Source organism: Anopheles ziemanni, chromosome 3 (genome assembly GCF_943734765.1).
Source record: "Anopheles ziemanni chromosome 3, idAnoZiCoDA_A2_x.2, whole genome shotgun sequence".
Taxonomy (NCBI): domain Eukaryota; kingdom Metazoa; phylum Arthropoda; class Insecta; order Diptera; family Culicidae; genus Anopheles; species Anopheles ziemanni.
In genome coordinates, this window is record NC_080706.1 from 33603351 (window position 1) to 33706614 (window position 103264).

The window sequence follows — 103264 nt, forward strand, 5'->3', positions numbered from 1 at the left end:
CCTTAAGACAACAAGGGGGCACAAGGCGCACGGTAGCTTCTTACGTTACGCTTTAAATAAACGCGTTTATTAGATTGCCCGAATGTTTTGATTACCGGATTTCTTTTTTAACGATCAGTTCAAATGTTTGACATTCAAACATACATCTTAGCATGGCAACCAAACATCGGCTCGGGGAGATAACTAGACCGACGGGGGGAAAGGGAGTAAAATTAAAAACCAGAGCAACTGGGTTTAATTCAGTTCTATTGTTTGGGGATTTATACCTCTAGTGATAGGACAACTTTGCAATCTCTTTAAGATATGTTCATCATAGAAACGACCTTTCAACTTTTCTTGCGAGCATAATGCGGTTATGGACATACATTCACGGGCACGGTGTGCAGCCCCGCCAGGTCGGAGGGCAATTTTCCAGTTAAAACGAGTTCCTTGCCGAACCTTCTTGGCCATTCAAATCAATTGGCTCCAATTGTCTCCCGAGGGGAAACCTAGCATCGGTGTAGATTTAGTTTAATACCATTAAGCATGCAATCGGGTGGCATAAACGGGACGGCCAAGGAGAAAACAAACAAATCGCAACTATATTTGTACGTTCACGCGCGCGCTCCTCGCGAAAGATGTCACGTATCGTTCGAAGGCGGTAGAAAATCTTACACCCGATTTAGGCCGCCATTGCTGCGGAGGTCTCTTTACTCGGCACGCTTGCAACGGAATCATCATCAAGGGCTCAAAACCATCGACCGACCGACCGACCGACCGACCGACGTGGTTTGACACGGGAATTGCAATTGACTTTGATTGGAGCTGACCGGAGCTTCCTAGACAAACGCAACGCCGAGCTTGTTCTACTTGGAAGCGAATTGGAAAATGTCCTCTCGACTTTGCGATGGTGCTTCAGCTCCGAATGCTCGAAAACGTAGCGCTGGAAACAAACAAACAGCCCACTCCTCCGAGATAAACAACGCCTCAAGGACCTCCAGAGGTTCTACCCAAATTGTACAGCCCTTAATTGAGCACACTCGAGCACACGTGCCAAGAGCCAGCTGATGCTGGGTAAAGCATTTCGAGGCACACACAGCATTCCTCCAGGTTGCGAGCTAAGGTCGAAGAAAAGGGACTCGATAATAATCTACCCAGCAAAGAATTATTTTTCGGGCGCTTCTGGTTATTTCGGTGAGAGGTAAGAGGGCGCCCAATTGTTGTCCGGCAATATATTAACAGCCTCCAGAAATTGGATGCCAGTGCTCCCGGGTTTTCCTTTCCGTCCCATGCAGGTATCAAGGGTCTGCTGGTCTTGTTAGGCCGGACGGGACTTCTTGGGTGGTGAATGATGAGCATAAACAATCCTCACGATCAGGCCATTAAAGGGTACAGGTTATACCGCAGCGTATCTAACATGGGGAGATGACATATTGGGAGAAAGTTTATTTCAAAGAAGATAATCTACTTACAAGCAGCTGACTTATAGAATTAAATTAATGGCAAGCTACTTGAGTTCATATATCTTGATTAAATATTGAAGAACTACACGTAAGCAATGAGGTTAGGGAAGAACTTTTTAAATCAAACCTTTGAACCTTTGGATGTCCTCGAAAAACCTCCCAGAGATCCGGAAAATGGTAGATTTAGGCTTCAACTCACAAAAATAACTCACAGTTGAAACTAAAAACTTATTTAGTCAATACTTTTTTTCTAACACTTTAAACTCTCCCATGAATTGTGGATTAAAATAATAAACCACCAACATCTTATGTTTAGTCAGCGGCTCGTTTTCACGTGCCCCACACAAGGATCGCCAACAATCAAAACATCCGACCTATCCCCTCCATTCGCGAGACATAAAGAAAGTGTGTGTTCAAGGTGACACTTTTTACGACCTCTCAATTGCATCCGGATGAAAGATTACACCCATGGCGGAAGTGCCGCCTGAGGGGACCAAAACGGGCTTGTCGAGCCGACGGATTGACACGTAATTCAATGGCTCGGTGTCAGATCTAAGGAATCAACGCAGGGGAGTCCACCCACAAAAAAGAGAGGCAAGGACTGACATTCTGCAAGCTGTTGCTTGAGCTTCCTGCTCTTCCCGTGAACGAGAATCCGCCAGGTGTCGGACGTCAAATGCAAACGCTTGAGCACTTCATCGCTGCACCATGATCGCCCGCTCGACATTGTGATCGACATGATCGTATTTTCCGTTTCTTTATCCCTCGCCGACCGCCAACGAAGAAAGTGAAAACCGGAGGCGAAAGCAGAAACCCTCCCACGTTCCGAGCGATAAATGCATCGCGTCTCAGCCGCACTTCCGTCACCAGCCTTCGCGCATGCTGAGCGGCCGGCATTCGAAGGGCTCACGTGTACGATGCACACCGATGCCGGATGCTGACAAGTAATGCCGTCGGAATGCAGTTGCAAAACAGCACGAATCGGCATACGGTACGCTATTCCGGTTGTGACGACCTTGCCCGGAACGAAAATCCAACCCAACGGAAGCACGAGAGCATGGCATGCTAATCGCTAATCGGAAAATAGGAATTACTCACATCACGTCGTAGTGTTTGTTAGTGAATTGTCACACGGCGTACTTTGGGTCAAGGATATCAGAGTCTACTCGTAACCAAAATGGCACGTGTCTGAGCGATCTGTACCATAGCAGATTATTGGACTTATGTTATGTTGGCATATTTCGGTTACATCAAAATATACTCTACACAAAATAATGTGCTCCTTCGTAACTTTCGCTCGAAAAAATCAATCAGACATTCAGTTCACTCGTCGAAACAACTCAAAACGTTCAAGTTAACCCCTGTTTTAAGAACAAACATTAAAAAAAGCTTAAATTCTCAGATAACCGTGATTGAGGACTAAGACAAACAAATCAGGTTACAATTCAATTGCAATATTCGTTTTACTTTATGCTCGCTTCAGCCATGTTCGCTGCATATCGACTTGTCAACATAACCGCAAATTATCGATCGTCCATCACGAAAGCGCAGTAACAACTCCTTCCGATCGAACAGTCCAAGCACGAGGCACGATCCGGCCCCTCTCGAAAGGACATCCCTTTGCTCGATGGAACCACAGACCACCAATCTCACGCCATCACAAACGACCCAACTCCAACGCCAACGCTGCCCATTTGGTAAGTTTCAAAACAAAAATAACTTATTATTTATACCATCGCCCGGCGGACGGAAAGATAGGCCCTCCGTCCCACAACCGTCTGCTTCTTGTTCCGTGCCCTTCTCTGAAAATCAAACAATAAATAATCGGTTAAACCTGTCACCGCGCGGCTCGCACGCCGTCCGTGTCCGAGGACATCTTCACTATCTTTCGATTTTATTTCTCTTCGCCCGCCTTCGCTTGCGGGATCTTCATTTTGTAGGTGTGCATTTTTAATCCGGCCCTCTACCCGGGGTCCCGGGCCAGCTCTGCAACATTTGTTAGGTTCCTGTGTTTGCATCATTATCATATTTACTTATTCATTCTAGCTATGTTTTCGCACCGATGCGCTCGGTCTTTTATCGGTGCTTATCGATTTATTTATTTTCCGCGAGCGTCTTCCCGAGGACCGCTGCTTCTTAGCGTTGGGTTGCTTGCTTTCTTTCCCTTAGAGATTCGCTGTTCCCAAGCTGGTCGCCGGGGTCTTCCGGGACTACCACAGATATCGGTCCAGATAAGCAGGAACCGATCAGGATACGGTCGAGGCATGATCGTGGGTGTGAAAAACAAACCAGACATCCCTCGCCATCCCTCATCGGGGGTAGAATTTTCCTCAAAGGGTACAACACAAGAAGGACCAGAACGGTCTTCCGATAAATGTGATCGACAGGACTGCGTGTTTAATGATAAATCCGAGCAGAAGATTCAAATCAGCAACACCAAAATCGCTTAACAAACGTTTTTGTTTTGATCATTGCGTATGTGTAATTGCCGTCCAACAAGAATCTATAAGTAATAACAAATATTCTCATGCCACAAATTATTATTAACGCTTCGAGTTACAAAATTGTCGTAACGGACAGCTCAAACGCAAATCATATGTTTCTAGCACGCAAGGAAACGCCAGGACAGCAAGACCTCGGCTGTAAAACATCTCTTCGCTTCATTTACGGAAGATAATGCACGACAATTCAAGCTGATTTTGCTCTGAATTGGGTAATTGTGACTAATACTCGTTTGTGGTCTATCGGCCGTTCTTGGGTATACGAAGATGCCCGCCGGCGGTGGTCGACTTGATGGCCACACTCGACGGGAAGATCATCGAGCAAGACAAATGGTTAAAGAAACGATACAGAGATTTAAATAAGAGAAAAAGTGAGGAACTGTTTGAGTACGAATGTGAGTTTTTAAAATTTGGTATAAGGAAATAAGGAGTTATAACAGAGTCATTTTGTTTGTTACTGCGTTTCTCTATCACTATTAAAAACTTCAACATTTGATTAATAAAAACTTAAGTATCCAAAATGACATATAGTTATTGACTTAAATAAAAGTAGAATAACGTTCTAACATTCAAATCCTGTAAAAGAGAAAGATTAAAGCAAGTAAACCCATCTATGAACAAATATTTATTAAAACTCTAACGAACTCTGCTGCATAGGAAGTGAATGCAAAAAGAGCACTGTTCGAAGGCGATCCCAAACTAAATGATTTAGCCGACAAAGTGCCACCGTAAATCTTAAATGGTCATCATAAAACTTTGTCTATGGATATAAAACAATTCAAAGCGCGTTGCTGACTCCATATTGCTTCGTTTTTCCATTACTTCCTATATCTTACTTGCCAAGTACCGACCGTTTTCAATCACAATTTGCGTCCATGCTTGACTGCATCGGTACCTAGGAAGCACACATCCACCGGCCGATTGGCGACAATTTACGATATCTGCCAAGCAAATTGGTACCAACCTTTGGCGCAGGTTATTTTTACGAGCAAAGCGCGATACTACTAGCTTCCCTCCTAGAAGCACGCATTTATTGCATAAATAAACGACGAGGCAGGAAAAGGATGTAGAAGCAGATCGTTTTGTTTCTGTTGACGCCGTTTCTTTTTCTGCCCAATCCCTGTATACTCTATTAATGTGATGCAAACTATTGTCTTTACGTAATCGCGGATCGTGACTGTGGAGCTTGACGAGCCCTTAGACGCCAACATGCTGAGGGCCGTTGTGAAATAATAATCGCGATGGAAACGTTAGATGCATTTTAAGCCCCCACTGCATAGAGGCTGCGCAATTGCTGGTGTTTGTGTCATAAACTCCGTTTTACACAATAAAGCCGGAATAAACATCGTTTCTTATCAGCGCTATCATGTTCAAGTAAAATTTGTAAACAGTGTTAAAGCAAAAAAAAGGAAAAAAACGATCCGTATGTAAAAACAAGTCGCTTTCCCATACCGGGAATCGAACCCGGGCCTTCCGGGTGAGAGCCGGATATCCTAACCACTAGACAATATGGGATTGTTATGTCAGGGGCAACTATACGCATACAGTAGAAACAGTAAAGCTATAATGCTATTTTAAATGTGGTGTTTAACATTTCGTCTTTTTGTGAAAACCGTGTAGTAAGTGACTTAGTCAAGTCACTTCTAAATACTTTCAGCATTAAAATCATAACCGGAGCTAAGGCCAAGAAATTAAATAATTACGCGAAAAAAATCCCTTCAAAACATCTTTAACTATCCCATCCAATTGCGGTTCTTTCTCTCGTGGCATTGTTCCTTAGAAGGTATCACATATGGTCACCGACGAGGATTTGGTTTGGCTACAATACGGAGGCCCGAACCACAGACACTGAGATGCACTGTGCGAGAGTAGTGTTTTCGTTGGATGTTGGATTCTGAATTGATTTAAATTAGTCTCAATGAGCATGAATGGCAGCGTGCGCGGGAAATGGGAATGGTCCGTTTGCAGGCTTCCATTCAGTAGTGGTGAAGCGACAGCGCGTCAAACCTCGTAAATCCTCCCCAGCAAGCCCAGCTTTAGCATAGCTTTGACCGTAGATTGGCCCTTTGTGATAGTTCGTTTCGCGCCTTTACTGCCCTACGCCACCGTGTTTTCTTCCACCGCAACAAGTGTATCCCGGCGTTGACCGTCCTTTCCCCTCCGTGGAATCCCCACGGCGTGGATTTGTTATTGTTCAACGGCTGCTGACGTACCACCCTGTGGTTCTACGCGGATCACACGGACGCAGATCACGAACACACATCGCCAGAGATTCGGCATCTGTCTCGAGATCGCATTCATCTGGAAGGAACTCAGCCCGCCTCGGAAAGTGCTACTAGCATGTGTTGAATCGGTCGCGGTGCTACAACCACCACGGCAGTATCAAGCAGTATCAATCCACCCGAGACGGCACAGGTACAGCTAATCGGCGTCAATTGCAGCGAGATAGCGAGTGAGTGCTGACACACTGCGGAGAATCGTGCGAATCTGCGTGGCTCCAGAGAACGGCTCCAACCTGCCTGGTGAAGGTGTCCCTGTTTGGCGGCGATATCCTGCTGTGCGAGGGCGGCAAGAAAGAAAGGCGCAAAGTGAAAGTGCATGCCGTGCTGCAATGTGCTGCTAGCGGCAGGTGAGATGCGGTGTAACGGGAACGTCCGAGGCCCGATGGAGTCTGTGTGCAAAGTCGCGAGCAAGTACGATAAGCGGCAGGAGTCGGAGCAGCAACAACAACCTCCCGACTCCGTCACCACTTCCAGTGGCGGCTGTGGACTGGGAATCGATGAACGCACCGGACGGCTTCAATGGTGTCCCGGGTACCGGTTCGTGAAGATCCTGTTCGTCATTCCGGCCGCGATGCTTCCGATCGGTTTGCTGTTTCTGCTGTTGTCTCGGTTTCAGGTCGTCGGTTCGGTCGAGCTAGGATGCGGTGAGATTGGCTCCTATGCGGAAGAATCCGGTATGGGTGATAACTACCTCACCGATGGAGAAGCTTCCGAGTGGCCGGACCTGACCACAGCTAGCACCGAACGGCAGTGCCAACCGATACCGAAGCTCCTAAGCGAAACCATCGACACCGAGGATCGTGGACTTTTGCGTGACATCATCCGGACGTCGTTCATTCCGACGGAAAAGCGCGTCCTACCAGCGGACTGTTTACCGGGGGACCCTTTGTCGCCCCAGGAAGTGAAACAAGGACGTCAACGGCGACGTGTGAGAAAGTCTCTCTCCTGGTTAGACGACAGCCGGAGCAGTCCGGAGAGCATACGGGCAGCGCAGGTACAGATTATGCGGCAGTACATGGACCTCGGGGCGGACCCGTGTGACGACTTCTACCAGTACGCCTGCGGGAACTGGGACCGGGTGAATCCGATACCGAAGGATAAAGCCGCACTGGACACGTTCGAGCTGCTGCGCGAAAGTCTCGATCTGGTGCTGAAAAACCTACTCTTGGGTGACGATAGTGTGCCGTCTTCCCCCGGCGCGGAAGAAAGTCTGCCCGAGGTGGGCAATGCGCTCTCAACCGTCCGTTCGACAACGGCACCGAGTTCTCAACACAACCAACCCGTTGATGACGTACCGTTGCGTCGTGTGCGAAAGCGAGTTGGCCGTGGTTGGCGACGGCGAAGGCGACGTCGTGCGGTTCAGAACAAACTCATCATCCGGACGACGCAGGTGAAGCGCGTTAGAAGAAGGGAACTCAAGTCGGATGACGATGCGGAAACGAAAGCACGCCATCTGTTTGTGTCCTGCATGAACTATGAGCTGATCAAGCAGAGAGGACTGGAACCGTTGAAGCGATTGCTGGATAGCCTCGGTGGATGGCCCCTGCTCGATCCGAACTGGGATGAAACCGGCTTCGACTGGCTGAACCTGACGGCGTACATTCGCCGTTACAACAACGATGTGCTGATAGTCGAGTGGGTTGGTCCGGACATTAAGAATTCGGATGAAAATATCGTGCAGTTTGACCAGACGACACTCGGGTTGCCGACGCGCGAGTACTACCTACAGGCCGCCAACCGGAAGTACCTGGATGCGTACCGTCTGTTTATGGTGGAGGTAATCGAGCTGCTCGACGTGCCACCGGCGACGGCCCAGCGAGCCACGGACGAGATGATTGAGTTCGAGGTGCAGCTAGCGAACATTACTAACCCACCGGAGGAGCGCAACAACGTGTCGACCCTGTATAGGAAGATCATCCTGGAGAACCTGCACGATGAAGTACCGGAGATTGATTGGACGAGGTACCTGGAGATCGTTACCGAGCGCAAGGTGAATACGTCCGACTTTGTGGTGATGTTTGCTATGAATTACATGCAGGACCTGGTGGAGTTGATCGGCCAAACGGAGCCACGTATCGTGGCCAACTATCTACTGTGGCGATTCGTTCGTCACCGGATCAACAATCTGGACGATCGGTTTCTCGGTGCCAAGCAGCGCTTCTCGAATGCGTTATTCGGGCGGGAGAAGAATCCACCACGGTGGAAGAACTGTGTGACGCAGGTTAACGCCAACATGGGAATGGCGGTTGGGGCGATGTTCGTGAGGCGATACTTTGACGAGAACAGCAAGAAGGACACGCTCAAGATGACCCACGAGCTGCAGGAGGCCTTCCGTGAGATACTGAACCAGACCGATTGGATCGATGGGTTGACCAAGCGGCTTGCCGAGAAAAAGGTGAACGCGATGTCGCTCCGGATCGGTTACCCCAACTTTATTCTGTCCCAAGAAGAGCTGAACGCCCGCTACGCCAGTCTCACCGTTCACCCGGAGCGATACTTCGAAAACACGCTCAACGTGCTCAGTCACATACGGCGAACGGATCAGGAGAAGCTTGGCCAGGTGGTGAACAAAACGGCCTGGCATACGGCACCGGCTGTGGTGAACGCGTACTATAGCCGCAACAAGAACCAGATCATGTTCCCCGCTGGGATCCTGCAGCCACCGTTCTACCACCGTCACTTCCCAAAGTCGATCAACTACGGTGGCATTGGCGTGGTGATCGGGCACGAGCTGACACACGGTTTCGACGACAAGGGTCGGCTGTTCGATCGCGACGGTAACCTGTACCGCTGGTGGAGCGACAACGCCATCGAGGCGTTCCACGAGCGGGCAGCTTGTTTGGTGCAGCAGTACAGCAAGTACACGATCGACGAGATCGGCGTCCAGCTCGATGGGGAAAACACACAGGGCGAGAACATCGCCGACAACGGTGGCATCAAGCAGGCGTTCCTCGCCTACACCAAATGGCTTTCCGCGCAGACCGACCCACGCGTTCTGGCCCTCGAGACCCTTCCGGGGCTGAACGTCACCAACACGCAGCTGTTCTTCCTGAACTTTGCACAGATCTGGTGCGGTGCGATGCGCCCGGAAGCGACCCGGAACAAGCTCAAGACGGCCGTACACAGTCCCGGGCGGTTCCGGGTGATCGGTACGCTGTCCAACTCGGAGGACTTTGCCCGCGAGTTCCGGTGCCCGGTTGGGAGCGTTATGAACCCGGCCGAAAAGTGTAGCGTGTGGTAGTGAAGGGGAACTACACGTGCCCGGTACGGACTCTGTAAATAAAACAACCGGCGAATTGGATAGCAATAAAGTGTCCTGCCATGTTAACATGTGAGACTACATGTGCTCCGCGAAGGTATGATGAAATCCCGGCTACCGATTACACGCTGCGGTTTCGCGGAGAAACACAACACCACCGTACGAGCTCGTCTCGTTTGTGGCAAAAGAATTTAATTGAATCCACTCTATCATTCTCGGTCACAACGTGTTCCTCAGGTTCCGAAAATCTTCCCTTCCAACCGTAGCCACTGTTATCCAATTTATGCGTCGTGGATCAAATTTCGTCGAGGTCGAAACGCTTTCCTGGTTCCGCCGTTAATACCGTTAGTCGTCGTGGTTAAGCGATGTGATTACCCACACTTGCTTAATCTTCCTTCTGCGTGCAGGTTCGGGTAGTAAAGTAGTTGATACTACTGTATATCGTTTAGAATGGCTAGTTAGTACATCTAGGACGAGAACATTTATGAGAAAATAGGATTGTGAAACAGTTAGATAGGCTTATAGTCAAAGAACTATATAATGTTATTGTTGATGTTTATTGAGTATTGTGTTGAATATTTCAAAGTGGAAAAGATTTGAAACGCATGTTTCACTTAGCAGAAACGTTCTAGACGTCGTTCCTACTTCCTCCTCTTGATCGAGAGCTCGTTACTATGGTAACCCGATGACGTAACGAGATTATCCAACTAGAATTGGATCAATTTCGGACAAGACACACGCGTACCAAGCAAATGATTTGTAAGACCAAACTTTAAAAATAAACTGTTTTAATGATACACCTATGATCAATATTTTATTAAAAGTACCCTCAAAAGAGGTCAATAGCTTACACTGGAGGATGCATAAATGGTAAGATCGTTTACACCACACATGCCGGCCCGACGGAGATGATCGTGAACAGCTGATGCAGGAAGTAGTACCACTTCCATGACCACCGGACACTCCAATCCCTCCTCCCACAGTAGGACCAACTCTTGGTCAACCCAAACGACGATGGCGACGACGACGACGACGACGTGTTCCGGTGGTGAGAACGCACATTCCCCAACACTGCAAGTGTCGGTGGACGGTGTTCGGTTTTTCGAAACCATTCCAGAAATAACCGCGTCCTCCACCTTTTGGCGAAATCGACTGTGGCCGAGCTGAAAGTCGTTCCCCTGTGGACCGATGGTATCCGGATATGTGGACGATGGTATTTCTTGCATGGCACGGAAAGTGTTTCAAACCACGATTTCCAGCAGCACAACCAGCCTGTGCGATCCTCTTGGGAAATGTGTAATGGTTGGTGTAACGACCACATCGTATCATGCCTCAGTACGGATACTCCTTCACCCTCCTCATGGCCAACCGTGACTCTCCTTCCCTCCGCAAAGAAGTGCTAGTTGCGTGGTGTTACAAAATAGTTTAAACTCGATGGCAGCAAACCGATTACGGAAGCAACGAACCAAGCGGTTGGCCAAACCGGTGCCGTCGACGCGCTGTACACCCACCGTTGCGCATCTGCCGTGTAGCGTCGGCCTGCATTTAACAGAAGGATCCCATCGGATGACATCGGATGCGACAACGAAAAAGTTGTGCATGCTAAATTTAGGATACGGTCATCTTCACGGATGCGCACGCTCACACATACATCCCGGGTTGGTTGGCCGGCGGTGCAACTACGGTACTACTGATCAGCCCGGTGCAGTTGGGCGGAACGAAACGGAAGTGTTTTGGCCAACACCGGTGCAACAGCGCGCACCGAAATGCCGAAAGGCAATTGCCTCCGATCGGAAATCGCCCCAAAAAACTTCCCTTACATTTAACTGGGTCGCAATTGGTTTGATGGATAGAGATATCGGAATAACTGCGGAACCGAGCGTAAAACTTAAATGTCACAAATAATTTCCAGACGAGGCCGTAACCAACTGGGACGTCTAGACATCCGTGTTCTAATGGACATGACATAGGAGCAGTGTTTCATGTCTTTAAGGTATAGAAAGATATGCTTTCGAAAGCTGTTAGTAACCTTCAAGTACATTTATTATTTGTTACATAAGAGAAAATGTAGGTTTGATTTTATCATCTCAACTCTACATGCTGTTGGCTTAATTTGTTTTAGTCAAAAATAAATAGCGGTATCCAATTTAAAATCAATTACTTTTATCTTTTTTCCGACTTCAATATGCTACTCTGAAAGGTTTGGGGTTTTACTGAGATTTTCCTTACAGAGAGGCAATAAAATTCGCTCCATTTTTGGAGCCTGCTTCTGCTCGATTCTGTGCATGGATATTCAAATTTCACCTTTGAAAATTCTATTACGGAACCGTCAAGCAGCGAAACCTGTACGGAGTCGTAATTCCCGCAAAATAGCAGTCTCCACCTGTTGGTGCAATTAGGGATGCAAATCACTGCGAACAGAAGTTGCATCGATACCAACCAATGCGCAGTCAGAGAGTTTTCTTTTTGTCGGCATCAGTCATTAGCAAAAACACCAGGCCCCAAGCAAGTGCCAGCTGGTACGAGCTAAGACTTCTTAGCTCCACCGTTCTTTTTATGTTCAGAGTGGGGTCAACGTACGTTGTTCAAATAAAATAAACTGTCAGCTATCGAGGGGGGGAAAAGAGTAGTACCTCGGAAGCAACTAGAAGAGAACAAAGTTAAATAAATCAGTAAGTATGCATACTAAACACCGATCGTTTCCATCATCGCTCGGAGGTGAGGAAACATAGATAATATATTGAAAGAAAAATAGGGAAACAGCGATGGAAACACAATAGGGTTAGGAAGTGGAAGTTGACGCGCGATAAAAATGGCGGCCAAGCGCGCGCGCGCAACAAAACTGAGGAGAGAACTCCGTATAAATGGAGCGCGGGTGGAAGGAGGAAGTGCAAACAGGAAACAAACGCCGATGGTTCTGGAATTAGAATACTAAACAGGGCCTGCTGCTGGTGGGTCCGAACCGGTCAAGTTGGAAGTCGGTAGCACTTGTCAAACGAACATGTCGTGCGTGCGCACCAACCAAGGTATATGGGTTCAGCGGAAGCGACCTGCTGGTGCGGAAGACAATGGCCACCAAGGGCCACGCGACACCACATCCCCCGCCGGGGATGTGCTCCCCCTTTTGCTGCCCGCTCCTTGTACGGTGGTGGCCCATCAGCCTTAGATGGGAAACGTTTTGGTTGGGGCGGGGTTAGGCTGGTTTCGTAACCCCGGTGGCTACTTTTACCGACGGAACCAGGCGGGAAAGGTGCCCCATCGCCTGCACTCCCCAGGCACACAGTTCCGCTCTGTTTTATGGCTTTGGAAGCAAAACGCTGCCGGTGGCCATTGCAGGCATCGCCCGGAACGTCCCGTTAGGTCCCCAATTCAAGAGCCGTTTTTCGTGGCAAGCCTTCCTTCCGCGGCAAATCACAAACATCACAATCTCATTTGATAGCAGATACTTTAGCTTGGGAGCAATTCCCCAATCAAGCAGCGTGTGAAGTCGTAAAAGGATGCCCCGCAATTTGCAGAACACAGCTGTCAAAGGATATTATTGCTTTCTCACGAGTTCCTCTGCTTTGGCAGTGTTCCTGTTCTAGCTCTGGCGGTGTAGAACGTCATAAATCTTCATTAACACCTACTGGTCGGGTCCATCTGCTTTGGCAAACGCTGATTTGTGAATGGTTGGCCGGAATCTTAGGCAGCGGGGTTTGTACAAGGATTTAGCTGCAAACTGCATGTCAAATCGTAGAAGATTAATGGATCACTACCGAATTATTGACCAGGCGTGGCCGGGAAGCAGAGGTAATTTATTTAAATGAACACAGCAATGAACAGAAATGCAAAAAAAATGATACCAAAAACAACAGTAGAGGTCTGTGTAAGCGATGTCCTTATGCCACATGCCGGAAGCGACAAAAAAGTTTCGGGATAGCAGAACGTAGTTTCGATCTACGGACCTCTGGGTTATGGGCCCAGCACGCTTCCACTGCGCCACTCTGCTCTTCATGCATGGAGGGTGCTTAATGCTTAATATAATGTGTGTGTTATTTTTACTATACCATTACTTCGGCTGAGTATGTTGTGCAAACGCTGTGGAATTGGCTAGGCGCTTTACACCTCCCATTTGCTATGCAGCTCGAACGAAACATGCGCTACCTTCTGCAGCACTGCACGCCTGTTCTCCAGGCAAAATGTCGCCCTCAATGGAGGTTGCGAATGGAGTGAACGAACTCAAATGCCACCTCTCGAACGGGTCGACTTTACTGTGCTGACTAACAGTTTGAATATAAAAAGAAAATAACTTGCACACACGTCTTGCAGTCAAACACATACGGTTTGTTTCTCAATATGGCTCGCGGTTAACGGGCTAGACTTGCTGTAGGTTTGGAAATACCAAAATGAGACAGAGACAGAATTTTTTAGACAATGATTACATTTGATCTCATTATCGTTACATTTCATTGGAAATATAATTATGAGTAACATAAAGTAAAATGTCTCTCGCGTTCGGGTAAAAAGGAAATTCAGCGCCCAACGTGGGGCTCGAACCCACGACCCTGAGATTAAGAGTCTCATGCTCTACCGACTGAGCTAGCCGGGCTGCATGACTGCTCCAAGATTAGATACTAATATAAACTCACGCATCAAACATGACTATGTAATGTATCAAAGAGTTTGTTTTTCACCAGTGACTTCTAAGCCCTTATCATAAATAAACTTTCGAAAGAAACTTTGTACAGATCATGTATGTAATTTCATTTTTATTCTCATTGCCGTTACGGTTACGGTTACGGTCAAATTATGTACACCTTTTTTTTGATCATATGGAACTAGCAGATAAGAACAATCGATCGAAACAGAAACCCCGTTACCGATAGCTATTTCGAGTAGATTTAGATATCGATCGACTAATTCTTTTGATCGAAATCGTGTCGATCGATTCGTTCGCGATACCCGCCAATGTGCACTTCATTGCTTAAGCCATATACATCGCAAACTTATAGTTATGCTACTAACAAATGGGACGAAATAAACGTAATCATTTGTTGTAATCGTTTGTGTGGTGTTTATCAATTTAAATTATTAATGAAACCCCGTTTATCTCGACGGCCCCATAGCTCAGCTGGTTAGAGCGTCGTGCTAATAACGCGAAGGTCGTGAGTTCGATCCTCTCTGGAGCCATTGCATTTTTTGCTTTTATAGTTTTTCTCCAAATGATTTTCCTTTTTCCTAGAAAAGGGTTACCTTTATTACAGCACTTGTTTATGTTTCGTCTGTGGTGTTTTATATATTTTTCCTTGCATGAAATTTTCCCATCTTTTTTCAAGTACATTTTAAATTAGATGGTTTGCCAATTTCACCAGATTTGATATGCCCAGCGTTCCAAGGGCAACTATTTCTCATTGAGACGTCAATGTTGCTGCTTGCGAGCGTTCTATATTTAACGCATCATGGTTGCTTCTAGTTTACTTCGACTCCCTTGAACTGATTCAGCTGCAAGTCGTAGAAAGCGCAAGAAAACATGCCGCAAGCAACATGCTTTTCGCTTCCGCTGCATCCGGTTGACGATTTCTTGTCTGCCGGAAGGCGAGTGCAACCGTTGCCATTGTCCGCTGCCGCCAATAGCGGGTCCTGGCCGTTCACATTTTCACTTCGCTTTTCCACTTCATACATGTACATCCTCGCGATTGTTTGTTTCTCGATTGTAGCTGGCAGCTCGTTTTCCGCCGCCGGCGCAAGTGGAAAGCCGGAAACACTTCGTCAAAACATAACCGGCCCGAGCATAGGCGACACGGCATAAATGACACGATCGCTTCCGCTGAGCATAAATTGTTCACCACAAACTTGCTGGAAAATGGTAATAAACCTTCGCTAGAGGAGAGACTGAAACAAACGGCACAAAACAAGCCGTCAACAAAATTTCTAATTGATTTCTTGTCATGCTTTCTTCGCTTACGGTCTCCGCCTTTCCTCCTGCGGCAACGAGGGTTAGATTTTCCACGTCTGTACGTGCATTGCTTAATGTTTTGTCACAGTTCTGCTACCTTTGCACCGCGGTCTACCTGCGTTTCCTCAACGGGCTTTATTTTGTGACCGTTGCGCAAGATGTTGTCATGTTTTTTGAAAACATTGTCATGAACGCCTTTTCCGTTCGCGCATCGTTTCAAGTCAATAGGCCACCTTCCTCCCTACAACTTCCTTACACCTTTACCGTCTTACTCGGGTCTTTTGTCTCCCTCCATTATTTATGGTTTGATGAATGAAACATGAAATCATTACTACTGCCTGTTCAGTAATGCCTTTTTCTCTATCCATCTTCTTCCGTTCGGTTTGGGTTATTTGGGAATATGGTCAAAATTAAATTAAAAAAGCACCTCGTGTGAAGAACGGTTTACAATATCCCAAAGATGGATAGAAGTTAATAAATTTCCAAAAACCTCGAAAAGTACAGGTGTAGAAAAAGTTCCCAAAGAGTTCCGGGCAATAATATCGAACGTGTTGACAGGGTTGATGAATTAATTTAAACCCTGCCGATGCCAGATTTATGTTTGTGGAAGGAAACGTTCACTACTTTCTTCGACTTTAATGGTTAAGGCAAGCGTGAGAAGCAAAATTGACGTGTCTGCTATTGAGACGCGGGTTTTAATTATCTGGTTTCCGGTTATATACACACGCACACACTTTCTAGTATCATTAGTCAATGGTGCAGTATCGAATTTTTTCCCACCCACCACCCAACACGGCGGCCCCATAGCTCAGCTGGTTAGAGCGTCGTGCTAATAACGCGAAGGTCGTGAGTTCGATCCTCTCTGGAGCCAATCAGATAATATTTTTTAGCATGAAAATATTTTACAGTAACTGGAACCGAAGTCTTGCATTCGAGCGGCACTATTAAAAATATCTCTCACCATCTTATGTTAAAGTCAGGCGTAAATACAAAAGTAAGGCAAAGTGGAAAATATGCATGCAGGAATCTCATCGGCTACGGATTAGCAATATTGTAGAAAACAACACAATGAAAATTACAATCTTCACTGCCCAGGGAGAACTGGAGCCGCTCGCAGCTTTGCATAACTATTTGCTACGTCAGCTGGAACGAATGGGCTGCACGAATAAGCACAACAGCGTAAAACAAGTTAACCCGTCCACAGTTGTTAAACATTCGCGCCTGGTAGCGGAGGATTGATCATTTAAAGTTAAAGCCAAACGTAGTTAACGGAAACCAAAACCATACAGCAACTCGGCAACATCGAGGCCCCATAGCTCAGCTGGTTAGAGCGTCGTGCTAATAACGCGAAGGTCGTGAGTTCGATCCTCTCTGGAGCCAAATATACTTTTTGGACATCGATGCAATAGTTTGTGGTCAGACACTAATTTCAACTATTTTTTTCGCTTGGGCTCGCGTTGAAATAAACCATTCTGTAGCAAAGGAACAAGTCCTTTGGCGGTTTGGCAAAGGAAAACAAAAATAAATGTAGTTGAAACACGTGCGTTTTGTTACAAACCTGGAACACGTTCCACAGTCTATCCATACGCTAAACTTAGCATGTCTTGGACCATTATCCCGGTGGCAGACACTCCGCCAGCCGTTCGCGCACCTTCATTCGTCAAGTTAATGTCAAATTTTAATAACCCTTTGCTAATTGCTTAACGCGTCACCGACGTCTCTCTCGCGCCCGAGTCCACCAAAAGTCAAAATTTAAATGAACGAAACCGTATTATGTCTATTTACGAACTATGCACGCTTCCTTCTTCGCTGCTGGGCCGTGGCAAGCTGATGCGTGTCGTGCATGGGCCGCATGGCAAACCCACCCCCGACACCTGATCTTTTCTTCCACCCGAATTGCATCTTTCAAATCCACCATCGCGGCCACCGAATCGCATCTGCAATTTTTCATCTTGAGTGCGTCTGGTCTGATGTCTTGTTAGTTGCCCGTGAAATTAATGTGTCATCGACGTACCCATCGTTACCATGGAGATGTGTGTAAACAAAATTACAATGTTGAAAATGGGCAATATACACTTTGCGAAAAACAACAGGCATTTTTAAAAACTTGTTCAAAATTAACAGAGAAGTAAAATGTCGGATCGTACGTAAAAAATGTTAGCGACATTTTTTTAATTTAGTGACATAGTATCACTTTAAATTCGGTAGCACATTAGAACAACCACGCTTCGCGAAAAGTAGATAGCTCCCTATAGTTTGAAATGTACAGGAATAACAGAATGAACGTTACTTCCCCTAACGTCCATTCTTTGCTAAAGTAAACAAGATAAACGTTTGTGAGGGTTCGCGGGTTGAATGGCGTCTTGAAGGGGGTGGTTTCTTACCATTCACCATTACATGGAATCGCGAGATGATGAACTAACAAAGAAGGGGAGCCCTTATAGCACCAACATCATCACACAACCGTTTCGTTCGCGGGGACATGCCATGCACTTCGCCAACACCATTATATCCATTCATTCTTCTGTCAAACCCAGCTGTGTTCGCTGGTCGAAAGCATAAAACCTCAAATACCGAAAACAGATCCCCACGATATCACACTTGCTCCCTTTAAGTTCGCGGTTTCGCGGTTGTGAAAGGTACATTCCATTTATCAGGCCTCGGTGCACCCGTGATTGACGTGTGTGAGAAGCTGCTCAGTTCGAATAGCCCCGAATAATCGCCCCCGAGATAACGGAGACAAATTGGCCAGCAAGCATGGTGGCGTTACGGTTTTGTGCGAATTTAAACTTTATGTTCCTGGAGGCGGGACCCTTCCTGGAGCGGTACCGAGCGGCCAAGCTGGCGGGATTCTCCGGAGTCGAAGGGCCCTTCCCACCCGAGGACGTTAGCTTGCCAGCGCTGCTGGAGGTGCAGAAGGAAACTGGTTTGAAGCAAATCCTCATGAACATTGCCTTGGGTAGGATTTGTTAAAGGGGGAATTTAAAACAAGGGTTAATTTTTTAAAACGAATGAATGATTGACTTTTACAACCCGCCCTTAGGGAATGCTCCGGATGGCCAGTTCGGATGTGCTGCATTACCGGGGCGGCAAAAGGAGTTCCTGGCTAACTTGGAGCGCACGGTCGAGTATGCCAAGGCGCTTGGTTGTGGAAAGTAAGTGGTGTTTGCGAGTGAGACGAAGTAGTTTGCTATTTGATTTCAACCGTTTGTTGACACTGCAACGGATGATAAGAAGGGTGACATTGCCTTGCGCTAATAGGCAAGATGTTTGTTTGTTTTTATTTGTTCGGTAACAATCATCAACACATCACCGAAGCATCGGTGGTTCAGTGGTAGAATACTCGCCTGCCACGCGGGCGGCCCGGGTTCGATTCCCGGCCGATGCATCCTAATCTTTTTTGTAAAAACTGGTTTTACTTTTTTACAGGATTCACATAATGGCTGGAAAATTGAACGGTCCTGCTACAGATGACCACGACACCACGTACCTTGCAAACCTGCAAGTGGCCGCTCCCATTCTGGAACGGAACAACATCATCGGTGTCATCGAGCCGATCAATAAGTACGCCATTCCCGGGTACTATCTTTCTTGCTACGATAAGGGTAAGGCTCTCTAGATCCTTTCAAAAGTTATTCCCTTACTGAAACTACGACTTCCATTGTAAACCAGCCATCCAAATGATCACCGCCGTTGCCAGTCCCAACGTGAAGCTGATGTACGACATCTATCACGCGCAACACATCCGGGGTGATATCACAAACAGCATCCGGGCACTGGCGACACATATCGGGCACGTCCAGCTAGCACAGGTCCCCGGACGTAACGAACCGAACAGCGACGGTGAGCTGAACTTCCGCAACATCCTGCAAACGCTGGCCACCGACGGTCGGTACGCGGATGGATGGGTCGGGTGTGAGTACCGCCCAGTGGCCGGCACCACCGAAGGACTCGGCTGGTTGCGTGACTACGGCTACTGGCAGTGACATTGGAGTCGCACGTCTGCATAATGGATGTGAGCAAATACAGAAAGGCCACAAGTCGGGGGGAAACTTTCGGGCCAAGCGTTTCATTATTAAACCATTAGCATCCTGGTTGTTTATATAAAATAGCCTGTCTTATTGGTAGCTCAAGCCTAAGTCCATCGACACTCGAAAGAACGAAACAAAGGAAGATGGTCATCAAAGAGAGCGAGTTCGACGATTCTCTTGCCTACGCGCTACTCCGTGGCGACATGGGAACCGTCTGGGATACGTCCAAGGACGAGCGGATGGTGAACGGTACGATGGACCCGGAATTGATCCAGCGTGCCAAGGAACGGGCCATCCGGGCCCAACTCAACTCCGCCGACGGTGACACCTGCGAAACGCACGACCAGTTCTACCGAGACCACAAGCTGCTACTTGTGCTGTTCCGAGGCCTGGCGGTCATGCCGATCACACGGTCCGTGCCCGGTCGGATCACCTTCAGCTGGCGGTCGGCCGCATCCCTGTACGCCTTTTGCTTCTACACGGTGTCCACCGTGATCGTCCTGATCGTGGGCTACGAGCGCATCAAGGTGTTCCAGACCACGACCCAGTTCGACGAGTACATCTACGGCATTCTATTCGTCATCTTTCTGGTGCCGCACTTCTGGATCCCGTTCGTCGGCTGGGGCGTCGCCAAGCAGGTCGCCATCTACAAGACGATGTGGGGCGCGTTCCAGGTGCGGTACTATCGTGTCACCGGCACCTCGCTGCAGTTTCCCCACCTGAAGGTGCTGATCGTGTTCCTCTCGATCGGGTGTCTGGTGTGCGCGATTGTGTTCCTGCTTTCGCTCAGCTTTTTGCTGGAAGGGTTCGCCCTGTGGCATACGTCCGCCTACTACCACATCATCACGATGCTCAACATGAACAGCGCCCTCTGGTACATCAACAGCCGTGGCATTCGGGTCGCCTCGTCTAGCCTCTCCCGGTGCTTCCGGAAGGATGTCGCCATCGAGTGCACCGCCGCCATGATCTCGCAGTACCGGTTCCTCTGGTTGAACCTCAGCGAGCTGCTGCAGTCCCTGGGGAATGCGTACGCCCGGACCTACTCCACCTACTGCCTGTTCATGTTCGTCAACATCACCGTCGCCATCTACGGTGCCCTGTCGGAGATCATCGACCATGGGTTTGGGTTTTCCTTCAAAGAGATCGGCCTCATCGTAGACACCGTGTACTGTTCGACGCTGCTGTTCATCTTCTGCGATTGCTCGCATAACGCCACGCTTCAGGTGGCGCAGGGCGTGCAGGACACATTGCTTTCCATCAACCTGCTCAAGGTGGACCAACCAACGCAGAAGGAAATCGATCTGTTTATCCAAGCGATCGAGATGAACCCGGCCATCGTCAGTCTGAAGGGTTACGCCGAGGTCAACCGGGAGCTGCTTACATCGGTAAGCAAAAGTTGGCCTTATATGTCTTAGGCTCGTTTACTCATCCTTATCTTTAATTAATTTCATTCGCAGAGTATCGCTACCATCGCGATCTACCTGATCGTGCTGCTGCAATTTAAGCTCTCACTTATCTCCCAGCAGATCCCCGCGGAAATTATTGAAAATGTCCGACAGTTGCAAAAGTCATGAACATGCACTTGTGTCTGTGTGAGGTTTCGTGGAAAACATTATTCAAATCAGCATAATCAATTATTCGTTTCGAAGTGTAGAGTATAGCGTTAAGAGATTCAAGGTTCTATTTTCAAGCCTACACAGTGATCACGCCTTATAGGTACTTTTATGCATCGATGAAATTATTATAGCAATTGTCGCGAAAAATGCAACGTAATGTAGAATGCCATAATTACACTAATGATCAAGCCGTCATTAAAAGCAATTTTTCGTAAAAAGTTAAGAAAAAGAAAGAACCATTGATATGTCAGTTAAGGAGCAAGTTTACTAACACATCAATGCATGGATCAAAGATCTTCTTTCATGGAGCTCGTGACAGAGTCGGTATGCCTCTGAATACGAGTAAGGGAACAAACGTTCGACTTAACGTAGGAGGATATACCCCGACTCGCATAGTGAAAGAAGAAAGGATCAAAGATCACCTAAATAATTAATTAAACTAGAAAATGTTACTATGCACAAATTTGCAAACATATACTCATTTAAAGTGAAATAAAAAAAGCAAAGTATGAATTTTCAGAGATATATCCGAAACTGTCCATTATAAGTTATCACACTTGGTGCCCCGGATAGCCACAGCCGGATCCTGACGCCATACGCGGAAGTTAAAGTCACTCTCGTTCAGCCGCGAGTAGATCCAGTTTGGCAAGTTGTTGGTCAGCACCCAAAGGGTCCCGTCGTGGTCGCTGGTGAGGTCACTAGGGTAGATCAGCTCCCGATTGTCCAGATGTACCACGGCGTGGTTGTCAGCCCCGTACACCTGATTAGTGTTCCAGCAGCCGATCGAATTGCGGTTCACCTCGGCGTAGAAGAGTACTCCCGTCTTGGCGTCGTAATGGTGCATGGTGGACTGTGTGGACGCACCGCGATCCCCCAGCGCCTCGAACAGTCCCTCGTAGTTGCCGGACATGGCGATCGGTTTGTTCTGCAGTACGCTGGTGTACGTGCCGAACTCGGTCGTACTCACCATCGGATGGTAGTAAACCAACCGCGAGTCCACCTCCGGATCCCGCTGGCCAACCGCCACCGAGAAGACACCGTCATCCCAGCGGAACCGCTAGCCGGCCACGTTGAACTCAGCGCGGGTTGGATCGTGCCGGAACGAGGAGTGATTGCCAAACGCCCACATTTCGTCCGCCCGCATACTGTACACGTAGATGGCGTTCGCAACCAGATCCGGCACGTACGCGAACGCTCCGTCACAGTTCTCCGGCTCAACGTCCACCGTGATGCTAGCCATGCCGACCCCTTCCGCGACGATCGACTCCGGGATGGCGAAGCGACGCACGAGATGGTCCCGTTCCAGGTCCACGATCCAGATCTGCGGACGCTGCACCTGCCGGCGGTTGTCCGGATACTCTAGCATCCCGGTGTCTACGAACCAGAGGCGCCCACAGGCGTCCACCTGCGTGCGATACACCGAAACCAGCCGCCGCAGGTCTGGTTCATACTGAGGCTGTGGAAAACAACCAGGGAACTCATTACCCCAAAGTACACTAGAATCGTCAACGCAAAACCATCACCCTTAGCTCGTTGATCGGATAGGTTGGGTAGGCCGTCAAGGGAGGACTTCTGTCACCGGGTACCACCTGGCGCAGGTCGATCACATTCAGCGTAGCTGGCACACCCGGGCGTCGTCGAGGAATGGTAATGAAAAGTCGGTCCTTGTAGTGTGTCGCTCCCATCGGGATGTTGTTGTACGGTTGGAACGACTCGTTCTCGGCATCTCCCTGCACCCGTGGAAAAAGAATCGCAGAGCCCTTCCCTGGAACCCCAAAACACTATAGTAATTGTTGCTCGCAACCTAAACAGTAGTGTTTATGTTATGGCCATTTTACCATTTCTCTCGTTCGGAAGATCGGCATAGGAGATCTGCTTCCATTCGAACACTTTCTCAAACTCCGTGGTCTGCACACGGGACACAGCAAGCAGCAACAAACATTCGCATAATATGAGGAGGCTCATTTTTGTTGCACAGTTCCGCGTTTGTGGCGATAATCCAACGAGACTTCCCTTGATCAGATAACGATTGCACGTTGCACGTGCCTACCGATTAGAACTTAAATATTAGCATGGTTTATGTTTGCCACTTGTAATTTTATAGACTCGAACGTGATGGTCCTGTACTCCTGATCTTCAATGTAGCCGGATCGAAGGTTTCTTTTCAAGGAAATTTACTTTTTGATTCTTCGACAGGTTGGTTTGTAAATACACCTCTTGAGTACTATTACATTTAGCTATTTACAGTATTTTTGCTGGCTTTATAGGGAAACACTTTGCTGTAAAAAATAATAACTCATGGTTTACTTCAACTTTCTGGTATTGGACTACAGATACAGCAGGAACCGGTAGAAAATGGGAGGGAGTACCCAGATTATATTCGGATCCACCACAGCCAAGCTGTTCTTAAACAATCTCTTACAGAAAAGCTGTTTCACAATCTTTCAATTTACCACGTTTTTATTAATGCACACCTTTTGCAACTTACTCGTACAAAAAAGTTGGGAAACTGTTCAAAGCGGTTGTTGCAATTTACAGGTACCTATGGGCAAGTGCAGTGGATTACTTGAATCCTTGGCGATTTGATCGCGACTGAGAGTGCATCTATCATAATCCGCGATCTTCAATCACTCGAATCGATGACCGGGGCTACCCCATTACATTAATTACATCGATTTCATAAACACACACACACACATACACACGCACCAAAACCCGTCGTACAGAAAAGTTTGCAAATGAACTTTAATCACCTTCTGACACTAACAAGTGCAAAAGGGGGTAGAGAGAGCGTCTTATGCACCCGGTGCGCAGATGGTTCCCGCGATCGCTTTAGCCGGTTGCTGCCGCCAGATGCGGAAATTATAGTCCTCGATGTCGAGCTTCGCGTACGCATACCGCGGCAGTGTGTTCGTCATCACCCACAGTTCACCGTCACTGTCGAGCTGGAATAGAATTAAAGAGTGAGAGAGGAGGGAGGGAATTCGTGATCGTTTCTTCGTACGTGAAAGATTACTTTTAACCCAGGGAACTTACCGTCATATCGGACGGATAGATGAAGTTTCGATTGTCGAGATGGACGATACCATGGTTCTCCGGATCGAACCGTTGGGCCGAGTTCCAGCAGCCGATCGAATTACGGTTGACCTCGGCGTAGAAGAGCACGCCCGTCGCGGGGTCGTACTGGTGAATTGTGCACTGTGTCTTTAATCCTCGTTCGCCAAGGTGCTGTGTAGAGAATCGATGAGACTATTTTATTTGGAGCCCAGGATTAAGCTCCAGGATGATACCTACCGTAAACAGATGATCATAGCCACCGACCTTGGCCAGCGTTTCGTTCTGGAGTACCGGTGTGGTCGTCTGGTACTCGGAGGTACTGGCCATCGCGTGGAAGAAGACTTTCCGCCCATCGGCAGCGTTAGCCCCTGCCAGCGGGCCCAGCGCCACCGAGAATATGCCATCATTCCAGCGGAACCGCACGCCGGCTACCCCGAATCCGGTCATGCGCGGATCGAACGATAGAAACTCGTGCTGGAACTTCCACATGCGGTTCTCCTTGAAGCTATACACGTACAGCCGATAGAAGGCAAGATCGGGGATGTACGCGAACGCAGCCTCACAATCGTCGGCGGACGAGTCGACGGTGACACTCGCCATACCGTGCCCCTCGGCCACGATGGACTCCGGTATCTCGAACTGGCGCACCTTACGATCCTGCAGCAGGTCGATGATCCACAGAGCGGGCCGCTGTACCTGCTTGCGGTGGCCTGGGTACTCTAGAAAGCCCGTATCGACGAACCACAAGCGATCGCAGCGATCGACACGGGTTCGATAGACAGACACCAATCGCTTCGGGTCGGGTTCATACGATTTCTGCTCGAGCGCGGAAAAAAAAGCAAAAGTAAATTAGTTCTTGCTCCGTGTAGTTGAAACACATCGAGAGCGATCTAAGAAGAACCGTCTAACAAAACAAATCAACGATCGATTTTAAAAACCAGTTTTGATTCTGATCACCAACCGGAAAGAGTGCAACGAATGGATCGTTAAGAAGAGTACATTTATGTTCTGCAGTCGTTCACAGTGCAAAGAAGAATATTTAAAACGGCAAAAACTTACCCGCAGCTTGTTCGTGATCAAATCCGGATAGGCCGTCAACCGAGGCGACTTCTCACCGGCCGGAACCTGGTCCAGCACAATGACGTTCAGCGTCGAGGGTATGCCCGTGCGGCGCCGCGGTATGGTCACGAACAGCCGGCCCTTATGGTGGGTCACTCCCATTGGCAGATTGTGGTAGCGCGTGAAACTCTCGTTCAGACCGTTGGTCGTGGGTTCGTCCACCTCCTCCGGGAAGAAAATTCCCGGTGCACCTTCTGGAAGTGGCAAAAACGGGTCCTTTATAATTCCCGAGCGTACGAGCGTCTTTTTACAGACCTTCAGCATCGGTAAGGTTATTAAAATCGAGCAATTTCCACCGAAACACCTCCTCGAACTCGTCACACCGGATGGGCACCACCAACGCCAAGCAACACAACACGATCACCACCGGTTCCTTCCAGCACATCTTGTCGCGAAAACAGCTCGATAAGCTCTGATGCGAAACGCACGTCATAAGGCTTCATTTAATACGCTTCGGTTCAATCGACCACTAACCGGTTCTCCGGTGAACGCTTTCTGTCGATCATTTACCTTCTTCCGTACTAGACGCCGTCCAGTTGTTGCTCATGGCAGGACTGCAGCATGTTTCGAATGTTTGTCTTGCGCACACAAAGAATTAAATCACACATTGTTGTTTTTTTACGAACTTTGCGAAGCGCCTTTTACATTTGGGGCACACTTTTATTTGCCGCTCTCATGCCCAATTGCGGTCAATCCCGCACAATTCCCGTGAAACACTTAATGGTAACGTCCACCGTGTCCCTTGCCATGTCCCCAGCCGCCGTGCGGGCCACCACCCGGACCGGGCCTATCCTTGAATTCGTAGAAAGTCACGCGGTCGTTGTTGTTCGAGTCGCCGAAGCGCTGCGTGGTTTGGGTGTTTGGTGGCGAAGCCGGATCGCAAACCGTTCCCTTGATGATCTCCTTAATGTTGGCGCGCCACACGAAGAAGTTGAACTCGTCCAGCTTCAGCTCGGAGTATAGTAGCTTGATGATCGAGTTGGTCATAAACCACACGTAGCCATCCTGGTCGATCTGCAAACGTGAGCCAATGCAAAGGGTAGTGTAAAAGAAAGCCAGCCCACTCGGTACGCCTCGAAGTGCCAGAGACTTACCGAAAGATCGTTGGGGTAAACGATGTCCTTGTCGTTCTTGTACACGATGGCCATGTTTTGCGGAGCGAACGGCTTGTTCGAGTCCCAACAGCTGACTGCATTTTGTTGGATCAACGCGAAGAAGATGACGCCCGTTTCCGGATCGAACGCGTGGATGCTCGATTGCGTGCGGGCACCGCGGTACCCGAGCAGCTGGAAGTCCGCGCCGTGCCAGGAGCGCTGGGATGCCGTTTCGTTACGCAGCACACGCGTCGACACGGTGAACTCGGAGTTACTCGACAGGGCGTGGAAGTACGCCGTGCGGAACTTGGTAGCCGGATCGGGGTTACCGAGGGCAATCGAGAAGATGCCATCGTCCCAGGCGAAGTTGATACCCTGGATGGTGTAGTCGCCCTCCAGCGGGTTCAGGAAGAAATAGTTGTGCAGGAAGCGCCACGCCCGGCGATTCTGGTAGTCGTACACCACCATGCGGTACGTTTGCAGATCGGAGATGTAGACGAACACCTTCTCGCAGTCGGTGGGGTCCACGTCGAGGGTGATCGACGTCAGCCCGTACCCGGTCTCGACAGCCTCCTTGGGGATTTCAAAACGATGGATCGGCTCGTTCGTTTTAAGATCGATCGACCACACCGACGGACGCTGGACAACGGTGAAATTTCCTATAAAACAGCAAAATAATATTGATTAGTTTTTAAAACTTAATTTAGCAAAGATTTTTTTGAATCCCAAAGACACGAACGGAAGGAAACGATCTCAAATATGAATGATCATCGGGTGCGCCTAAAAGTAGGCAAAGTGTATAACATGGGTTTCTCCTGCGTTCAGTCTCTTACGGTATATTTAATTAACTGATCTCTGTGAATTAGTGAATCATTTATTAGTGAGCTCAAAGCCTTCAAAAAGACCCATTTGAAGAAAGCTATGTTGTCATATAAATCTTGTTGTGGGCGGCAAACATTTCCAACGTAATCTTCGGTTTTAGTTGAGATGATGATGTCCAATTGAACAGTTCGTGTAAATGTTTAATCAAAAAAGTAAATTATTCCCAAAAAGAAAGAACAGGTGCATTCCGCATAACATATTGCCATCCAGCCAACGGAAACAGTAACAAAAGAACCTGTTAAGATGATATCTGCAGCAGACGAGTGACAAACTCTCAGTCTGCCACAGTAAAAACCCCCAAAACCCTGAGGATAGCTGAAACCTTGACCAAAATCTGTTTGTTTTTCATCTTGAATGACAATAAACATCTTTCAGGTCAGCAGACGACGGGAAAAATAAAATAAAATAAAAACCTGCTCGTTCACACTTCCAACCGGTTCGGTTCCCCCCGGTCGGAAACCGAACGCCGGGCGATAAAGTAACCAAAGACCGGTTTACTCGCAAAATAAAACGGGAAACGCTGAGCCACAGTCCTCGAGAAGGGAATCGACAAATAAAACAGATAATACAATACCGAACCAGAGAAAGGGAAGGTTTGATGAAAGCATTAATAGCACCAGGAACAAGGCAATTTAGACATCATTCTAAAGCTACTAGCGTGGTACGCCATCAACGCCCTTTCAAGCATAGATTATGCGACCTCTACTGAGAGTCAGATGACCCACGAAGCTAAACAACGCGATAACGAACGTATTTTACCGTATTTGGGACATTTCTCTTTTTTTTTGACCAAGGCAAACTGGACGGCTTATTCGCTGACTGACGATTGTTATTGATACGCTTGGAACTTACCGGGGATTTCCATCATTCCAGTGTCGACAAACCATAGACGATCGCAGCGATCAACACGTGGCCGATAGACGGTGACAATTCTGTTAGCATCTGGTTGCAGATCCGCCTGCGTTATGGAACATGAATGCGATGGAAATAAAAGAAAAATGTAGCAAAGAATTAGGAAATGCTTTCAACCTGGCAAAACGGATACATTAAATCTAATCCACTCACCCGAAGCTCGTTGAGAGCAAAGTTGGGGTACGGTTTCAGGACAACGTTGTCGTTGGGGAACGGAGGCGAAATGTCCACCACGTTCAATGTTGACGGAATACCCCATCGACGACGGGCCACCGCAACAAACACTCGGTTCTTGTAGTGCACGGCTCCCATCGGAATGTTGCCGATCGGGATGTAGCCATTTGGACGCTGCAGTACTTCGGCCGGCACATCGTACTCGACCTTCTGCCACTTAAGGACCTCATCTACCTGGCCACTGGCATACGCTACCAGCGCCGTCAGGAGTAGGAATACTCCGTATGATCGCGGCATCACTATTACTGTCCACTTACAACACTTGATCACCAGAACTAGCAGCTCGTTATCAGCTCTGCGTCCGATCGACTTCGATCGTGCAGTCCAAATGATGCTGAACGCTTTCGGACACGAGTAGTTATACGAATCCTCTTTCGGCGTAATCCCTTTCGTCAAGCTGCTTCCCTCGCAACCGGTTCAAGCCGACTTTCATATATGTTTCTCTCTTCCTCTACTCTGTCTATTTCATCCTCCCGTCCTGTATGTTTCATTTCACCATTGGAAAAAAAAGAACATGCCTATTCTTATGTTCTTTTATTGAATATTGGGAATCATTAGCATAATGTGACCTGAGATGACTGGAAATCCAGAGGTAGACATTTTCGACAAACATACATGGACGTGGGCACCTGCTGTTTTTTTGTAAAAAAAAGGAAAGATCGTGCGACCGTAACGCTAATAAAGTGGAAATGAAATGTTCGGTCGTAGGTTAGAGGTTTCAAGCAGATTACCGATGAGACGTGTGCGTGGGCTAGCAGAGAATCTGAATGAGATTCTAACGTAAAGCTTTGAACTTTGGCAATCCATCTTTATAATTTATGGATGACAACCAAACGTGCAAGATATGTCGGGTCGATAAAAAAATTGAAACTACCGAAACGAAATCTCTATAGAATTTCATTCTGTCATTAAAAAATGGGTTTGAAAGAGAAACCGCCTGCTTTCTGTTCAAAATTGCAAGATGCAGATTCTCTAATGGTGAAGACAACCTGGACCAGCGACAACCTATGCTTGTTTCTAGTGTCTACAGGTCTGCAATATGTAATTATTCTAGATGAATAAACATTATAAGCAAGCTCGCTAAGGTGCTTTTATTTTAATCATTCTCATATGCACCATCTAATACGTACAAAGTTCTTGCCTGAGGATCATTGGAATGCTACGCTTCTCAAACACTATACAGTCTCAAACCTTGTTCTCTACTATTCAGCTAAAATTAAACTCTCATCTCTTGACGGGGGAATAATAAAGCTTATTGCAAAACGAGGAATAATGATTATGGGTATCAAATTGAACAAAGTACAGAGACAATTGCAACGAATATCTTGTAAATCACAACTATGTGAGTTTGTTTAATTATTATAAAAATAAAGATTGCGGTTATTACTCACCAAAGCCATTTCGTCACATTAATCTGGTGTTGATCCCCGACGGTTTTTCGATATGAATTTGCTTTGTACCAGCTTGCAATGGTTTTAACTAGTAGCCCCTTTAAGTAAGTCTTCGTGAAAATGATGAATGAAAATATGGAAACGGGAATGGTCTTTCTGGGCAAGTTGTTTCTGAAAAGAGAAAAATACATCAACAAGGAATATTTTGAAATAGGCAAGAAGCTTGCGAGAGTGTCGGAACACAAATTACTTGGTGCGGTTGATAGAAAGAACGCCAAATTAGTCAATCAAGGAAAACACAACAGCGCGAAACGTTTTTACAAGAATAAAAACAAATTGTTCAATAACCGGAAGGCAATAAAAAGAATCAAATGCTGTGCTGAAAAGCAAGATATCATATATCTGACATTCCAATAATGAATTAGTATTCTCCTTCTCCAAATTTCAAGTCTTTTAGAGATTAGTTAATAAAAACCAAGGTTCTAATTTTTGTCTAAATTAAACCTCAAGTGCTAAAGAACTGGTTCAGTCGTTTCCCTAGAGCAAAACAAAACTAATAAAGCTCAAAACATACCATTTTCTGGGATTCTGATGTTTTCGATACTGCTACTAAGGCAAGCTGTTTAGAGTCACACGTCCTCAGGATACGAAATTTTTCACTTCTGCTAACTTTTCTTGACAAGTTGTCCAAATCTTTATCATTGAGAAGAGTGTTGAATAATGTTGAACACTATATTTTGCATTGCACTGAGAAGTTCACTTTCAACCGTCTCAACGCAATTTTCCGTGCTTTTGAACTGCGTATTGGCAAGATGGCCGATTGTTGTCAAAAGCTGTCATTTCGGACGTTCAAGGCGTATACAGACCTCTTAGAGGTAGAATTTTATTGTTGAAGTACTATTTTTCTCAAAATGGCGTCAATGTGGTATCTAATTTATAATCTTATCATCGAAAAGTAGGTTTGACAACAAAAAAAACGTAAAAAAACATTAAACAGAAACAATTCAAAGCTCAAAGTTTGTTGTTGCGTATTGACTAATTTCTTATTGGTAAAACTTGTTAACTGATTGTCGCTGTCAAAATGCTCTACTTTGCTCTACCTTTTTCAGTGTTATACATACTTTGGACGTATCTTTCATTCTAGCTGCGTGCTGAGAACAGTCTGTACAAGTACACATATCACGTTCACAAAAACCTTCTGACGGCAATCTTTGAGAATCGTGCGTTTGCCGATCGTGGTATTACAGTACCATTTTTCCGTTTGCAGCAATCTGCACCGTGTAATATGTGCTGGCCGCGTTAGCGCGACACGTTTACTGCGTTTACGATCGGGGGTCAGCGGTCCCCGGAAGACAATTTTTATTCATCGCAAGAAAGACGTGTGTGCTATACAGCATAGTCGGTAAGTGGCACAGTTGGAGCCCGGGAAAGCCGCCGCTGTACTGCCGGAAAGAGTCTTGATGTGGGGTTTTACTCGTTTTCAGATCAACCTTTGCGCTACAATCATCCTTGAAAGCGGGCCGCAGAGCAGCGGAACACAAACAGTATAGTAGCAGTGCAATTGACACAAAGCGAAAGGGACGGCACATCCTGTTCCGTTCCTTCCATACACATCCTGTTTGTGTACGGCAGCGCGGCGTAGTAGGTGCGTACCGTTTTCCAATGTAAGCCAGTGTTGTGCGACTACGGCGGAGGGTTTTTTCGGGTAAAGAAGAGAAACTACATTTGTGTCGTGTACCCCCGGTGGGCAACCGCAATACCGGGGCGGAAGGAGTAGAAAGCAAAAGCAAACCTGGGAGCATATACTACAAACTTGCAAGCAATGTCAATTTTGCTGCACGAGACCGCGGGCAGCGGCGGTGGTGGAGGACCAACAGCGGCTGCCGCAGCAACATCGTCCATGGACGGCGGCAATGACTCAACACTAGCCATCGAGGAACCGCCGTCAAAAGATGGCCGCACTGGCAAATGCAAACTGCACTGTCTCAGCTGGAAGTTAGATATGCTTATCCAGAAAACAGTGATTGATGTTGACGAAGAGAATGGCGTTCCGGTCGCGGAGAATGGTTCCGACCTGACGCCAACGCCTGACCAGCAGCAGCAACAGCACGCCGAAAATTTGTTTCCGCTCAAGTGCTGTTGTCGTTCGTGCAACAATTCCCGAGAAATGGTGGTGCAGCTGTACGCCGAGGATTGCCAGTACAACTCGCTCTGGGACCGATTGCAGCTGCTGATGAAACAATACTACGATTTGATACCAGAGTAAGTATTGCTGCTTACGGTGGCATAGCAACCATTCGCTAACTAAGCTGTTTTTGCATTTAACCCATCCGCAGATCCGAAGATAATGCACTTTACAATCAGTACATGGAGCTAATGAGCAAATCGTCGCGCAAGTGGTTCTCGGATGCACGTTTCAAAACGAACAACATGAACCAGGTGTCGCTCGCGTCGAATTTGCCGCTGTCCAACGAAATGGCGTTTGTGATGCTTTCGAACGTGCTGACCTCGCGCGATCCGCACCAGCTGTTCGAGCTGCTCTGTCTGCAGCTACGCTCCATCGTGCAGGTGTACTGTATCGGGTTCGAGAATCTGTTCACCGAGAGCGCGGAAGCGGGCGTCGGCAGGGAGTACAGTCCGCCGGACGTGTTCGACTACATTCTGACCGGGTACCGGAAGCTGTGCCAGTCGGCGACCAATGTCACGCCGCTGCTGCAGATGCTGGAGCAGCGGCATCTCTTCAAGTTCGGGCTGAACTGGCAGATGATCAATCAGCGCATCTACCAGCGGTACTTTTACTACGAGGTGCAGAAGATCGTACCGGAGTGTATGGCCCGGATGATGCAGCTGTCCGGTCGCGAGTACCAAGAGACGGTGGCACGGTTTTTCAAGTTCGATAAGGAAATGTGCGGGATCTCGCTCGAGTGGGTCGATGTGTGGTCGCTGCTGTACAACTACCATCGAGGGCCGGAGGATAGCGAACGGCGAGCGCGCATCAAAACGGTACACGCACTGCTGAAGTCGATCCGGGACGCTCGATACGCACCCGACGCCGTCACGGAGCTGCATGGGAAACCGGGACGACCGATAACCGAGTGGCTGGAGCTCGAAGATCGGCAGCTTGTCTGGGAGTACGTGGTGCATTGTCTGAAAACCAAGTGGATTCCGGGCAGCAGCGAACGACTGACAACGTTTACAAACTTGATGAAATGCTCTACCTGTAACTTAGCGCTTGATCCGCACAATATGTAAGTAGCAGTACCCGGTTTGGTTTGTGTAAATCAACGAATTTCCTGCATGTATATGTTTGCCTCTTTTTTTTAGTCTATGCAAGTGTCAAACGTGCATCATAGCAGGCGGTTTCTTTACCACCAGCTCGAAAAAAAAAGTACACGAGCGATGCTTGATGTGTATGTGCATAAGATCCAACGACACGCTGCTGGAAAAGGAGGGCCCGCTGAATCTGTTTGGTGGTGACGATGGTGGCAGTACGCCGACGGCAAACGGGCACCAACGGTCGGGCGGATTTCTTCTCAATGGGCGAGCGTTGGCGGCCAAGCTGAACGGCACAGCGATGGAGACCGGGTACGGCGAACTTGAAGCGGAATGGAAAGCGGCGGACGATGCGGATGAGCTGTATCACATTGCCTGGGCAACGTTCAAGCACCTGTCGGGGCGCCAGAAGTACAAGTGGGCCACACTGGAACCGTCGCGCTTTTGCACCTTTCAGACGAAGCCCTGCCAGCAGGTACCGTGCATCGTGGCGCTCAACATCGTCGCGATGCTGTACCCACCCAATCACTCCCGGGTGCTGCTCCGCTCGTACAAGCCGGTTTGCGACGAGCTACGCATCCGGTTGGCGGGCAGCTGGAACATGAAGGCGTGCGGCGTTGTGCGCCACGTCTGCGAGGGCCTCGACCGCCGGTGGCTGGGGGACGTGGAGAACAAGATGCACCCGTTGCAGTGCATCGATATGTTTTGGGCGCCGCAGAACTCATCCTTCGACATGTCACCCAGCCGGGCGGCGGAACTGGCCGAGTATTTCATGCACGAGATGCACGTGCCGCCGCGCGCCGTGCTCTATCAGTATTTTAGCAAGTTTTTTGTCGTGAAGAACAACGACATCACGATCGATTTGACGAGCTACGATAAGGAGTGCGAAAATGAGAAAGAACGGGAGCACGAGCTCGATCGACAGCGAACGTTGCAGATACGAGCGATGCAGCGATCCCGGCTCGAGACGAATGCTGCCGCCATGTTAGCCCCTTGCCCATCGACCCTCTCGTCCTCGGCCTCATCGTCCTCTTCGTCGTCCTCGTCCTCCTCATCATCTTCATCGTCATCTTGTTCGTCGCTTTCGGTCGGCCTTACGACGGATACTACAGCGGCTGCCGTCGCGGCCGCTGCTGCTGCTGCTGCGGCCGCCGCTGCCGCCGCCGCCGATTCACCGACAAGCGACACGTTGGCGAGTGAGAGCGCCAGCAGCATCCTTGCCTGCGAGGGTTGTAAGCGATGTCAGTACGATGGTATGATCAGCGCGGTTAAAGTGCTTGCGAAAAGGCAAGAAACGCCCGGAGCCGTGGATTCGCGGACATTGGCCAGCGGCAGCAGTAGCAGTCACACCACAACAGGCAATAGCAAGTAAGTACTATTAGGTATATAATGTTCGTTTTGCAGTAATTGATGTTTAATTTCTTCTTTTTTTTTTTTACTACCCCAGGAACTTACAGGAACGGAATATAGCACAAAATTTGATGCAGGAGATGAGTGAACAACCCCATACTTGCAACGGTCCAGCGGGGGAGACACCGGGGAAAGAAAAGGTCGAGCCGCCGAAAGGTGAAACGGATCACGACTCGAAAGTTTCCAATTCCATCCCGAAACCATCCGCCGCCGGAGTTGCTTCCAGTGGTGAAGTGTCATCGAAGGTTGTGAAGAAGGAGCAGGAAGTACAAAAAACTGCCCGTATCTCGACGCAGCCGGAAAATGCGTCGTCTGATGCAAAACGAGTCCACCCGGACAATGCACTACAAGCGTGCACCACCTCTGCGCCCGAGGCCCGTCTGGAAGAAGGGAATCCTCCCCTTCCTCCACCAAAGGCGCAAACAGTTTCAGCAACCCCACCGCCATCGAAATCCTCCCTGAACGAGGGCAAATGCATGGGAGCACCGGGCAAAGAGTCGGACCAGCAGAATACGCCCGCAAAGTTGTCCGCTTTCGCGAAGTTGGCCGCAAATAAAATACCGTCGAAACACGCGCCGGTAGCATCTGTGGCACCTGGCGGTAGCGGGACGCCTCTGTCAAAACCACCCAACGCTCCGGTGGGTAACGGAACTGCTGCTGTTGCTGCACCGACACCGACGAAAGCGTTAACGAAACCGGCTCCCCACGGAGCGCAATGTAGTAGCGGTGGACATCAACGTGTACCGGGTGCTTCCGCTGCCTCCAAACCGACACCACCGACCGCGACCCCAGCTGCGTCATCCCATACGCACTGCGGGAAGCCTTGCCCGTGTGTCGTCCCTTCCGGTTCCTCTAAGGCGAAGGCAGCCACGGCCCATTCGAAAGACGAGCACAAAAAGTCGTGTCATCGTGGCGGTGCCAACTCGTCCGTTGCCGCTTCACCAGCTGGAGGAGGGGACAAGGTGGACGGAACTTGCGTCTGCTACTATTGCACCTTGTTTGGCCAGAATGTACGTACCGATTCTCTACAAATCTGAGCACCTGGGAGCCGCCAGTGTGGTGTCACCATTCATTCGAGTTCCAAATCTATTTTTTTTATTAGTATTGGGTAATTGAGATTCTGATTCATGGATCTGAATGACTTTTTACTACTATGTTGAGATTTATCAATCTTTGCAAGAAAGATTCATGAATACCAAAAATTCACGATTCTTTGAATAACGGATTAATAAAGTAAAAGAATGGGAAGACTCTCCCATCTGCATTTAAATTTCCTCAACATTACCGTAACATATCATTTGATTTGTGATTCGTTGTTAATTTATTTTCTTTCACTTCCACATCCGTTTTCAGGAGTGCAATCATAATCAACGGACGAACGAAACACGCGAACGCCTTCGAAAGCGCGTAAATGAGCGAAAAAATCAATCGGGAGCGACGGCAGGTACAAAAAGCAAAACCCAGGCACCAAACGTCGTTCGGAAGACGGTTCCCGAGAAGGCGGTTCGCAAAGGGGCGCGCAAATCGGTGTCACCGGAGGCAAGCGCGAGCTACGAGCAATCGATTGAGGATCTCATCCGTTACATCGAGGGAGATGACGCGATGGGTAAAGATGCTGACGCTACTAAACCCGGCGGTAGCAAACCAACCCGATCGGATTCAAAGCAACCACCGTCGTCGTCGTCGTCGTCGTCGGCGTTTGCCCCGGCACCGTCCGTGACCGCCGTGTCACCGTCGCTGATGGCAACGCTCTCGCCGACGATGGCGGAAGCCGTAGCGGCGGAGAAGCACAAGGCGACCAAAAAGTTGCTTAAGAAGAGTGGCCAGAAAATGGTCCGCCAGCTGCACGAGCTGCAGGAACTGTTCCACGACTGCAAGCGGGAAGAACAACTGGCGCACGAGCATTTGCAGAAGCGCACCGGGTTAAGCGAGCGCGAACGGGCCGAAATCCAAGGCGCACTGAAGGCATTCCGTGAGCGGAAGAACCATCTCGAGCAGGAGATAGTAACGCTGGTGGCCAGCATTAGAACTATCATGCCGGAATTTCCCTTCCAACTGGATGCCTTTATAACCGACCCGGTCCCGCGGGCTGCTCGTTCCGGCTGGCCACAACAGCAAGGTATTCCTACCGCACAGCAGCAGCATAATCCTATGCCTCCGCCACCAAACGCCAATTTGACCTCGGCCAATGCCGCATACGCTCACGTTCAGTTACGTGGACACCAGCAGGTTCCACTACCACCGGCGGCACCACAAAGCGATCTGGAAGATCCGCCCGGTACCACGCGGCAGATAGTGACGATCAAACGGACTCTGTTGCCGCATGCCACCTCTCAGGTAACGGTGACCGCAAAGGGTGACTCGCCCGACCAGGACGAGGTGCTGTACACGTTCGTTAACGGGCAGCTCGTTCGACGCGGTCCAGCCAAAGACGGGAACACCGTTCGAGAGCCGCCGAAACCAGCCACAACCGCCTCGGTCACCGTAGAGCATGTCAAGAAGCAGGTCAACCAAAAAGGCACGAAGCAGCAGCAGCAGCAATTGCCGCTGGGCAATCCATTTGCCGAACTGAGCCAGCACAATCAACATCTCGTTCAACACAACGTTGAGCTGATCGAAGAACCAGACGATGCTAACCTGGGCAAGCGGTCGTCTCGATCGAAGAAAAAGGGTGCTAACCAACAACAACAGCAACAACAGCAGCAGCAGCAGCAGTTGCTGCCACTGTCCACTACCGAATTCCTGCGCGACCGAATGTTGCGCCAGAGCGTCGAGATGATACACAACCTGCAGGCGGACCAAAAAGGCATCCCGGAAATGCTTCTTCTGGCGAACAAAGTCAAGAAGAATCTGTTCCAGTTGCAAATGTCGCCGGATCAGCAGCAGCAGCAGACGCCGCCTGCAAGCAACGTACCGGTGGCGAAGAAGGAGACGGCTCGATCCGAGGCAGCACCTCCGGCCCCAGCGAGTGAAGCGAACGCTAAGGGTAAGAAGAAAAAGGAACGCAAAAAGGACAAACTCATCGATGAGATTGAGGAAATTGTGGCCCGGCTGAACCTGCTGGACAGCGACGAGGAGGAAGCCAAACCGGCGAAGGGATCGAAAAAGGGTTCCGACGTTGTGAAGACGCTTAATCGAAAGCAAAGTAAGGATTCAATCGTTTCTGGGGGTAGTGGTGGTGGTGGTGGAGGTGGAGGTGCTGTCAAACAGCAACAAAAGCAACCGACCAACCAACCACTACCCAAGCAACAACCGAAACGGAACCAATCGCATGACTCGCTGCAAGCGAAGGCAAAAGAAAATGTTGTCCCGAACGCCGTACCGCCGGCCCCGCAACCGGCCAAGGGGAAACCGACCAAAGAGAGCAAAGCCAACAAGCAACAGCCCGCTGCTGAAGTGAAGGAAAAGAGTAAGGAAAAAGAAAAGCAAAAGCCGGCGTCAACCAAGCAGGAGCAGGAGCAAAAGGAGAAGGAACCACCGGTAAAGCAAACCACTGCCAATGTCAACCCGACGACTACGACCACGACCACGACGGGGGATGAAAAGGTTGGTCGCAAGCGGGTTACGAAAACGTTCATCGATCCAGAGTTTGATAACAACGCCTTCCGGTTGCTCAACCTCGATGAGTCCGAATCGGATGTGGAGGAAGAAGGAGAAGAGGAGAAGCAGGAGGAAGAGAAAAAGGTGCCACCGGAACAACCGCCGGTGCCGTTCAAAAAGGAGCAGACGGAAGTGAAGCCGCCCTCCAAGCCGCTGCCAGAGGAACAGCAAAAGGATGGAAAAGGGAAGCAGAAATCGTCCACCGATTCTTCGACGAGTTGCGCGCCCGCGAAGAGTAAATCGGATGGCGCGATTAATGGTGCCCCGTCCTCGTCGAAGGTGAAGGTGACCGGTGAGAAGGAGAAAAAGTCGGCACAAAAGAAAGCCGCCGCGAAGGATCCGACGGTGCAATCGAAGGCTGCCCATGCCGAGAAGGACAAGGAAAAATCCACCGGCACGACGGAGGGCAACGATTTAGGAGCGCGCCCGAAGAAACTTACGCCCGCTCAGTCGATGGTGGAGAAAATCAGTGCCATGCTGGACAGCCCGGGGCTGTCGAACCGGCAGCGCAAGCAAATGATACGCCAGCTCGAGCAGGCGCAGGCCACGATCCAATCGCAGCTGCTACAAAACTCGGCCAAGGTAGCGAAGGCGAAAACGCAGGCGCAAGCGCAGCTAGAGAAGTCCGCTATTCAGGCCAAGGCCCAGGGCGGCAAGCAGCAGCAGCAGCAGCAGCAGCAGCAGCAGCCAGCTAAGGAGGGTAAGGAGCCGAAGGGAAAGCAATTGCAGCAGCAGCAGCAGCAGCAGCAGCAAACACAAGGCTTTGGTGCGGGGAATGGTGGCTCCGGCAGTTCCAGCTGCTCCAGTAGTAGCAGCCTGATGGATCAGCTGAGTCGCGGAGTGCGCGTGGAAGGGTTAAACCTACCGCCGGGCATTACGTTGACGCGGGTCGACGCGTCCCAGGCGGAGGCGCTCAAGTTCAAGCGTGACTCGATCCGCAAGATCTGCGAACCGATGAAACCGATCGTACCGAACCCGCTCGAGCAGCCGGCAGTCATTCCGGGTGTCGTTGGTGGAAGCGCCGGGATGAACCCCCCGGGTATGTTCGTCGTAAATCCGATGTCGTCACTGCCGCTGGCGGCTGGTGGTGGCCCACCCATAATGGCCGGGCAGGACGCGGTCATAATGGTGAACACGGCAAAGCTGAAGGGCAAGGAGCAAGGCTTTGGGCAACAACAACCTACCGCCCAGGACGCGACCGGGCAGGCTAGCAAGAAGCGCAACAAGCGGCGCAACAAGAACAAACTGAAGGATCCGGACGTGACTGGTGTGCCCGGAACAGCGGCCGGACACCCCGGAGGACTAATGTCGGCAACGCGCCGTCCTGATGGCAGCAAAATAGTAACCCTGCGCAATCCCATGTTCCAGGGGCAGGCTGGCCACCCGATGGGCGGTGGTGCTGGCCCAATGCGCCCCGGTGTCGGCGGTCCGCCGGGAATGATGCCACCGGACGTGCAAGGTGCCCGGGCAACACTAGGCTACGATCAGCCGGCAACGATTTTTAAGAACGACAACGGCATGTTCACGATTCGCAACCCGGCCCTACATCACGCCCTTTCCGGTGGTGCCCCACCGGAGGCGTCCGGTTTTCGTCCGTTCAACGCGGCCTATCTGGTCGAGAACGGGATCCTTCCGTCGGCCTCGAACGCTCATCCCGGAATGGGGGGCCCGGGCGCACCGCTCGTGACGGCGGCCGTATCGCCCGGTGTCGTCGGCCACAACTGTGGCATTCCGCCGGGCTATATGCAACGATTTGCTCCACCACCACCACCACCCCCACCGCCACTGGACGGCGGAATGGATCCGGCCGGTGGGATGGAACCACGGAAGTGTAAATCCGTCATCGGCAGCGAGATGAAGAACGCGCAGAAGCAAAAGCAACACCAACAGTACCAACAGCAGCAGGGTGGCGTTCCTCCCTCGGCCGTCGGTTGGCAGCACGCGAATGGTGGCCCATCCGGGGTCGGCAACGATCTCTTCAGCACGCCACCTCCCACCTCGACGATCGGCGGCGGTCCTGCTGGTGGTCAGCGGTCGTCCGTTTATTCGTCGTACGATCGGTACAACCTTGGCGGCGGGCAGGATCTGATGAATCCAACCATGGGAGGAGGGTACGCCGCCGGCGGTAACATGATGGGCCCCTCGTCCGGCTACTATCGTCCCGGGGTGGGTCCAACGGGCACGGCCGGTGTAAGTGCGATCGGTTCGGAACGTTCGCATGGGCACCACTATCTGGGCGGACCGGAAGCGGCGGCGGCGGCGGCTGCAGCGGCTCGTGGTCAGATGGGTGCACACCACTGCTGTGACGACGACGGACCTCCGAACCCGTACTATAAAGGTGGCAGCTTGGGTGGAATTGGTTCGCTGAACCGGTACGACGATCTGTCGTTCCTGCAGAGTCTACAGCCAGGTCAAAGATTGAACAGTGAGGTGAGTAATAATGGTAGTAAACTTTGTTTACTGTCGCAAACACGACCACCCCTAGCTGTTAGTTGTGAGTCACTGTATCCGTTTTAATCTTTTGCTTACCTGTTTGGCCAATTGAAGCAATCTTCAAGTCCAAAGAACGACATGATTCAGCCGTTTGCTCTCTATCTGGTGCTTCGGCATATGTTGCTCTTTGGGGTTCCGCAGGCCGAGCCGTGGCCTTAATCAGGATTCTATATGCATTTCCAATCTTTCTTCATAAATGGCAGTTAATAAATTTCCGCGAACACGTCAGACAACATCAAACTCGTTTGATCCGCGATAAAGTTGGACGTGCGAACAAATAATCAAACGTAGTTGGTTTATTCTTTTGCCTGCAAAAAAGCTCAATTTGAATGATATCGATATCAAATTGGTTCCAAACACAAAATAAATGCTACTCGCGATGATGCTTTCAAAAGAATGTTGCTAGCGGTTATCGTTTTTACTTGAAAAATCGCTGAACTTTGTCCATTTTGTTATGCAAACAACATAATGATCTGTTATATTACAATGGATAAAAAGTAAAGCCTCTTGTTAAAATTTCATTGCTTTTTCTAGTTTTTGTACACTTCAATGCACATGCCTAAATGTAGATGCTGAATTAATATGCCTACTCCGTACCATTTCGTTTTAGGTTACCATCCACAGTATCAACGAGTCGAAGCTTCTCCGCCAGCAAGCGCAAAGCTTGACGAACGATATCGAGATCACCAGGATACCGGCACCGTCTCCTTCTGCCGGTGCTAGAGCCGATCGGGTAGCCGGCGGAAGTGTCGCGGGCAGCATGTCGCTGCAGCAGATGATGCAAAGTACTGCCCAACATCACCACCGGCCGCAACAATACCCGCCGGAAAGTATCCAGCAAACCCATCAACAACAGCAGCAGCAGGTACTCCTTTCCGATCTAAGTCCCGGCTCCGGTTCGGTAGGCTCAGGCAGTGGTTCCGGCCCCCGTACCACCCGCGTTTCGTTGAACGATTTCATGGACAGTCGTGTGCCGGTCAGCTCGGCCGATTTAATCGCTCCTTCGCTCGAGCTGGACGCGAAGCGGTTCTTGCGCGAGTACCAAATGGGCCAGTTGCAGCAGCAGATGCAGGAGATGCAGATACAACAGCAGCAGCAACAGCATCATCGACCCGGGGAGTATGGTGGTAAGTTTCCAGAAGTGGGTGGATAGCAAAGAGAGAAAATGAAACGCAAACTAACGGCTTAATTTGTTTATTTGACTTCATTAGATAACATGTTCGGTGCGAAGCAACAGAAGGTGGTCGATTCGGACGAGCGGGATCTGGACGCGCTCAAGCAATACAACTACTTCTTAAACCCATCGACCGACACACCGGTTAGCAGCTGTGGCACCAACAGCAGCAGTAGCAAACCGAATGCGTTGTCAACAGCTGGCACCAAGTATTCCGCCGGCACCGATGGACTGCTGGAGGATGGAAACCCGGGCGGGGTTAGCATCGGTGGAGATGATCTGCAACGGCCGCAACAACCACCGATCGGGACACCCTCATCCAAGCATCGGTTACAGCAGAACGGTACACCCGTCTCGTCCGCTTCCGGTTGCCCAGTTCTCTATCCGGCCACCGCCGACAGTCCGGCATCGTCCGTTTCCGTACCCTTCGATGGCATTTCCTCTTCCCTGAGCAGCCAGGCGCACTCGTTCGACGATCTTTACACGGAACTGTTAACTGGCTCTCCACCAGCCGCCCTCAGCTTCCACCACCCGCCACCGACGACAAGCTCGCTTGTGAACGGACTTCCGGATTCGGATTCTTCGAGTCTGGACATGGGTCACCCCCGCGGGGCCAGTCCGGCATCGATAAGCAATAAGTAAAAAAACAAAATCGCGCATCAACAAAGCAGTAGCGAAAAGTAAAACGTGTGCGACGCAACTGCGCAAAACAGTTTGGTGCCATAATGCCACCACCCCCACGTACACACATACACACAAACACAGAAATACGTGTCCTGATCGATGTACGATCATGACGCACTGACGACTGCCATCGCGTAATATTTTTCCTTTTTTAATATTTTTCGCTATCGCCTTCGCTGCACACCACACGATGCTCTCAAAGAGCGAAAAGCACGAAGACGACTCATGGATCGACGATTACCCGCCAAGGCCGTTGGTTGGGCTCGCGCAGTCAGTGTAACCGTAAGCATTTCAACACAAAAACGGCGGCAGCTGGCCCCGCGATATACCACGATCCTCCAAGACGAAGAGTCTGACGCGGAGAGCACACAAGAGGCGAGATATCGAAACTCGCTTCATCTCGCCTCGGTTTTGTTCCAGCGCGCATTGGGCACGGTGTTGCATTTTGTTCAATTCGATTTGTTCAATAATTTCTACACACATCCCAGGTGGCTGCGAACCGGATGACGAAAAAATGAAACAAATGACATGTACATAGATGCTTCCTATACAGCATGGAAATGCGGAAACATTTTCTCCAGCTGACGAATCGGTATCGGTCAAACGCGCCTAGCGGCAGTGAAGAGAACAACACATTCAACCAGGTTTTTGGGCACGACATAAAGTGCGCATTCGGAGAACTACCGTACTTTTCGAGGGTTGACGAAATGATAGAAATGGCACACACACACATGGATGCGAAATACAGCAAGAAAGTGTAAGAAACGTTATCAGAACATCTGCGCGGCTCATTTATAAAGAAACATTCCGAAGATCGACAGAAACCGCCTCCGGGTATGGTAAGTACCTGCTTGATAATGATTTTTTTAGTTTAATTTTTTTTACATTTTTTGTTCTTATGACTGCTTTTGTGCGTACGCTACAGCTTATTAGATCTTTCCCTTTACGGGCATTTAAATAATCAACCCTGTTCTTGAACCCCGCATTATCCCTTCACTATTTCGAAGGATTTTATTTATACTGCCCCATTCATCCATAAAAGTCTGCGTCCGTAAGTCTTCCAACAGTCAGTAACCTGACGAACACGATTGGGGGATGTAGGTTTATCCATTATCGGTACTGACAAAATCAAGCCATCAACGCACATGTTTTTCCTCAACAGACTATACGAAGACTGAGTTTATAAAATGCACATTTAATACGATACCTTTATCCTTTACCCACTTCAGATGATTGTTCGCAAAAATAAATGGAAAAATTCTGTTGATTATTATATCGAACATAAAGTATAGTTCATTTCAGTTTGGTCATACTTCCTCATTAAGGACATAGAGTAATAGATAAAAATATGCTACTATCATTTAGCTACCCTGCTGATATCCCTGCTTTTATTGCTAGTGTACTGTGGCCTATGGTATTAGAACTGGCGGTTTTAAAAAATTATTGAGTTCTTGAGAGTGACTCAACCAACCAACCGGCTGTTACTGTCCATACACCTTAAAGACAACAGATGGGATCTTTTATCACGCAAGAACTTTATTTTCGAGTAGGTCATTCTACTTAAATACCAACCACTTCAACTTTCATTAAACCAGAATTCACGGTATGCAAGTAGATTAAAGCTCCAATATCGTTTTGTTAAAACCGAATGCATCGTCACCGATAAGAAACTCGCCAAAAAACGTGTTGAAAGGTGCAGTTCCGCGTTGTACTGCTATAGACGGTGGATTTGTGCGACAAACACCGCTTCCAGCACTTTAGTTCTTCGCCAACCGCCTAGCCATGAACGTGCGAAAGCTATTGATTCTGTCGCTCTTAGTTCAGCGTTTGATAGTGTCCAGGCAGGCTATCATACCGACACGCTCCTGGTGCACGCACAAGCCCCGACTACAACGCGTATGGCGACGAGGTCCATTTCGCTTCGACATTGCCCAGTACGAGCCAACCCGGTGGGAATGGGACGAGCGAATGCTGCGAGATTCCGGGCGTGACACTTTGGAAACGCGACCGGAACCAGTTCATGTAAGAAAACATCATTTGCCGAACGAAAACCGTCCGAAGCTACTGTGGAAATCGGAACACCGGCATGAGGACTACGATTCGCTAATGGAATCGGATGATGCGGTTGCTGTCTGGCCAGAACCATTTGCAGGTGATAGGTCGATGATGGTGGGAAACCACGACAATGTTGGTACCCGGCTTGTGAAAACACCACGAAATACGGACAGTGGTGTTCAGAGTGGAAAAAGGTGCGAAGAGAAGTCTGCCAACGTTGTGGAGCACCGTTGTTGTGTAGAAGAAACTGTAAGAAGCAGTGAAAACCTACCCGGCGCTAACATATGTGAGCTTTGTGGAGGGCTTATAACCAGCACCACCGAAGTGCCTTCGATACTGACGACAACTTTAAATCCCTCCATCATCGAATCGCACGATACGGTAATACTGCTTCCACCGTTTCAAGAAGCACAATCCAGCAATCAGATTTTGTCCATTCAACCACATCCTAATGCAAACGACACGATGGCTATTTTGGATGTAGAGATAAATCGTGAAGCACATGGTAAGAACTACCTAAGTGATGTTGCTTACATCTCGAGCAAACTAGCCACAGACAATGACCATATGATGCTGTCGTCATCAAATGTCCCTAGTGTAGAAATAATCAACAGTACTCCTCCGAAATCATTGGATCCTTCTGTAGATGAAGTTACAACAAGGATGCCTCCCCAAACTACCACACCTATTTACAATGATCGCTTCAATGGATCTCAAGTTATAGATTCGAGGAATTCTACTGTTCCTACAAAAGCGTCTGAGATTGAAGGTCAAGTTTCATTACCGGTGGATGTTCCCGGCAATTTGTCTGATGTTTTTCATGTTCGAACATCAACGTTATCAACGGTTTCCACCATCATACCACCGCGCATACGTCAACGGCATGCCAACTCCTTTTCCACGCCTATGCCACTCCAGACATCCAGCCAGAATGTCCACGACTCTATGAGTGTCGATGATCTAATGTCTACAGAACGATGCCCAACAACGGTAGCGACCAGACAGTGGCAGACTTCTCAATCCTTGAACGTTACACTTTCGACTATAAAGACTACAACAAGCGCATATACCCCAACCTCAACCATTCGGGTTACAGAAGGACCTTCCCACGGAAACAGCTTCTTATGTGATACGACACATGAAGTGTACGAAGCGTCCACAGAATCAACTACATTCGATGGTCATAGCGTCACTAGTGTAACAGTGCCGGTAGTTGGATCATCTACCATTAGGTACACTGAGTTACGGAAAACAGTCACTCCTAGTACCATGTGCAGAATTGAGACTGAAAATGCCGTCACCGAGCCCCCCGGAAGCAGCACAACAGGGGTGGATTTTTTCCTGCCCGAAATGCTACCACCGCTTCCTCCCTCTGACCTATCGCCTGATGATGACTTTGGTGAAAGCGGTGGAATTTTGTCGCAAATGCTTAAAGCTATCCTTTCATTAATCGAATCGATATTTGAACTGTTCTCCGATTCGGGGTCGAGTTTTGATGAGAATACCCCAACGCTGGTAGATTTTGGTTTTGATTTTAGCGAGGAAACAAGTGCATAGTTGGGACCGTCAGGATATGATATCGAGCATACGTATGGGTGGTGCATGTTTTTAAACATAAAATTGTAAATTTTATATATATTTTTTAAATTTATTGATAAATTGTATACTGAACGAACATGTGTTTTAATCATGACATTGCATTTTTATATACTAACTAAACTAACATCACAAAAGTGGCACCTTCACGCGGTGGCGTATAGATGAGGGGAACCATTTCCTCGCGGTGGATGAGACCTTCGCCTCGGTCAGCAAACACACACAAACACACACACACACAGGTAAAGCATCAAACGGAGACCGATTCAGTAGAGAAGTGAGGAAATGGGCAAGAAACAGCATTTCGCACTTCCCAGTTAGATCGTTAGTACATCCGAAATGGTCGAGACGTTATCGCCGGTCATGTTGTGTTCGTCCTGAAATCGCGCGTACCTCACATGTGGCGATTGCGTTCGTGCCCGATTCGGCACGGTGTGTAGCTCGTCTGCCAGGCGCAATACAACCCGCCGGCGGCGATAGGCAACGGTTAGCACCGCCATCAGCAACGTGCTGATACCGAGGGCCCCCAGTATTGTGTACGCGATGGACGACGTTGCCATCGGTCGATTATGCAATGGTTCGCCGGTAGGTGCCAGTGCCTTTCCACTGCCGGAAATGTCGCCAGCTTGCAACGGACTGGGACCGTGCTCGGTAAGAGAGGTTCCATTTGTCGATGGTGGCTCAAGGGTCACGTGCTCGGTGACGCTCTGAGGGGTGGTGGACGCGTCAGCTCTAGAGGGAAGTGTTACCATGTCACTTTCCGTAGTGCTTGCAACACCCGGCGTGCTGGTGCGCACTAGGTTTGTGGTTATTGCTGGTGTTGATGATGTTTCTATAACTGCCGAATTTGAAGTGCTTTCCATTCTGGATGCCGCTGTAGATTCTGGCACAGTCTCTGCAGTCGTAACTGCTTCCGTCGAAAACATATCTGTGGTGGACCAAGAGGTATCTAACTCCGGCTCAGTTTCATTAGATAGCCTACCGAAAGAAAGTGAAATGTGTAGACATAAATCTTGCAGGTCTCATATGTAAAGATCAATCTAATTACCTCAAGTAACCCATCTTGGTACAGTTGCATAGGACTTCATCGGTGGGTGTCTCCGTCGTTATACAATGTTTTCCAGTCCACACATCATCCTCTCGCAATTGGCACTGCGAAAAAAAGAATAGATAGACAGCAACATCGTGTAAAAAATGGTACCAGTTAACCATGTCGAGGTCGAGGTAATCGAGGAAACTTACCGTAACGTTCGGCAGCTGACGCCCATCCAGCGACCAGAGGAAATAATCACTCCTCCAGCTTATCAGCGTCCACATGCCACCCTTCTCGATCGACAGGAGAAAGGTTTCGTAGAATCCTAAATCCAGCTCGTGTACCGCTCGCTCCACGAAAATATCCCGTGCGTAGTAAACGCGCCCGACGCAGAAGTATTCCGTCTCCGGGAAGGCATCCCTGAATTCGGACCGGCGAGGGGGAACGCGAAGCAGAACCTTGTTGGTAATTTCAAACTGTTGAAAGTTAACCTCCGACAAACTCCGATGTCGGTTCACCGTCAGCGTGATCAACTGTCCAACGTATTCGTGATAGGACACGCTCATGCAGTACTCCTTGGCCGCCTGATGGACGTAGTTCAGCAGCGCCGTACGGGACTCTCGAGCAACGGACACGTTACTCGAAGCGGTCATGCCTTCCATCAGATATAGTTTGTTGCTGATTTTGGCCACACTAGCCGATGCTTGCACTGGGGCCGTTGATCGTTTGCGTCTGCGAGGGACCGACTCTGCCACGCCCGGTGGTTCCATAAGTTCCAACAGCTGTTGAAAGAGCTCATGGTTGGACGCTTCCTCTAGATCGAGGATGGGTTTCGCCTGCATGATAAATTGTTGAATCGTGGCCTCCGAAAGGAACGTCGTTTCAGTGTACATTTTCCCGACCCGAACTACCGCTTGCCGGAAGATATCCACAAACCGTTGGTATGTGCCAGCGTAGCGGGGAGAATTTTGATTGCGCAGAGTGACCAGCAACTCGAAGGCAACCTTCAGCGCCTCCCTGAGGTTCAGTCTGTCGAAGAAACCATCGATGGACCCGAGAGCAAATGAAATCTCCTCATCCGAAGGTTCCTTCCCCAAGACAATGTGCACCTCTGGACCATCCGCTTTGGTGCATGCCTCCCGGGAATCACAAACCACAACGTACGTGCGGACGGTTCCGTTCCTGGTGTACGGAAGGACCGTCTCGGCAGACGTAATTTCGTAAAACGAACCCACGTTTATGTCCACACCATCCGCAACATACCAGAAACTGTATCGCAACGGGTAGTCCTGCTTGGAGTCCTTCGCTAAACCAGAAATAATTTGAAACACCGTTTCCAGCGCTGTTCCATTCCCTACCGGAGTCACTTCGACCGCTGGTGCTTGGGGGGCACCGTTTGTTTCCAGTACAAAGGTCCAGTGGCTTTCGACCAACTTTCGTTCCTGTTGCGCTGTGATGGATTGATCATAATCGATTGGTTCAGGGCACTTCGTTTCCAGACGGAATTTGTAACGTACATCCGGTTCCAGTCCTTTCCAAGAGCGGTCCACACCAGTGTCGGCTCCTGGTATGGAGAGGACAATGTCCTTTACCACCGTGTCATTGCCGTAGTCGACGAGCTCTGAGAGAAAGTTCTCTTCAATGTCGCGTATGTAGAAATTCCCCAGCGATCCTTTTTCAACGTCGGCTTCTGCTGGAATCTCCGAGGGGTCAAAGTACGCAAAACCATCCTCACGCAATACGGTCCAGTTGGATTGACACTTGGGTACGAGACCGGAAACACTGACGAGCATTCGAAAGGGTGCACCGGACACAGCCGGATATTGGGACCACTCCAGTAACCTTACCGAAGGAAGAACTTTCGAGTTAACTGAAAGGAGGGTGTTACTTGCCACATCCGTTCCGATCCCGCTGGTTGATGCCGTGATGGAGTAATTGCCTACCTTAAAGAAGGTGGCGGTGGTTGCTGCGTCACCAATTTCCATCATGTCTTCACATTCCTTCGTGTCACCCTCTTCACGGAGACACGTCCACTTGGTCTCGAGATCTGGTCGTCCACCGGTTATATGAGCTTTGATCTGAGTTGGTTGATTGATACCCACGACCGCCTCGGAGGGAACCAGTACCAACGTTGTTTGCCTCTGCAGAATCGTCACCTTCATGCGAGTCATCGTTAGGATGCCCTGTTCGCCGGATGATGTGTGCACCTCCACGTGGATACCGTAGGTGTGACCGGGAGTAAAACTATCCGCCGGTACCCGAAGCGTCTCGGAGCGTTCCATGCTGACATGCACGGAAGGCTCGTCCAACCCTTCGATAGACCATCGGAAGAAGTAGTCCGTTCGGCGACGGCAGAAGATAAGCTGTGCCGTCACGCTGTACTCCATATCTGCGTAGGCGGTTTCGGAACCAAGCAGCAACAGCGACACATCATCGTTGCTGGACGCCGCACCGTCAAAGGATTCGAACGATGCGCCCTGCTCTTGACTGCGGTAGGTCATGGTGAAATTCTGCTCGTCGCTCACCGTCCCATCGTCCGTCACGCCAACTACGCCGAATACGTACACGGCACCCGGGACCAGCTCGTCGGTGTTCATCGCCAGCTGACCGCTGTCGGCGATCAGGTCCCGATCGCGCCGAATTCTCTGCTCCAGAAGGCGCACGGCCCGCCATAGACCCAGCGTGTGCCGCTGGCTGACGAATCCATCCAGGAGCTTGAAGTACGTCGTCACGCGGTAGTGTAATCGTTGGCCTCCTTTCGTTTGAAAGCTGGCGATATCGATCAAATACCATCGGTTTATTTCCATGCGATTTAACAGGATCGATATAGCATGTTAAAAAAAGAAGATAGCAAAATTAAATTACTGATAATAGTCTAATGGTAATGCATTAGTCGCGAGGTTCCAGCAGTCCGAGCAAGGCATGGAATGACATCGAAAGGACACGGAGAAATCGATAATTTATGCGCCTTTGCGCTCCATCCAGAACAGTGTTCGTGTACGGGTTCTTGTGTATGAATAAATCTATGCGTTTCGTTACCCGATCGTAAGCTGCCTTGGGTTCGCCACTGGTTCCGACGAGTTCCGCTGGATACTGTCCGTGGTATTGCTGACCGAATTTCCCCGGGATCGTTCCGGGTGACAGATGAACTCCGGGGCGATGATACGAAAGGATGGGTTTTCCTGTGAGCGATTGACGAAATATTTTGTACAATTGTCTTCAACAAGTGAAGGCCATAGGTTCACGATTGACTTACCGCCGTCGAGAGTCTCAGGACCGCCAAAAAAGTTAGGCAAAAGACCAGCACATTCAGTCCCATCGTGTGGCCGTTGGCAGTAGTTCTGAAGTGGACGATGGTACACACTGTAACATTCCGTCCGAACGGACTAGAGGCCACTGGAGTGGTAAAAGTTAATACCGTCCTTTCCAGGCCAGCCTTTTTGTTTTTTTCTTTCTTTCTCTTTCCTTCACGTTGTACGTTGTTTCGTTTGAATTATTTTACATCCACGAAGCTGGAGCCGAAAGGCTTCCAATCACGAACGGTGCGCTGACACGCAAGGGAAAATAAACACTTGACCGTTGCCGGACTGCGCGTAAGGACCTGTTGGTGGGTTCGCAACCGGTCGTCCTTTTACCTGCGCCCACAGAACCTTCCACAGAACACACGCCAGTTTGACTCACTCACTCGCTGTTGCCCCTGATCGATTCTGCTCAACCGCTCGGCTACAAGGACGAAGCGTAATGACTGACCGACTGACCAACCGCGAGGCTACTATGCACAAGCACTGTTCACAAACATGTCACTATGCAAAGGCGCCTACTCTGTTCGATTTAAAATGTATCATAGCACCTGACGACATGCTTTATGGCACGCTCGGCGAGATTTTAATCGCGCTCCGGATATCAGTTTTCCAACACGCGATTTTATTTCCTCCTAACGTCCAACGGAAAGCCCTCTATACACTACAACCTGATAGCTATATCCGAACTGCAGTCCTGGCACCGTTAAGATGCACCGTTTCTCGGCAACTGGACCGAACACCCAAAGCTAGCGGGCTCTGGAGTCCCCCGCGCAGGCAAAGATAAATGGGCGCACGGTTTTGATTTTCTTTTTGTGTTTTGCATTTTCCTTCCCACACCCGTTACCGTTCTCTATACGCCGCTCCTGTACCGTTGTCAGTATGTGTGTGTGGCGCGAGGGTATCGGATCCCTTTTTTCATCTTCTCTTTCAATGTGTTTTGCTTTCCTTTCCTTTTTCCTACCTCGAAATCCGTCGGTGCTGCACGTGTGTATCCTTTCGGTGGTCCAAAGGATGTGTCCATATCCTTTCGGTTCTTTTTTGCTTTGTTGTCGTTCGTTCGTTGATCGACGTTGATACGCACGTTGGAGTTTAAACCCGCACGAACACACAGCCTGCTGCGGACCAGATGTAATCAGAGACACGAGAAGGTCCTGTGCGTGCATTTGGGTTCACTCTCCGGCTCCACGACACTCTGTTTTCCCCAGTTCCTCTGCTTCGGTGCACCCTTGGCTATGTGTAGGAGCGTGCTTAAAAGCACTCGTTCGAAACGGTCCTTTCGTTGTTTGCACTCTTCTCTACCTTCCCTTCGACGGGCAAGCTCTCGGTCGCCCGGTTTCGCCAACGCCAACTGGGATTATGTGGCGAGTAAACAAAAACATGCACGAGACGGTTGGCCGGGAAAGGAAAGCAGCTCAAAATCTCTGTACGTTACGATGGTTAAGAAAAATGGAGGAGAAAAAAAAGCATAACAAAAACAGACGATGGAATGGATGGTTGAAGGAAACAAAACGGAAACGGGACGAGAAAGGACACGCTAGCCGTACCAGCTGCCTGCGGGTCGAAAGAGGTACCCGATATGGTGTCTTTTTCTGAGGGTTTGGACTCGTGCTTCGCATTGGTGGAGAAGATACATCATCTCGGGCACGTCTGCTTCCAACAAGGAAGATGAAGATGAGATCTTACCAACTAAGCAGCAGGCAGAAGAAGCTCTTATTGGAAAAGGATACAACACAAGTATGCTGCACGTTTTCCACTAACCTGGGTTCGTGGAAAAACCCAAAGTCCTTACAATATTGGGACGAGTTTATCGGTCAATCATGATCCCTTTCCTCTTGGTGTCGTTCGAGGAAAAATTTAAATGCTTCAATCAATGGGTTGATTTAATGGGCCGATTAAATTTTACTTGCAAACTGCTTAAGGCAACCTGAGAGAACCCGATAAAATAAAAAGGCGTATAGGAAGGGTTGTATTTGAATCGTTTGAAAATATAAATGAAAAAAGGGGTAATTTTTCTTTGGTTGATTTTATAAATGCGATCCTCGATTAAATAAATCAATTTGCTAACCTTTTAACATTAGAGCAATAATTTGTAAGAGTACTCCTTAAATTAATTAACTACAATCAATTAATTGTAGATGAAGCCTGCCTTGGATGGAACAAGGTAGACACTAGAATCTACAAAAAACAATAAGTATTTAAAGCTAGACTAAATGTAGGTTACGATAAGAAACCTTATCTTTGTATATTTAATGTTTTTCCCCCTAATGTGATGTTTACCTCAGTGATGGATTATATTTGATCAAGACCGTCTCAAGATCATCTGAAACAACTGTCTGTTGTAAATAAAAACTAATCATGTGGAATTTACCTACGTAAAATATAAGCATAAGGAAATAGTTTTTCTCAACATAAAACTTTCCAATCGGTGGCAATTCCAAGGTATGAACGGTGCTATTACCCCGGATGCGTCGGGGTTTTCCAGCCTATTTACATCTTCCCCCCTCGGTGTGCCCGTGTGTATGTTTAAGCTTCATAATCTCTCAAAGGTCACGAACTGGGTTTTCGAATTTTCGTAGCGCTACGACCGCCGTAAACCTTCTCCGCCGGCTAAGAGCAAGATAAGGCCGGCATGGAGTCTACGTGTGACCTTTAAAAGATGCAATCGTAACACTTCCCAGCAGTCCTGCGACCACAGCGGACGTGAAAGTAAGTGCGCAACCAGCGGAAGTACAAAGAATGGCCAAGATGTTGCTGCTGGGGCTGGTGGCCCTCGTGTGTGGTTTGTTTACCGTCGGGCCGGCAACGGCCGAGAAACTGCAGCTCGTGTACCAGTGGTCACAGATGCGGTCCACCGCCAACCGATCGGGTAAGTCACAAATCTCCATTTGTTTAACTGTCCATCGTGAACATAATTTGGTTTACTTCCGGGCAGGGTCGGAGATCGTAATGTTCACGGGGAATACCGTACCGACGGAGGCAAGAGATGAATACAACGCGTACGGAAATCTACCGATGGGAGTGACGCACTATAAGGGATTCCTGTACGTTACCATTCCACGCCGCCGAACGGGTATTCCTGCTACGCTGAACCGGATAGATTTGGCCCGCAATCCGTCCGTGAGCGGGCCCGCGCTGGAACCATATCCGAATCTGCTGGCCAACTCGCTACGGGTAAGACGTCGATCCTCGTTCTCGAACGACTCGCAAACACTGCTGTGACGTGATAATCAGTCAAGTGCTGAACTTTTGACCCCGGTGCAATCACATACTTTCTTCGCGTTTTCCGTCCTTCCGGTGTTTAGACTGACTTTGCCGCCGATCCGAAGCGAATCGTGTCCGTGTACCGTACCCAGGTGGATCGGTGCGGTCGGTTATGGTTTGTGGACACGGGCCACCTCGAGTATCCGGGCGGTGCGGCCCGCCAGGTACAACGGCCCGCCCTCTGGGTCATCAATCTGGCCAGCCAGTCGAGTGTGCGACGGTTCGAGATCCCGCCGGAGATGGTCGAATTCGGGTACGGCATCCCGAACATCGAGGTGGACGTAAGCGCAACCGACTGCGATCGGGCGTACGCGTACATTCCCGACTACGAGTGGCAACGGCTGTATGTGTACGGGCTGACCGAGAACCGGATGTGGCGGTTCGAGCACAACTACTTCTCGTTCGAGCCACGGTACGGCGATTTCAACGTGGCGGGCAGTCGCTTCGTGTGGCGCGATGGCATCTTCTCGGTGGCCGTCGGTGGCCGGTGGCAGCAGAGTGACACCGAGCGGGCCGTCTATCTGCACTCGATGGCGTCGACGAGCGAGATCGTCGTCTCGAACCGGGTGCTGCAGAACGAAACGCTGGCCGGCCTGGGCAATGGGGTATACGCGAGCGCCTTCCTCCACCTGGGATCGCGTGGTCCGAATACGCAGAGCACGAGCCACGCGTACGATCCGACCACTGGGGTGCTGTTCTACGCCGAGGTCAACCGCAATTCGATCGGTTGCTGGAACACGAACCGTCCCTTCACTCCGGACAACCATGGTATCGTACATCTGGACAACGAGGAGATGATCTATCCGGCGGATTTGAAGGTAATTCCCCCAATTCCCCCATTGCTTGGGGGGTGAATTGGCGCAAAGGCTTATCTTTCTTGCTTTCTTTTCCTTTCGCAGATTGACACCGAGGGCACCCTGTGGGTCATTTCAAACCGCCTGCCGATCTGGATCTACTCCCGGTTAAACACAACCGATATAAACTATCGCATCTGGCGTCAGTCGGCATTCAAAGCGGCCGCCGGCACGATTTGTGAATAACGTTAAGCACCTCGAAGGGAACATCTTTTTCTCAAAAAACCTCTACTCTACGAATGAACAATAAACAAAAGCCATCACGCATGGTTTATTTTATTATATTTCCTATATATCTTTTTCTTTTCCTACCGTTTGAGCCAAAGTGTGAAGAATCGCGACACACCATGTGCCCGACACACGACATAAGAAACGGACCTAGTTCAAAGGAATTGTATACAATCACTTTCCCTACGAACGGTTTCGTTAGTGTATCTAAGTCACAAAACAAATCCCTATTTTAATTGTTCTCTTATTTGATCGTTCATTAGTTTTGTCTGTGTTTGTTCCATTTGCAATACTCTCGGCCAGCCAGCCACTACCATAATATTCAATATCAAAACTATCGCAAAATTTGCGCAAGCATTGGATCACCCAATTTCAGACTTTTGTAAGAAAATACGGTATGGATAGTAAAGAGAGTGCCGTCGGCCAATAATGCAGCTACCAGTGACGTGTGACGAGCCTTGTGTTTTGAGACTCGAGTACGAGTTTGTCACCACCGAAGGATTCTCGAGTTGAGCTTGTGCTTCCCCGCGTTTCCGCGCCATAATCCGCCGGTTTAGTTGCCTCACAGTGAATTGGTTTCATCGGTTTTGCACTTTCTTGCACACACTTGCGTTGCACAAACGCACAGGTAAGGAGTTCGGCACAGTTCCGCCAAGAATTGTGCCAGTATTACAGCCTTTTTTGTTTACCACTTTGTTACGATTGAGTTAATGTTTAGTTGTAGTTGCAAAGGTACGATTCCCAAACGAACGTTTTTTTTCTTAAGTTTACCTTTTGGGATAACGAAAAACACTTTCACAAAGCATAACCGTTTATTCGAAGAATTTTGATACGAAAATAGCAGCATCAATTTAACTAATTTTTTCTATGACATTTTCCGCCCCCTTTTCTTCGTTCTGGGAAACCGTACATCAAATTTTAAGAACGCTACCGAAAAACAAACAAAAAAACAAAACAAAACTACAAAAAATATATAAACCACATATATCACCGTTCCAAGTATACGTCCGTCGAATCAATTTGGCGTAAGTTTTTAGTAATGCTTTGTATTAAACGTTTCGCTAGGTCGAAAATTTGCACTAATCGTTCACCGGGAGTGTTCCTGCCATTCGCCTTTTGCCTTTGTTTTTGTTTTTCTCTCCTTTCCACTCGGAGCTTCCGTCCGCGTACGATATTAATTCTACAACGCTAATATGCTGTCACAACGTGTTTCGTTTGCTAAAGAAGTAGTAGTATTAGTTTCCAATTATATAGTAGTTATATAGTAAAAGTAGTACGCGGTTCTCTTACAGTCTAGTTTTTTTATCAATAGTAACACATTTTGACCGTACCCTCCACGTCAGTGCAGCACTCAGTTGGTTGGCTAAAACATGGATTCCCATTGAACCGGCGATCGCTTAAACCTTGGGTCCCAACGTCCTTAAAACAGCGATGATCGCTTAAGTGGTCGCCTTGATAATCCTTTAATTTACCATCTCTCGTAGCAAATTCTTCCGTGCAAGTACTATTGTCGTACAAAGTAAGATTCCTGTACGTTCTATTTGCTTGCGCTCCCTGTGTCTACCAAGCGTGGCGGCTGCAGCTTGTTGCTGCTGTTCCCTCTAGTTTCCCTATTGCACAATAAAATCCTTGTGGCCGCGTAGTGATTTCAACTGTTTTTTCAGCTTCGTCACCAAATCTGCTGGTTGGACCTGTGAATAGGTAAAGAGAAGATATTAATCATTGGCAATGGGTTAAGATCCGTTGATCCGTGAACAAATCTACGTACCAGTATCGAAATTTCTCGTCCGACCGCATTCAACCGGTCGCGTATTTCGTGCTCCTTGAAGAAAAGATTCAACGGACGACCGTTAATTTCCGTCAGTACCCAGAACGTCAGCGACAATCCATCACATGATTTTGCCTGTGAGAAAACGGGAGCAAAATGGTTGAACATTGGCATGTTTGTTGGTGATTTGATAGTATTTCCAATTTGCTACGTACCTTCGGCGGTAGTCCGTGTCGGGCGGCGAGACTGTTTGGCACAACGTCCACAATGGTAGCGGTGTTGCCATCGCGAATCAACCCCAGACACTGCCCATCCATTTCCCGACGAATGGCGTATACCCGGCCGAACGGGACCCGGCGGATAATAAGCTCGACCTACGGACAAGAGAAAAATTCAAAGGAATTAATACAGAGCAAATAATAGGAAACATGTCTAAAAGTCAACGATCAAACTTACAAACAACCCCGGTGCGGCTCGTATCGTCTTGTGGGCATCGGCGGACGAAGCGATCGCTACACCGGCTACACTGATCAGCTGATCGCCAATGTGTAATGCGTTGTAGAGAACGGGATGCTCCTTCTGCTTCCAGCCGGCCACCCAAACCGCTCCGAACGCATCGACCAGCCCGATCGAGTTGATGCAGTCCTTGCGGCGCAACTGAAGCCGAACGCCACCCGGGTGCATCATTTCACGGCGTAACTGGAACACCTGCTGCTCCCGGAGCGTTAGCTTACGATTTGGGCCACCTCCACCGATTTGGGCGGGTGTCATCCCAACGCCAACGCCACCGTTCGCCATCTGGCCCTCGGGGACGTTTATCAGCTGGTGATGGGGTCGAAACGGTTGGGGAGGGGATTGCAAGCGTCCAACCACACCACCACCACCAGCTGTGGGCACTCCCGGCTGTGTTCCATTGGTCCTCGCTGGGTGCTCTTGTCGCGCGTCCGACGTTGAGGAACTGCGACGCCGTTGTTCCGGCGGGAGCGGTTCATTGCGGATCATTTTGCTCTCCACTGGCGGACGTCGACTGCGCCCTCCGTTCAGTGCCGGGTGTTCCGGGCCTGCCGTGGCCGACGGGGATGCGCGCGTGCTTAGCACTAGCTCGGTTAATCCGCGCTGCAAAAGAGGCGCCCTCTGCGGATGCGGTGTGTAGATGTTCCGATCGACCGCGGGCCGTTTCGAAGGACTCCCGCCAGTTAGATGCAATGGCACGGCGGGACTGCTGGCCGAAGGTTGTACACCGCCCAGCTGCTTCGATGTCGACGCCGTGCTGCTAGGGTGATGCTGGACATGGTTCTCCTTATCACTACCACCTTTGGTTGGCGCCCGACCGGGTAGAGCGATCTCGGAATGACTAGACGAACGTGGCTGCTTGCTCAGGAGCAACACCTTGCTGCTCCTATTGCCTGCCGCCGGTTTCACGCCGACCGGAGTCACTGATACTAGCTGGTCCGTCGCTCCATCGATACCACGTCCACCTCCCAACGACGTCGTCACCTGGACGGATGGGGGCGTGAGGGTCGTTGAGAGAAAAACCTGCTCGTAATGCTGCTGGTTAGGGCTGGAATTTACGGCGATCTGTGTTACCGTGCCGAAATTGTTTTCCGGTCCCTTGATCGGAGTCGACGAAGTGGCGACGGCCACCTGGACCGTCGCGGCGACACTTGTGACCGGTGCCTTAAGGGATGGTGGTGGTGCCGCTGCTGCCTTCACCGCCGGCATCGGTACGGATTTGGACACGTTCGGCACCGTAACGGTGGTGATCTGCTGCTCATTGATCGAAGCGATGATCGATGGTTGCATCAGATGATGATCCTCCGTACTGGCGACGGGCTGCTGCCGCTCGTACTCGACATTGGACGGAATGATTTGCACATTGCTACGGTAGTTATGATCGGACGCAAGACTGTCGCCGTTGCTGCCGGTTCCACTGTCCTTTACGATGACGGCCGGGGTCGTCATTGTCATCGGTTTGGCCTTCGTGAAGATGAACCGAGACACCGGCTTCGGGGAGGTCGTCACAGTCGGCGAGGGGGTCGTCGTGACGCTGCTGTTCGAAACTTGAATGATGGTGACGTTCGATGGCGGTTCCTCGTTCGACGTCGACGGCGAGAGGGATTGCATGGCCAAAGGGGAGATTTTTCGTCGCGTACGTTTCGCTTCCGCTCTGTTAGACGAGGAAAGACATCATAAGTTAATGTTAATTAAGTTGTTCGCCTTGTGAAATCTCTATTATGAGGCTTATCCTAGAAGACGCTAATGAGACATAGGAATAGTTCTGGTTCTACGAAATAAAAAAGAACATTTACTGCTAACACCTTTCACTAGGATTGGTCGGAGCTATAGAAGTTGTATCCACTTGCTACAAATATCTCAGTTGGCTTTTTTCACACTCGCATCACAGTTGGCTTTGATAGAGCTTCGTCATACAAAGCAACCCACCACATCGTTTCTATTTTGATATCTATCTACCGCAAAACTTCTTTCCATTCCTGGACAATCAGAACTCATGGATACCTCCGAAAACCAAGGACCGAATAGTCTCGCACTCGATCAGGAGTACCATCAGTGCCTACGGATAGTGCGTGATCTGATTCCCACCCTGGAGGATCCTACCGACATCCGCCACACCGCTCACTGGATCGAACGATTCAATCGAACACTTCCGGAAGAGAAGGCGCTCCGGAATCGATGCGCGAAACTACTCCTACAACAACTGGCCGATGATAACCTAACGCATCCCTTCATCTTCCCGCGGTTCCTCAATGAACCAATCGAGGTACTGATGAGGGAATTTCAGGACCCGGTTGGTGATGGTCCACTGTTGGCTCCGCTGCAGGCGCTCGCCGAGGAGGCGGAAATAATTAACCAGCGCACGGAGGAGGACATCTCGGAACTGCAGCAGGCAGTCGCTTGCGCCAAGTTGAAGCCGAACGAAGAACCCGACGACGGGAGCTACTGTTGTGCCCATTTTCACAATGCGCTTCGGTCGGCCTTACTATTCCGAGTGAACGAAATTCTAGAGAACCCTGATGCGGCCATTCAAACCCCGCCGGACACCCTTCGGGCCGTAGATCGCGAATGGCTAACGGTGGTCCTGGAGGGAATTAGAGCGAAGGCGCTCGAACGGCGACGAATGGAGCAACCCCCCGAACCGGTTCGCCGCTCGATCGAGTCCCAAACGCACGAACCGCCCGCTCCGGTGAAGGAGACCGCCGTAGATCGAAACGAAATCGAAAGCTACCTCGAGCGGAAGTTTGCCAAACTGTACGCCAGCTTTCGGGTGCGCGAAAAGGCACTCGAAATTCGGACCCAGTCCGCCGGTGGCATGCATCTGATCGATATTTCCCAACGACTTCTGCAGCAGTATCGGCGGGCTCCACTTCCAGCGGGGCTTCAACGCCGAGCGACAGCTTCGACGACGGACCGGAATCGACGGCGATCGGCTAATTGATGTGTCTTAGCGGCGGAGACGTCGGTTCTGGATGATGAATAAAGCGAAACGTACGACACAAACACTAACGCGCACGCGAATAAAGTGGCCTTGATAGTGAGTTAACTCCGCCATTCCCGCCCGCGTCCGCTCTGTTCTGTTCCATTAACGAATCTCAACCAAGAGCTGGTGTCCAAGAAGAAGTGAACACCGATAAAGGGACAAGCTGAGCACACGTCGCAAAGCGGTCAAATGCAGTACACTTGTGTTAAAACAACGAACAATATTTCTCGTTTCGATCCATTCGATCTTTAAATTATGAAAAAGTTAAATTTCTATCTTGGTTATGTATTTTTCACGATATTTTTCTATTTTTCAAAAAATAAAATAGTTCTACACACTAATTGCCCTCAGTGATCAGTAAAAAAGAACACACAAATGATATGTTTAGGATCATGGACAGAATATAAAAATCAAAAGAAACATCAACAAAGGGAAGTGAAAAATTGTGTAGTACCACTGTAGTAGTATCGGCACTCGCAGCAGCCAAGGGAAGGAGAGAGCAGGAACCGCGAACAACAAACAGTCACTCGAGCAACAGTCAAGAGGTAAAAGTTAACACTTTAAAACGCCGCTCGTATTCTGCTGGATTACCTTTTCGGAGCACGGACGAATGGAGCGGTCGGTGATGGGTGGCCAGGTGGCACGAGTTAGTTGAACCGAGAAGCATGATTGTCCACACCTGTCCACCCCGCCCTCTGCATCTTCTGTGACCCATGGTCACGCCACCCTTCCTACGCAAGAGCGGTAGACGACGGATGGATGGCCATGCGGGGCGCTGTACACGTATGCTAATAAATCCATTCGAAATCTAATTTCGCTTGGTCCTTTTCCGATTGCTTTGACCGTTGCCTGATGTTCTACGGCCAATCAGTGTCGACCGAGGGCGTAGGCCCGCCGGCGAACAGCTTCATCGGCGAGAGCGAGGACGATAAAATCGGCAAAAGATAAATACGGCGATGTTGCAAAAAAATACCGACTGGTTGTGTCTAGATCAGGGCTTCTCAAAGAAGCTATAATTCTGTAATGTTTGCATGGTGAAACACGTATTTAACAAAGTTATTGGTAACCTCTACTTCAGGCTCTATTATGGACTTTGATGACTTGATTGATTATTTTGGTACTTCGAAGACACGCTCTTTAATAATTAGTTTACATCAGAGGTCGGCAAAGTCAGACTCGCGGGCCCAATCCGGCGCGAAAACTGATATTATCCAGTCCGTAGTGAAATTGTAGTGCTTCATACAAAAAACCCATCTCAATTCTTACCGAATTTGTTCACGATGTCAGATTTGTTTGTTCTCAAAATGAAGATTGATATTGTTGAACGAGTTGTTCAACATTGAGTTGTTCAACGACTTGTCCAACGAGTTGTGTCAGGTGGCATCCTCAAATTTATTTTAAGACTTTTTTTATCTAATTTGTATTATTGATCGTTCTTAAATCTCCTTAAAGTCCAAAATCCAACGGCAATAACTCGTTTACTTTGCATCCAAAACAGCTACATTCATGGGTTACACATAACCATTACGAACTAAAATGAGGCTCGCAATAATGAAAATTTATCGAAGCTCAGTTATTTTAGTTATTTTGAGAGTACGCCAGTACGCTCAGATATTTTAAAGTAATTTGGGTATAAGAATAATTTAGAGTTTATATTTAAATATTTTACCTTATATCACTTTTTATGTAACTTTAGTTTCATCTGGCCCTTTCTGGAAAACGTGTGCCAACCCCTGGATTACATGTAACGCAAAGCAACCATTGCAAATGGTAAAATGCTGTCAGTTGGTCAGTCAACTGTCAAAATGTGCGAAATTGTGTTCTAGTAAAATGTGAAATATGATTCAAATAAACTTGCAAAGAATGGTTTGGGTTCACTATTTTATACTAAAAAAAAATGTGTTAAAATATACTTTAGGAATCACTGCCATGGCCAAGTTTCTGATCCGGCAAAATATGTTCTGATACAATGTTTAATACTTTTTTTCGTGTTTTTAACAACCATTCGAATAGATTGGTTGCAAAGCGGAGTTGGACAGACACCCACCATCGTTTGAGGCAGGTTAACCTATCCACATTTTATCCACGGCAAACCAACAAGCTCCCAAACCCCCACACACACACACACACACACACGTTCCGTGATGGTGGTAACCTACCTTGCCCCGTTCGCTGAAGATGATCCTACCGGCAGGATGCCACTGCACGAGGCGGCGGCCGCTTTCGGTGTCGATTGCATTCCTCCAATGGCATCGGCCAATGATGTAGTGGTCGCCGCCGATGACGTGCATTCGCCACCGTAGCCATTGCTGGCCACTCCGGTTTGGGCGTTTTCCGACGCGTGCTGCAGATGCTGCCGCTGGACGGGCGTTGGCCGTGCCTCAGCGACGCCGTCCCCGTTGTTCTCCGCTTTTCGGCGACCAACTGGAGATGGAAAACCAACAATTAAAAAGGGAAAAAGAAAAACGGTTACGAAAAAGGGAAACACGAATCAACACCAAATTAGCAAAGGGGAAGGGGATATGCGCAGATACCGGGGGGGGGGGGGGGGGGGGGAAAGGTCGAAAATTGAAAGGAAATGAGAAATGCTAGATTTAATTAACTTTTTTCCACACTCTACAGGGTTTTCGCTCGAGGATGATGATGGAGGCTGCTTCCCCACACGGGGAAGCATGTTGAAGTGGACACACAAACGCACAAATACACAGCCAGCCAGGAATTACACATATGTTTCTGCCACACACCGGCGAACCGGTGAACAACTTCCGTTTGGCCGAGAGGAAAAAGGAAAAGGTGGCACATCCGAAGATGGTTCGAACTTCGAAGTTGCTCGTGTCGGTGTGTTTGTGCTTGGTAACCTCCAAACAGACACGGCGCCCAAGGGCTAGGAACTGTACGATGGGGAATGATTTAGGTGTGACCTGTTGGCACCGGTTGGCCAACATTTGCCACATAAATTGCATATTCCAGACCGGACACAAGTGGACAAGAGATACCAAAACAAGCCCTTGTGGAATGGATGAAAATGAATACCTCTTTGGGAGGGAGGAGTGGTAGAAAACGCCCGGTCTTTCAGAATGGTACACACAAAACGAATGCTGTAGGTAATGAAAAATTTAATCTATTTTCGTTCTACAACTTTCTTCACGTTAAAACCAAGCGGAAAAGGCCTAGCAAAACACTAAAGGAAAATATGCGTATTACTTTCTTCTAAGTTTTTTCCCCTTCCTTTGGATGTTTCTTTGGAAACCCGAAACATGAAGCTTCAGCCCGCGGGGTTTGATTTTTCTCATTCAAAGGTCAAGCCCAATTTTCATTTTCTAATTTCCTACTTGCAAAAAGGCTGGCCGAGAAAAATCAAATAATCAAACAGTACCACCAGACCTCTAAATTTGATTTTAAATTAAAACATTTCAAACCACGGGCTGACGTCGGCAACCTTCTTTTCCCTCTCCTGCCAACGGTAAACGGTTCTTTTAGGTTCCCTAAGCTTCCCTTCCTGTCCATGCCATTTGAAGCGCGCCGAAGAACGCCACTATCTCACCGGGAAACGGCAGAGAGCGATGCCGAGTAAACGCTGGAGGTAAACGACGGGGTTCGAAATATTATGCAAATATTTGCCACCACCGTTCACACACCCGACCCGCCTAGCAGTAGTGGTGTGCCGCCGTTCGACTCGTACGGGTCCTCGTTCCCGTCGACGCTGATGACGGGCATTGCCATTTCCGGTGCGGAATCGGAATCTGAACGCGCCACGCCAGCCATTACGGGGGGGGAATACTCAGCGGATGATGCCACGGCTAAGCCGTGTCTCGTCCAGTCGCTGTAGGATGCATCCATGTGTTTTTTCCTCCCCCCCCTGGTAGAACATTCCGGCACGACCAAATCCTTCCCTGGAGAGCAAACGAACGACGTTAGGGCGGACATGAAAGTTCATGACCGACCCCCTTCTCCGCGTTGGTGGTACGATCGTTTTGTTTTTCCAACGAATTCGCTCAATCAAAAGGCGCACACCATATTTCGGAGCCCGAGTTTGGACTAATGATGGACGATTATGTCGCCGAAACCACTGGCCGACCGTCACAAGTGTCCCTCCGCCCCCGGCCGGGGGTACAGAGGAGTGGGCCCAGTGGAATGTAAATTGTGGGCGTATTCTAATAAAGGCCCGGCGTGACCCGGCGGAAGAAATAAATGTGCCCCGAAAGACAAAAATCGTACGGCAGTGAATGGAACAATTTCAAAAGTTCTTGCATAATTTACATCAAACACTTAATGAATTACATTACAATACTGAATTCATCACAAGTAGGAGGAAAAATGAGTCTTTCACGAACATGGAAATATTAAACTCAGTCACTGTTCTGAATTTTGCGTATAAACTGACTTGTCTTTATAAAGATTTAACATTTGGATAAACCTTTCACGTGTTTTATTTATATTTTTGGTAAGTACAGAACATAACGTGCTTGAATAAAATTCAATAATATTTAGTCCAAAAATTCAAGATAAATAGTCGTGCCTTTGAACAACTGTTAGTAAAAATTTATCTATTTTGGATTGATTTAGAATGTTTGCATCAATTTGTATATTGTGTTCACAATTTCTGTCCAAGAAAATAAAAAAAAAGTAGCGTTCATTTGCTCAACATAACGTTTCTCTGAATTGAAACCTGGTTCTCTCAATATTGAGCTTGTGACTAACGTATTTGTATAACATTTAACACGCGCAAAATTGCTTCGAAAATGATACATTTGAAACGTTTGCCTTCCAAACACAGCGCCACATTTACATTTCTCTTCCCTCTTATCTTAAACGACCCAGGGAAAGGGCATCTGTCCGTGTAGAAAACCCTATCCGTACGGCACCATCAAGGCGGTTCCGTCGTTCGCGTATTGAATACACATCATAGGTGTCGTTGTCCCTGGGTGGTGTGATTTACGGCCAACGGGGTCGGTATCGATGAACGGTACGCGAACGTGCGCGTCATCAATTGAACACCCAGCCGTTGAAGGGAAGGCCCGAGGCCAGCGAGAAATTTGCACAGCCCCAACCACCGGATGGGGAATGACCATCGTGGACTCTGTACGACAGTGACTGACGGTTACGCGCGTTTGAGGGTTGAGTCATACGAGCGAGTCCGTTTTTTTACCGTTCGTTCGGCGCAAAAAAGGACAGAAAGGTGAGTGACGGTATGTGGCTTCTATTTGGGAAGCACAAGCTCGTTGGAAATACTGACGACCCCCGCCGCTTCTGCCTTTTCCCCTTGCCAATGGTTCCGGGGTGCAATTTGCAAACATGGACATCGCCCGATGGACCATTCATGGTCCCTTGTGGTTTAATCATGGTCATTTGTTTACTTCAACTCGCATTGAAACGAGGGGGGACAACGATGGCGCGGTGGTGCCGTTTCAACTGGGTGGGTGGATGGGTTGAAAAATCTTTAATCTAACGCGACCTCCTTCCATCATTCTCCGACCGGCCGTTAATTGAGAACAATTAAGCGGACGCCCACCGGCGACAGCAGCTTCCTTACCATCGGCGGCGTCTTTCTTCGCATCGCGCTCGTTTCCATCGTCATCGTCACCACCGCCGGTTCGGTCACAGGGGCCACCTCGGACGTCAAGCAGCAGCTTATCGGCGGCAGCTCCGGACCGCTTCACCGACGCACCGGCCGTTCCGGACGGATCCGCCAGCACGTTGTTCACGAAGGTGGTCGCCAGGGAGGAGGTGACGGGCGGGGACGATCCGGAAGCCAACGTCACCACCGGATGATGATGAGGATGGGTGGCGTTGACCGCAGTGCCGCTCAGTGACGACGCACTGTGGGCATGTCCATTTTCCCGGGTGATTATTTTTTGCGGTTTCGGTAAATTCAATGAGCTCGGCGTTGCGACGGTGTTCGGGTTGATGATGCGCTTGTGCAGATCCTCGGACAGCTCCTCGAGCCCGCCTCCTGCTGCCTCGGAGGCCGCCGAGGAAGATCCGGAGGAGGAGCAGGACACGAGCGACACGTTATCCGGCGGCTGTGGTGCTGGTCCGCTTTTGCTCTGGGCGCTAATACTGCTGACCGCCTGCAGTGGGTTCGACAGGAGGTTCATGAGATTCTGCGTGGAGGTGTTGGACATGGCGGGCGGACCGCCATTGACGCAGGACGATATGGACGTGAGCGTCGATGAGTAGCTGCCTGATGACGACGATGATGACGACGATGACGACGATGACGAAGACGATGATGATGAGGAGGACGATGAAGATGATGTTGAGCTGGTGGTACCAGTGTTGGAGGCGCTACCGTTGTTCGCCAGCAGGGGCGGCAGTGAGGCGGTTTGTGGCGCGACCGAACTGGAAGCCAATCCGACCGGGCCCAAGGAACTATGACCGGACGGGCCCGCTGCCGCCGTCTGGTTGATATGGTGATGCTGAACCCGCTCGATGCCCGGCACGAGGGCGGCCGGGACGGGCGGGGTGGCCGGGAGCGGGGAGGTCGGGTCGCGCGTCGGCGCCAGCGGCGGTCGCGCTTCCGGTAGGCGCGAGTAGAGGTTCTCCTTCGGCGACAGCAGCTTCATCTCGCGCAGCTTCGCCCGCAGACACTCCACCCACTCCTGCATGCACTCCCAGGTGTTGGCATTGAAGCGGGCCACCTCGCTGCCGAGCGTTATCACAAATTCGAACTCCTGCTCCACCGACACCAGCGCGTGCGAGATATGCTGCACCGTTTGCAGCGACAGGGACCACTCGGGGGCGTGCGAGGGCGCCTGCCGCGGGTCACTGTAGCCTTCCAGCAGCGCCTCGCAGTCGTCGTGGACGCAAAACACCACCCAATACCGGTCCGGTTTCTGCGTGATAACGAGAAGCATAAAGAGGCACCGGAATTAGTCATATTGTGTTGGGGTAGATTTTGTATTTTAAACAAGCACAGATAAGAAAGGCCGAGAGCATTACATAAGAGGTTAGCATGTGAATCAAATTCTGAACAAAACCTGAATTTTTAACAATAAAGTTTATAGAAATATGCCCCGATTTCATACTTGAAATACTTAGCTATAAAGGAAGTATGAAGCTATAAAGGAAGTAAATTCTATTTTTAAACTAAGCCACATCTGTAAATTTTGTTTAAAGAACTGGTACAACAACTATTGGAACTGTTGTGATTAAACTAGGGGTAGAATATTTATATACCAATGACCCATAAGCGATGACCCATCGATGTTCTTTCCAATATTTACTTTTAAGTTGTATCTTCACTTCATTGACAATAAAAGCATTGCTTCATGAATTGGAATGTACGAATGTAAGATATTGGCAGGCACTTTGTAACTCGCTGTGACATATTTAGATAATTAAATAAAAACTGTTCCCATTCGCTTCAAGTAAAGAAAAAACCAAGTCAAGGTTAGAGGAAAGAAAATATACAGCACCAGATCATCAGCGGTAAAGGATGGCATGAAAATTACAGACAGGACAATTCTACGGATAATCTGCAAAAATTTTAAGAGATCAACAAACTTAAACAAATTAACAAGTAGCAAAAAGGTTAATTAGAAGTACTGTAAACATAACAAAGGCAAGCATACGAGCTTAGAGAAGTGAGACGTTATGACCCACACGAACTACTAGGAGATAATTCAACAACCGACACGTTTATTCCGTTGCCTTCTGGTAAATAATTCAACTTGGTCGGTACATTGTATGGAAAAATTTGAAGAAAAAAAAAACTTTCCGTAGATGACCTTTTTCTTAATCGCGAAAATTAAGTGAACATAAGACAGTAAAAAAAAAAAAAGCACTAACATAAACTGGAAAGACCTCCGACCCTCGATTATGAACGCCCCCGGATAATCGTGACTCTACAGTATGTTTAAGAATGTATGTCAAAAACAAAGTTTTTATAGATGAAAATAAAACATATTTCACGCTTTCTAAATTTTGTTTGTTTTATTTCAAGTACAAAAAAAATGTATTTGCTTTGGAAGCACCTACATGGTGTTTTCCTAAAAAGTAGACTAAAGAGATTCTTTAGTTACACATGTATCCAGTGTTTTTAAACGAGATTAAATTATGCCCCGTAAAAAGTTTAATGCATTATTTTGATTTATTTCCAGGGTCCCCCAGCACCCGAAACAACGGTTCGAAAATAAATTCCAAACGAAACCATAGTTGAGTTGAGTGCGTGAACCTAAACATGCAATTTCATGCCCCCGTTGGGTGCGCGGAGCGCGGAGCAAAGAAGTGTGATCTGGGCATCTGGATTCCATAACTCAGCGTTGATAATTATGCGTGACGAAGAAAAGCGGAATGTAAACTTTCTTTTCTGCTTCCCCGCCATCAAACAACACCGAGGGCAACCGAGCAAATAATAATAGCGATAATGTCCATAAATTGTAAATTGCTCGACGCACACATTTATCACATCGGGAGCGAGGGGAACCCCATGATTTGGGGCCGGCGGCGGCGGCGGCGCTAAAAGGGAGCAATCGGTTCCAAGGGCTCCCGAAAAACCCGGGAAAGAGTTAACTTAGCCTGCCCACCGTTTTCTTGGGCGACCGTTTCTTTGACTCGGGTCTTTCGGAAAGGGAACCATGTTTTAATTCGACTCGAGCTTCGCGTCGCCTCGTGCCGTTTTATGGCACCGCGCTCTAATTGCGATTCGTTTAGGACGATCCGCTACGGGGACCAACGATCTCCGGCGGGTATCTTATTCCCACTTTTCGTGGTCCACACCTTGTCCCGTACGGCGTCCCGTCTGGCGGCCCAAAAGGAGTGAGAGTTAAACCCGGTGAGTTTTGTGCATTCAGGTGCTGCCCATGCCCACGATCAGCAACCACGAACCCTTTCCTTTCAGCTGAGCAAGCAGATGTTTCCTTAACGCCGTGTTTTTGTTTTACCTTCCCAGTTCCCTCTCAGAAGACGGTATAGTGCTTTTCTTTTCGTTTCTTCTTAAAAGATCACCGAAAAACAACGGACCCATCAGGTGAGCGCCATCTGGGTGGATTTTTTTTCTTTCGCTTTCCTAAGCCATAAAACACCACAAACCAGATGCCAACAGACTATATGAGGGCCACATGGGGCATTTGACGCCTTTTTGTACGTGTATGCGCATGGCATTTCCCATACCTCAACGTGGTTCCTTCTCTCGTTTTCTTTTACCGTAAGCTGCTCGCGATCAGCTGAAGCTTAAAGCAAGTTTTTCGGTGCTGCAAGACTTGGCGCGATCGAGATCACCGAAGAGATGTGCGTGATAATGGATGCATTCGAGGCGTTTCAACATCGATTGCAGCAAGTCGAAGGCGCTTTAGCGATCATTTTCGGTATTTTGATGATCTACTTCTAGACAAATTGCGCTCAGCGAACTTTGCTTGTGCATGATGGCGATCGGTGGTTATGAAATTCGAAACAATTAAAACACCTAAAACAACGGGTTGCATATCCAACGAAAACAAAAATAGCGGCCAAAGCAAAGATGCTTCACACTTGCGTCAATTGTCCAAACACCAGACCAGACCATGGTGGAGGAAAATGCATTTGCATTCCACCAAAGTTAAGCCATTTTCCAAGCGGACGGAGTTACGCTTCACCGCAAGCGAATAGATCATCATCATGTTGATATTTTTAACACTCTCTGCACGCCGCACACTCAACCGAGGCTCCAGCGAACTGGGCTTTAATGGTTTAATGTTGGGGCAATTTGTTGCATTTTTCTACCCGCACAAAACCTTGCAGCAGCGTAGGGGAAAACCGAGATTTTTGGGGAAGGAACCCGTGCGCAAAGTCACATCCGCTACCCCGCGGAATAATAAGCATAGTGTCAAGGAGCTCGCAAACCCGTGGCCCCGTGGAAAAGACAAAGGAATGACTTTAAATTTATTGTGTCGCTTTTTCCACCGCTGTTTTTCGCTTTTCTTAGCCTCGCATTACCGCGCGCGACTTACAAATGCTCCTTTTCCTCGCCGGCCGGGGACACGCTGCATTATATACGGTCGGTAAGCACTTGTGTTTGGCGGTGGTTATTGTTTCAGTTGGCGTTTCAAATTTGTTTAGCCACTACACCAACTAACCAAGCGTGCTGGTCAAGGATGAAGGTTTTTGGGCAAAATAAATTATGCAAAATGCGCTGCGCTGGCAAAACAATTAGCCATAGCTGAAGCGAACATGCATAAAAGGGCTAATCGTACTTGTGATGTTTGCGAGATTTGGGAAAATGTATAGCGCTGAAGTAAATAGCAACAATTCAAAAACAGTAGACATAAATATCACTTTAAAACCATCATTTTGATTTGTTTTCAGCCGATAGGTTTGTGACAGTTGTATTATTACCGATTATATTTGATCTTGCAAAGGTTTTTGGCATTGTGCATTAATTTCTGCCTCGAATGTAACCAAGGTCGCTTTGTAGTTTGCTGTTGCTTTCTAGCCAGCCAAACATTTATTTATATTCACACTAGAACTACCGGACCAGTCATTTTGACTGATCAGATACTTTTTCAATCACATTTATTTTTTAAGGATGAACAATTCCACCAAATGTTAACACATCCAATGGAATGTGAATTTTTATGTATTCAAAAAAAAATTCTTTTAAAATTGAAATTAAATCGCGATAAAGTTTCAAGCGAAAACTGAATTGAAACAACGATCTTCGTGTATTATAGAAAATAACCAAATGTTTAGCTAGGTAAAAAAATGAAGTTATTTAAAAAGTTTAGCGACAAAAATAGACATAATAAGCAGTAATTATTGTACATTCATGATTCACAAAGCCTTTGACGAGCAGCTGTGGTTAAATCTACAAATATAATAAAATGTTCAATTGGCGATAAAAAAAGGACCAAAGCTTCCATCCCAAACGCTCGAAGCTATAATTTTATTCACATTGGAAAACTACAATCAATCAGACGGGAACCAATAAAGGGGCTACTTCCCAGCGGTGGTAATCAAATTACTCAACGACCCTATTAAACCATACTGATTAAACAATGGCATCACCACGCAAATCCTTAAACGGAAGCAGGGTATAAACGCACTCTGGAGCCCGAAGGGTGGAGGGTGGTGATGTTCGTACCAGAAAACTTGAAAACCGCCCCATGCCTAATTCGACGATCAGTTCATTCATGATGATCCTTATCAAAATCCGCACGCAGAACGTAACGATTTCAAACGGGGCCCCCGGTGGATTGGTTGGTCGCATTTATTAATCCGCTTCCGTGACTAACCTTGACAGGAAATCAAGTCGCCCCGAAAAGCGCGAGGCACGGCCGTGCGATCAAGTTGAATAAAAATTAAAAGCCAAAAGAGAAAGATTAATAAAGAAAAATAAAACCCTCCCTCCCAAACGGATGCCATCTCTTTTCAACTGCCGGAGGAGGCGATCGTGAATGGGGGGGACCGCCAAAAACCTCCCAAGTCTTGTGGGTTTATGTGTGGGAACAACTTTTAAATCGTGTGCCTTTGACGCAAACTTGCTCCAAAACCCGGGCAACGATTCCCTTTCGATGGAAGCCGTGTCTCGGTTCGCTACGCACGTAAGGAAAGAGACGAAAAAAGAGTTCGTTTCTTGAATCAATCAATTTCTTGTCTTTGCATGAGGTTCTTAAAGACTCCTGGAAAGAAGTTTGAGGAGCACTTGACTTCAAATGTGTCAAGAGTATCCGGATGGTAAGCTTTTATTTCTTTACCATTTTAGCAAATAACAATGTACAATTTAACAATAAAACGAGACAATTTTTCTAACGTTCTTTCTTAACGACCGGTTTGCATAAATCCTTTTCTACCAATCAACATTATTTATGTGCCCAATTTGTCGAAATCGGAAGCCAACTGTCTGCATGATAACTCCACATAATGTTCTCCCTCGCCATGGGATACGTTTCGTGTATGGCTCCAGGACACCCCAAACGAATCGAGCACGTCAGTTCCATCCACCGACAACGACCCCAAAAACGATGATTTTTATGTAGCACACGCAGCCCAATCGAGGGCACGGCGCGAGACGGGCGACACGTGCCAGCCAGAAATACAAAAAAAATAATAATTGCAAACCGCCCATTTTCCATCGACGTTGGTCGAAAGCGAAATTATCCATTTCCACGGAAAACTCGTGTTGCGCACACTTCATCGCACGGATGTGGAGTGGAAAATGAATTGATCGAACTTGATTGCTATGTCATAAGCGAAAATGGACTTCAACATCCATCGATCCGGGGTTGGCGGGTGGTCGGAGAAGGTCAGGCAAACGGAGTAGGCAGGAAAATAGACCCTTTGGCGCCACCCAGTCTGGCTCGGGGGGGGGGGGCTGAAATGTGGTACCCATTATCGATACCATTCCTAGCGGGAAAAAAGGGCTCAACGCGCGTGCAATTCTACAAGGTGAGTTTCCATGCTTTTCATGTTGTGTCCCATTGTGGCACCTTGTTTTCCCATTCGGTCTGTCCTTTCGAACTGGAACAAAGATGTAAGAAAAACATACGACGAAGGCTAAATACATTGTGTTTGTTGTTTGTCTTTTTTTTTCTTTTTTTTTTTTGGGCAAGTCTATTCATAATCTGTCCCGCGATAGGGTCGCGCCACGATCGCTAACTATGGGGTTTGATGAGGAAAATAACCCTCTCAAATTAAGCTACCAACTTCTCGTGGGAAAATGTAAATGCTACTAATACATGGTTAAAACTCACCGATCGCATTCGGTTTCTTCGTGCAAAGAAGCAGATCACGTTTGGAAGGCTGTGATCGGCTATTATGATCTCAAGTTGGACTTCCATAAACAGCTTGGTAGAGAAAAAAATGTTTTAAAAAAATATTGGTGATGTCACTCATTTTTAAGAAATGACATAGTGTAAGATGGTTTCGGAATTAAAAATGCCAGTGTTTCAATGTGTGTTATTTTCTACCAATCTACTCCGTCTTCAGCGATCCAATGTGGTGGGTGGAGATAAAGAAAGGGTTTTACATTAATAACTACCACAATCGTCGGATAATGGGAAGGTTGGTAATCTCGCAATGTATGATATGTACTTGAGCAGTGTAGGATTTTTTCTTCAAGCCAAACTGTGCAAAATGTACAACTTTCTTCACCCCCACCATTTTATTCAACACAACCGACGACTTCTGCTGGTGTCCTGCAGACAATGGCAACTTTCTCACATATTCCACCACCTACCGGGGGAGGGGTGGTGAAGGGAGTACCGGATCGTCTCACAACAAAAGCACTCCGAAAACCCCGACCTACAAATGGGGTATGTGTGGAATAATGCGTGGCCCAGTCCTTCGGGTCGACGGTGGTCGTGCGATGGTGGGGGCAGGGGATGCGCTGGCCGAGGCCAACAGGGGTGGGAACTTGAGCTGGAATGTACAGTGACAAATGTGTTGTGGGGATTTATGTTTCACTTTTCTTCATCTGCTCAACGTTTCGTGGCAACAATACTCGGACAGATTGGAAGGACAGACAGTTGACGGCTTGGCTTGACCAGCATATTTTAGCCATTCTTTCCTTCTTTTTATCTCATTCGTTTTCTTTGGGACATTTTTCTGCAAATCTTAGATCACATAGATCAGTAGCATCTGGAACGTAAATGAGCCGATTAGGATTTTATGTCACATTGTTTATACTTTTTTGGCTCATGGCAGACGATGGTAAACGAAAGCAAGGCGCGAAGGTAAGCCTTTTTTATATGAATAGTTAGAAGACATGGAAAATAAAGATCAGTTTACATAATTCGTTATTGGGAAAAATCAAACATAGAAATGCCATCCAAGAAAAGGTCTTACTGAACATGAAACGTAAGTTCGTCTAAATTTTTTTTTATGTTTATCTAGAAATTATAGACATTGCGCAGCACTTTCTTATCTTAGTTTAAGCGTCTGCCACCGAGTTTGCGCTTAAAAATCCGTCACAACAATATTATTCTTGGAAATACGCGTTCAAACAAAAATCACCTGGATTATTCACAGTGTGAATCATGATCGCATACCGATTGGTAAATCCGGTATCAGATAGTGGCTGCTGATTCGATGAATGAAAAATGCATGAAACGTGACAAATAAATTACAAATGTTAATAGCCCACAGTAGAGAAAGTGTAAATGAACCCCACAAGAACTAGAACAGTCAACTCAGTGTTTTCTATCAATGAAGAATGGTATAAAATGAAACGTTTGACTGTTTAGTGAAAGATACAGGGGTTTTCAGATGATATTATAAACATGATCGCGTTATAAAATCAACTGATGCAGTTGGAATATCATGTGCTTAATGTAGAAATAATGCTGCTGCTGTAATGATATGATCTGAAAATCCCTGTAGGAATAACACTTTCAAGAAAGTTGGCCCTTAACTGTCTATTAAATTGAACCTTTTTTGTGAAAAGTAATCAACTCGAAAGCTTGATGCCGATCAAATGTTAATCCGACATACTTTGCACTGTCGATGGATCGTTTCAAATAAACAAATTGTCCCATTTACATACGTTTGGGATATGTCATCAAAATAATTGCATGGAATACTAATTCATGTATTGTTGGTGCGATTTCTTTTCCTTTACCAGGTTTTAATTTTTAACAGACTGAAATGATTGCACAAGTACATACTTCAGCATTGTTATAACAATATTAAACAAGGCATATATAAAAAGGTTAGGTAATTAATTTTAACTGAATGCAACCAGAGCTTTATATAATCTTACTTTGTAAGAAAGGCTGGTGTAGAAGAACATACGAAACATTGATTGATAATGAAAACTAGCTTTCTATTACTTAACGAAAAAGAAACCTACACCCCTAGTAGTCAATTGAATGTGATTTAAACGACTGTTTTGGTGTTCGCTCGCGCTTACTGCATGGCCTTTTATTGCATGTCTACTTGTTGACGGAATGATAACACCAAACAAAAACACACTGCAGTCAGACGGTGCGCCAGGCGTTTGGTTACACATTCTTAGCCATAACAATAACATACACCTCCCGCCCCAGGGGAGGAGGGTGGTGTCTTACATTGACCACCCATGTTCCCGCTACCCATGCCCTTTCCTCCCTTCCTTACGATACGCACCTTGTTCAAGACGGACGGTCGCCTACTATCGCCGCTCAGTCGCCGAAGCCAGGTATTTTTGTGTATTTCGCGAAACAATGCCGTAATCGGTGGTCGCGTTACTACACCCGCACCTGTCCCACCTACCCCACCAACTATAGGGCCTCCAGCACCACTGCCGCCACTAAGTGCTCCAACTACACCTCCACTGCCACTACCGCCCGCTCCGACGGGGGCGGTGGAAGTACTTCCCGGGGGACCCGGTTCCATTTCGGGGCTAAACACCTCACCCCTCGAATCGCACACCCACGACGCGCACGATCACCGCTTATCACCACCGATACTGCAGACGACGCACAGGCGATTCACGACACTATACATCCACTGACCGGAATCGGTATCACATATCATTGCACCGCACTGGCCACCTGGTGGGGTTCCCTTTGCAACACTTTCCCGTGGGGAATGTATTCGAACACGACCTTCTTAAAACGCTAGATGTTGCTTTTCCTCTGCGGTAAATATTGCCACTACTATTTGGCGTATTCAATGCCTTCTCGTTGACCACCGAGATGGCCTGAATTCATCCTTTCGTACCACCGACCCGGGGGTGTTCCACTAACGCCACTCGCGGAAGCGATGAACCACGGAAGATAATTGACATCTGCTGGACCGTCGGGTGGATTCTGGTGCTTCGCATTCCGATGTTTACCACTGGCAAATGTCAGCGCTACGTCTGCAAGCGAGACGCACAGCTTCAGGCGAGGCGACCTCTAAAATGGATACGAATTTTTAAGCCTGCCATTTACGACCGGGCTACCTTTGGTGCGCCGTTTGCGATGCTGTCGCAATGGCAACCCTAGAGAGGTTGCTTTGTTTGGCACTGCTCTGGTACTGTTGTGCGTTTTATCCACCCGCTCGACGGGAGGGGGAGGGCGAAGAGTTTGAACACCTTTCTCCTACAACACTTGCTGGTTAAAAATGGCAATTGTTGGCGTTTGGACGGACTGGAGACAAATTGCGACACCACTTCGCGTACCTGGTAGCGCCCGCCCAGAGGACACGGAAAGGTTGCCGTTTTACACGGCGCTGGCGTACGGCTCTTTCACCTTTTTTGCAATCGCGTTGGTCGCTTGTGTGTGGGGTTTGGAGGAAGGAGAATGGCGACACCAGGCTTTACCGAAGAAAAGAACCACCAAGAAGCGAAGAACACAAAACGCGAACACGACGCACGTCCGAGCGCACGGAGCGCGGACGGGAAAAAAGCGAAGGAATAACGCGACCGAACGCCTGGCGATTTGACGAAAGACTAAAGAATCGTTCAAGCGAGCTTGGTTGTTGAATACCTTTTTACAAGGTTGGGCATTTTGTTCGCAACTGTCAAGCGAAGTTGTCAAAATAACACCGATAATTGCACCTGCGGATCGTTCGACAACTGTCAGTTGAGCATTGTCAAAGTGCCTCGCTAGAAAACGTGTTTTTGTTGATAAACTACAGATCGTTGAAAAGTGTGTTCGAATTCGTTAAAGTTTTCTCAAGAATAACTGCAAAATGATACAGACTAAGAAACGGTCCGTTTCAGAAAACTCCGTTTCCGAATCAGGCAAACCGGTAAAGAAGCTGAAGAACGGAGACGCTGTGAAAAAGGTCGTTGTGAAACCAGACGGTAAAGTAAAGAAAGACGGAGTGACCGGCAAACCTAAATTCCAAAAGAATGATGGCACTAAATCAATCGCCGGCAAGGCGGGCGGAAAGTTTGAAAAGAAACATTCTCCTGGTGGAAAATCGGGTACACTACCGGTCAAGAACAAGTTCGTAGCAAATACGCCCGAGTCGAAGAAAGAGTACTGGAACAGTATGAAGGCGAAACAGAAGGAACTGCGACAGGCACGCCGGCAGAACAAAGCGAAGGAGCTGTACGAGCTAAGCGTTAGTGCGAAAAAAATCTACGACAAGCTGAATCGTAGAAATGCCGAAAACAAGGAGGAGCTCGTCCAGAAGTTGCACGAGCTGCTTGGGAAGGAAAATGCATATTCTAAGATCGCGACAACGCACGATACGGCTCGAGTCATTCAATGCATGGTAAAGAATGCTTCTGAAAGCATTCGTGATGAGATTGCCACGAGTCTGCTGCCTTCGCTGTGCGAACTGGCGACGTCCAAATACGGGCATCACTGCATTACGAGCTTGTTTAAGCATGGAACGAAACAGCTGTGGATGCGTGTGGTGGACGAGATCATAAAGCACGTTATAAAGTTGGTAAATCAAGCATTTGCTGGAGCCATTGTCGATGCCGCCTATAACGAGTACGCTACGAACGACCAGCGATCGCTGATGCGGCAACCGTTCTATTCGGATCTATACCAACTGGAGAAGGATCGCAGCATACAGACGATAAAGGACTGCTGGAAGACGAACGGGTACATGAAGAAGAGCGTACTGATGACAGTAAAAGGCCATCTCGTGCAAGCGGCCAACAAAAAGTGCACCGACAATAGTCTCATTCATGCACTGCTGGCCGAATTCCTCCCGGAAGCGGGAGAACAAGAGCGCGCGGAAGTAATCGAGCTCTATCTGCCCCTATTGGCGTCGATTTCCAGCACACGAGAAGGTACCGGTGCGGCCATTTTCTGCTTCCTACGCTCAGTGGTCAAAGAACGCCGTGCGGCACTGAAAGCCATGAAACCGTACATAGAAAAAATGACAATCCATGAGCACGGACATCGGTTGGTCTTGTGTGTGTTGAACTGTTATGATGACACAGTCATCCTAGGGAAACAGGTGGTCACCCCCATCATGCAGCAGCTAGAAACGATCGTCGGAACGGGCGAGTGGGGTCGAAAAGTAGTTGGATGGATTTTCTCACCCGCAGATAAGGATCTGCTGCATCCGGCCCAGATCGAGATGCTCGATGGCTACCTCGAGCACAGCAAAAAGGATAAGGACATTCGGCGCAAGGAGTTATTTGCATCGGCTGAGGCAGCATTTTGTCAGCAGGTGGAAAATAATCCCAACTTTTGGCTCCGTGGTGGCCACACTGCACTTCTAACAGCCGCTATATTAAAGAACTGTAAGTGACATTTAATCAAATTGAAGCTGTCAGCGATTATAAAGCAACGCTTTTCTTACAGATTCTGGAGAACACCTGGCACGTTTGCACCGGGCTCTGGCGAAGGTGGTGTGCGATCCGGAATGGAAAGTGCACGAGAACGAAATTAACCTTGACGGCTCGATCCTGTCCGTGGAGGCCGTGAAAAAGCCGAAGGAGAATGAAAAACCTGCCGGCGAACGGAAGATCAAGAAGTTCAAGAAAAGTCCATTCGAGGAGGAGAAAGTAAGTAGTTTATTGCTTGTGCTTGTGTTGACCAAATTTTACACGTACATCGTTTCTATTGCTCCGAACTTTAGGCTGCTTCACGCGAAAAACAATTGGCCGCCAATCCGCTGGTTAACGGTGTAGAACATGCTGGCATACACATTGCGCTAAAGAAAATGCTTAAATTGGACCAAGAGAAGCGACAGCAGGACGGTGAAGACGTTTCGCAGTTTGGACAAGCGCTTGTCGAAGCCCTGACCGACGAGCGGTTGAGCACGTGGATTGCCCAAAATAGGCCGTCTTTCCTGCTACTGCTTACATTCGAAAATTCTACCGTGGCCGTACAGAAAATGCTGCGTGAGAAGTTGCTGCCATTGAAGAAGCAACTAAAGGCGCAGACACATACGGGAGGAAAACTGTTGGTCGAAAAACTGAAATTTTAGGGACCTTTCGTTCGGCCGTTTATAAAGTGCGAGGGTAGGGCAACGAAAACGAGAAGTATGATTCAATAAAACAAAACTTTTGCTCCTAATATCATGCCTTGTTTAGAAGTTGATTGTTGCACAATCTTTCTACTTTAACCGAAGAATTAAATGAACGCCTGAGTCGGTGTCGACTATATCGGACATCTCCCCAACTTTCAGAGCAAAGGCGGCATCCTCGAACGGTTTCTGCATCATTCCCCGTTTGAACATCCCCAGGTCGCCGCCACGTTTGGCGGAGCTACAGTCCGAGTACCGCTGCGCAAGCTCCTGCAGTGTGGTTTCGTTGGATTGAATTTTCTTGCGATACGACTCGAGAATCTCGATCGCTTCCTCCTTGCTTCGAGTGATGTTATCTTCCCGCCACGAGCTGGCCCGTCGCGACTTGTTGTGTTTCACGAGCAAATGTGCACACTGCACCTCAGAGGGCTCCTGGGGGGAGGGAAGGAGGAAAAAGGATCTCAATCCCTCCGCATGATGCTATTCCGCTGAAGCTAAACTTACGTTGGTGTTGGCCGGTTCGGCCGGGGCCGTCGGAAGATCCCACTGTGACTCTTTGGTGTAAATATTGAGATAGTAAGTCATACCTAGGCGTAAAACAATCTATTTTAAAGAAAACAGAAACCAAACAAAGCACTTTTTGGGCAACCCCATGCATACCAGTCGAGCGACTCGTGCGCTTCTCCCAACCATCGGGAACCGTCTCTTGGTTATCCGACATGTTTTACTACACACTGATGTTGGCTGTTAGTAGTGGAACACGTTATTGCCTTGTACGATCGGTACTTCAGTAAGAATTTAGAAGAAATGCAAATTTTATTTTATCACGGCTTATGTTTTGAGAAGAGTGTAATTTTCGCTTGCTTGCGACAACTGTCACCTTTCGTCGACTGTCATAATTCAGATCAACTGTGGTATATTTAATCGTGTTTTGACGTAAATTTAAAATTACAAATTTAATTTACAAAATCCATAATTCAAATCATTTTCATAATGTTCATCATTTGCTTAAATGTAGAGCACGAAGAAGTTTAGAATTCATATGCAAACTCAAAACTAAATTTTAAACATTTTATTGTAATCCCAAATTCAGGGCTGCTTGAATTTATGCTCCCAGATCTTTCGTATGAACTTACCTCTATATTAACAGACCTTGTGCCACAAGCAACAGACTAGTGGTGGGGAAATTGAACCCCTTCAGATATTCATTTCTTTCGATTATAATTCGGGTCTTCAATGCTCTACTCAAAAAGCTTAAATCTTGAAAGAAATGACCATGCTAATTTAGTGAAGATTTCCTCGGCTAAGCCGCTGATAACGTGAAACCTCTACGACCGCGACCGCTATTGCATTTAGGATTAAAAGCACCTACAGACTACGCCAATATTGGCGCCAAGTACTTACCGCCAATGCGCTACTCGCTAGCGATTCTACACTAGCGACTACTAGTGATAGCTAGCGCAACCAAAAGTTGCTCGTCGAGAAAATGTTGTCGCCAACACTTGACAACTTGTTAACGAAACAATCAAAGCAAACTGTTTTCTATGCGTGTGCATCAGAAATGGATGTGTCTACGAAAATAGTGCAGTGCTTTGTGTTGTGAAACGCTGTTTGTAGTGTAATTGTGTGTTATTTTGTGTCCTGGAACAGATTAGGCACTAAAGTCGTTCAACTATGAACGAATGAAAATGAATCAAATCGACTGTTCCGAAATCACCAACGGTTTCTCAGCAATTTCAAATCCAATGATTGCTGAGTATTACCGAGGGCTTTCACACACGGGCAAGACCAAGGCAAGATTTTTTGGCACTTGCTAGTAGCTTGTCAAGTGTTGCCTTGGTCTTGTCTTGGCAGGCCTTGGCGACAGTCTGTAGGTACTTTAAGACTTTTTCATACGGCATAAACGACCCATATGAAAAACTTATTATTAACAAATTTTAAAAGTAACAAAATAACAATTGCACAAATATATTAAGTTCACAAGTGGCAAATTAAAGTCTTGAATTGATGCAAAGAGCTCCGATGGGCAGCTCCGAGAGTTGTTTCATTTAGTTTACAATTCCGGCTGGAATTACACATCACAAGCACCAGTTTTTTCAAATCCTCTCCCAAAATCTAACCGGGAATTTAACCTTGCCAAATGATCAGGGTTGTTGGCGAGAAGGTCATTGGACCGGTAATTGTATCGGTAATAAAATTACCGGTTAAATAACAACCGAACCTCAGCTGTCAAGCAGCAAACTCGAACCGTCAAATGGGATTCGAATCTTTGGAATCCGTCTAGGGATCGAATCTTCGAATCTTCCGAATCCCGATTCTGCCAACACCACTCGACAGTCGCTGACGAGGAACGAGAAGCAGCAGACACGGATTTTGTTGTCGTCGCGGCAGTGGAAAAGTGAAAAAAGTATCTTCTGCGAACAAGTGCCGTTTTTTAAAGAATTTCGGTAAATTGTGTTCCGTTGTGCGGTTTTCTTGCACGAAACCAACGTAATTTGAGATGAAAAGTGACGATTTAACCTACCTCAGTTCGTAACGCAGAGGAAATGCCACCGTTTGTGCTCCAGCACTAAACTTGGGTGGAGGAGGTGCAAGCGCAGAAAATCGGCAATTTTCATTTTCCCTTTGGGTTGGAAAAAGAGAAAAAGCAGAAATAGAGCGAGAGAGATGGGAGAGCGTGAACAAGTGCGTCCGATTCTGCAAGTGAGAGCAAGTGTACTATGATGGAAAAAACAACGGACGCAAATGTTCCGATGCAAATCTGATGCTGATGCTCCCCCCCGTTGTGGAGCATTGTTGAAAAATACATCTCTTTTCCTTCCGTAATGCCTTGGGGCTTGGTAGCGTCGTGTTGTGGGACGTCCGTGGGGTCGCCGAGGAAACTGGCTCCTTTGTAGTAGCATATTTTCAACAACAATTTTGTTGTGGAAGGTGTTTTGTGTTTTGTTTTCCTACCAACGGGGTGGGGGGGAACCACAACCCCCAGCATTTTCGTCGTGTTGGCCATTCCGGCGTGACACGCTACTTGCGTGTGTGCAGTGTTGATCCCCATTTTGTCTAGCTGTACTTGCACGGATTCGCACATTTTCCCAGAGTTTCACCTCACGATCGAATGCTCCATCAATGATGATGGGGCGGCGTGTGAGTGCTTTCTTTTGCGTGTGCAAGATGGTGCATCTTGCGCTCTTGCCTTTTATGGTCAATGTGTACTATCACACTGCAGTGGAATAATCTGATTCCTTCAAGGTAAATCGAGACACTGCTAAGAAACAAACTTGGGGAGGTCCCCATCATGCAGAACCTATTGGTAACAATGCAATGCTTTTTGACGCCCTCTGTCAAAGCTTCACACTCCTCTGAAGTGAAGTGGTTGGGGGATGATGCATGTGCAATGGAAGTGAAACGCGACCCCCCAACCCCCAGGGGAAAAGGTGCGCCGGAGTAACGGTGGAAACTATCCTCCAACTGTGACTCCAGCCAATACTCACCCCTCTTCTTAATCGACCTCGATGCTGGAAACAAAGTGATTTGGGGTGCAATCGTTTACCTTTTCCCTAGCCTTTTTTTCTGCCTGCATCAATCACAACAACGCGCTGCAGCTTTTCGGCCGTGCATCAACCGTTAAATCGTTTTTCTTTTGGTATTTCAGGGAATCGTGAAAAAATTACGTGAAAGCAACACCCCCGAGCGAATGTGGGAGAAAACAAATCGCGGTGCATTCCATCCCATTCGAGTGTCCGTTCGCGCGTCCTGTGTGTATGTGTGTGTGCATCTGGAGGGTGAAAAATATATCACAAAAATCAGCTGTGCTGTGTGATCATCGCGCACCCCTCGAACCGACCCCCGAGCCACCCCCGAGGCGCTGCCCCCACCAACCGCCTGTCCTTCGCGAGATCTTTCGTGGTGTTTGTGGCGTGCGGTGTGCTTGCTGGAGCGAGTAGCGGATTATGTGTTAGTCATCGATCGCGAGACGGGGACCGCTCGATCGAAAAGATTCATCCCCTCTTGGAAGGCGGAGAGCGAGTGGGGCTGAAGAAGGGAGAGGAGCAAAGGTGTGAGTGATGATCGACGGGGCGCACCAGTTGTTCCCAAACGTGGCTCGCTGGTGATCGCGCGATCTTGTAGGGAGAAGGGGGAGGAAAAACGGGGGCGAGTGAGCAGTGGGCGAACGGAAACGGAACGCGGTGCGGTGTGTGTATCCAAAAAGAGAGAGTAAGCCAGCGCAGCCACTCCGGCGAAGAGGTGGATACCAGGGCGCGCGTTATCGCTGCTGTCTGGTGTTGTGAGGTGTTGCAGGAAGAGCATAAGACGCGTGAGAAGGAGGAGGAGGAGGAAGGGCAGGAGTAGAGGAAGCAGCGGACGTGGCGCTCGCCCTCGTGGCACCAACGAGGTGGCGTTTCACTTGCACGAACCACGCAACGGTGGAAACAAACAATAATAACCTATCGAAGGATCGGTGATGCAGTTTGGCGATTTTGAAGCAAAATAGACGAGGTAAGTGTCGGCGGGAGGTTACAACATACAGCGACACATTGATGTTTGGTAAAAGTTTGAAAGTTGAAAAAAATTAATAAACATCATCTATTTCCTATCGGAATAAATCGTAGATAAACTTAAACAAAATTGCAGCGATGATGGGAAAACTGAAACATTGATTTAAATTAAATTGTTTAAAAAAATAACATCTAAAAATTATCCAAAAATAGCTTGTTTAAAATTAGAATAGCAATGAGCAAATCGACCCATAGTTAAAATATGGGCGTTGTATTGTCGAAAAAGGAGAAGACAAAAAGATATCAAATCAATCCATCAAGATGCATACAAATATACAAGAGAATTTGAATCTCATCTTTTAAATTGAGCTTTTTAAACACGATAAGCAAAATTTAATTTCAAAAAGCACAAAACTGGATTCAATATTTGGGGGGAAAATTGGCAATATCCTTGAATATGCTAGGTTTCCTTCATTTGATCAAACGTAATTGGCTGTTAAAATGGGGGTTCTTTTTCACAAAAGTGATACCTTTTTGAGCTTCGTTTCTCAAACGAAACCTGATAGTTGCGAAACTAAGAAGAAAAACCCTCAACTTTACGAAAGTCGTGTCGTGTCGATTGATGGTCGATGAAGGACTCCAATGTAGCGTGTCGAGTGGCATCGCAATGAGCTCCTCACAACCGTTCGAGTTGCAGCTGAGCTGGAAATCCGGCCGGACGGAAAACGAAACAGAAAAGTTGCTTATGACCGTCAGGGCTTGCTGAATTTCGTTTTGCTAAGGTTAAACGGCTTTTTAAAGTTTCGTCAAATTTCAAAAGGATGCCCGAATTGTTTTCCTAAACTTTTAAAAAGGATTCGTTCCCGTTAGATCCGTAGGTAAACGAATAATTCAGCCCTAAGAAAACAAAACAAAGAGTTCGATTTCTTCATAGCTTCTCTGAGCCGGGTTTACGATCGAACCAGTCTTTACGACTTCAGCGAAACATAGTGTGGTAAATATACACGCTGCGGCTATTTCCAGAACGATCGAACATATGTAATGTACCTGCAGTGTTGCTCCTTTCTGGGGCATACCTTTGGCTAAAACACTAACAAGCACGTCTGAGACCCCGGCCTCCATCCTTTTGAGCATATCGAAAGAGATCATGTTTTATGTATGTAACAAGTAGAGATGGACAGAGCAAGGTGTTTTTTTTTTGGGTATCCAGACGATGAAATTGAGCACATAACAACCATCACATTTTAGTCACCATTTTTGCTACTCCTTATTGTCATCGTTCGCTGTCGCTCCGGGAAAAAACAATTTCATGAACACGCCCCATGGAAGAGAGTTGACGCGACGAACTCGATGTCTTTGGAAAATTTATGTCGAATCGTCTTGGTTTGGAGGTTATGAGCCGTTTTCAATTTTCTCGTGTGCCCCCGTTGCATCCGGCCGCTGGGTTGCAGAAAAATGGCACAAATCCTCCGTCCGGTTCGTGTGTTCGTACATTTCCACCCCGACGACGGCGGCGGCCGGGAGAAACTTAATGAATAAAATATTCCCATCTATTTCCGACCGATTTGCGAACAACTTTGAGAGGAGCAAATGTAAAAGGAGCTTTACTAAAAGGCGGCAAATTTCCGCCTCCCATCACCAGCGAGTTTACTTGCCGGCTGCAGATAGTCGTTGTTCGATTGCTGCGTAATTAAACACGACAGAAGGGAAAATGTGTGCCATCCGGCGGACACGGGATGATTTTTCCGCGATTGATCGCGCGAGTGTTGTTTTAAACATTTTTCATCCCTCCTTCCTTCATTCCTCCCAGCATTTACCCATTTTAATATCGTTTAGAGATAAGAAGGAAAGTAAATGGGTAAATTATGAACCTCCGGAGAGACGACGTGTGCGTTTTTAGTGTTCCACAAAAAACCTCGTGCGATTTATCGTTGTTTCTGTTTTGCCGTAAAGTCTGCCGCCTCGTTTTTCACTTCTCAATCAACTAAATACTGGGTGCCCCAGTGTTGGGTGGGATAGTTATTTGTTTGTTTTGGAGCGAAAAAAGAACAAAACTGGCCCAACTCGTTAGCAAGAATTATGTCGATAGTAAATAACGACCATTTACCGGTCTGTTTATGTTGGGAAAGTCGATTAGCAGACGACCCGCGTTTGTCGGAAATAGAACGCTTACTTACCACCGGGTTTTCCTCCCAACATCGTCACCGCCCACCGTCATAAGGACGCGATCTTATACGGTGTAGTGTGTATTCGGCTTTACTTATTTACGTGCCATCACCCGGCCCACCTTTCCGTCCGTTTGTTAAAACTTTTCCCCGTAGTGCTCTGATGGCTCGCTTATCGTGCGGGACTCAATAAATCGATCCGGTATAAATAAATTTGTACTCCCAACACACATCCTTCCCGTCCAAAGAGTCGTGTACCGTCCGCCAGCACAAGTAGTCGGTAGAAGAACGCGGTTTCCATCCGTCCTCGTTGCTGCTGCAGCATTACTCCTCTTCTGTTTTTTTTTCTCTCTTTCCATTTCCGAACCCGTTGTTTCAGTTCGTTAGTTTTTGATTTTCTTTTCAAACGATCTTTTCACTTTTCGTGATTTTAGAAAGGTTTTCCTCTGGCTTCGTGGGTCGATGAACCATTTTTTCCTGTTTTTTTTTTGCTTGTTGTTGTTCAGTGTCGTTTGAAGATGTTTTGGATGGCCGATCGAACATCGTTACCATCGAACTATCTATCGCGGGATGTGCATCTGGTTTTTATCAAAGGCACGTGCTGTCGATTTGAGGGTTCCTCTTCTTGATCGTTCCGTGTTGGTTGCTTTCCGATGGCAATGGGGACTTTTCCAGTGAATCTCGCTAGTTTCTCGATAGGTTAAAAAAATCTTTTCCAGAGTGTTTTTAAGTTGTTTGAAGAACAGCTGCTTGACTCCTGTTAAGATAAGCTCCTGCTCTTTATCGTTGGTCTAAGATAAGTTCTTTCCATTTTTAGGTGCATAAATCAATCATTTTCTAATACAGAATTCTTTTCTTTTCAATTGTTGGATCAATAACGAGTCGACCTATGGAGCACACTGGTAAACACATAACGGTGAAACATGAAACCGCAGCAAAACCGTTTTGGTTGCCTTTTCTCTTCGCGTATTTTACGGGCAACCTTGGGTTACTGCTGCTGCTGCTGCCAGGACACCGGCCGGGTTATGCACTCCCAAAAGCCTCGAGTGGCGGCTCGTCCGTCATCAGCCTTATCACCACTCCCTCCACCTTGCAAAAGGAACCGGTGCGGCATGAAAAGTCATTATTTGGGTCAATATTTGCCTGCCGGAATTCTATTAACGGAAGCGGCCCGGCCTTCGCCACCGCGCGGACGTAGGCATTCGAAGCCACTCCCGGCATGCTCTCGGGGACCGCGATTGACGACGACGGCGCATGTCATTCCGGGCGAGAGACCCCACACACACACCCCGTTTTGTCGGAACTGGATGATGTTGGAGGCGGCGGTTTTTGACGCATGTACCGCAGCGAGCTCCGTAAGGCGTTGCACTTTAGGGAGTCAGCTTTTCAAGTGGCTGGAGAGAATGGGCTTTTTCTAGAACAAACGGCCAACGTAAAGCCGGGATGGTGGTACAGCTTGTTTTCTTCCGATGCCTCTGGAATGCCACAAGAAGTCAACAATGGCTTCCGTCTGGCAAAGGGTTTCCAATCCCAGTTCTAGTTGGTGTTTAAAGAAAACAACCGGGAAACATACAAATAAATCCATACGCCACACCGCTAATGAGTCGATCGATCGATCTAAAGTGCTTTTTCGAGTGGTTTTAGTACTTTTGATTGCCTTCCCCGGCACCGTAGCTGCTGGAACCTCTAACTCGAAGATGTACCGATCCGTGCACGGAATGAGGTTACTGTCGGCGTATCTTGCCGGAGTCTTTGGCTCCCATCAGAATTGCATGGAGGGAGGGAGACTTTAAAAAAAACAACTCCCGAGAGAAGGGTCTCGTGGTTAGGATAATGATATGGGACGTGCACATGTGCGTCTGATAATAGTTATCGGGAACTGGGGGGGTACCATAGACTCGCCGGTGACGACGATCGTTGGAAGTTGTCTTCCCACTTCCACGAACGACGTCGTACATCTTCGGCCAGCGAGAGGAAGAGGCGAACAAGCGAACGGGACGGCGAAGGCGAGACGTCTGCAGCCCTACTTTAGTGATTTCCTCCATTCCGTTCAATCTTGAAATTACTCATCCGCTTTCTATTCCTCCCCCTTTGCCATGGCCGCGCAACGCCTTCACGCTACATCTTCATCTATCATTCCCGCTTCCATCTTCCATATTCTTCCGACCGATTTCGCCTTCTCCCCCGCCTCTTTTTCATCTGGGACGATTTGGGGCGTATGGTAAATTAGTTTACCCCCTCCCCCGCTCTTCCTCCTGTCCCCTTCCCTTTTTTCTGGCTCTGGAAAGAAGGCCTTGAACGTTCAGTACGGTACACTCGGTGAGTGAAGTTCGCCTTCGGGGAAGATGGGATGCATCCACCGTTGCAAATTCTTCCTAAAACATCATGTTGTACCGCCCGGCCCGTCGGTAGCGGCACGAAGAAGCTTTCATTAGGGGCATCCGTTGTCGTGTTTCATTAACGGCACAAGCATCGCTAGTGTGCGTACGGGTGCTCAACTTACCTTCCGATTGTCACGATATTTAGGTCAAAACTTCGGTGAAATTTAGGCCCTTTCTTGGTTGCGCCGGAAGGGTCCAGAATTGGTCCAGCCGTCTAATGGAAAAATAATGAGGATATAAGATTGAATTTAAATACACGCTGCCTAGAGCAATAGAGATTCTGAAAGCGTAAACTGCCTCGTGTTAACTTGTGTTTGTTTTTAAAATTATGATTGCTTTGGTTGGAGATATAGCGCAGTTTGAAAGCATTTAAAGTTTCTCTCTTCAACTGACAAACCTGTCATGTTGACATGATTTTGCACACATTTCTCCACCCCCGATTCCTCCTTTTTTGTTAAAATTTTTTTGACAGTTACATCTATTCATTAAATTGCTTTCGTTATTTTAATTCCGTGCCGTTTTTCGGGAGAGTCATAATTGAGAAAAAATTGACAATGATTAATGATTTTAATGCGCATTTTTATGATAGCATAACCGGTAAAAAGTAAGGTAGATGTTGACAAGTCTTAGGAATAGATTGCATTGCAGTTGTCAAGATCGAACACATTCAAACGTTTTCCCTAAATGTAATAAAATACAGACGGAACTATTTTTATTTAACACATAATAAAACCATGCGCATTGTTTGTATTCCCTTATCATTTATCATTTGGTTATGGTTCTTGTCAAATTTGTGGGTGCATTTGAATTTTGTTCGCATGACACCCTTTTCTAGTTTTAATCCTATGTTTTCCATGTTTATTTGCTCACTTGTTCTATTTTTCCTCTGCTTTATCCTTTTCCGTTAAAGTGATTGATCTAATAAAAATCTTACGTTTTGTTGGTTGTTTTAAGTACGTTTCCCAATGTGTGGCCATTATCAAATCGAACATGTGTGTTGCGTACACCTTTTTTTATGTCGTGTATTGCAATGTAGCTCGCTTGTTGTACCCAATAAATATGACCACGAAACTTTATCGATGGCGTAACATTGGTAACATATCATCTGAAACAACCCTCCCTCCACCCAAGCAGCTCCAATCGGGAGTTTGACCCAAATAAGAGCCCCCAAAAAAAAGTTACGTCGCCATCGACACTCGGACGATGAGTGTGTGGCACATTGTTCGGGCCCTCTATTGATCGCGACACGTTCGCAGCGGCGGGGTCGTTGACATCATCCACCAGTGCATCTCTCTCCACGTGCCGCATCGTCATGTCGTGTTGTTTGCTACGCATTACGCGGGACTTTTCTTCGCCCGGGTGGGGAGGGGGGGTTTTTCTCTTCCATCGCGAGGAGATCGCGAAAATAAAAAGATAATCACTTGCGCCACGAAACAAGAAAGCGCAAAGATTGCGCGCGTATGTCTTTCTCCTCACCCTCCTTCCCCGTTCCCCAGCGCGGTCATTCGTTTCTTCGTCTGGTTTGGTTTTGCTTCTCTTTTGCCACCGGGCTTCAGCCCGCCGTTACGGTTTGACGGAACGGTATCCGAAACGTTGCCACTACTTGCGTACGCGGCGCATTAGGTTTTGCTGTTTTGGGAGGGTTGTTTCCCTCTTTTGCTTTTTTTTTTGCATTGATTTGCTACCGATGACGCTGGATATGATAATTACTTCGGGCACAAACAGCGGGGTGGCAAGCGTTTTGCTTTTCCTAGCCAAGCAAACAGGGCTAAATAAGATGTCCGCTCGCGAGTGATTGGTCGCGATGAGCTGTGAGATCATTTCTTTGATTTGTGAAGAATAGCAAAGAAAATAAATCTCTCGTTCTTTTCCTTTGCGATAAATCATTCAAAAATGCTGCAAAAATACGATATGCGTCATTTTTTAAATTCATCTCATTTGAAACGCTTCTTCTCAAAACGCTTGCCGTTTCAACATAGAATTATTTTCTGCCTCTCGTAGCGAATCGAGATATTGTCGACCATAATTCCCGCACTTTAACGTTTTCCTCTGGCCACAGAACTGGTTCCGGATCACTTTCCTTTGTTGGTCATCGACCAACGTCTTCGATGCGAACGTGTTCTAGCTTCTTCACGTGGAAGGCTTGCGCAAGCCATTGGCAACCAGACAGGTGGTGGTGGGTTGCTGTTGCTGGCCAGAAATCTTGCGTTTTCTTCCCGGTCACACAGTAAGGTTGACAGCGGTTTTGGTGGGCGTTGAATGGCCACGATAGTAGTATGGTGTCGCGTGGGAGCTGTGTAGAGCGGTTGTGTTTGTTGCTGCTGGAGGATGCCGTGAAAGAGATCGATTCTGTTCTTCGAGCACTTTTCCGCCTTGTTTTTTCCCCCTGCCCAGTTCCGGAGAATGGGGAGTATGTATAGATGTGTGCCTTCGAATGGCATCCCAAACAACGATACGATTCTTTCCTCCCCATATATATGTATGTCCGCGATGTGCTACAAGAAACGAGGCTACTATTCTCGATATAACGATCTATTATCTTTTCCGTTTTATGTTTGCTTCATGTAGTTTTCCACGCCGCTACTGCATTCGGTTGCAGATGCGGGATGCGCGCAAGCGGCCAACATCCGTGTTCGTGTCTCACAATGGCCCCGGGAGGATGATTACTAGCCATCGGGGAAGTAGACCGTCCCCGACCGTTCTTGACTCGTTCGAAAATTGCTTCCCAAGCCATGTAGGAGGGAAGGCGTGTCGTCTCACGAATTTACTTCCACGTGAACTCGCGGATGGGGGAGGCTTTGTATACTCCGCAAGCCACCAGTTGGTCATCTGCTTCGAAGTTCAATTTTTGGACTTCCTCGTGGCAGGGGTACTTCCGACTCGATTTATTTGACCACCCGCCTGTATTGGCCATAACAAAATGAGAAAAAACGATTTTTGAGACGTGCGACCGGTTGAAAGAAAAGATGACTTTTTTCCACTCCTGTGTGGGAATTTGTTTATTCAGTTGATGCTGTGACCTTCGTCATTGGTTTCGGGGAATTATTTTTGCCCTGCAAAATTGATGATGAATTGCAAGCAACTGAAATTGGCGAAAAATAACATTACTGCACTGTTTCGGTAAGTAGTGGACACTAAAAATATACTAGCCACTTCTTCGCGTGCATTTTGCTAAGGTGTACATCCACTTTCATTGCTTCGAAAAGAAGGGACATTAAAAGCTACTGTTATTTTTTTTACCAACTTTTGTTTGTCTTTAGAATGAATGTTGTGGAAAATTAAAATGTCAACTTTATTCAGCATGGGAAAGATTTTTTGAAAGCGATATTAATTGTGTGTCGTTCTTGTTTTAATATGACGATGGTGTTGATGATTATTAGAGAACTGTAAGCTTAACTAGTGTAAAGATTCATGACAAAACACTTGTTTTAAACACAACGCGTGAATTCATCCGGCTTGTAAGAAAATTTTAGTGATTCATACAAAAAACCCATCTCAATTTTTATCGGATTTGACGATTCACGATTTCCGTTTTTTTTCTTCCCACAAATAAAGAATAAAATTGTTGAATGAGGTGTTTCTGTTATATGTTGAAAAAAGAAATTCACCGGAAATAAGTATTAACATGTTTGAACAAGTTTAACGATAAAGTTTCAAATATTTTATCAATACCCACTTTTTATGTAATTTTACTATTTGACAAGTTGATACTCCATTCAAAAGGGTACTACTTTGAAAACATAATGGTATAAGGAATCAGGCCCGCGTTTTCGGTGTTCTTTTAATCATCTCTGGCCCTTTTTTAGGAAATGTATGCCGACCGTTGATGTAAAGTGTTTCTTCTGCAGCGAATTTTTTCGCTTTCTTCTCAGGGTACATTTCTTTCTGGATCGTACGATTTGTTTTCAAGGCCCTTAACCACAAGGTGTTTCTGTTTTCCTGTACCAGTTTTTGAGTGACATCGATAGGTTTGTTGTTGTTTGATCACGCTTACCATAAAACAATACCATGTGCTCGATATAACCTCTTCAATGGCGTCGTTGTAAGTGAGCAGCCTTTCGAGCTAGGGCTTCCGAATTGAAACGCATCAATGAACCACGTTCCCCTCGTGATCACGGCGCAACGGCTGGTGCAATCCGGTCCAAGAAACATCGGAAATCATCCCTATCAGCAGCCCTTCGAGTGGCTCACCCGCTCGTTCCGTTTGTGCTTGCGACACACGGCCGGCAGCAGCGTGTGTTGCAACTCACCCTCTGTACGTTTCTCCTGCCGAACAACAACTGATAGCACCACAAGTGGAAGCCTCTTATCGGCGTCCCACCGACGATCGAGAACGAACCCGTTCCGCCCGCAGAACGAGGACATTCATTGGAACATTGGAAAATGGCGCACGTGCCGCCCAGCAAGCTGGCTTGGCTGAGGTGGAACACCGACAACATCCGCTCCGTGTCCGCGACCTAGGGCTGCGAATTGGGGAGTCAACCGGACGACCTGCCCCGACGCAGAGGGTCAAGTACGGTGCCATTTTTATGGTCTTAGAATGTTTATGGCATCGAATTACAACACACCGACGCCGAACGACGACGACACCCCAAGGAGACCCGTGGTCGCTCCGTACTTGGGACGGTTCTGCGCCACCAAAGAGAACCTAACCTTGCCTAACAAGGTGTCAAGGTGGCCGAAAAGAAAGAATCGTACCGCCTTTGAATGGCAAGGGCAGGAGGATGCGACGGTGGTGGTGGGCAATGCATCAACAACTAAACCCGTTTGGAACACGCCAACGTGTGCGCTTCGGCATACACACGCGGAGAGGAGTAGCATGTCTTCAGTGACATCATTCTGTGTGGCGGCTCTCAAGGTACTTTTTATTTGCTTGTTTCATTTTTTTACGCCCCTTTTCAAGATCGATATCGCGGGGAAGAGAAAGCCCGAGCGGGGAGTGGGGCCGACCCCGTAGTTGGTGGTTGGTTAATTTTTATTATTTGACTACCATTAGACCATGACCGCCCCCTGCTGTTTCAGTCCGAAGGGGGTTAGGTGGGACTTGTACACATATCGAAACGAAGACTACAACCCACTGGCACAAGGACCTATCCACTTTCGTTCTCCCCAGGGAGCAGTTGGGTTTAGTGGTCGAATTTTATTACCTTTTCGTATATGTGACATAGATTAATCATACCGATATTTCGTTCGTTCGTTTGTCGTTCGGTGTTTCGGGTGCGTTACAATGTTGATGGCTTCCAAAAGCTCGATCATGTTTTTTTTGTACATGGTTGAATCTCATTTTTCCTTATTTATTTGTATATTGAAAAATTGTGTTTTCGATTGGCAATGAATAATGCAGCACTGTGGAAATAAGGGCTGTTTTCATTTGGGTGGTGGATTTATTTATTTATTTGTCTTTTATGTAAAATAAATAAGTAACTCAGTCATCTAAGTTAAACTAATATAAATTGTATACTGCAAGTAATTATTTGTAGTTTCTGGCAGTTTTAAAAGTAGATTGAGGAGTTAGAATTACACTTTAAACATTTATCATTTATTTATTCTTTTCGAATATTATTGAGTTATCTTGTATTGGCGAAAGAACGTTACATTCTATTGTTTCTAAAATGTTTCTACAGTTCTAAATGTCCTCTGTCTGTCTTTTTATCTTTTGTACATTCGCTTCAAGCTTTGAAAACAAAATATGAGAAAATAATTCGACGGTGCCTTTTTCCAAATTATAATCAAATCACAGCCGTTCCATCTTGGGATTGGGGGATTGCTTTTAAACATTGATGAGAAAGAATCACCCTTTATGTGTTCCCAACTCCTCGAGAAAAGTTATGTATTATTATCCGTTTCGAAAAAAAAAACAACAAATGTTAACCCTACGAACGGATTTCGCAACCGGAGAACGGTTTATCGGAGCCTATGCGAATTACGATAAAAGGGTTAGAAGAGAAGTTAAAAAAAAAGTTGAACGTGTTTCAGACGTGAAAATGTGTTTTTCTTCTTCCTTGGGATGCGAGGTGACAAAAATAATAAATAAATAAACGTATAGCAATCTGATAGCAGAACAACAACCGATTCGCCATCACCGACCGACTGGGGGTTGGATAACTTTTTCCGGAACATACACACACACACATATCAAAGACCCACTTCTGGTCAAACACACCCCTACTTTCTAGCGCAGACGAACCACCCCGAGAGCCCGTTGTGTACGTGAATTGGGGCCCTGTGGGATTTGACCCCGTTTCGGGCCCCAAGAAAGAGACACCCATTTATTTTACTTTTTCGTTCGGGTTTGTTCTTTCTCTTTATATTTTCCAACATGATGGGGGGTGAAATGGGCAAGACCGAGGGTGCTCATTAGATAGAGGGCTGGTTCCGTTTGGTGTGGAAATGGAAAACACAGGAAAGGAATGTTCCGAACGAATCGATTGGGAGTCGGATTTCCCGGCCGGGGTTGATGTTGTTGGTGGCGGCTTCGGATCAGACGGAGGCGTTTGTCTCTTCAGCACCGCACAGGTTTGCCGTTTTGGGACAGCCTCTAACATTTGATTGATGCCCATTGCCGGAGGTAATGTACGTGAACGTGAGCTGAATGGATGAGTCTTTCGGTCGGTTTGAGGGTTTGGTTGGCGCAATAACACGCTTTTGGGCATTGGCACTCTTAGCTGCAGAGCACGATTTAGAAGCTAGAATCTTTCTTCCGGAATGTTGGAAGATAAATGCTTGGAGTATTTTTAACCTATCTGTAGAATAACTTATTTTAAAGTTGATATTGTTCTCGTCGATCAATAATTTCGTGAGCGCATCATGCCAAAATGTGACAAATGAAAAATAATAAAAACGGTTTTAGGAACAAAAGTATAAGAAGAAAGTAAAAACCTTATAAAATGAAAGCCCTGTTAAATAATAACTCACAAAACTCACAAAAAGATTCTTGTTCATAGCAAGAACAACAAAGGGTTGGGTTTGAATTTGGTCGGCAGAACCAAACCACATCCCACAGCTAATTCAATTTGTTCGTTAGGTCTGATGGGGGTTTTTCACTTGTTTCATGCCGTTCCCAGAGTGAGCTGGACGCCACAACAAACGTTCGCGTGACCGGACTCAAACGTACTCGCACTGATGGCATCCGAAATGTCAAATCCCCCTTTCCAAAGGATGTGCATAACTTTGTGGCAAGAGGAGGAAAAAAAAGTTATCAACAATGCGCGAATATGTGTTTAGTTTTCCCTCTCGATGTCGTCCCACCATGGCAGGGTTTGGCACTGGCCTTTAGCGATCCTAAACACCAGTACACGAGGGCTTTGGCGACCCTTGAGAGGTCCACCACCTGGGGTTGGATCGCATTGGAACGTTTCATAAAACCGTTTTCCAAACATCGTCAACCGGAGGGGCACGTTCTGTGGGGAGGGTTGTTCCACACGCCCTTTAGAATGGACATCACCCGTTTGGTGGTGGTGGGGGAGAGGACACCGACCGACTGGTCGACCGCTGTTCCGTGGCACGCTGTGGCCTTCACGTAACGCTTTTCCACATTACGTGAGCTTCGGTGGATCCGAGGAGGAAAAAACAAAACCAGAACGCACCTGGCCCGGTGGTCGGTTGCGCCCTTCAATATCCCATCCGCAATATTAAAAGGAGTTGCCAGCAGGCTGGGTGGAAGGGTGGGGTGGATGGGTGGTAATGGTTGATGATTTGCAAAAGTGCACACACACGCGCGCCGTCCCGCAGACAGCGCGTGCCAGCGAGCAACACATTGCACATAAGAACGATGAACGATGAAACAAATGGAAGGAAAAACTAACTCTAAACCGACCACCCCGCCGCACCCGCAGATGAAAACAAAAAATGCTGACATGGAAATGTTTTTTTCTCCTCCCCCTTCTCTGTTCCCCGTGGAGGATTCGTATGCGGGGCTTATTGCAAAACAATAATACTAATGTAAGCACGTACACGGAATGTTGCTAAAGGATGATTGATAATGCTCAGCAGTAAAAAATCCTGTTTTGTTGCAGGGCAGGGCAGCACATTGAGAGTTATAAAACATTTTTTTGTCCTTATGATATTCCTTCTCTTCATAACTCCATTGTTGCATCACCATCGATTAAACCGTGCTTAAATTTTAATGCATTGATCTAATACAACTAGTTTTGATAGTTTGTCACTGTGTTTTCGGTCATAATATCCATTGTTGCAAAATCCAAGATTTCTATAATTTCGAGGCAAGGATACTACGGGTATTTTATTTTGTTTGAACCTGTTCAACATTTCAAACATTTAATTCCAACGTCTAAGACAGTTTTGCTTTAGTTTAATTGGCAATTTGTTAGAAGATATAGTACTTACATATGTTTTCCACCAAGCTGTTCGCTCAAGCCGTACTGGCCAAAGTTTCTACCCGTTAATTTGCCTGGGACGAACAAAATACGTAGAAACTAAATCAGAAGCAAAAAGGGTGGTTGCAAGTGGCCTTTGTTTCCACCGCATTAATCCGGATTCAATCGGATCCGTCCGGATTCAACCGGATCCATCACGATTCAACTGGATTCATCCTGGTTCAAACGGATCCATCAGGATTCAACCGGAGCCATCCGGATTCAACCGGATCCATCCGGATTAAACCGGATCCATCAGGATTCAACCGGATCCATCAGGATTCAACCGGATCCATCAGGATTCAACCGGAGCATTCTGGAATCAACCGGAGCATTCTGGAATCAACCGGAACATTCTGGATTCAACGGATTTAAAAGGACTCATCGGAGCATCCGGAGTCGAATCCAGTATTCTTTCGGATTCGTATGCGGTTTTAGTAAGATGTAATCGGAGTAGATTCGCGAATCCATTCGGAGGTTCTCATCACTACATCCATGGTTCGGAAGCAAATCAGAATAGAAGATCATGTGGCTGTCTTTCCAGCTCCCTCCTCCCCTAAGACCTGTGAAAATGGGGAGGAAAAATAAGAATGAACATGCACATACTTGCATTCGGTACACGTATGCACCGCATACCACATTGAATACCGTTGGTGCGATGCCGGCCGGTCACAACAACATCATCATCAACATCATCCAAGGGGCGGCCCTAACAAGGAAAATGTGAAAATTCAATGAAGGAAGACGTTGCGCTTGCGATCATTAATGTGTTTTTCTTTACTCTTTTTACTGCTAATGACTTTGCACGCGATTCTCATGTGCAGCGCTGGCTTTTGGCACGTTCTTGGTCGGCGCACGGGGAAGGCACGTCGGACGCTTGGGGGTGGTGCGGTTAAGACACATCAAGTGGATGTGAAGAAGCGTGCCGGTTATTTTTTCTCCACAATGCATTCTTGCTCCTGCTTGCATATTTTATGCAACCCGAGCGAAACTTTCCTCCCGTAATGGACAGTTTTTGTTTTTGTCGTTGTCTTCTTTTAGGCTGGGTGAGCGAAACCACGAAATAATCTCAAACATTGGTGGGTTACATTATTTTGCCGGCCGACGGCAGTGTCACGTAACGAAGGGAAAGTTCTCCGGTTGTTGTGGTGTGTGCCACCTCACTCCGGTGGGGCCGGTTCACTTCTGTTTTCATTTTACGGGACCATATTTTATCCTGTTTCATGGTGGTACGTCGTTGGTCAGCTTCCGGCCAGAATGTGGTACGTGATGTATGCTTAACGTTTTTGTTCACGTCACAGGGATCCTGAAATGGGGAAAGGCTATGGGAAATAGTACCATTGTTTAGCATGGAAAAGTATGTTCTACATTTGCAAGTATTTTTTTGTGAAAATACAGGTAAAGTAATGGCATTCCATTGCCTCCTGATTTGTTGTTTAATTATTTTAAGTTGTCTTACTTGGCATAGCATCATTCTCATTCAAGCACCACATAACCGCAAAGTTTCTTAATCAAAATGCGCATTTCAGTTTCTTTTAAGCACGTAAATACCGTAACCGGCACGCAGTCAGCCGAGTGATTCATTAATTTACGTTCCCGTGGGGTCTAATTGGTTCTCCAACGACCGTCACCGTGTCTGTCTACGTGGGCAACGTCTGACTTTAGCATTCGCGCTAAGAACCACCCCAAGTTCCATCGTTGCAAGGTGGAAAGGCAGGAACAAATTTCACTTTCGGTTCGGTTAACCTCAAGTTAATTTAATTTCTTTACTATCATTTACATCCGACACTGTACCAGACGTGCAAGTGAGGAAAAGCTCTTACAAGAAATCATGCTGGCCGCGAAAACGTTGTGGAAAATATGCTCGGAAAAGAAAAAAACTAAACAGGGAAGGGGTGGGTGTGATGTGTGCAAACCAGGTGTCATTCGAGATGATGATAAATTTGCAATCGCTCACCCTCGAGCCACGACCATCGTTGACGCATTGCAAATAAAAATGAAAAAAAAATGTATATACACTCCACACAGACGCAAACAAATGGCGAGGTTAAAGCTCGTGATGTAAATTTGAAAAAAAGGAAAAAATGGATAATCCCTTTCACTGTCGCACGAAAGAAAGGAGTTTGCGTCTGAAGTTCGTGCCTCCATTAGGGAGTGGAGCTCGAAAATGTGTATGCTGGTTGTACCTGGAAGGTGTGGCTGTCTGTGGTTTTGTGATTCGATTAATTAACCTGTATTTCCATGGCAATTTGTGTCAAAATTAAAGTAATCAAATGAATATCTTAATGCAATATGTTGATCAACAGTTCATCCTAGATAAGGTGAACGCTTATATCAGAATATGTATAGTTTGGTTAGTAGAAGAAACACATAGTTTAAATATTGTGAACATTTGAATCTCAATTAAGCATAACAATGAAAATATGTTATATCTATTTTGCTTATGGAATGAACTAGTTCTACGATAATGAATATTTATACCAGGATAATTCCTTATCTAATTTGTGAAATAAAAATGATCAATCGTCACGGATTTGTCCTAATTCATGCAGTCATTTTTTTTTTTTTTTAATGTGGCACGACATCCCCTAGTGGGACAAGGCCTCTCTCCGAAGAGAGTTTGTGTGACCGAAAGACGGTATATTATAGATCGGTGGTCAGCCGTTCGTAATACCGGAGGGTGCCAGACTCGAGATTCGATCCCACACCTGTGGTGTGGTGTTTCCTCGCGCTACCGCTGCGCCATGGGCACCCCCAATGGCGTCATTTTCAGCTGTATTATTTTCCGTAATTTACACTGTTTTTAGGGCCAATTCGTCGGCATCAAGCTGCTCTTTGTTGGTAGTAGGCAGTGAATTGCACGCGCAAGGTTTTTGTTTGGCATCGTTAGGAACCAGTTTGGGCTTATTAAGTTTAACTTTGCCATTATCGGTAGCAACATTGGCGCGACGAGAAAATGTCGCGTTGTTGTCGCGCCAATGTTGTTACCGATAATGGCAAAGTTAAACTTAACAAACCCAAAGTGCTTTCTAACGAAACCAAACAAAAACCGTGCGCGTGCAATTCACTGCCTACTACCAACAAAGAGCAGCTTGATGCCGACGAATTGGCCCTGAAAACAGTGTAAATCAACATAGTGTAGCAATAATTAATCAATTTTGCCCAAGCATAATAGACTCGAATAACTATTATTAAATTTAAGTCCATTGTCATTCAGGATCGACAAAAGAATTAATTATTTGAAGTGGTAATTATCTTTTTGCATTTTTTTCATTATTTGAGTTTTTAACGAGGTGTAATTTTTTTTAAAACTTTTTAATACTTAAAAATGTAAAAAGTATTACCTTGTGTTGCCATCACACTCTATTAAATCATATCATATATTTAACTTCATCCCACAATGACATTGCCATCATCATCGTCCGCTTGCGCCATCGAGTACCATAAAACTAGCGTCCGCTTTTCCTCCTGAGTGCTTTTCGATTGCGTCGCGCCGGAAAATGTAACGAAACGTGGCGCATTTTTCGCTCGCATCGCTATGTGGTGAGGAATAGAAAAAACACACACCCATTTGAAAAACGAGCAGAAAAAAACGCAGCAGAACGCAAACAACGAGCAAAATGATCATAAAGTCCTAACGCATGAGTAAGCACCACAGCAAGAGCCACAGCACATGCGGTCGGCCGGGAGTTGATGGTTGGTCATCTCTTGGATGGCCATCGCTGCTGTGCTCGACTCAACAATGCAGCAACTGGGCCCCATGGGGGGAAGTGTTGGCGGTGATGGTTGCCACCAGGTAATGCGTGTCGCGCCTCTTCCCCCCCTTGCGATCGCGACTCGATGGTTTTCCGTGGTTTGCGCAGCTCCGTGAGGTGTAATTGGCGTTAATTAATCCGTCGCGATTACCAACACCATCTCCCGTCAGGCGCGCATGCTGGCAGAGGTCGTGGGTGGATGACTGCTGTTTCGTTGAGTCAATTTGTGTTTCTAACAAACATAAAGCCGAGCGATAGGTCAAAAGAAAATTTGCTAGTTACTTTTTAAGTGACATATGGCAAAAAAATTGAAAAAGACATTAAAAATACAAAGATTCGATCATATGATCCTGATTAATGCGCAGTTTGCAGGATAAATATCATTTAGATATTGTAACGGTTTACAACAGGAGTCGGCAAAGTGCGGCCCGCGGGCCAAATCCGGCCCGCCAAATGATTGGCTCGTAAGAATATTTAGGTGCTTCATACTAAAAACCCATTCCAATTTTTATAGGATTTGTTCACGATGTCAGGTTTGACTGACAAAATGAAGATGATAATTGTTTAACGAGGTGTTCCTGTTATATGTTTATTGATAACATTTTAAATGTGTTATCTTTTATCACTTTTTATGGAACTTTGCTTTTTAGAAAGTTCCACTCTCCATTACAAAGGGTATTACTTTGAAAACATTGATGCATCGTTTAAAGTATCCGGCCCGCGCTTTCGGTTTCTCTTCAATCATCTGGCCCTTTTTGAAAAACGTGTGCCAATCCCTGGTTTACAAACTCGATAGAAACACTCCGCCCACCAAGGAAATCGGCCATTACCAAGCCTCTTGCGCTGAATCCGTAGTCCGACGGATCGATCGCGGATCGTTTGAAGAAGTACACGCAAAACGCACAGGCAGGAAACGTGCGAGAATGTGAATGAAGGCGGAAAGCGAAACCATCTGCCCGAGGGGATTCTGACTCGTTTCGGGCAATGATTTACTGCGCGAAAGGAAATGCAACGGCAGAATTGATACTTCCTATCGCTAAAGGGAACGCTATTAGAGGACAATTTCCCCGTCCCGGCCTCTAAAGGGCCACTGTGGCGTCTACGGTGGTGCCTCTGGTGTATTTTAAATAGCATCAGATCAGCACTTGTAGTACAGTCGCTTGTTGTGTGTTTGGATGTTGTGGTGACTCGCGAAACTCGAGTGGTAGGAGGTAACGCAAATAAATACCATGGTGAATGGAAAACACCAAGCACGCTGTTTTTTTTTCGATGACCATCGCGAACCGGAAGCACGGTCCCGTACAAAGTGAATGGAGTGTCCGTTTAAAGCGATGAGCTGTTTGGGCGCTGTTTTAAAATCGCATTTAGCCTGCCGGCTTTCGCGGTTGCTTTCTGCCGGCGCTGTGGTTCCCAATTTCCCTTCCTACAAACATTTTTATCCTGGTGGGTGTGGACCGTTCTTGGGCGTTGTTAAATGCTAGCAAGTGAGTAAAACAACGAAATAAATTCTATATCACACATAGATCGTTGTTTGAAGTGTTTGAATTGACATGCCATGGAAACTGTTTAACAGAAACCAAATCAATGATATTAGACTTCAAATGTACCCTCTTTTTTATTTTAAACATGCCTTTGATACTGTTTTAATCGGTTCATTTTCCAATTTTTCCTACCATTGCATAGAATATTTGTGTATCTTCATATAATTGCTTACACGTTTTAAACTTTTTTACCTTCAATTTCTCCTATGTTTACGAGTATTAACGGAAACTTAATATGCATACAAATACACATTGAGTGTTATTGAGTTTAGTAAAGAAATAGTAGAAGCTTTATTTGAACCTATCTTTCTTATTTCATAATTGTTCTGATTACCATACGAACATCGAGGATGGGAACACTATCGAATAAACTGTTACATCGCTTCTGTAGAGGCATCTGTAACTGCATCTGTTGCCGTCAATTGGTATCGACGCAAAAAAGAAACACCAAGCTTTGTTAGCACAGTTACACAATCCCTACTGGACGATTATTGCGAGCTGCAAAAAGCGGAACGAGTAACTGTCAAGTGGACATCGATGAGAAAAAAAAGGCATCCATGAAGTAAAAAACCCGCCAAAGGATGGCCCGAGGATGTGGATCATCTCGCGCTTCGCTGTTGTGATTTGAGTGTATTTTCTCACTTTTATTGCCACCGTGGTTGCTACAATGCACAAATGCTGTTTGCCATTGCACCTTTCTCCCGTCGAGTTTTCCTTCTTCCTTTCTCTCTGCCTCCATCCATTTTCCACCGATCGCTTTGGATATAGTTTCTTTTATGTTTGTTTGTCTGTGTTGTGTTGCCTTTCTTTCACGCGTATCTGTTACATACCATCATCTGGGTTGATTCATTGCACTTGCAAGGCATTGCACTACAATCGCAATGGTGCCGATTACGGCGAAGAAGATGCACGAATGATGATGATGATGATGATGGCGATGATGATGCCACGGAGCAATGAAGATACATTTTCACTCCAACGCACACACGGCACACAATCGGAAGGGAGGAAGTTTTTTCCAGAAGTGAGCTACATTTTGGCCTGGTTAGGTTTTTTGCTTTCCAAATCGTAATTCTATGTCGGCAAGTCTCTGTTTGTCAGCTACAAAAGTGTCCGGGAAACATTGGGGCCGCAGGAAAAAAAGCTTCTTGATCTGGTGTTTCCGTTAAACGGTACAGATAACTCATGAGAAATGCATTTTCCAGGCCTTTCTTTATAGATGTGCTTTACTTCGCTGTGAACGAGCGATGTACAATCCAAAAGCTTTCCCGCTTTGATATCGCCTTGTGGAGCCTCCCATGGTTTATAGTTCCAGCGTTGACAGCTAAAGAACTATTCATCCAAACCATCGATGTTATGGCGTTGGTCCTGCGGGACACATGCTTCGCCTACCAAATGGTGGCGATAGTTTTTATGCCCACCACAATCAAGGAAGTCCTTTCACTACATTGTTGCGATCACCCATCGCCAGAGGGTGTAGACGGGACATGGAGGACACTGCAAAAAAGGACTTTCAAAGGATGAGTACTTTTGAACTAGGAGCCACTTCCGCCATCGCTGGCCATCTGTGTCCGTGTTTGCTGACGTATCTGTCAATAGAGAAACAGATAGGCCATACGGATAATGGGTTTCATTCAGTGGCCGCTCTTCTGTTTGATCATTTTAGCGATTCAATGGTACGATTCATACGCTCGTTATTTTTCACAGCGACTTTATTTCATTTACTTGTTTTTGGTATCAGTTTAAAAAATGTAAC

General features: G+C 47.4%; 13 protein-coding genes and 7 non-coding genes across 20 annotated transcripts; 10 read left to right on the forward strand and 10 right to left on the reverse strand.

Annotated features, from left to right (window-relative positions):
• Positions 1–5386: 5386 nt before the first annotated feature.
• Positions 5387–5458, reverse strand: Trnae-cuc (transfer RNA glutamic acid (anticodon CUC)). Its single transcript has one exon. It is a non-coding gene; the product is annotated as a tRNA-Glu (tRNA).
• A 1149-nt stretch (positions 5459–6607) lies between these two features.
• LOC131284591 (neprilysin-4) lies at positions 6608–9466 on the forward strand. Its single transcript, XM_058313454.1, has one exon. The coding sequence runs from the start codon at positions 6608–6610 to the stop codon at positions 9464–9466; it is 2859 nt and encodes a 952-aa protein (XP_058169437.1).
• Positions 9467–13400: 3934 nt separating this feature from the next.
• Trnam-cau (transfer RNA methionine (anticodon CAU)) lies at positions 13401–13472 on the reverse strand. The gene has a single exon. It is a non-coding gene; the product is annotated as a tRNA-Met (tRNA).
• Positions 13473–13999: 527 nt separating this feature from the next.
• On the reverse strand, positions 14000–14072 carry Trnak-cuu (transfer RNA lysine (anticodon CUU)). The gene has a single exon. It is a non-coding gene; the product is annotated as a tRNA-Lys (tRNA).
• Positions 14073–14579: 507 nt separating this feature from the next.
• On the forward strand, positions 14580–14653 carry Trnai-aau (transfer RNA isoleucine (anticodon AAU)). Its single transcript has one exon. It is a non-coding gene; the product is annotated as a tRNA-Ile (tRNA).
• Positions 14654–16216: 1563 nt separating this feature from the next.
• On the forward strand, positions 16217–16290 carry Trnai-aau (transfer RNA isoleucine (anticodon AAU)). Its single transcript has one exon. It is a non-coding gene; the product is annotated as a tRNA-Ile (tRNA).
• Positions 16291–16725: 435 nt separating this feature from the next.
• Trnai-aau (transfer RNA isoleucine (anticodon AAU)) lies at positions 16726–16799 on the forward strand. The gene has a single exon. It is a non-coding gene; the product is annotated as a tRNA-Ile (tRNA).
• A 1377-nt stretch (positions 16800–18176) lies between these two features.
• LOC131284592 (putative hydroxypyruvate isomerase) lies at positions 18177–19405 on the forward strand. Its single transcript, XM_058313455.1, has 4 exons — positions 18177–18378; positions 18463–18574; positions 18849–19024; positions 19092–19405. Exons 1-4 carry the CDS (start codon positions 18177–18179, stop codon positions 19403–19405), a joined length of 804 nt encoding a protein of 267 aa, XP_058169438.1.
• Positions 18737–18807, forward strand: Trnag-gcc (transfer RNA glycine (anticodon GCC)). Its single transcript has one exon. It is a non-coding gene; the product is annotated as a tRNA-Gly (tRNA).
• Positions 19406–19593: 188 nt separating the features above from the next.
• Positions 19594–21024, forward strand: LOC131284593 (gustatory and odorant receptor 22-like). Its single transcript, XM_058313456.1, has 2 exons — positions 19594–20835; positions 20908–21024. The coding sequence occupies exons 1-2, from the start codon at positions 19594–19596 to the stop codon at positions 21022–21024; spliced, it is 1359 nt and encodes a 452-aa protein (XP_058169439.1).
• Positions 21025–21607: 583 nt separating this feature from the next.
• On the reverse strand, positions 21608–22036 carry LOC131284594 (L-dopachrome tautomerase yellow-f-like). Its single transcript, XM_058313457.1, has one exon. It carries the CDS (start codon positions 22034–22036, stop codon positions 21608–21610), a length of 429 nt encoding a protein of 142 aa, XP_058169440.1.
• Positions 22037–22123: 87 nt separating this feature from the next.
• Positions 22124–23031, reverse strand: LOC131284595 (L-dopachrome tautomerase yellow-f2-like). Its single transcript, XM_058313458.1, has 3 exons — positions 22905–23031; positions 22590–22831; positions 22124–22522 (listed from the first exon to the last, which is right to left on the reverse strand). Exons 1-3 carry the CDS (start codon positions 23029–23031, stop codon positions 22124–22126), a joined length of 768 nt encoding a protein of 255 aa, XP_058169441.1.
• Positions 23032–23861: 830 nt separating this feature from the next.
• LOC131284596 (L-dopachrome tautomerase yellow-f-like) lies at positions 23862–25627 on the reverse strand. Its single transcript, XM_058313459.1, has 5 exons — positions 25498–25627; positions 25183–25436; positions 24361–24939; positions 24103–24294; positions 23862–24011 (listed from the first exon to the last, which is right to left on the reverse strand). The coding sequence occupies exons 1-5, from the start codon at positions 25625–25627 to the stop codon at positions 23862–23864; spliced, it is 1305 nt and encodes a 434-aa protein (XP_058169442.1).
• A 249-nt stretch (positions 25628–25876) lies between these two features.
• On the reverse strand, positions 25877–28601 carry LOC131284598 (L-dopachrome tautomerase yellow-f2-like). Its single transcript, XM_058313460.1, has 4 exons — positions 28284–28601; positions 28071–28176; positions 26337–26995; positions 25877–26256 (listed from the first exon to the last, which is right to left on the reverse strand). The coding sequence occupies exons 1-4, from the start codon at positions 28599–28601 to the stop codon at positions 25960–25962; spliced, it is 1380 nt and encodes a 459-aa protein (XP_058169443.1). The 3' UTR covers positions 25877–25959.
• Positions 28602–31577: 2976 nt separating this feature from the next.
• On the forward strand, positions 31578–42347 carry LOC131284599 (uncharacterized). Its single transcript, XM_058313461.1, has 9 exons — positions 31578–32017; positions 32092–33003; positions 33080–34396; positions 34476–35448; positions 35792–37622; positions 37665–37933; positions 37997–40468; positions 41142–41658; positions 41743–42347. Exons 1-9 carry the CDS (start codon positions 31578–31580, stop codon positions 42345–42347), a joined length of 9336 nt encoding a protein of 3111 aa, XP_058169444.1.
• A 4010-nt stretch (positions 42348–46357) lies between these two features.
• LOC131284600 (uncharacterized) lies at positions 46358–50392 on the reverse strand. Its single transcript, XM_058313462.1, has 5 exons — positions 50330–50392; positions 50113–50255; positions 47283–49842; positions 47089–47192; positions 46358–47018 (listed from the first exon to the last, which is right to left on the reverse strand). Exons 1-5 carry the CDS (start codon positions 50390–50392, stop codon positions 46358–46360), a joined length of 3531 nt encoding a protein of 1176 aa, XP_058169445.1.
• A 2728-nt stretch (positions 50393–53120) lies between these two features.
• LOC131284601 (L-dopachrome tautomerase yellow-f2-like) lies at positions 53121–54676 on the forward strand. Its single transcript, XM_058313464.1, has 4 exons — positions 53121–53241; positions 53308–53546; positions 53678–54454; positions 54536–54676. The coding sequence occupies exons 1-4, from the start codon at positions 53121–53123 to the stop codon at positions 54674–54676; spliced, it is 1278 nt and encodes a 425-aa protein (XP_058169447.1).
• A 1540-nt stretch (positions 54677–56216) lies between these two features.
• Positions 56217–75437, reverse strand: LOC131284602 (uncharacterized). The gene is made up of 7 exons (XM_058313465.1): positions 75022–75437; positions 65516–66818; positions 62142–62406; positions 56943–58653; positions 56702–56860; positions 56487–56621; positions 56217–56409 (listed from the first exon to the last, which is right to left on the reverse strand). Exons 1-7 carry the CDS (start codon positions 75268–75270, stop codon positions 56329–56331), a joined length of 3903 nt encoding a protein of 1300 aa, XP_058169448.1. The 5' UTR covers positions 75271–75437; the 3' UTR covers positions 56217–56328.
• Positions 75438–76550: 1113 nt separating this feature from the next.
• LOC131289213 (protein penguin) lies at positions 76551–78924 on the forward strand. The gene is made up of 3 exons (XM_058318424.1): positions 76551–78070; positions 78132–78334; positions 78409–78924. The coding sequence occupies exons 1-3, from the start codon at positions 76552–76554 to the stop codon at positions 78757–78759; spliced, it is 2073 nt and encodes a 690-aa protein (XP_058174407.1). The 5' UTR covers position 76551; the 3' UTR covers positions 78760–78924.
• On the reverse strand, positions 78331–79652 carry LOC131289214 (putative peptidyl-prolyl cis-trans isomerase dodo). Its single transcript, XM_058318425.1, has 3 exons — positions 79459–79652; positions 79303–79385; positions 78331–79230 (listed from the first exon to the last, which is right to left on the reverse strand). Exons 1-3 carry the CDS (start codon positions 79517–79519, stop codon positions 78889–78891), a joined length of 486 nt encoding a protein of 161 aa, XP_058174408.1. The 5' UTR covers positions 79520–79652; the 3' UTR covers positions 78331–78888.
• Between the last annotated feature and the right edge of the window lie 23612 nt (positions 79653–103264).

Excerpts from the sequence above, each read along its gene's own strand:
- LOC131284591 (XM_058313454.1), top strand. The coding sequence starts at position 6,608 with ATGGAGTCTGTGTGCAAAGTCGCGAGCAAGTACGATAAGCGGCAGGAG.
- LOC131284592 (XM_058313455.1), top strand. The coding sequence starts at position 18,177 with ATGGTGGCGTTACGGTTTTGTGCGAATTTAAACTTTATGTTCCTGGAG. Across the intron at positions 18,379-18,462 it reads CCTCATGAACATTGCCTTGG|GGAATGCTCCGGATGGCCAG; the intron begins GTAGGATTTGTT and ends ACCCGCCCTTAG. Across the intron at positions 18,575-18,848 it reads AAGGCGCTTGGTTGTGGAAA|GATTCACATAATGGCTGGAA; the intron begins GTAAGTGGTGTT and ends ACTTTTTTACAG.
- LOC131284593 (XM_058313456.1), top strand. The coding sequence starts at position 19,594 with ATGGTCATCAAAGAGAGCGAGTTCGACGATTCTCTTGCCTACGCGCTA. Across the intron at positions 20,836-20,907 it reads ACCGGGAGCTGCTTACATCG|AGTATCGCTACCATCGCGAT; the intron begins GTAAGCAAAAGT and ends TTTCATTCGCAG.
- LOC131284594 (XM_058313457.1), bottom strand. The coding sequence starts at position 22,036 with ATGGTGAGTACGACCGAGTTCGGCACGTACACCAGCGTACTGCAGAAC.
- LOC131284595 (XM_058313458.1), bottom strand. The coding sequence starts at position 23,031 with ATGAGCCTCCTCATATTATGCGAATGTTTGTTGCTGCTTGCTGTGTCC. Across the intron at positions 22,832-22,904 it reads TCTTCCGAACGAGAGAAATG|GGAAGGGCTCTGCGATTCTT; the intron begins GTAAAATGGCCA and ends TTGGGGTTCCAG. Across the intron at positions 22,523-22,589 it reads ATCCGATCAACGAGCTAAGG|CCTCAGTATGAACCAGACCT; the intron begins GTGATGGTTTTG and ends TGTTTTCCACAG.
- LOC131284596 (XM_058313459.1), bottom strand. The coding sequence starts at position 25,627 with ATGTGCTGGAAGGAACCGGTGGTGATCGTGTTGTGTTGCTTGGCGTTG. Across the intron at positions 24,940-25,182 it reads TGATCACGAACAAGCTGCGG|AAATCGTATGAACCCGACCC; the intron begins GTAAGTTTTTGC and ends GCGCTCGAGCAG. Across the intron at positions 24,295-24,360 it reads GCTATGATCATCTGTTTACG|CACCTTGGCGAACGAGGATT; the intron begins GTAGGTATCATC and ends TTCTCTACACAG.
- LOC131284598 (XM_058313460.1), bottom strand. The coding sequence starts at position 28,601 with ATGCCGCGATCATACGGAGTATTCCTACTCCTGACGGCGCTGGTAGCG. Across the intron at positions 26,996-28,070 it reads TGGAATGATGGAAATCCCCG|GAAATTTCACCGTTGTCCAG; the intron begins GTAAGTTCCAAG and ends GCTGTTTTATAG. Across the intron at positions 26,257-26,336 it reads TTTACCCCAACGATCTTTCG|ATCGACCAGGATGGCTACGT; the intron begins GTAAGTCTCTGG and ends TCACGTTTGCAG.
- LOC131284599 (XM_058313461.1), top strand. The coding sequence starts at position 31,578 with ATGTCAATTTTGCTGCACGAGACCGCGGGCAGCGGCGGTGGTGGAGGA. Across the intron at positions 35,449-35,791 it reads GCACCTTGTTTGGCCAGAAT|GAGTGCAATCATAATCAACG; the intron begins GTACGTACCGAT and ends ATCCGTTTTCAG. Across the intron at positions 41,659-41,742 it reads TCGACCCGGGGAGTATGGTG|ATAACATGTTCGGTGCGAAG; the intron begins GTAAGTTTCCAG and ends TGACTTCATTAG.
- LOC131284600 (XM_058313462.1), bottom strand. The coding sequence starts at position 50,392 with ATGGGACTGAATGTGCTGGTCTTTTGCCTAACTTTTTTGGCGGTCCTG. Across the intron at positions 47,193-47,282 it reads GTCAGCTGCCGAACGTTACG|TGCCAATTGCGAGAGGATGA; the intron begins GTAAGTTTCCTC and ends TTTTTTTCGCAG. Across the intron at positions 47,019-47,088 it reads ACCAAGATGGGTTACTTGAG|GCTATCTAATGAAACTGAGC; the intron begins GTAATTAGATTG and ends TTCTTTCGGTAG.
- LOC131284601 (XM_058313464.1), top strand. The coding sequence starts at position 53,121 with ATGTTGCTGCTGGGGCTGGTGGCCCTCGTGTGTGGTTTGTTTACCGTC. Across the intron at positions 53,242-53,307 it reads GTCCACCGCCAACCGATCGG|GGTCGGAGATCGTAATGTTC; the intron begins GTAAGTCACAAA and ends ACTTCCGGGCAG. Across the intron at positions 53,547-53,677 it reads TGCTGGCCAACTCGCTACGG|ACTGACTTTGCCGCCGATCC; the intron begins GTAAGACGTCGA and ends TCCGGTGTTTAG.
- LOC131284602 (XM_058313465.1), bottom strand. The coding sequence starts at position 75,270 with ATGGAACCGGGTCCCCCGGGAAGTACTTCCACCGCCCCCGTCGGAGCG. Across the intron at positions 58,654-62,141 it reads TCTTCAGCGAACGGGGCAAG|AGCGGAAGCGAAACGTACGC; the intron begins GTAGGTTACCAC and ends CTCGTCTAACAG. Across the intron at positions 56,622-56,701 it reads GACACGGACTACCGCCGAAG|GCAAAATCATGTGATGGATT; the intron begins GTACGTAGCAAA and ends GTTTTCTCACAG.
- LOC131289213 (XM_058318424.1), top strand. The coding sequence starts at position 76,552 with ATGATACAGACTAAGAAACGGTCCGTTTCAGAAAACTCCGTTTCCGAA. Across the intron at positions 78,071-78,131 it reads AGCCGCTATATTAAAGAACT|ATTCTGGAGAACACCTGGCA; the intron begins GTAAGTGACATT and ends CTTTTCTTACAG. Across the intron at positions 78,335-78,408 it reads GTCCATTCGAGGAGGAGAAA|GCTGCTTCACGCGAAAAACA; the intron begins GTAAGTAGTTTA and ends TCCGAACTTTAG.
- LOC131289214 (XM_058318425.1), bottom strand. The coding sequence starts at position 79,519 with ATGTCGGATAACCAAGAGACGGTTCCCGATGGTTGGGAGAAGCGCACG. Across the intron at positions 79,386-79,458 it reads GCGCACGAGTCGCTCGACTG|GTATGACTTACTATCTCAAT; the intron begins GTATGCATGGGG and ends TTTTACGCCTAG. Across the intron at positions 79,231-79,302 it reads CCGAACCGGCCAACACCAAC|GAGCCCTCTGAGGTGCAGTG; the intron begins GTAAGTTTAGCT and ends CCCTCCCCCCAG.